The 113,746-nt window shown below is 48.8% G+C and overlaps 2 protein-coding genes across 2 annotated transcripts; one reads left to right on the forward strand and one right to left on the reverse strand.

The window, feature by feature from the left end:
- Nucleotides 1-449: 449 nt before the first annotated feature.
- Nucleotides 450-58,893, reverse strand: MPDU1 (mannose-P-dolichol utilization defect 1). The gene is made up of 7 exons (XM_063930669.1): nucleotides 58,726-58,893; nucleotides 57,371-57,436; nucleotides 38,540-38,672; nucleotides 31,372-31,457; nucleotides 31,174-31,292; nucleotides 22,766-22,876; nucleotides 450-692 (listed from the first exon to the last, which is right to left on the reverse strand). Exons 1-7 carry the CDS (start codon nucleotides 58,811-58,813, stop codon nucleotides 570-572), a joined length of 726 nt encoding a protein of 241 aa, XP_063786739.1. The 5' UTR covers nucleotides 58,814-58,893; the 3' UTR covers nucleotides 450-569.
- A 15-nt stretch (nucleotides 58,894-58,908) lies between these two features.
- On the forward strand, nucleotides 58,909-61,452 carry LOC134935846 (uncharacterized). The gene has a single exon (XM_063930668.1). The coding sequence runs from the start codon at nucleotides 59,182-59,184 to the stop codon at nucleotides 61,072-61,074; it is 1,893 nt and encodes a 630-aa protein (XP_063786738.1). The 5' UTR covers nucleotides 58,909-59,181; the 3' UTR covers nucleotides 61,075-61,452.
- Nucleotides 61,453-113,746: the final 52,294 nt, after the last annotated feature.

Genomic DNA, 113,746 nt, shown 5'->3' on the forward strand with positions numbered 1-113,746 from the left:
GGAGGCTGCGGCAGGTAAGAGATAAGAGGTGGCAGGGAGGAGAAGGGAGGCTGCGGCAGGTAAGAGATAAGAGGTGGCAGGGAGGAGAAGGGAGTCTGTGGCAGGTAAGAGATAAGAGGTGGCAGGAAGGAGAAGGGAGGCTGCGGCAGGTAGGAGAGATGAGAGGTGGCAGGGAGGAAATAGGGAAGGCAGGGAGGAGAAGGGAGGCTGCGGCAGGTAAGAGAGATGAGAGGTGGCAGGGAGGAGAAGGGAGGCTGCAGCAGGTAGGAGAGAGAGGAGGGGGAGAACCAGGGAGGAGAAGGGAGGCAGCGGCACTTAGGAGAGATGGAAGGCTGCATGCAGGAGAGGGGGAAAAGGGGAGGCAGGGAGAAGAGAGGAGAAGGGAGGCTCTAGTATAATATCCTATAATATTGCGGATTTATGTCAGTTCTCAATAAGCCACAAACACATAAAAAAACTAATTGTATAATTGATTGCTGCACAGAGCTCAGCGTGATGGGGGAGGTAGAATGATACAGCAACGCCAGCATCGTGGGGACAGGAATGATTCACATAGACATACAATCTCTCTAGCTTCTTTTTTTTTTGCCCGTAGAGCTGACATTCCAGTAATAGAGCAATTGGGCCCCAATCACACCATTACATGCTGACGATACGACATATGTGAGTGACATGAGGTAGTCTCCAGTCTCCTGTAAGGAGAGATAATCAAATACGTCAGGAACAATACAAAGACCAGTATAGCCACTACCGCACCATGCCATATTACACACAGAGCCCAGTACAGACAGTACTGCACCATGCTATAAAGGCACACACACCTCCCACTACAGACACTACTACACCATGCCATATATGCACACACCGCCCACTACAGACACTACTGCACCATGCCATATATGCACACACACCACCCACTACTACACCATGCCATATATGCACACACACCACCCTGTACAAACACTACACCATGCCATAAATATATATATATATATATATATATATATATATATATATATAGCGTGGTGTATGTACTGGGCTGTGTGTGTGTATGTATGGCATGGTGTAGTAGTGACTACTGGGCTGTGGGTGTATTTATGGCATAGTATAGTAGTAGCTGTACTGGGTGTGTGTGTGTGTGTGTGTGTGTGTGTGTGTGTGTGTGTGTGTGTGTGTGTGTGTGTGTGTGTGTGTGTGTGTGTGTGTGTGTGTGTGTGTGTGTGTGTGTGTGTGTGTGTGTGTGTGTGTGTGTGTGTATATATATATATATATATATATATATATATATCACACATACAGCCCAGTACACATCTCCACTATGCCATATATACACCCACAGCCCAGTACAGACACTACTACACCATGCCATATACACACACACACATACAGCCCAGTGCAGAAAACTACTACACAATGCCATAAACAATGCTATATACACAGACAGCCCAGTACAGACACTACTGCACCATGCCATATATACACACACACACAACCCAGTACAAACACTACACCATGCCATAAATATACACACACACAGCCCAGTACAGCTACTACTATACTATGCCATAAATACACCCACAGCCCAGTAGTCACTACTACACCATGCCATACATACACACACACAGCCCAGTACATACACCACGCCATATAAATACGTTATGGTAAGAACCTACCGTTGATAACGTGATTTCTCTTATGTCCACAGGTATCCACAGGATAACATTGGAATATTGTCGAGCGACAGCGAAAATGGCACCAACACGGTCACGAGCTTTCTGGCCTCCCAGGATGCATTGGGGCCTTCACCATATAGTCCCGCCCACTGACCCAGTCAGATCAGTTCTTTCCACAGCGATTTTAGGCAGGAACATCAGGTAGAGACCATTAAGGGCGATAAGAACACACATGCACACCCTTCCATACAAGAAGGAAGAGGTTTAGTGATTGTCTAGATCAGGCCTGGCCAACCTGTGGCTCTCCAGCTGTTGTAAAACTACAAGTCCCATCATGCCTTGCCACAGTTTTGCTATTAGGGAATGCTAAAACTGTGGCAGGGCATGCTGGGATGTGTAGTTTCACAACATCTGGAGAGCCACAGGTTGGCCAGGCCTGGTCTAGATCCTCAAATCAGATGCGTCAGGGTGGGATCCCTGTGGATACCTGTGGACATAAGAGAAATCACGTTATCAACGGTAAGTTCTTACCATAACGTATATTTCTCTGGCTGGGTCCACAGGATTATCCACAGGATAACATTGGGATTCCCAAAGCCATTTTAGTGGTGAAGAATGTGTTTATGGAAGACCGTGTGGCTGCCTTACATATCTGTTCTGCTGATGCACCCTGTTGTGCTGCCCATGAAGGACCTACCTTACGTGTAGAGTGAACAGAGACATTAGCCAGAGTAGGGAGATCTGCATGAGAATAAGCTTCTGATATTACCATTCGGAGCCTTCTCGCCAGCGTCTGTTTACTAGCAGGCCATCCTCTTCTATGGAATCCGTAGAGGATGAAGAGAGAATCTGTTTTCCTGATGGCACTAGTACGATCTACGTAGATTCTTAAAGCCCGGACCACGTCCAGCGACGCTTCTCCCGCAGAAAGTTCCGATACCTGAAAAGCTGGGACTACAATCTCTTCATTCAGGTGAAACTTTGATACCACCTTTGGAAGATAGCTAGATCTCGTTCTGAGAACTGCTCTGTCTGGAAAAAAAACTTAGGAAAGGAGACGTACGAGATAATGCTCCCAAATCTGACACTCTTCTGGCTGACGCCATTGCCAGTAAAAAAAGAATTTTAACCGTTAATCATTTAAGATCTGCTCTCTCAAGTGGTTCAAACAGAGGACCCTGGAGAAATTTAAGAACTAAATTCAAATCCCAAGGAGCTGCAGGAGGAACAAATGGAGATTGAATATGTACCACTTCTTGAAAAAATGTACGTACGTCCTGTAAATCAGCAATCTTCTGCTGAAACCATACAGTTAACGCTGAAACTTGAACCCTCAAGGAAGCAACTTTCAACCCTTTATCCAATCCTGCCTGAATGAAATCCAAAATCCTAGCTACTTTAAAAGATCTCGGATTGAAATTTTTTCCAGTACACCAGTGAATATAGACTTGCCATATTCTATGATACACACGGGCCGAAGAAGGCTTTCTTGCTCTAAGCATAGTCTGGATTACTTGTTTCGAAAAACCTTTAGCCTCTAAGATAGAGGTTTCAACAGCCACGCCGTCAAAGACAGGCGATCCAGATGACTGACAACAAGGACCCTTCATTAGCAGATCTGGACGTTGAGGGAGCAGTATCGGTGCTTCCATGGACATTCTCAACAGATCTGTGTACCAATGCCTTCTTGGCCAAGCTGGATCTATTAGAATGATTGCTCCTTTTGCCTGTTTTATCTTTCTCACTACTCTGGGTAACAGAGATATTGGAGGGAACAGATATGCCAGATGAAACTTCCATTCTACTGACAGTGCGTCTACAAGGACCGCTCCTGGGTCCCTTGTTCTCAATCCATACCTCGGAACTTTGTTGTTTAGTTGAGACGCCATAAGGTCTATCTCCGGTAGACCCCATCTGTTCACCAGTGTCTGAAACATTCTGGGTGTAGTGCCCATTCGGTTTCCTGAATGGTGTGCCGACTGAGAAAATCCGCTTCCCAGTTTAGTACACCCGGGACAAATACTGCTGACAATGCCGGGAGATGGAGTTCTGCCCATTTTAGAATGGGAGTTACTTCCTCCATCAGACTCTTGCTGTGAGTTCCTCCCTGATGATTGAGGTATGCTACTGCCGTCGCATTGTCTGAGCGGATCTGGACTGGTCTTCCTTGTAGATTATCCTTTGCCTGAACTAGAGCCATGTAAACGGCCCTTACCTCCAAAAGATTTATCGGCAGGCGACTTTCCCTTGCGGTCCATTTTCCCTGGAACCAAAGGCTTCCGAGTACCGCCCCCCAGCCCTGCTGGCTGGCATCTGTTGTCAGGACTTGCCACTCTTTTATCCAAAAGGGTCTCCCCTTGTTTAAATGGTCTGTCTGTAGCCACCACGCTAGAGACCTTTTTACATTTACTGGAATCTTTATCATCTGCTTCTTTATCGTCTGATGATTTCCGTTCCATTTGGTCAGAATAAGGTGCTGCAACGGTCTGGAGTGGAATTGCGCATATTGAACCATGTCGAAGGATGATACCATCAGACCCAACAGTCGCATAGCTGCATGGACTGACATTGTCTGGGCTTGCAACGCTTCCTGAGCCATGACCTGCACCTTGACTATCTTTTTCTCTGGTAAGAGAACCTTCTGTAGGTTTGAATCCAATATGGTTCCCCAATGAACCATCCGCTGTGACGGATTCAGAGACGACTTTTCCCAATTTATGAGCCACCCGTGTCTCTGTAAACAAACTATCCTCTGTTGAAGATGGCTCAACAGTTAATCTTGCGACTGTGCTAAGATTAACAGGTCGTCTAGGTATGGGAATATCCTTATCCCTTGTTTGCGCAGACAAGCTGCCATAACCACCATGATCTTGGTAAACACCCTGGGTGCTGTAGCTAGCCCGAAAGGCAGAGCTTGGAACTGGAAATGTTCCTGGAGGATGGCAAACCTGTGGTAACACTGATGCGACAGGACAGTGCTATCGGCACATGTAGGTAAGCATCCCGTACATCCAGAGATACCATGTAATCTCCCGGTTTCATAGCCAACATTATGGAGCGTAACGTCTCCATGTGGAACTTCGGGATCCAAATGTAATTGTTCAACATTTTCAGATTTAGAATTGGTCGATATGACCCATTTGGCTTCTGGATTAGAAATAGATTGGAGTAAAACCCCTGTCCCCTTTGTGATGGAGGTACTGGGACAATCACACCTGACTGCAGTAGTTTTTGGACTGCTTCTTGCAGGGCATTGGCCTTCGACTCTATACGAGACGGGCTGGTGCAAAAAAATCTTTGAGGAGGCTTCCTCCTGAATGGGAACCCATACCCCTGAGATACTACCTTCTGCACCCAAGCATCTGCTGTTGACTGTTGCCATATGTGTGCAAAAAGAAGTCGTCAGCCCCCAACCCTGGAATCCTCCAGGCGGAGGCCCGTCTCTTCAGGCTGACGGTTTCTGTTCAGGCTTGGAAGCTGGCTTTTTGCTAGCCCACTGCTTCCTACCCCTGGATTTAAACTGGGGTTGTTTAGGCTCCTCTTTAGCTTTCGCTTTGCCAACGAAATTAGCTAAATTTTAAACCCTTGGACTTAGGGTTATAAGCAGCATATCCGATAAAGGTTTTCCAAATAATATATTACCGACAAAAGGCAATGCTTCCAATTCCTTCTTGGATTCCGCATCTGCCTTCCGGGTCCGTAGCCAAACTGCTCTGCGAGCGACTACTGTCAAGGCTGAAGCTTTAGAAGCAACTGTACCTACATCAATTGCTGCTTCTTCTAAATACTGGGCAGATTGTCTTAAACGGCAAAAACGATCCTCTTGCTCCCTAGTAGGAGAAGGGATGTCATTCTCTAGCTCCTCTATCCATTCGCCCATTGCCTCTGCTACCCAGGCCAAAGCCATAGCAGGTCTTACCACTGCTCCTACTAGAGAAAAAATATTTTTCAAAAGGCTCTCTACCCTTCTGTCTGTGACATCATTCAAAGAGGTAGATGACAGTGGCAAAGCAGATTTATGCACGAGTCGCAGAACACGTGCATCTACTTTTGGAGGAACTTCTCTCTTCGAACAATCCACAGCTGGAAATGGATAATAAGAATCCCATCTCTTAGGAATCTTATACTTTTTACTGGGCGCTGCCCAAGACTCATTCATCATTTCCGTCAGCTCATCTTACGCTGGGAATTCAGCTTTCACTGATTTTGTTCGTTTAAATACAGGTGCTTTAGCTTTTAACACTGTCTTGGCTGGATCTTCCAACGAGAGAACAGCCTTCACAGCATTAATAAGTTCAGCTACATCTTCTGAACTAAAGCTCTGCGACTGATCATCATACGGAGTTGAATCTATTGTATCATCATCCGATGTATCATCTTGTGTAGTCTGCCACACAGACGCATCTGTCTTAGTCTTACCTGTCCCTTGGTTGCTTGTAGAGGCTACTGGAACCAAACCATAGGAAGGGAGCTGCATATATGGGTTCATAGTGTAACCTAACCCTTGAGGTGGTGCTACCGGAGTTAACCTGTCCGCTATTGAAGATACAGTCTTTGCGAACATATTCCATGGTGGCTCTGTTGGTGGCTGAACCAACTCCTGTTTTTTACTTCGCTGAACAGCGAAACAGTTTGCACACAAACCCTCATAAGTGACCAATTGATTCATATCAATTAACCCTGTCTTACAAGATAAGCATGTTAGGGCTATAGGAGTGCTTGATAAATTCTCCTCATCACTTTTGCCGCTCACAGACATGGTAATAATCTGTTATTGACTACACAATTTGTGACTGAAAATCACCCTATATGTCAGTATATAGAGGTGAGATCAATCTGACCACAGTGCACCTGATTTGAGGGTCAGAACAGGACTGACATTACACAGAAAAGTCAGCACACATACTAGCAGTCAGTCACATGTTAAAGCATTAGACATTGTCATATGAGAATACAACCTCCATAACAACTTATACATAAGTAGGAAAATTGTACTTCTGTTTAACTGGTTCTTTTTCAACATAACATGCAGAAAACACAGCAATATACAGGTCTCATATGCAATATGTACTAAAAATTAACAATGCATACTAAGAAGTAGAGAGAATTTTTAGTACTGTATACCCTGCCTCCGGAGAGCGGGATACAGGGAGACTCACCACACTTCCATATCCAAGCAAATACGCTCCTAAGACGCTGAGTGGATTCAGACGCTACTGGTGTACACTGCCGCTCTTGATAACTGATAACGGACGCTCACCAACGGACACGGACGCTGTGCGACTTCCACGTGTATGCAGACGCTAAGGCCTGCGACTCGGTCTGGCGGGTTAATCTCCAGTGTACACAACCGCAGCGTCTAAGCTGCGACCGAGTACCCTCGTGGTAGCGTCTGAGCCGGAAGTGAGGTCATTCAGTTCATGAAACGAGAGACCCGCGGGAACTGGCCATGAACTCGGAGGAGGGGCGGCCAGGAGAGCGTCTGAATCCCCCTGTTGACTTAAACTCCCAGGATCGCGGCATCTACCTAGTCCTGGCGCCTATGATCCCTGGAGCGTAGCGCTGTCGCACTCTAGATGTTCGGCGCATCAACACACTGTTTGTAGTCTCCACCAAAATCAGTGTAGCTGTGTCCTGACCCCTCTAGTAAGAGGAAGTCCATAGACTCACCGTCTCCCCATGCTCCGGCCACAGCCTGGTTACGTCTGCTGGACCTGCTAGAACTTCCGACACAGACGCCCGTCGAGACAGCACTGTACCATGAAGGTAAGCGTTTTTGCGACCCGGTGGGGAGTTGTTGGAGTGACTCTTTCCAGAATGTGTTTAAGACGCTGTTAAGATAAGTCGCTCAAAAAAAAACCAATATAGTAAGTCTATAAAAATAAAATAACAAAAAGCTTGAGGCTGCTCTCACAGCAGCGCTGCGACCATGCGGCTTCCTGCCGCACCAAGCAAAGAACTGATCTGACTGAGTCAGTGGGCGGGACTATATAGTGGAGGCCCCAATGCATCCTGGGAGGCCAGAAAGCTCGTGACCGTGTTGGTGCCATTTTCGCTGTCGCTCGACAATATCCCAATGTTATCCTGTGGACCCAGCCAGAGAATATATATATATATATATATATATATATATATATATATATATATATATATATATATATATATATAGATATAGAACAGATGTCCGGCACTCACGCTTAGGAAGAAACAACGAGTCCTGGTGCCTAACCTCTCTGGATGAGCATGTAGTCGAACGTGTGGTGGCACTCAGAATAAAGACAACACAGGCAACGCTGATGCAGTCAACGTTTCAGGGATGGCTCCCTTTTATCAAGACACGACCAGCAACCTGTGATACATGAAATATATATACATACCGGTAGCCTGCACATCTCCAATCGCGTGGTTCTAGCCGCCTCCCACCGACCCCGGGCAAACACGTCATCTGCACGGGCCGGCGCCGAGAATCGACGTCGGACAGGCAGGGGGGTGCGGCCCGGACCACACGTCAGATCGTTACCAGGCAACCGCAAACAACAGGAAATGTGAACATACAAATACAGATAAATAATACAAACAGTTAAGAACCATAACCACATAATTAAAAACACCTGAACATAAGTTAATCAATACCCGGCAACCCGCTAATATATAGCAGAGTAGTATAATAATGTCAGCGAGCAAAAACACCAGAAACAATACTTATAAATATCTGAGCATAAGAATGCTCCGAAATCAATGCTGTATCCATCTTTAATCTTAAATCTAAAAAAGATCATAGCTGTATGGTTTGCTTGCAAAAACAATGTAATTAACCTAATTGGTATATTAGTATAGAGCTAATAATACCGCACACTATATATAACATGTATATAGCCTCAACACGGCATTTTATATGCCATATGAAGCATAAAGACCTAAATGAAACCTCTCATACACCCTGAATGAGCAAATGATTTCGAATACGTGTTATTTAAGCAGAAAAGTTTACAAAAAGCAATTGAAACTAAGTGCCTCATTGAGGCCCAGTGGATGCACCGTTTGAAGGGTGTGTATCCACCATGCCTCTTTTCTCAGAAGTGCCTGACCTCTGTCACCACCTTTTTTATTTAATGGAACGTGATCGATCATTTTGTAGCGGATTGACGCTAAACTGTGATTACAATTTTTAAAGTGTCGTGCTACTGGGAGATCGCTACCTTTGCCTTCTAAGGCAGCCCGTATGCTGGACCTATGAAGTGCGATTCTCTCCTTGAACTGTCTGATGCTTTTACCAACATAAAGTAGCCCACAAGGGCACTTAATATAGTACACTATAAACTTGCTACTGCAGGTCAGGGTATATTTAATATTAAAAAGTTTGCCAGATCTGGGGTGATTAAAAGTGCTGCCCGGTTCCAAGCAGCTACAAGTAGTGCATCCTGTACACCTGTAGTTGCCTGGTTTACGGGTCAAAAAATGTGGCAATTTTTCTTGACCAAAATCAGAAATGTCGTTATGGACTACTATATCTTTAATGTTGCGACCCCTCCTATACGCTGCCATAAGAGTGGTGTCCTTAAAGCTGGGTAGATCTTTGTCCCTAGCAATCACCGGCCATATGCCTTTAGCTTGATGATTTAAGGTCTTACTGGCGGTTGTATAATCCTGTGTCCAAATCATCTTATTTGAAACCTTTTCAGAATCTTTATGGACAAGCGTATCTTGTCTCGATGTACTAAGTGCTTTCTCCATTGCCTGCTTAAGGGATTCTTTAGAATACCCTCTAGCTGTAAATTTTTTTGCCATATTCAGCATTTGATTTCTGGCATCTTCCTCATTGCTGCAAATCCTTCTGATTCTCAGAAACTGAGAAAATGGAAGACTCCATTTCATAGGTTCTGGATGATGGCTATTAGCCCTCAACAAGGTATTGCGATCGGTGGGTTTGTAATACATGCTGGTAACGATATTACAATTACTGTCAACTGAAATAGCCACATCTAAATAGTGGACAGTATTGTAGCTGCATTCATAGGTGAATTTTATAGCGGCATCCTTCTGGTTCACCTGGAAAATCATTTCCTCAAAATCCTGTTGCGTACCCGACCAAATCATCAAAATATCGTCGATGTAACGACGAAATAAGATGATGTGTTGGGAATATGACGCATTATCAAAGAACAACTGTTTTTCTATTTCGCTCATGAAAATATTTGCGAAACTGGGTGCCACACATGATCCCATGGCGCACCCAGTCCGCTGGCGAAAGATTTTTTTATCAAACAGAAAATAATTCCTGTCTAAGGTCAATGCAAGTAGTCGAACAAAAAAATTAATATCAGGACCTGAATAATCAATATTAGATTCTAAGAAAGATCGCATCACAGCTAAACCCCTATCATGGGGAATGCTGGTATACAAATTAACCACATCGATGGTACAAAGCAAAAATCTAGCTGGAAGAGGAGAAATAGATTGCAGTACTCTAATGAGAGAGGTAGTATCCATCAGGCATAATGGTAGACTCGATATCAAGGGCTGTAAATAATAGTCCAGGTAACGAGATAAATTATAATACAACGAGTCTCTGGCAGCGATGATGGGACGTCCCGGTGGATTGACCGTGTCCTTATGAAGTTTGGGAATCGTATAAAACGTGGGAATCTTGGGCCAAGCAACTGTTAAGGCTTCTTTAGTTGCTACTGTTATAATGTTGGTAGACACTGCTGTTTGTAAGATCGAATCAAGTTCCATTTTGTATTGAATGGTGGGATCGTCTGGCAAAATTTCGTACACCGCTGTGTCGTTCAATTGACGATATGCTTCATTCCTGTAGCTAGTTACATCTTGGACTACGATTCCGCCGCCCTTATCCGCCAGGCGGATCGTGATGTCATCGTATTTTCCAAGGTTGCTGAGTGCCACCTGCTCATTTTTAGAGAGGTTATATGGTCCTTTATATTTGTGTGAGGACGCTTCATTGACATAAGATTCCAAACAGCCAGAAAAACTTTTAATGCTTTTATTAAGTGTTGATGGATTAAACACTGACTTTTTGTTAATGGGAGTTTTTTCAGATGCAGAGGTATTCCCTTGAAAGAATTCTTTAAGTTTGATGCGTCTGTTCAATTTAAACAGGTCGACCTTGTTTTTAAAGACGTCTGGAGTGCATGTAGGCACAAAAGACAAACCTTTGTTTAGCACATTGACTTCATCTGTAGTGAGCGACCTGGATGACAGATTGGTGTTTTGCTCGCTGACATTATTATACTACTCTGCTATATATTAGCGGGTTGCCGGGTATTGATTAACTTATGTTCAGGTGTTTTTAATTATGTGGTTATGGTTCTTAACTGTTTGTATTATTTATCTGTATTTGTATGTTCACATTTCCTGTTGTTTGCGGTTGCCTGGTAACGATCTGACGTGTGGTCCGGGCCGCACCCCCCTGCCTGTCCGACGTCGATTCTCGGCGCCGGCCCGTGCAGATGACGTGTTTGCCCGGGGTCGGTGGGAGGCGGCTAGAACCACGCGATTGGAGATGTGCAGGCTACCGGTATGTATATATATTTCATGTATCACAGGTTGCTGGTCGTGTCTTGATAAAAGGGAGCCATCCCTGAAACGTTGACTGCATCAGCGTTGCCTGTGTTGTCTTTATTCTGAGTGCCACCACACGTTCGACTACATGCTCATCCAGAGAGGTTAGGCACCAGGACTCGTTGTTTCTTCCTAAGCGTGAGTGCCGGACATCTGTTCTATATCTATTTAGGTGGTTTCAGTTTATGTCACTGCCAGTCAAGGCACCTGCTGTATATCTATCTGATTAATTGAAGTTCAGACACAGCGAATGTGGGACTTACACTGTACATAATTCCTTGCATTTATGGTGATTTAATATGTCTGCACCTGAAGAGATACCTGGTTTTTGTATTCCTGTGTTACCAGAGGGAGACACTCTCACACATACTGACACAGAGGCAGAGCAGATTTTGTTTCCAGCTTCAGCATTCACGGCAACAAATGAGGAATCAGCTGATGCTTTGATTGCACAGCTAACCAAACTCAAAAAGAAAGAAGTGGACTTTCTGTTACACGGAGTGACACTTTCAGATTATTTCAGAGATAAACGCATTCCAAGAGGCTTCCGCATTAGGAACACCCCAACTATCGGGCGTCAAAACCCGGAGTTTTGCCGCAAATGGGCCGCAGTGCTCAATCGTTGCTCTTTTGATCTTATTTTATTGGTGGTAGCCGAGTCCAGAAGAGAACTGGAGATCACTAAAAACAAAATAGAGGCTTTTGAAAATACCCATCTTGCTAAAATCCATTCAGAAGCACCGCCAGATTGGCTTGATAAATTGTCAGTGCAAATTGAAAAATATCAATCTGACCTTGTAACCTTCAAAAAAGCCAAACGCACTACGGTGAATCGTGATTACGACCTTAACCAGGTCTACAGTTGGGTATACAACAAAGGCCCGAGATCACAAAGAAATTCCAGACAGCGCAGACCGCCTAGGAATTTCCCTCTTGAGACTGATCAATCCAGTACAGCGATTTCATCAAGCGATACAGAATGTGCTACGGCATCCACTTCAAAGAAGTCCAATTCTGGAGTAAACACACGCTCAAAAAACGAGCGGACAAAAGAGCCAGGACCCGTCGGGGCGGCCAAAACAGGAGGGAAGCCGCCAAAAGCATCAAGTAAGAAAGTATAGTGTTCAATCTGTCATCCAGGTCGCTCACTACAGATGAAGTCAATGTGCTAAACAAAGGTTTGTCCTTTGTGCCTACATGCACTCCAGACGTCTTTAAAAACAAGGTCGACCTGTTTAAATTGAACAGACGCATCAAACTTAAAGAATTCTTTCAAGGGAATACCTCTGCATCTGAAAAAACTCCCATTAACAAAAATAAGATTTTACTTACCGATAAATCTATTTCTCGGAGTCCGTAGTGGATGCTGGGGTTCCTGAAAGGACCATGGGGAATAGCGGCTCCGCAGGAGACAGGGCACAAAAAGTAAAGCTTTTCCAGATCAGGTGGTGTGCACTGGCTCCTCCCCCTATGACCCTCCTCCAGACTCCAGTTAGGTACTGTGCCCGGACGAGCGTACACAATAAGGGAGGATTTTGAATCCCGGGTAAGACTCATACCAGCCACACCAATCACACCGTACAACTTGTGATCTAAACCCAGTTAACAGTATGATAACAGCGGAGCCTCTGAAAGATGGCTTCCTTCAACAATAACCCGAATTAGTTAACAATAACTATGTACAATTATTGCAGATAATCCGCACTTGGGATGGGCGCCCAGCATCCACTACGGACTCCGAGAAATAGATTTATCGGTAAGTAAAATCTTATTTTCTCTATCGTCCTAGTGGATGCTGGGGTTCCTGAAAGGACCATGGGGATTATACCAAAGCTCCCAAACGGGCGGGAGAGTGCGGATGACTCTGCAGCACCGAATGAGAGAACTCCAGGTCCTCCTTAGCCAGAGTATCAAATTTGTAGAATTTTACAAACGTGTTCTCCCCTGACCACGTAGCTGCTCGGCAAAGTTGTAATGCCGAGACCCCTCGGGCAGCCGCCCAAGATGAGCCCACCTTCCTTGTGGAGTGGGCCTTTACAGATTTAGGCTGTGGCAGGCCTGCCACAGAATGTGCAAGTTGGATTGTGCTACAGATCCAACGAGCAATCGTCTGCTTAGACGCAGGAGCACCCATCTTGTTGGGTGCATACAATATAAACAACGAGTCAGATTTTCTGACTCCAGCTGTCCTTGCAATATATATTTTTAATGCTCTGACAACGTCCAGTAACTTGGAGTCCTCCAAGTCACTTGTAGCCGCAGGCACTACAATAGGCTGGTTCAGATGAAATGCTGACACCACCTTAGGGAGAAAATGCGGACGAGTCCGCAGTTCTGCCCTGTCCGAATGGAAAATCAGATATGGGCTTTTGTAAGATAAAGCTGCCAGTTCTGACACTCTCCTGGCCGAAGCCAGGGCTAGAAGCATGGTCACTTTCCATGTGAGATATTTCAAATCCACCTTCTTTAGTGGTTCAAACCAATGAGATTTTAGAAAGTCCAAAACCACATTGAGATCCCACGGTGCCACTGGAGGCACCACAGGAGGCTGTATATGTAGCACTCCCTTAACAAAGGTCTGGACTTCAGGGACTGAAGCCAATTCTTTTTGAAAGAAAATCGACAGGGCCGAAATTTGAACCTTAATAGATCCCAATTTGAGACCCATAGACAATCCTGATTGCAGGAAATGTAGGAATCGACCCAGTTGAAATTCCTCCGTCGGAGCACTCCGATCTTCGCACCACGCAACATATTTTCGCCAAATTCGGTGATAATGTTGCACGGTTACTTCCTTCCTTGCTTTAATCAAAGTAGGAATGACTTCTTCCGGCATGCCTTTTTCCTTTAGGATCCGGCGTTCAACCGCCATGCCGTCAAACGCAGCCGCGGTAAGTCTTGAAACAGACAGGGACCCTGCTGAAGCAAGTCCCTCCTTAGAGGTAGAGGCCACGGATCTTCCGTGATCATCTCTTGAAGTTCCGGGTACCAAGTCCTTCTTGGCCAATCCGGAACCACTAGTATCGTCCTTACGCCTCTTTGCCGTATAATTCTCAATACTTTTGGTATGAGAGGCAGAGGAGGAAACACATACACCGACTGGTACACCCAAGGCGTTACCAGCGCGTCCACAGCTATTGCCTGCGGATCTCTTGACCTGGCGCAATACCTGTCCAGTTTTTTGTTGAGGCGAGACGCCATCATGTCCACCATTGGTCTTTCCCAACGGGTTACCAGCAAGTGGAAGACTTCTGGATGAAGTCCCCACTCTCCCGGGTGAAGATCGTGTCTGCTGAGGAAGTCTGCTTCCCAGTTGTCCACTCCCGGGATGAACACTGCTGACAGTGCTATCACATGATTCTCTGCCCAGCGAAGAATCCTTGCAGCTTCTGCCATTGCACTCCTGCTTCTTGTGCCGCCCTGTCTGTTCACATGGGCGACTGCCGTGATGTTGTCCGACTGGATCAACACCGGTTTTCCCTGAAGCAGAGGTTCTGCCTGGCTTAGAGCATTGTATATTGCTCTTAGTTCCAGAATGTTTATGTGAAGAGACGTTTCCAGGCTCGTCCATACTCCCTGGAAGTTTCTTCCTTGTGTGACTGCTCCCCAGCCTCTCAGGCTGGCGTCCGTGGTCACCAGGATCCAATCCTGTATGCCGAATCTGCGGCCCTCCAATAGATGAGCACTCTGCAACCACCACAGAAGAGACACCCTTGTCCTTGGAGACAGGGTTATCCGCAGGTGCATCTGAAGATGCGACCCTGACCATTTGTCCAACAGATCCCTTTGGAAAATTCTTGCGTGAAATCTGCAGAATGGAATTGCTTCGTAAGAAGCCACCATTTTTCCCAGGACTCTTGTGCATTGATGTACAGACACCTTTCCTGGTTTTAGGAGGTTCCTGACAAGCTCGGACAACTCCTTGGCTTTCTCCTCCGGAAGAAACACCTTTTTCTGAACCGTGTCCAGAATCATCCCTAGGAACAGCAGACGAGTTGTCGGCATTAACTGGGATTTTGGAATATTCAGAATCCACCCGTGCTGTTTTAGCACTTCTTGAGACAGTGCTAATCCCATCTCTAGCTGTTCTCTGGACCTTGCCCTTATTAGGAGATCGTCCAAGTATGGGATAATTAATATGCCTTTTCTTCGAAGAAGAATCATCATCTCGGCCATTACCTTTGTAAAGACCCGAGGTGCCGTGGACAATCCGAACGGCAGCGTCTGAAACTGATAGTGACAGTTTTGTACAACGAACCTGAGGTACCCCTGGTGTGAGGGGTAAATTGGAACGTGGAGATACGCATCCTTGATGTCCAAGGATACCATAAAGTCCCCCTCTTCCAGGTTCGCTATCACTGCTCTGAGTGACTCCATCTTGAACTTGAACTTCTTTATGTACAGGTTCAAGGACTTCAGATTTAGAATAGGCCTTACCGAGCCATCCGGCTTCGGTACCACAAAAAGAGTGGAATAATACCCCTTCCCTTGTTGTAGAAGAGGTACCTTGACTATCACCTGCTGAGAGTACAGCTTGTGAATGGCTTCCAAAACAGTCTCCCTTTCGGAGGGGGACGTTGGTAAAGCAGACTTCAGGAAACGGCGAGGTGGATCTGTCTCTAATTCCAACCTGTACCCCTGAGATATTATCTGCAGGATCCAGGGATCTACCTGCGAGTGAGCCCACTGCGCGCTGTAATTTTTGAGACGACCACCCACCGTCCCCGAGTCCGCTTGAGAAGCCCCAGCGTCATGCTGAGGCTTTTGTAGAAGCCGGGGAAGGCTTCTGTTCCTGGGAAGGAGCTGCCTGTTGCTGTCTCTTCCCTCGACCTCTGCCTCGTGGCAGATATGAATAGCCCTTTGCTCTCTTATTTTTAAAGGAACGAAAGGGCTGCGGTTGAAAAGTCGGTGCCTTTTTCTGTTGGGGAGTGACTTGAGGTAGAAAGGTGGATTTCCCGGCTGTAGCCGTGGCCACCAAATCTGATAGACCGACTCCAAATAACTCCTCCCCTTTATACGGCAAAACTTCCATATGTCGTTTTGAATCCGCATCGCCTGTCCACTGTCGCGTCCATAAAGCTCTTCTGGCCGAAATGGACATAGCACTTACCCGTGATGCCAGTGTGCAGATATCCCTCTGTGCATCACGCATATAAAGAAATGCATCCTTTATTTGTTCTAACGACAGTAAAATATTGTCCCTGTCCAGGGTATCAATATTTTCAATCAGGGACTCTGACCAAACTACCCCAGCACTGCACATCCAGGCAGTCGCTATAGCTGGTCGTAGTATAACACCTGCATGTGTGTATATACTTTTTTGGATATTTTCCATCCTCCTATCTGATGGATCTTTAAGTGCGGCCGTCTCAGGAGAGGGTAACGCCACTTGTTTAGATAAGCGTGTTAGCGCCTTGTCCACCCTAGGAGGTGTTTCCCAGCGCTCCCTAACCTCTGGCGGGAAAGGGTATAATGCCAATAATTTCTTTGAAATTATCAGCTTTTTATCAGGGGCAACCCACGCTTCATTACACACGTCATTTAATTCTTCTGATTCAGGAAAAACTATAGGTAGTTTTTTCACACCCCACATAATACCCTGTTTAGTGGTACCTGTAGTATCAGCTAAATGTAACGCCTCCTTCATTGCCAAAATCATATAACGTGTGGCCCTACTGGAAAATACGGTTGATTCGTCACCGTCACCACTGGAGTCAGTGCCTGTGTCTGGGTCTGTGTCGACCGACTGAGGCAAAGGGCGTTTCACAGCCCCTGACGGTGTTTGAGTCGCCTGGACAGGCACTAATTGATTGTCCGGCCGTCTCATGTCGTCAAACGACTGCTTTAGCGTGTTGACACTATCCCGTAGTTCCATAAATAAAGGCATCCATTCTGGTGTCGACTCCCTAGGGGGTGACATCCTCATATTTGGCAATTGCTCCGCCTCCACACCAATATCGTCCTCATACATGTCGACACACACGTACCGACACACAGCAGACACACAGGGAATGCTCCTAACGAAGACAGGACCCACTAGCCCTTTGGGGAGACAGAGGGAGAGTTTGCCAGCACACACCAAAAGCGCTATATATAACAGGGATAGCCTTATAAGTGCTCCCTTATAGCTGCTTTATATATATCAAAATATCGCCATAAATTTGCCCCCCCTCTCTGTTTTACCCTGTTTCTGTAGTGCAGTGCAGGGGAGAGACCTGGGAGCCGTCCTGACCAGCGGAGCTGTGAGAGGAAATGGCGCCGTGTGCTGAGGAGATAGGCCCCGCCCCTTTTCCGGCGGGCTCGTCTCCCGCTATTTAGTGAATCCAGGCAGGGGTTAAATATCTCCATATAGCCTCTGGGGGCTATATGTGAGGTATTTTTAGCCTTTATATAGGTTACATTTGCCTCCCAGGGCGCCCCCCCCCAGCGCCCTGCACCCTCAGTGACTGCGTGTGAAGTGTGCTGAGAGGAAAATGGCGCACAGCTGCAGTGCTGTGCGCTACCTTTAGAAGACTGCAGGAGTCTTCAGCCGCCGATTCTGGACCTCTTCTGACTTCAGCATCTGCAAGGGGGCCGGCGGCGCGGCTCCGGTGACCATCCAGGCTGTACCTGTGATCGTCCCTCTGGAGCTGATGTCCAGTAGCCAAGAAGCCAATCCATCCTGCACGCAGGTGAGTTCACTTCTTCTCCCCTCAGTCCCTCGTTGCAGTGATCCTGTTGCCAGCAGGACTCACTGTAAAATAAAAAACCTAAGCTAAACTTTTTCTAAGCAGCTCTTTAGGAGAGCCACCTAGATTGCACCCTTCTCGGCCGGGCACAAAAATCTAACTGGAGTCTGGAGGAGGGTCATAGGGGGAGGAGCCAGTGCACACCACCTGATCTGGAAAAGCTTTACTTTTTGTGCCCTGTCTCCTGCGGAGCCGCTATTCCCCATGGTCCTTTCAGGAACCCCAGCATCCACTAGGACGATAGAGAAAAGTCAGTGTTTAATCCATCAACACTTAATAAAAGCATTAAAAGTTTTTCTGGCTGTTTGGAATCTTATGTCAATGAAGCGTCCTCACACAAATATAAAGGACCATATAACCTCTCTAAAAATGAGCAGGTGGCACTCAGCAACCTTGGAAAATACGATGACATCACGATCCGCCTGGCGGATAAGGGCGGCGGAATCGTAGTCCAAGATGTAACTAGCTACAGGAATGAAGCATATCGTCAATTGAACGACACAGCGGTGTACGAAATTTTGCCAGACGATCCCACCATTCAATACAAAATGGAACTTGATTCGATCTTACAAACAGCAGTGTCTACCAACATTATAACAGTAGCAACTAAAGAAGCCTTAACAGTTGCTTGGCCCAAGATTCCCACGTTTTATACGATTCCCAAACTTCATAAGGACACGGTCAATCCACCGGGACGTCCCATCATCGCTGCCAGAGACTCGTTGTATTATAATTTATCTCGTTACCTGGACTATTATTTACAGCCCTTGATATCGAGTCTACCATTATGCCTGATGGATACTACCTCTCTCATTAGAGTACTGCAATCTATTTCTCCTCTTCCAGCTAGATTTTTGCTTTGTACCATCGATGTGGTTAATTTGTATACCAGCATTCCCCATGATAGGGGTTTAGCTGTGATGCGATCTTTCTTAGAATCTAATATTGATTATTCAGGTCCTGATATTAATTTTTTTGTTCGACTACTTGCATTGACCTTAGACAGGAATTATTTTCTGTTTGATAAAAAAATCTTTCGCCAGCGGACTGGGTGCGCCATGGGATCATGTGTGGCACCCAGTTTCGCAAATATTTTCATGAGCGAAATAGAAAAACAGTTGTTCTTTGATAATGCGTCATATTCCCAACACATCATCTTATTTCGTCGTTACATCGACGATATTTTGATGATTTGGTCGGGTACGCAACAGGATTTTGAGGAAATGATTTTCCAGGTGAACCAGAAGGATGCCGCTATAAAATTCACCTATGAATGCAGCTACAATACTGTCCACTATTTAGATGTGGCTATTTCAGTTGACAGTAATTGTAATATCGTTACCAGCATGTATTACAAACCCACCGATCGCAATACCTTGTTGAGGGCTAATAGCCATCATCCAGAACCTATGAAATGGAGTCTTCCATTTTCTCAGTTTCTGAGAATCAGAAGGATTTGCAGCAATGAGGAAGATGCCAGAAATCAAATGCTGAATATGGCAAAAAAATTTACAGCTAGAGGGTATTCTCAAGAATCCCTTAAGCAGGCAATGGAGAAAGCACTTAGTACATCGAGACAAGATACGCTTGTCCATAAAGATTCTGAAAAGGTTTCAAATAAGATGATTTGGACACAGGATTATACAACCGCCAGTAAGACCTTAAATCATCAAGCTAAAGGCATATGGCCGGTGATTGCTAGGGACAAAGATCTACCCAGCTTTAAGGACACCACTCTTATGGCAGCGTATAGGAGGGGTCGCAACATTAAAGATATAGTAGTCCATAACGACATTTCTGATTTTGGTCAAGAAAAATTGCCACATTTTTTGACCCGTAAACCAGGCAACTACAGGTGTACAGGATGCACTACTTGTAGCTGCTTGGAACCGGGCAGCACTTTTAATCACCCCAGATCTGGCAAACTTTTTAATATTAAATATACCCTGACCTGCAGTAGCAAGTTTATAGTGTACTATATTAAGTGCCCTTGTGGGCTACTTTATGTTGGTAAAAGCATCAGACAGTTCAAGGAGAGAATCGCACTTCATAGGTCCAGCATACGGGCTGCCTTAGAAGGCAAAGGTAGCGATCTCCCAGTAGCACGACACTTTAAAAATTGTAATCACAGTTTAGCGTCAATCCGCTACAAAATGATCGATCACGTTCCATTAAATAAAAAAGGTGGTGACAGAGGTCAGGCACTTCTGAGAAAAGAGGCATGGTGGATACACACCCTTCAAACGGTGCATCCACTGGGCCTCAATGAGGCACTTAGTTTCAATTGCTTTTTGTAAACTTTTCTGCTTAAATAACACGTATTCGAAATCATTTGCTCATTCAGGGTGTATGAGGGGTTTCATTTAGGTCTTTATGCTTCATATGGCATATAAAATGCCGTGTTGAGGCTATATACATGTTATATATAGTGTGCGGTATTATTAGCTCTATACTAATATACCAATTAGGTTAATTACATTGTTTTTGCAAGCAAACCATACAGCTATGATCTTTTTTAGATTTAAGATTAAAGATGGATACAGCATTGATTTCGGAGCATTCTTATGCTCAGATATTTATAAGTATTGTTTCTGGTGTTTTTGCTCGCTGACATTATTATACTACTCTGCTATATATTAGCGGGTTGCCGGGTATTGATTAACTTATGTTCAGGTGTTTTTAATTATGTGGTTATGGTTCTTAACTGTTTGTATTATTTATCTGTATTTGTATGTTCACATTTCCTGTTGTTTGCGGTTGCCTGGTAACGATCTGACGTGTGGTCCGGGCCGCACCCCCCTGCCTGTCCGACGTCGATTCTCGGCGCCGGCCCGTGCAGATGACGTGTTTGCCCGGGGTCGGTGGGAGGCGGCTAGAACCACGCGATTGGAGATGTGCAGGCTACCGGTATGTATATATATTTCATGTATCACAGGTTGCTGGTCGTGTCTTGATAAAAGGGAGCCATCCCTGAAACGTTGACTGCATCAGCGTTGCCTGTGTTGTCTTTATTCTGAGTGCCACCACACGTTCGACTATATATATATATATATATAAGAAAAGCAGCGGCACTCTCAGGTTTTTGATTCAAAGAAAACGGGACACAGCGGTCACAGGTTCAAAATTCAACGTTTCGATATTTTACTATCTTCATCAGGATAAGAACATTACAAACAAACAATACTTAAATAGCTACTCACCCCACCTCGTGTAGACCATCGTCGCGAGTACCGGGTCCAGTGACGACACTCCATAGCATGTATACATAAGTTTGTATTATACCCATGACAGGCTGATGTGCCTTATGTGTCCCACTCCTTTAGTCCTCGAGTGGTTAGCTTGTCTCTGATCCATTAATGTACACACACAGTGTTTTGTTTATTGGTTGCTAGGTGACCGTCTGCACGGCCGGGCGCACAGGAAGTGCGCGGCGCTATGGAGTGTCGTCACTGGACCCGGTACTCGCGACGATGGTCTACACGAGGTGGGGTGAGTAGCTATTTAAGTATTGTTTGTTTGTAATGTTCTTATCCTGATGACGATAGTAAAATATCGAAACGTTGAATTTTGAACCTGTGACCGCTGTGTCCCGTTTTCTTTGAATCAAAAACCTGAGAGTGCCGCTGCTTTTCTTCTATATACTTGGTTGCAAAACTAATACAGAAGGCACCTGGGTGTTTTCATGCTGGTTGGAGTGAGTGCCGGCTGTCCATATCTATCTATCTATCTATCTATCTATATATATATATATATATATATACATATACACATACACACACACACACACACACACCCCAGTACACATCTCCACTATGCCATATATACACACACAGCCCAGTACAGACACTACTACACCATGCCATATACACACACACACACAGCCCAGTGCAGACACTACTACACAATGCCATATATACACACACAGCCCAGTATTGACACTACTACACCATGCCATATATACGCACAGCCAAGTACAGACACTACTATACCATGCCATATATACACACACAGCCCAGTACAGATACTGCACCATGCTATATACACACACACACAGCTCAGTACAGACACTACTATACCATGCCATATATACACACACAGCCCAGTACAGACACTACTACACCATGCCATATACACACGCACAGCCCAGTACAGACACTACACTATGCCATACAGTATATACATGCACACACAGCCCAATAGACACTACTGTACCATGCCATATACACACAGACAGCATGCCATATATACATACACCGTCCAGTACAGACATTACTACACCATGCCATATATACACACACAGCCCAGTACAGACACTACTACACCATGCCATATATACACACACAGTACAGACACTACTACACCATGCCATATATACACACACACAGCCCAGTACAGACACTACTACACCATGCCATTATATATATATACACACAGCCCAGTACAGACACTACTGCACCATGCCATATATAGATACACAGCCGAGTGCAGACACTACTTCACCATGCCATATATAGATACACAGCTGAGTGCAGACACTACTACACCATGCCATATATACACACACAACCCAGTACAGACACTACTACACCATGCCATATATACACACACACACAGCCCAGTACAGACACTACTACACCATGCCATATATACACACACAGTCCAGAAGATACTACTACATCATGACATAAACAAAAAGGCCAGTACATACACTACTACCCCATGACATGTACTGTACAGTATATATGCACAGAACCACTATGATATACATGTAGAGTGTATTACCTGAATTGAAGTGAATATTCGAGCCAACGACCCAAGAAACAATAGTGCAATTGTCACTGCAGATAACTGCCCAGTATGGCCATTCCTATAGTTTGTCATTGCTTGTATAAGCTGTGGAGATAAAATAATAAGATTTTACTTACCGGTAAATCTATTTCTCGTAGTCCGTAGTGGATGCTGGAGACTCCGTAAGGACCATGGGGAATAGACGGGCTCCGCAGGAGACAGGGCACTTTAAGAAAGAATTAGGAATACTGGTGTGCACTGGCTCCTCCCTCTATGCCCCTCCTCCAGACCTGTTAAGGAAACTGTGCCCGGAAGAGCTGACAGTACAAGGAAAGGATTTTGGAATCCAGGGTAAGACTCATACCAGCCACACCAATCACACCGTATAACTCGTGATAAACTTACCCAGTTAACAGTATGAACAACAACAGAGCATCAGATAAACCTGATGCAACCATAACATAACCCTTATTTAAGCAATAACTATATACAAGTATTGCAGAAGAAGTCCGCACTTGGGAGAGATATGAGATATGAGATATGAGAAATAGATTTACCGGTAAGTAAAATATTATTTTCTCTAACGTCCTAGTGGATGCTGGGGACTCCGTAAGGACCATGGGGATTATACCAAAGCTCCCAAACGGGCGGGAGAGTGCGGATGACTCTGCAGCACCGAATGAGCAAACACAAGGTCCTCCTCAGCCAGGGTATCAAACTTGTAGAACTTTGCAAAAGTGTTTGAACCCGACCAAGTAGCTGCTCGGCAAAGCTGTAATGCCGAGACCCCTCGGGCAGCCGCCCAAGAAGAGCCCACCTTCCTAGTGGAATGGGCTTTTACTGATTTTAGAGACGGCAATCCAGCCGCAGAATGAGCCTGCTGAATCGTGTTACAGATCCAGCGAGCAATAGTTTGCTTTGAAGCAGGAACACCCAGCTTGTTGGATGCATACAGGATAAACAGCGACTCAGTTTTCCTGACTCCAGCCGTTCTGGCTACATAAACCTTCAAAGCCCTGACTACATCTAGTAACTTGGCATCCTCCAAGTCACGAGTAGCCGCAGGCACCACAATAGGTTGGTTCAAATGAAAAGATGACACCACTTTTGGCAGAAATTGCGGACGAGTCCGTAATTCTGCCCTGTCCATATGGAAAACCAGATAGGGGCTTTTATGTGACAAAGCCGCCAATTCTGACACACGCCTAGCCGAAGCTAAGGCCAATAGCATGACCACCTTCCACGTGAGATATTTTAACTCCACGGTTTTAAGTGGCTCAAACCAGTGTGATTTCAGGAAATTCAACACCACGTTAAGATCCCAAGGTGCCACTGGTGGCACAAAAGGGGGCTGAATATGCAGCACTCCCTTTACAAACGTCTGAACTTCAGGAAGAGACGCCAGTTCCTTTTGAAAGAAAATGGATAGGGCTGAAATCTGGACCTTAATGGACCCCAATTTCAAGCCCATAGTCACTCCCGACTGTAGGAAGTGAAGGAAACGGCCCAGCTGGAATTCCTCTGTAGGGGCATTCCTGGCATCACACCAAGCAACATATTTTCGCCATATACAGCGATAATGTTTAGCCGACACGTCCTTCCTAGCCTTTATTAGCGTAGGAATAACCTCATCCGGAATGCCTTTTTCTGCTAGGATCCGGCGTTCAACCGCCATGCCGTCAAACGCAGCCGCGGTAAGTCTTGGAACAGACAGGGCCCCTGTTGCAACAGATCCTGTCTGAGAGGCAGAGGCCATGGGTCCTCTGTGAGCATTTCTTGCAGTTCCGGATACCAAGTCCTTCTTGGCCAATCCGGAACAATGAGTATTGTTCTCACTCTTTTTCTTACGATTCTCAGCACCTTGGGTATGAGAGGAAGAGGAGGAAACACATAAACCGACTGGAACACCCACGGTGTCACTAGTGCGTCCACAGCTATCGCCTGAGGGTCTGGTCTCTTGACCTGGCGCAATACATTTGTAGCTTTTTGTTGAGGCGGGATGCCATCATGTCCACCTGTGGCAGTTCCCATCGACTTGTAATCTGCGTGAAGACTTCTTGATGAAGTCCCCACTCTCCCGGGTGGAGGTCGTGCCTTCTGCGGAAGTCTACTTCCCAGTTGTCCACTCCCGGAATGAACACTGCTGACAGTGCTTTTACGTGATTCTCCGCCCAGCGAAGAACTCTGGTGGCTTCCGCCATCGCCACCCTGCTCCTTGTGCCGCCTTGGCGGTTTACATGAGCCACTGCGGTGATGTTGTCTGACTGAATCAGCACCGGTTGGTTGCGAAGCAGAGGCTCCGCTTGACTTAGGGCGTTGTATATGGCCCTTAGTTCCAGGATATTGATGTGCAGACAAGTCTCCTGACTTGACCACAGACCCTGGAAATTTCTTCCCTGTGTGACTGCCCCCCACCCTCGGAAGCTTGCATCCGTGGTCACCAGGACCCAGTCCTGAATGCCGAACCTGCGACCCTCGAGAAGGTGAGCACTCTGCAGCCACCACAGAAGAGACACCCTGGCCCTGGGGGACAGGGTGATCAGCCGCTGCATCTGAAGATGCGATCCGGACCACTTGTCCAACAGATCCCACTGAAAGGTCCTCGCATGGAACCTGCCGAAGGAAATGGCTTCGTATGACGCCACCATCTTTCCCAGGACTCGCGTGCAGTGATGCACCGACACCTATTTTGGTTTTAAGAGGTCTCTGACCAGAGTCACGAGCTCCTGAGCCTTCTCCGCCGGGAGAAAAACCTTCTTCTGGTCTGTGCCAGAATCATGCCCAGGAAGGGCAGACGCGTCGTAGGAATCAGCTGCGACTTTGGAATATTCAGAATCCAGCCATGCTGTTGCAACACTTCCCGAGAGTGTGCTACGCTGATCAGCAACTGCTCTCTGGACCTCGCCTTTATGAGGAGATCGTCCAAGTATGGGATAATTGTGACTCCTTGCTTTCGCAGGAGCACCATCATTTCTGCCATTACCTTGGTTAATATTCTCGGTGCCGTGGACAGACCAAACGGCAACGTCTGGAATTGGTAATGACAGTCCTGTACCACAAATCTGAGGTACTCCTGATGTGGTGGATAAATGGGGACATGCAGGTAAGCATCCTTTATGTCCAGAGACACCATAAAATCCCCCTCTTCCAGGCTTGCAATGACCGCTCTGAGCGATTCCATCTTGAACTTGAACCTTTTCAGGTAAATGTTCAGGGATTTTAAATTCAATATGGGTCTGACCGAACCGTCCGGTTTCGGTACCACAAACATTGTGGAATAGTAACCCCTTCCCTGTTGAAGGAGGGGAACCTTTACTACCACCTGCTGGAGATATAATTTGTGAATTGCCGCTAACACCATTTCCCTCTCTATGGGGGAAGCTGGCAGGGCCGATTTGAGGTAACGGTGAGGGGGCATCACTTCGAATTCCAGCTTGTATCCCTGAGATACAATCTGTATAGCCCAGGGATCCACCCGTGAGCGAACCCACTGGTGGCTGAAATTTCGGAGACGTGCCCCCACCGACCCTGGCTCCACCTGTGGAGCCCCAGCGTCATGCGGTGGATTTAGTGGAAGCCGGGGAGGACTTCTGTTCCTGGGAACTAGCTGTATTGTGCAGCTTCTTTCCTCTACCCCTGCCTCTGGCAAGAAAGGACGCACCTCGGACTTTCTTGCCTCTTTGTGATCGAAAGGACTGCATTTGGTACTATGGTGCTTTCTTAGGTTGTGAGGGAATATCTGGCAAAAAATTTGACTTCCCAGCCGTAGCTGTGGAAACTAGGTCCGAGAGACCGTCCCCAAACAATTCCTCACCCTTAAAAGGTAAAACCTCCATGTGCCTTTTTGAGTCGGCATCACCTGTCCATTGCCGAGTCCACAGTACTCTTCTGGCAGAAATCGACATTGCATTTATTCTAGAGCCCAGTAGGCTAATGTCTCTCTGGGCATCTCTCATATATAGGACAGCGTCTTTTATATGCCCCAGGGTCAGTAATATAGTATCCTTGTCCAAGGTATCAATTTCCTCAGATAAAGTATCTGTCCATGCTGCTACAGCACTACACATCCAGGCCGACGCAATTGCCGGCCTTAGTATGGTACCTGAATGTGTATAAACGGACTTCAGGATACCTTCCTGCTTTCTATCCACAGGATCTTTTAGGGCGGCCGTATCCTGTGACGGCAAGGCTACCTTCTTAGATAAGCGTGTAAAAGCTTTGTCTACCCTAGGGGAGGATTCCCAGCGTAACCTGTCCGCTGGCGGGAAAGGATACGCCATAAGCAACCGTTTGGAAATCTGCAGTTTTCTATCTGGAGATTCCCAAGCTTTTTCACATAACTCATTTAACTCATGTGAAGGGGGAGAGGTCACCTCATGCCTTTTTTCCCCAAACATATAAACCCTCTTGTCAGGGACTGGGTTTTCCTCTGAGATGTGCAATACACCCTTCATTGCTATAATCATGTAGCGGATGGCTTTAGCCATTTTAGGGTGCAACTTTGCATCATCGCCATCGACACTGGAGTCAGAATCCGTGTCGATATCTGTGTCAACAATTTGGGATAGTAGGCGCTTCTGAGACCCTGACGGCCTCTGCGCTGTAGGATCAGGCATGGGTTGAGACCCTGACTGTCCCAAGGCTTCAGCTTTATCCAACCTTTTATGCAAGGAAGTAACATTATCATTTAAAACCTTCCACATATCCATCCAATCGGGCGTCGGCGGCGATCCCACATTCATTTGTACCTGCTCTGCTTCCACATAGCCTTCCTCGTCAAACATGCCGACACAAGCGTACTGACACACCACACACACAGGGGATGCTCTATTGGAGTACAGAACCCCCACAAGGCCTTTTGGAGAGACAGAGAGAGAGTATGCCAGCACACACCCCAGCGCTATATGACCCAGGAATTACACAGTAACTTAGTGTTTACCCAGTAGCTGCTGTATATACTGATTTTGCGCTAAATTTATGTGCCCCCCCTCTCTTTTTACCCTCTTTCTACCGTGAATCTGCAGGGGAGAGCCTGGGGAGCTTCCTCTCAGCGGAGCTGTGGAGAGAAAATGGCGCTGGTGAGTGCTGAGGAAGAAGCCCCGCCCCCTCAGCGGCGGGCTTCTGTCCCGCGATTTTGTGTAAAATAATGGCGGGGGCTCATGCATATATACAGTGCCCAACTGTATATATGCCCACTTTGCCAAAAGGTTTCTAATTGCTGCCCAGGGCGCCCCACCCCCTGCGCCCTGCACCCTACAGTGACCGGAGTGTGTGGGTTTAATGTGGGAACAATGGCGCACAGCTGCAGTGCTGTGCGCTACCTCATATGAAGACTGGAGTCTTCTGCCGCCGCTTTTGAAGTCTTCTTGCTTCTCACGCCGGCTTCTGGCTCTGCGAGGGGGGTGGCGGCGCGGCTCTGGGATCGGACGACCAAGGGTGCGTTCCTGTGTTCTATCCCTCTGGAGCTAATGGTGTCCAGTAGCCTAAGAAGCGCAACCTATCCACAGTGAGTAGGGCTGCTTCTCTCCCCTCAGTCCCACGTAGCAGAGAGTCTGTTGCCAGCAGATCTCTCTGAAAATAAAAAAAATCCTAACAAAATACTTTCTATTTAGCAAGCTCAGGAGAGCTCACTAAGGTGCACCCAGCTCGTCCGGGCACAGATTCAAACTGAGGTCTGGAGGAGGGACATAGAGGGAGGAGCCAGTGCACACCAGTATTCCTAATTCTTTCTTAAAGTGCCCTGTCTCCTGCGGAGCCCGTCTATTCCCCATGGTCCTTACGGAGTCCCCAGCATCCACTAGGACGTTAGAGAAAGTAACAGTAAGGAAATTACAACTTGCCCCTCCCCCTGCAGGGTGACACAGACAGAAGGGAGCTATGAGCCTGTTTCTAATCTTGCAGGGTGACACAGACAGAAGGGAGCTATGAGCCTGCCCCTCCCCCTGCAGGGTGACACAGACAGAAGGGAGCTATGAGCCTGTTTCTAATCTTGCAGGGTGACACAGACAGAAGGGAGCTATGAGCCTGTCCCTCCCCCTGCAGGGTGACACAGTGACACAGACAGAAGGGAGCTATGAGCCTGTCCCTCCCCCTGCATGGTGACACAGACAGAAGGGAGCTATGAGTCCACCCCTCCCCCTGCAGGGTGACACAGGCAGAAGGGAGCTATCAGTCGGTCCCGCCCCCTGCAGAGAGACACAGACAGAAGGGAGCTATGAGCCTGCCCCTCCACCTGCAGGGTGACACAGACAGAAGGGAGCTATGAGTAGGTCCCCCCCTGCAGGGTGACACAGACAGAAGGGAGCTATGAGTAGGTCCCCCCCTGCAGGGTGACATAAACAGAAGGGAGCTATGAGCCTGCCCCTCCCCCTGCAGGGTGACACAGACAGAAGGGAGCTATGAGTAGGTCCCGCCCCCTGCAGAGTGACACAGACAAAAGGGAGCTATGAGTAGGTCCCGCCCCCTGCAGGGTGACACAGACAAAAGGGAGCTATGAGTAGGTCCCGCCCCCTGCAGGGTGACACAGACAGAAGGGAGCTATGAGCCTGCCCCTCCCCCTGCAGGGTGACACAGACAGAAGGGAGCTATGAGTAGGTCCCGCCCCCTGCAGAGTGACACAGACAAAAGGGAGCTATGAGTAGGTCCCGCCCCCTGCAGGGTGACACAGACAAAAGGGAGCTATGAGTAGGTCCCGCCCCCTGCAGGGTGACACAGACAGAAGGGAGCTATGAGCCTGCCCCTCCCCCTGCAGGGTGACACAGACAGAAGGGAGCTATGAGCCTGCCTCTCCCTCTGCACGGTGACACAGACAGAAGCGAGCTATTAGTAGGTCCCACCCCCTGCAGGGTGACAGACAGAAGAGAGCTATGAGTAGGTCCCTCCCCCTGCAGGGTGACAGACAGAAGGGAGCTATGAGTAGGTAACGCCCCCTGCAGGGTGACACAGACAGATGGGAGCTATGAGCCTGCCCCCCCCCCTGCAGGGTGACACAGACAGAAGGGAGCTATGAGCCTGCCCCTCCCCCTGCAGGGTGACACAGACTGAAGGGAGCTATCAGCCTGTCCCTCCCCCTGCAGGGTGACACAGACAGCATGGAGCTATGAGTAGGTCCCGCCCCCTGCAGGGTGACACAGACAGAAGGGAGCTATGAGTAGGTCCCGCCCCCTGCAGGATGACACAGACAGAAGGGAGCTATGAGTAGGTCCCCCCCTGCAGGGTGACATAAACAGAAGGGAGCTATGAGCCTGCCCCTCCCCCTGCAGGGTGACACAGACAAAAAGGAGCTATGAGTAGGTCCCACACCCTGCAGGGTGACACAGACAGAAGGGAGCTATGAGCCTGCCCCTCCCCCTGCAGGGTGACACAGACAGAAGGGAGCTATGAGTAGGCCCCTCCCCCTGCAGGGTGACACAGACAGAAGGGAGCTATGAGTAGGTCCTGCCCCTGCAGGGTGACACAGACAGAAGGGAGCTATGAGCCTGCCCCTCCCCCTGCAGGGTGACACAGACAGAAGGGAGCTATGAGTCGATCCTGCCCCCTGCAGGGTGACAGACAGAAGGGAGCTATGAGTAGGTCCCGCCCCCTGCAGAGTGACACAGACAAAAGAAAGCTATGAGTAGGTCCCGCCCCCTGCAGGGTGACACAGACAAAAGGGAGCTATGAGTAGGTCCCGCCCCCTGCAGGGTGACACAGACAGAAGGGAGCTATGAGCCTGCCCCTCCCCCTGCAGGGTGACACAGACAGAAGGGAGCTATGAGCCTGCCTCTCCCTCTGCACGGTGACACAGACAGAAGCGAGCTATTAGTAGGTCCCACCCCCTGCAGGGTGACAGACAGAAGAGAGCTATGAGTAGGTCCCTCCCCCTGCAGGGTGACAGACAGAAGGGAGCTATGAGTAGGTAACGCCCCCTGCAGGGTGACACAGACAGATGGGAGCTATGAGCCTGCCCCTCCCCCTGCAGGGTGACACAGACAGAAGGGAGCTATGAGCCTGCCCCTCCCCCTGCAGGGTGACACAGACTGAAGGGAGCTATCAGCCTGTCCCTCCCCCTGCAGGGTGACACAGACAGCATGGAGCTATGAGTAGGTCCCGCCCCCTGCAGGGTGACACAGACAGAAGGGAGCTATGAGTAGGTCCCGCCCCCTGCAGGATGACACAGACAGAAGGGAGCTATGAGTCCGTCCCGCCCCCTGCAGGGTGACACAGACAGAAGGGAGCTATGAGTCCGCCCCGCCCCCTGCAGGGTGACACAGACAGAAGGGAGCTATGAGTCCGCCCCGCCCCCTGCAGGGTGGCACAGACAGAAGGGAGCTATGAGTCCGCCCCGCGCCCAGCAGGGTGGCACAGACAGCATGGAGCTATGAGACCGCCCCGCCCCCTGCAGGGTGGCACAGTGCACTTACCCTGCTGATGACGACGGCTGGCATGTTGCTGGCCTGCAGGACGGTGACCAGGACCATTGGAATGACAGGAGACAGGAGGATGGCAAGGAGACAGAAGTACACACTGAAGAAGAGAACGCCTGGGGAGAGGAGAGCAGGGATCAGCAGCAGCAGAGAATGGGGATGATTACAGGGAGACACAACGAGCAGCCTCCATACCCTGAGACGTGCGTCCACCCAGGTGCTGGATCAGGAACCCAATGATAAGAGTCTGTACCATGAGGAAGAGCACTTCACCCCACGCACTGCAAGAGATAGAGGGGAGGGTGAGGAGAACTGCGACCATGTCATCCCTACATCGCAGCCGCCCGCTGTCTGTCCCTGCTGCCAGGCGTAACTCCAGCCTCCCATTCTGCACATCGCTGTTCCCAAACAATGAACACAGGCACACATGTACTGCAAGTACTGATCCCTGCAGTGCGAGGGAATCACTGGCTGACCCCAGGCTGCATCTCACCTGATCACTGCAGTGCGAGGGAATCACTGGCTGACCCCAGGCTGCATCTCACCTGATCACTGCAGTGCGAGGGAATCACTGGCTGACCCCAGGCTGCATCTCACCTGATCACTGCAGTGCGAGGGAATCACTGGCTGACCCCAGGCTGCATCTCACCTGATCACTGCAGTGCGAGGGAATCACTGGCTGACCCCAGGCTGCGTCTCACCTGATCACTGCAGTGCGAGGGAATCACTGGCTGACCCCAGGCTGCGCCTCACCTGATCACTGCAGTGCGAGGGAATCATTGGCTGACCCCAGGCTGCGTCTCACCTGATCACTGCAGTGCGAGGGAATCACTGGCTGACCCCAGGCTGCGTCTCACCTGATCCCTGCAGTGCGAGAGCCTCACTCACTGGCTGACCCCAAGCTGCGCCTCACCTGATCCCTGCAGTGCGAGAGCCTCACTCACTGGCTGACCCCAAGCTGCGCCTCACCTGATCCCTGCAGTGCGAGAGCCTCACTCACTGGCTGACCCCAAGCTGCGCCTCTCCTGATCAGTGCAGTGCGAGGGCGCCACTCACTGTCTGACCCCAAGCTGCGCCTCTCCTGATCACTGCAGTGCGAGGGCGCCACTCACTGGCTGACCACAGGATGCCTCTAACCTGATCACTGCAGTGCGAGGGAATCACTGGCTGACCACAGGATGCGCCTCTCCTGATCACTGCAGTGCAAGGGAATCACTGGCTGACCCCAGGCTGCGCCTCTCCTGATCACTGCAGTGCAGGGCCTCATTCACTGTCTGACCCCAAGCTGTGCCTCTCCTGATCACTGCAGTGCAAGGGAATCACTGGCTGACCCCAGGCTGCCTCTAACCTGATCACTGCAATGCAAGGGCCTCACTCACTGGCTGACCCCAAGCTGCGCCTCTCCTGATCACTGCAGTGCGAGGGAATCACTTTCTGACCCCAGGCTGTGTCTCACCTGATCACTGCAGTGCGAGGGCCTCACTCACTGGCTGACCCCAAGCTGCGCCTCTCCTGATCCCTGCAGTGCAAGAGCCTCACTCACTGGCTGACCCCAAGCTGCGCCTCTCCTGATCACTGCAGTGCAAGGGAATCACTGGCTGACCCCAGGCTGCCTCTAACCTGATCACTGCAGTGCAAGGGCCTCACTCACTGGCTGACCCCAGGCTGCGTCTCATATGATCACTGCAATGTGAGGGAATCACTGGCTGGCTGACCCCAGGCTGCGTCTCACCTGATCACAGCAATGTGGGGGAATCACTGGCTGGCTGACCCCAGGCTGCCTCTCACCTGATCACTGCAATGTGTGGGAATAACTGGCTGACCCCAGGCTGCGTCTCACCTGATCACTGCAATGTGAGGGAATAACTGGCTGGCTGACCCCAGGCTGCGTCTCACCTGATCACTGCAGTGTGAGGGAATAACTGGCTGGCTGACCCCAGGCTGCGTCTCACCTGATCACTGCAATGTGAGGGAATAACTGGCTGACCCCAGGCTGCGTCTCACCTGATCACTGCAATGTGAGGGAATCACTGGCTGACCCCAGGCTGCGTCTCACCTGATCACTGCAATGTGAGGGAATAACTGGCTGACCCCAGGCTGCGTCTCACCTGATCACTGCAGTGTGAGGGAATCACTGGCTGACCCCAGGCTGCGTCTCACCTGATCACTGCAATGTGAGGGAATAACTGGCTGACCCCAGGCTGCGTCTCACCTGATCACTGCAGTGCGAGGGAATCACTGGCTGACCCCAGGCTGCGTCTCACCTGATCCCTGCAGTGCGAGAGCCTCACTCACTGGCTGACCCCAAGCTGCGCCTCACCTGATCCCTGCAGTGCGAGAGCCTCACTCACTGGCTGACCCCAAGCTGCGCCTCACCTGATCCCTGCAGTGCGAGAGCCTCACTCACTGGCTGACCCCAAGCTGCGCCTCTCCTGATCAGTGCAGTGCGAGGGCGCCACTCACTGTCTGACCCCAAGCTGCGCCTCTCCTGATCACTGCAGTGCGAGGGCGCCACTCACTGGCTGACCACAGGATGCCTCTAACCTGATCACTGCAGTGCGAGGGAATCACTGGCTGACCACAGGATGCGCCTCTCCTGATCACTGCAGTGCAAGGGAATCACTGGCTGACCCCAGGCTGCGCCTCTCCTGATCACTGCAGTGCAGGGCCTCATTCACTGTCTGACCCCAAGCTGTGCCTCTCCTGATCACTGCAGTGCAAGGGAATCACTGGCTGACCCCAGGCTGCCTCTAACCTGATCACTGCAATGCAAGGGCCTCACTCACTGGCTGACCCCAAGCTGCGCCTCTCCTGATCACTGCAGTGCGAGGGAATCACTTTCTGACCCCAGGCTGTGTCTCACCTGATCACTGCAGTGCGAGGGCCTCACTCACTGGCTGACCCCAAGCTGCGCCTCTCCTGATCCCTGCAGTGCAAGAGCCTCACTCACTGGCTGACCCCAAGCTGCGCCTCTCCTGATCACTGCAGTGCAAGGGAATCACTGGCTGACCCCAGGCTGCCTCTAACCTGATCACTGCAGTGCAAGGGCCTCACTCACTGGCTGACCCCAGGCTGCGTCTCATATGATCACTGCAATGTGAGGGAATCACTGGCTGGCTGACCCCAGGCTGCGTCTCACCTGATCACAGCAATGTGGGGGAATCACTGGCTGGCTGACCCCAGGCTGCCTCTCACCTGATCACTGCAATGTGTGGGAATAACTGGCTGACCCCAGGCTGCGTCTCACCTGATCACTGCAATGTGAGGGAATAACTGGCTGGCTGACCCCAGGCTGCGTCTCACCTGATCACTGCAGTGTGAGGGAATAACTGGCTGGCTGACCCCAGGCTGCGTCTCACCTGATCACTGCAATGTGAGGGAATAACTGGCTGACCCCAGGCTGCGTCTCACCTGATCACTGCAATGTGAGGGAATCACTGGCTGACCCCAGGCTGCGTCTCACCTGATCACTGCAATGTGAGGGAATAACTGGCTGACCCCAGGCTGCGTCTCACCTGATCACTGCAGTGTGAGGGAATCACTGGCTGACCCCAGGCTGCGTCTCACCTGATCACTGCAATGTGAGGGAATAACTGGCTGACCCCAGGCTGCGTCTCACCTGATCCCTGCAGTGTGAGGGAATCACTGGCTGACCCCAGGCGGCCTCTCACCTGATCACTGCAGTGTGAGGGAATCACTGGCTGACCCCAGGCTGCGTCTCACCTGATCACTGCAGTGTGAGGGAATCACTGGCTGGCTGACCCCAGGCTGTGTCTCACCTGATAACTGCAGTGTGAGGGAATCACTGGCTGACCCCAGGCTGCGTCTCACCTGATCACTGCAGTGTGAGGGAATCACTGGCTGACCCCAGGCTGCGTCTCACCTGATCACTGCAGTGTGAGGGAATAACTGGCTGACCCCAGGCTGCCTCTCACCTGATCACTGCAGTGTGAGGGAATCACTGGCTGGCTGACCCCAGGCTGTGTCTCACCTGATAACTGCAGTGTGAGGGAATCACTGGCTGGCTGACCCCAGGCTGTGTCTCACCTGATCACTGCAGTGTGAGGGAATCACTGGCTGACCCCAGGCTGCGTCTCACCTGATCACTGCAGTGTGAGGGAATCACTGGCTGACCCCAGGCTGCGTCTCACCTGATCACTGCAGTGTGAGGGAATAACTGGCTGACCCCAGGCTGCGTCTCACCTGATCACTGCAATGTGAGGGAATAACTGGCTGACCCCAGGCTGCGTCTCACCTGATCACTGCAATGTGAGGGAATAACTGGCTGGCTGACCCCAGGCTGCGTCTCACCTGATCACTGCAGTGTGAGGGAATCACTGGCTGGCTGACCCCAGGCTGCCTCTCACCTGATCACTGCAGTGTGAGGGAATCACTGGCTGACCCCAGGCTGCGTCTCACCTGATCACTGCAGTGTGAGGGAATAACTGGCTGACCCCAGGCTGCCTCTCACCTGATCACTGCAGTGTGAGGGAATCACTGGCTGGCTGACCCCAGGCTGCGTCTCACCTGATCACTACAATGTGAGGGAATAACTGGCTGGCCCCAGGCTGCGTCTCACCTGATCACTACAATGTGAGGGAATAACTGGCTGACCCCAGGCTGCGTCTCACCTGATCACTGCAGTGTGAGGGAATAACTGGCTGACCCCAGGCTGCGTCTCACCTGATCACTGCAGTGTGAGGGAATCACTGGCTGGCCCCAGGCTGCATCTCACCTGATCACTGCAATGTGAGGGAATCACTGGCTGGCTGACCCCAGGCTGCGTCTCTCCTGATCACTGCAGTGTGAGGGAATCACTGGCTGGCTGACCCCAGGCTGCGTCTCTCCTGATCACTGCAGTGTGAGGGAATCACTGGCTGGCTGACCCCAGGCTGTGTCTCACCTGATCACTGCAGTGTGAGGGAATCACTGGCTGACCCCAGGCTGCGTTTCACCTGATCACTGCAGTGTGAGGGAATAACTGGCTGACCCCAGGCTGCGTCTCACCTGATCACTGCAGTGTGAGGGAATCACTGGCTGGCCCCAGGCTGCGTTTCACCTGATCACTGCAGTGTGAGGGAATCACTGGCTGACCCCAGGCTGCGTCTCTCCTGATCACTGCAGTGTGAGGGAATCACTGGCTGACCCCAGGCTGCGTCTCACCTGATCACTGCAATGTGAGGGAATAACTGGCTGACCCCAGGCTGCGTCTCACCTGATCACTGCAGTGTGAGGGAATCACTGGCTGACCCCTGGCTGCGTCTCACCTGATCACTGCAATGTGAGGGAATAACTGGCTGACCCCAGGCTGCGTCTCACCTGATCACTGCAATGTGAGGGAATAACTGGCTGGCTGACCCCAGGCTGCGTCTCACCTGATCACTGCAGTGTGAGGGAATCACTGGCTGGCTGACCCCAGGCTGCCTCTCACCTGATCACTGCAGTGTGAGGGAATCACTGGCTGACCCCAGGCTGCGTCTCACCTGATCACTGCAGTGTGAGGGAATCACTGGCTGGCCCCAGGCTGCGTCTCACCTGATCACTGCAGTGTGAGGGAATCACTGGCTGGCTGACCCCAGGCTGTGTCTCACCTGATAACTGCAGTGTGAGGGAATCACTGGCTGGCTGACCCCAGGCTGCGTCTCACCTGATCACTGCAGTGTGAGGGAATCACTGGTTGACCCCAGGCTGCGTCTCACCTGATCACTGCAGTGTGAGGGAATAACTGGCTGACCCCAGGCTGCCTCTCACCTGATCACTGCAGTGTGAGGGAATCACTGGCTGGCTGACCCCAGGCTGCGTCTCACCTGATCACTACAATGTGAGGGAATAACTGGCTGACCCCAGCCTGCGTCTCACCTGATCACTGCAGTGTGAGGGAATCACTGGCTGGCCCCAGGCTGCGTCTCACCTGATCACTACAATGTGAGGGAATAACTGGCTGACCCCAGGCTGCGTCTCACCTGATCACTGCAGTGTGAGGGAATAACTGGCTGACCCCAGGCTGCGTCTCACCTGATCACTGCAGTGTGAGGGAATCACTGGCTGGCCCCAGGCTGCGTCTCACCTGATCACTGCAATGTGAGGGAATCACTGGCTGGCTGACCCCAGGCTGCGTCTCTCCTGATCACTGCAGTGTGAGGGAATCACTGGCTGGCTGACCCCAGGCTGCGTCTCTCCTGATCACTGCAGTGTGAGGGAATCACTGGCTGGCTGACCCCAGGCTGTGTCTCACCTGATCACTGCAGTGTGAGGGAATCACTGGCTGACCCCAGGCTGCGTTTCACCTGATCACTGCAGTGTGAGGGAATAACTGGCTGACCCCAGGCTGCGTCTCACCTGATCACTGCAGTGTGAGGGAATCACTGGCTGGCCCCAGGCTGCGTCTCACCTGATCACTGCAATGTGAGGGAATCACTGGCTGGCTGACCCCAGGCTGCGTCTCTCCTGATCACTGCAGTGTGAGGGAATCACTGGCTGGCTGACCCCAGGCTACGTCTCTCCTGATCACTGCAGTGTGAGGGAATCACTGGCTGGCTGACCCCAGGCTGTGTCTCACCTGATCACTGCAGTATGAGGGAATCACTGGCTGACCCCAGGCTGCGTTTCACCTGATCACTGCAGTGTGAGGGAATCACTGGCTGACCCCAGGCTGCGTCTCTCCTGATCACTGCAGTGTGAGGGAATCACTGGCTGACCCCAGGCTGCGTCTCACCTGATCACTGCAGTGTGAGGGAATCACTGGCTGACCCCAGGCTGCGTCTCACCTGATCACTGCAGTGTGAGGGAATAACTGGCTGACCCCAGGCTGCGTCTCTCCTGATCACTGCAGTGTGAGGGAATCACTGGCTGGCTGACCCCAGGCTGCGTCTCACCTGATCACTGCAGTGTGAGGGAATCACTGGCTGGCTGACCCCAGGCTGCGACTCACCTGATCATTGCAATGTGAGGGAATAACTGGCTGACCCCAGGCTGCGTCTCACCTGATCACTGCAGTGTGAGGGAATCACTGGCTGGCTGACCCCAGGCTGCGTCTCACCTGATCCCTGCAGTGTGAGGGAATAACTGGCTGACCCCAGGCTGCGTCTCTCCTGATCACTGCAGTGTGAGGGAATCACTGGCTGGCTGACCCCAGGCTGTGTCTCACCTGATCACTGCAGTGTGAGGGAATCACTGGCTGGCTGACCCCAGGCTGCGACTCACCTGATCATTGCAATGTGAGGGAATAACTGGCTGACCCCAGGCTGCGTCTCACCTGATCACTGCAGTGTGAGGGAATCACTGGCTGGCTGACCTCAGGCTGCGTCTCACCTGATCACTGCAGTGTGAGGGAATAACTGGCTGACCCCAGGCTGCGTCTCACCTGAACGGGAATCCGTGTGTGATGCTGTAGACCATGGTGCCCGTCAATGCCAGCAGCTCCAGGAGGATGGACTGGAAGCTCAGGCCCTCTGCTGTCCCCGATCGCAGGATCTTCACTATCTGAGGAACCTTGACTGGGAATGTGAGAAACAAAGTGATGGGAATGAGTAACCCACCATATATGGAGTAACGTCAGTGCGGCCTACGTCCGCTGTATGGAGACTGACAGTGAGCTATATGGTGGGTGCAGTGAGAGGGAGTGACCTGCAGGTGTCACCACTGCAGATGGGATATAAGAATGAATGCTCCTCTTCTAGTGACAGCCACAGGTTACATAGGAGGACATAGGGCTGTCCTGCTGGCACTCCGGTCCTGCCAGATAATAATCCACCTCTATGGGCATTCATGAAGCCAGTATATCATTCTAACAACTATATGCCAGTCTATAAATGAGACTAAACTTCATGTAGGAATTGTATGGAAAAGGATCTTGGTTGTGAATACTTATTAAATTGCTGTCAAGCCTAATACCCTATATTATACTGGCCAGAAAGATAAAAACCTGGAGATGTAATCCAATATAACCAATAACGTACTGGACCGGATGTAATGGACTTTCCTCATAAATAATTGCCGCTTTAAAAAATAACCCATCACAGTTCGGCCAGGACCCCGCACCCCCGGCCAGGACCCCGGGCACCCCCGGCCAGGACCCCGGGCACCCCCGGCCAGGACCCCGGGCACCCCCGGCCAACCCCAACTTCATTACATCCGGCCCTTTAAATGCCATTTTGCAGCAGAACTTTTAGGTAAAATATGACCTCCTTTTTTCTTAATATTTGTTACATAGGAATATCATAATGGGTGTACTGCGGGTCCTTTTCTAGATGTGCCCGGTGACTGATACATAAAGGCCGTACATTAACATATGAAGATAGTATAAATTTATACACTGAATAAAAAGTAATAAACATCACATAAATCATATGTAGTTGTGATAGTGACCTTCATACAAGAATTGCCTGTACTAAGGAGGTCACGCGGATTATGTCTCGTGTCCTTTATAATCTACTATATATTATTCCCATCATATTCCATATACAGCCATAACTCCTGCAGGTGCATTCTGATATGAATAATCCATTCTGCTCACAGAGGAGTATACGCTTTGTCCTACATAATATAAGATTATTTAGGAAGTCTTTGGTGGTCGTATTGTGTGTCTCTCGATAATCCATAAAGTGGCCAAGATAGCGATTGCGCCAATTTAATGGACCAATAGTTACATCTTCCATTCTGTGTGCTTCACAAAACGGCTGCGTAGTTATTTTCACTCAATCCTCATCAGGAAGATTAGACGCGTTTCGCGTTTTGGAAGCTCTATGGGCCTAATTCAGACCTGATTGCACCGCTGGGAATTTGCAGAGGTTTGCTCTCAGATAGTCGCCGCCCAGACAGAGGGAATACCCGTCCCGCCCAAGTCTGCGTATGCAGTGCGAAAAGCTTTGTGTACGCTGGCCAGCTGCAAATCTGTTCACAACTCGCTCACCATCTAATGATTTTTCCAGTCTGTGCGTAGCCCAGAACTTACTCCTACAGTGCGATACACACAGGCTGATCGGGGCCGGAGCGGACATCACACACCCTCCCTGAAAACGCTTGAGCATGCCTGCGTTTTACCTGACATGCCCAGAAAACGGGCAGTTACCACCCCCAAGTGCCCTCCTGACAATCAGGCTGCGTACGCCTAGTGATCAAAAAATCAGCTGAATTATTGTGCAGTTCGACTTTGCGCGTGCACGCTACAATCCGTATACATTCGCAGTCGAACGATAATCGGCATCCTTGAAAATTCGCACTACAGCGGACAGGTCTGAATTAGGCCTAATATCTCTCCCCCCAGCGCCACGCTGTATTATTTCAATGGCAAATGCGATTACATTTTTAGGATTACCTTTACGAAAAGTTTTTAAAAAATTATAAAATCAGCAAACTGAAGATAATTGGTTTAGATCCAAATGTGCAGTGCGGATAGCGCCTACATTCTATAGGAGTATTAAACACTCTCTTGTGAACCTAGACTTTTATTCACAGTTATTAAGCCGTATTAAATATAAAATACTTTTACTCACATACAAGGCTATTAACCAAACTGCACCAACATACATCTCTTCACTCATCTCAAAATATCTCCCTACCCGACCTCTCCGCTCTGCACAAGATCTACGTCTCTCATCCACACGCATTACTTGTTCACACTCAAAATTACAGGACTTTATCCGGGCTTCACCCACTCTGTGGAATGCCCTCCCACGCACAGTAAGACTCGCCTCTAGTCTCCAAACCTTTAAAATGTTCCCTGAAAACTCACCTCTTCAGACAAGCCTATCAAATTCCAGACCCACCGACATAACCTTCAGTGCTTCCCTATCTAATTACATCCTCTGTAGAATATTCATAACATCACATATCTTGCCACCAAGATACAACCAGGGCAGACAGCAGCAGCAGCCACCAAGATACAACCAGGGCAGACAGCAGCAGCAGCCACCAAGATACAACCAGGGCAGACAGCAGCAGCAGCCACCAAGATACAACCAGGGCAGACAGCAGCAGCAGCCACCAAGATACAACCAGGGCAGACAGCAGCAGCCGCCACCAAGATACAACCAGGGCAGACAGCAGCAGCCGCCACCAAGATACAACCAGGGCAGACAGCAGCAGCCGCCACCAAGATACAACCAGGGCAGACAGCAGCAGCCGCCACCAAGATACAACCAGGGCAGACAGCAGCAGCCGCCACCAAGATACAACCAGGGCAGACAGCAGCAGCCGCCACCAAGATACAACCAGGGCAGACAGCAGCAGCAGCCACCAAGATACAACCAGGGCAGACAGCAGCAGCAGCCACCAAGATACAACCAGGGCAGACAGCAGCAGCAGCCACCAAGATACAACCAGGGCAGACAGCAGCAGCAGCCACCAAGATACAACCAGGGCAGGCGGCAGCAGCAGCCACCAAGATACAACCAGGGCAGGCGGCAGCAGCAGCCACCAAGATACAACCAGGGCAGGCGGCAGCAGCAGCCACCAAGATACAACCAGGGCAGGCGGCAGCAGCAGCCACCAAGATACAACCAGGGCAGACAGCAGCAGCAGCCACCAAGATACAACCAGGGCAGGCGGCAGCAGCAGCCACCAAGATACAACCAGGGCAGGCGGCAGCAGCAGCCACCAAGATACAACCAGGGCAGGCGGCAGCAGCAGCCACCAAGATACAACCAGGGCAGGCGGCAGCAGCAGCCACCAAGATACAACCAGGGCAGGCGGCAGCAGCAGCCACCACGATACAACCAGGGCAGACAGCAGCAGCAGCCACCAAGATACAACCAGGGCAGACAGCAGCAGCAGCCACCAAGATACAACCAGGGCAGACAGCAGCAGCAGCCACCAAGATACAACCAGGGCAGACAGCAGCAGCAGCCACCAAGATACAACCAGGGCAGACAGCAGCAGCAGCCACCAAGATACAACCAGGGCAGACAGCAGCAGCCGCCACCAAGATACAACCAGGGCAGACAGCAGCAGCCACCAAGATACAACCAGGGCAGACAGCAGCAGCCACCAAGATACAACCAGGGCAGACAGCAGCAGCCACCAAGATACAACCAGGGCAGACAGCAGCAGCCACCAAGATACAACCAGGGCAGACAGCAGCAGCCACCAAGATACAACCAGGGCAGACAGCAGCAGCCACCAAGATACAACCAGGGCAGACAGCAGCAGCAGCCACCAAGATACAACCAGGGCAGACAGCAGCAGCAGCCACCAAGATACAACCAGGGCAGACAGCAGCAGCCACCAAGATACAACCAGGGCAGACAGCAGCAGCCACCAAGATACAACCAGGGCAGACAGCAGCAGCCACCAAGATACAACCAGGGCAGACAGCAGCAGCAGCCACCAAGATACAACCAGGGCAGACAGCAGCAGCAGCCACCAAGATACAACCAGGGCAGACAGCAGCAGCCGCCACCAAGATACAACCAGGGCAGACAGCAGCAGCCACCAAGATACAACCAGGGCAGACAGCAGCAGCCACCAAGATACAACCAGGGCAGACAGCAGCAGCCACCAAGATACAACCAGGGCAGACAGCAGCAGCCACCAAGATACAACCAGGGCAGACAGCAGCAGCAGCCACCAAGATACAACCAGGGCAGACAGCAGCAGCAGCCACCAAGATACAACCAGGGCAGACAGCAGCAGCCGCCACCAAGATACAACCAGGGCAGACAGCAGCAGCCACCAAGATACAACCAGGGCAGACAGCAGCAGCCACCAAGATACAACCAGGGCAGACAGCAGCAGCCACCAAGATACAACCAGGGCAGACAGCAGCAGCAGCCACCAAGATACAACCAGGGCAGACAGCAGCAGCCGCCACCAAGATACAACCAGGGCAGACAGCAGCAGCCACCAAGATACAACCAGGGCAGACAGCAGCAGCCACCAAGATACAACCAGGGCAGACAGCAGCAGCCACCAAGATACAACCAGGGCAGACAGCAGCAGCCACCAAGATACAACCAGGGCAGACAGCAGCAGCCACCAAGATACAACCAGGGCAGACAGCAGCAGCCACCACACTACTCTATAGTAAAACGTGGAGTAATGGTCAGCATTACAGCCTCACAGCATTAGGTCATAGGTTCAGTTCCCATCACAGCCCTAACTGTGTGGAGTTTGTATATTCTCCCCGTGCGAGTGCAATGGTGACGCAGCAGCGATACTTTTTAAGTGACGGAAATGCGAGGCAACGCAAGTAAAGCAGCCGCCCACAAGTGAAAAGAGACGCTCACCAAAGCCATCTCAACTTGCTAAACAAGTGAGGAACATTGACAGAGTGCCTCCACGGCCGCAGGAGCTGCAGCGCTGGCCCCATATTTTATGCATACGAAATCGCAGTCCCGCGCCGAGATACGCCCCAAAAACGACACGCCTGCGTTTTTACAGAAATTCTCCCGTAACCTTCCCCAAATGGTCCCTTCCTGTCAAGCACTCTGTGACCGGTTCCTTAGTGTGTGCGCACTACGACCACAACGTGGAGAGTTTGTGCGCTAGGTTGGGGAGGAGGTAATGAGAGACAGTAGGTGTATATGTGGTACGAGAAAACGTGGTGGACACAGAAAACCGGGGGAAAGGATATGAGAGACTAGGAGGAGGTTGGATAGTCAAATATGAAGAGGCGAGTCTCGGAGGAACGCGTGCATTGTTGTGGAGACAGGGCAGAGTGGGGGAAGGAAGGCGGCTAAAGTTGTTAAAGTTGGAAATAACAAGTGGACCAGGGCCTGCACTATCTCCTGAGTAAATAGAGTACGATGGAGTTTTCCTAGGAGGAGATGCCAAGGCTGAGAGAGAGGCTGAATGTGAGGAGTGGAAGCTAATGGCAAAGTCAAGGAAGAAAGAATTTTAATTACCTACCGGTAAATCCTTTTCTCGTAGTCCGCAGAGGATGCTGGGGTCCACATTAGTACAATGGGGTATAGACGGGTCCATTGGCACTTTAAGAGTTTGAGAGTGTGGGCTGGCTCCTCCCTCTATGCCCCTCCTACCAGACTCAGTCTAGAAACTGTGCCCGAGGAGACGGACATTTTCGAGAGAAGGATTTTACACAGATAGTGGTGAGTTTCATACCAGCTCACACACAAGGCGCACCAAGCTAACTAGCTTGAACACTTAGCAACTGCTGAACAAGATTACTTACCAAGTAACAAAACAGTACTTACCAAAAACTAAGCAGTACTGAACAAAGTAACCACTGCAGGATCACGAAGCGCTGGGCGGGCGCCCAGCATCCTCTACAGACTACGAGAAAAGGATTCACCGGTAGGTAATTAAAATCCTATTTTCACTTACGTCCTAGTGGATGCTGGGGTCCACATTAGTACCATGGGGATGTACCAAAGCTCACAGAACGGGAGGGAGAGCGCGGAGGCTCCTACAGAACTGATTGTCCAAACTTGAGGTCCTCAGAGGCCAAAGTATCAAACTTGTAGAACTTTGCAAACGTGTTCGACCCAGACCAAGTAGCCGCTCGGCAAAGCTTACAAGTAGAGTGGGCCTTAACAGACGTAGGGCACGGCAATCCTGCCATAGAATACGCATGCTGGATAGTGAACCTAATTCAGCGAGAGATCGTCTGCTTAGAAGCAGGACACCCAAGTTTCTTGGGATCATACAGGACAAACAGAGAGTCCAATTTTCTGTGACGATCAGACGTCTTCACATAGATTTTCAGAGCCTTTACAACATCCAAGGACTTTGATGTAACTGAGGAGTCAGTAGCAACTGGCACCACAATAGGATGGTTGATATGAAATGCCGACACAACCTTCGGAAGGAACTGCGGACGTGTCCGGAGCTCAACCCTATCTTCATGGAAGATTAAGCATGGGCTTTTATATGACAAAGCCCCCAACTCCGACCCACGTCTAGCAGAAGCCAAGGCCAACAAAGTGACAGCCTTCCAAGTGAGAAACTTGACCTCAACCTCCTGTAGAGGCTTAAACCAGTCTGACTGGAGGAACTGCAACACCACGTTAAGAATCCAGGGCGCCGCAGGCGGCCCAAAAGGAGGCTGTATGTGCAGAACTCCCTTCAAAAAATTCTGAACCTAAGGGTGGACAGCCAACTGTTTTTAGAAGAAAATGGATAGGGACGAAATCTGGACCTTTACGGAACCTAATCTCAGGCCCATATCCACACCTGCTTGGAGGAAGAGAAGAAATCGTCCAAGTTTAATCTCCACCATAGGAAACTTCTTGGATTCACACCAAGACACGTATTTTTTCCAAATGCGAAGGTAATGTTTTGAAGTTACTCCTTTCCTAGCCTGTATCAGGGTAGGAATAACTTTGTTCGGAATGCCCTTCCGAGCTAATATCTGGCGTTCAACCTCCATGCCGTCAAACATAGCCGCAGTAAGTCTTGATAAGCGAACGGCCACTGCTGCAGCAGGTCCTCCCGAAGAGGACTCGGCTCTTCTAGCAGTAGATCCAGAAGATCCACGTACCAAGCCCTTCATGGCCAGTCCTGGAGCAATGAGGATTGCCTGAACTCTTGTTCTCCTTATGAGTTTTAGAACCCTTGGAATGAGTGGAAGTGGAGGAAACACGTATACCGACTGGAACACCCACGGAGTCACTAGGGCGTCCATCGCCATGGCTTGCGGGTCCCTCGACCTGGAACAATACCGCCGAAGTTTCTTGTTGAGACGAGAGGCCATCATGTCTATTTGAGGTACACCCCAAAGATTTGTCACCTCGGTGAATACCTCTGGATAAAGGCCCCACTCCCCTGGATGGAGATCATGTCTGCTGAGGAATTCCGCTTCCCAGTTGTCTACTCCCGGAACGAAGATTGCCGACAGGGCCAACGCGTTTTTCCGCCCAGAGGATGATTCTTGTTACCTCTGACATTGCAGCTCTGCTCTTCGTTCCGCCCTGTCTGTTTATGTAAGCCACTGTCGTTACATTGTCTGACTGCACTTGAATGGCCCAATTTCTCAGAAGATGGGACGCTTGGAGAAGACCGTTGTAGATGCTATTAATTCCAGAATATTTATCGGCATGCCGGCTTCCAGACTTGACCACCTTCCTTGGAATGTTTCCCATTCAGTGACTGCGCCCCAGCCCCGGAGACTTGCATCCGTGGTTAGAAGGATCCAGTCCTGAATCCCGAACCTGCGGCCCTCCAGAAGGTGAGGTAATTGCAGCCACCAGAGGAGCGAGATCCTGGCCTTTGGCGACAGACGTATTCTCTGGTGCATGTGCAGATGAGATCCCGACCACTTGTCCAGGAGATCCAGTTGGAAGGACCTAGCATGAAATCTCCCGTACTGCAGAGCCTCGTAAGAGGCCACCATCTTTCCCAGAAGGCACATGCACTGATGAACAGACACCTGGGCTGGCTTCAGGACATCCCGGACCAATGCTTTTTCCTCTGGAAGAAACACCCTCTGCACTTCCGTGTCAAGGAGCATTCCCAGAAATGACAGCCTCCTTCGAAAATAAGAATTTACTTACCGATAATTCTATTTCTCGGAGTCCGTAGTGGATGCTGGGGTTCCTGAAAGGACCATGGGGAATAGCGGCTCCGCAGGAGACAGGGCACAAAAAAGTAAAGCTTTACTAGGTCAGGTGGTGTGCACTGGCTCCTCCCCCTATGACCCTCCTCCAGACTCCAGTTAGGTACTGTGCCCGGACGAGCATACACAATAAGGGAGGCATTTTGAATCCCGGGTAAGACTCATACCAGCCACACCAATCACACCGTACAACTTGTGATCTAAACCCAGTTAACAGTATGACAACAGAAAGGGCCTCTTAAAGATGGCTCCTTAACAATAACCCGAATTAGTTAACAATAACTATGTACAAGTATTGCAGATAATCCGCACTTGGGATGGGCGCCCAGCATCCACTACGGACTCCGAGAAATAGAATTATCGGTAAGTAAATTCTTATTTTCTCTATCGTCCTAAGTGGATGCTGGGGTTCCTGAAAGGACCATGGGGATTATACCAAAGCTCCCAAACGGGCGGGAGAGTGCGGATGACTCTGCAGCACCGAATGAGAGAACTCCAGGTCCTCCTTTGCCAGGGTATCAAATTTGTAAAATTTTACAAACGTGTTCTCCCCCGACCACGTAGCTGCTCGGCAGAGTTGTAATGCCGAGACCCCTCGGGCAGCCGCCCAAGATGAGCCCACCTTCCTTGTGGAGTGGGCTTTTACAGTTTTAGGCTGTGGCAGGCCTGCCACAGAATGTGCAAGTTGAATTGTGTTACAAATCCAACGAGCGATCGACTGCTTAGAAGCAGGTGCGCCCAACTTGTTGGGTGCATACAATATAAACAGCGAGTCAGATTTTCTGACTCCAGCCGTCCTTGCAATGTATATTTTTAAGGCTCTGACAACGTCCAACAACTTGGAGTCCTCCAAGTCGCTAGTGGCCGCAGGCACCACAATAGGTTGGTTCAGATGAAATGCTGATACCACTTTAGGGAGAAAATGCGGACGAGTCCGCAGTTCTGCCCTATCCGAATGGAAGATTAGATAAGGACTTTTATAAGATAAAGCCGCCAATTCAGATACTCTCCTGGCAGAGGCCAGGGCTAGTAACATAGTCACTTTCAATGTGAGATATTTCAAATCCACCTTTTTCAATGGTTCAAACCAATGGGATTTGAGGAAATCTAAAACTACATTTAGATCCCACGGTGCCACCGGAGGCACCACAGGAGGCTGTATATGCAGTACTCCCTTGACAAAAGTCTGGACCTCAGGGACAGAGGCCAATTCTTTTTGGAAGAATATTGACAGGGCCGAAATTTGAACCTTAATGGATCCCAATTTGAGACCCATAGATAATCCTGATTGCAGGAAATGTAGGAAACGACCCAGTTGGAATTCCTCCGTCGGAACCCTCCGATCCTCGCACCACGCTACATATTTTCGCCAAATGCGGTGATAATGTTTCACGGTGACTTCCTTCCGTGCCTTAATCAAGGTAGGAATGACTTCTTCTGGAATGCCTTTCCCTTTTAGGATCTGGCGTTCAACCGCCATGCCGTCAAACGCAGCCGCGGTAAGTCTTGAAAAAGACAGGGACCCTGCTGTAGCAGGTCCCTTCTCAGAGGTAGAGGCCACGGTTCGTCCGTGAGCATCTCTTGAAGTTCCGGATACCAAGTCCTTCTCGGCCAATCCGGAACCACTAGTATTGTTCTTACTCTTCTTTGCCGTATGATCTTCAATACCTTTGGTATGAGCGGCAGAGGAGGAAACACATACACTGACTGGTACACCCAAGGAGTTACCAGTGCGTCCACAGCTATTGCCTGTGGATCTCTTGACCTGGCGCAATATTTGTCCAGTTTCTTGTTGAGGCGAGACGCCATCATGTCTACAATTTGTCTTTCCCAACGGTCTATTAACATGTTGAAGACTTCTGGATGTAGACCCCACTCTCCCGGATGAAGATCGTGTCTGCTGAGGAAGTCTGCTTCCCAGTTGTCCACGCCCGGGATGAACACTGCTGACAGTGCTATCACGTGATTCTCCGCCCAGCGAAGAATCTTGGCAGCTTCTGCCATTGCACTCCTGCTTCTTGTGCCGCCCTGCCTGTTTACATGGGCGACCGCCGTGATGTTGTCCGACTGAATCAACACCGGCTTTCCTTGCAGGAGAAGTTCCGCCTGGCTTAGAGCATTGTAGATTGCTCTTAGTTCCAGAATGTTTATGTGAAGAGACTTTTCCAGACTCGTCCATACTCCCTGGAAGTTTCTTCCTTGTGTGACTGCTCCCCAGCCTCTCAGGCTGGCGTCCGTGGTCACCAGGATCCAATCCTGAATGCCGAATCTGCGGCCTTCTAATAGGTGAGCCTTCTGCAACCACCACAGAAGTGACACCCTTGTCTTTGGTGACAGGGTTATTCGCAGGTGCATCTGCAGATGCGACCCTGACCATTTGTCCAACAGATCCCTTTGGAATATTCTTGCATGGAATCTGCCGAATGGAATTGCTTCGTAAGAAGCCACCATTTTTCCCAGGACTCTTGTGCATTGATGTACTGACACTTTTCCTGGTTTTAGGAGGTTCCTGACCAGATCGGATAACTCCTTGGCTTTTTCCTCTGGAAGGAAAACCTTTTTCTGAACCGTGTCCAGAATCATTCCTAGGAACAGCAGACGAGTTGTCGGGATTAAATGGGATTTTGGAATATTCAGAATCCACCCGTGTTGTCTTAGCACCTCTTGAGATAGTGCTAAAGCTGTCTCCAGCTGTTCTTTGGACCTTGCCCTTATTAGGAGATCGTCCAAGTATGGGATAACTAATACGCCTTTTCTTCGAAGAAGAATCATCATCTCGGCCATTACCTTGGTAAAGACCCGAGGCGCCGTGGACAATCCGAACGGCAGCGTCTGAAACTGATAGTGACAGTTTTGAACAATGAACCTGAGGTACCCCTGGTGTGCGGGGTAAATCGGAACGTGTAGATACGCATCCTTGATGTCCAAGGATACCATAAAGTCCCCTTCTTCCAGGTTCGCTATCACTGCTCTGAGTGACTCCATCTTGAACTTGAACTTTTTTATGTAGAGGTTCAAGGACTTCAGATTTAGAATAGGCCTTACCGAGCCATCCGGCTTCGGTACCACAAATAGAGTGGAATAATACCCCTTTCCTTGTTGTAATAGGGGTACTTTGACTATCACCTGCTGAGCGTACAGCTTGTGAATGGCTTCCAACACCCTCTCCCTTTCGGAAGAGACGGTTGGTAAGGCAGACTTCAGGAAACGATGAGGAGGATCCGTCTCTAATTCCAACCTGTACCCCTGAGATATTATCTGCAGGATCCAGGGGTCTACCTGCGAGTGAGCCCACTGCGCGCTGTAATTTTTGAGACGGCCCCCCACTGTCCCCGAGTCCGCTTGAGAGGCCCCAGCGTCATGCTGAGGTTTTTGCAGGAGCCGGGGAGGGTTTCTGTTCCTGGGAAGGAGCTGCCTGTTGGTGTCTCTTCCCTCTTCCTCTGCCTCGTGGCAGGTACGACAAGCCCTTTGCTCTCTTATTTTTGTAGGAGCGAAAAGGCTGCGGTTGAAAGGTCGGTGCCTTTCTCTGTTGGGGAGTGACTTGAGGTAAAAAAGTGGATTTCCCGGCAGTAGCCGTGGCCACCAAGTCTGATAGACCAACTCCAAATAACTCCTCCCCTTTATACGGCAAAACCTCCATGTGACGTTTTGAATCCGCATCGCCTGTCCACTGTCGTGTCCATAAGGCTCTTCTGGCTGAAATGGACATAGCACTCACCCGAGATGCCAGTGTGCAAATATCCCTCTGTGCATCACGCATATAGATAAATGCATCCTTTATTTGTTCTAACGACAGTAAAACATTGTCCCTATCTAGGGTATCAATATTTTCAATCAGGGATTCTGACCAAACTACTCCAGCACTGCACATCCAGGCAGTTGCTATAGCTGGTCGTAGTATAACACCTGCATGTGTGTATATATTCTTTTGAATAACTTCCATCTTTCTATCTGATGGATCCTTAAGTGCGGCCGTCTCAGGAGAGGGTAACGCCACTTGTTTGGATAAGCGTGTGAGCGCCTTGTCCACCTTAGGGGGTGTTTCCCAGCGCGCCCTAACCTCTGGCGGGAAAGGGTATAATGCCAATAACTTTTTTGAAATTATCAACTTTTTATCAGGAGCAACCCACGCTTCATCACACACGTCATTTAATTCTTCTGATTCAGGAAAAACTGTTTGTAGTTTTTTCACACCATACATAATACCCTGTTTTACGGTATCTGTAGTATCAGCTAAATGTAACGTCTCCTTCATTGCCAAAATCATATAACGTGTGGCCCTACTGGAAAATACGTTTGAATTTCTACCGTCGTCACTGGAATCAGTGCCCGTGTCTGGGTCTGTGTCGACCGACTGAGGCAAAGGGCGTTTTACAGCCCCTGACGGTGTTTGAGGCGCCTGGACAGGCATTAATTGATTGTCCGGCCGCCTCATGTCCTCAACTGACTGTTTAAGGGAAGATAAACCATCACGTAATTCCACAAATAAAGGCATCCATTCTGGTGTCGACCCCCTGGGGGGTGACATCTGCATATTTGGCAATTGCTCCGCCTCCACACCAATATCGTCCTCATACATGTCGACACCACGTACCGACACACACCGCAAACTCACAGGGAATGCTCTAATGAAGACAGGACCCACTAGCCCTTTTGGGGAGACAGAGGGAGAGTCTGCCAGCACACACCACAAAGCGCTATATATACAAGGGATATCCTTATATTAAGTGCTCCCTTATAGCTGCTTTAATATATATATATATATAGCCATTAATGTGCCCCCCCTCTCTGTTTTACCCTGTTTCTGTAGTGCAGTGCAGGGGAGAGACCTGGGAGCCGTTCTGACCAGCGGAGCTGTGACAGAAAATGGCGCCGTGTGCTGAGGAGATAGGCCCCGCCCCTTTTTCGGCGGGTTCTTCTCCCGCTATTTTTCCAGTCAGGCAGGGGTTAAATATCTCCATATAGCCCCTATGGGCTATATGTGAGGTATTTTTAGCCTTGTATAAGGTTTATATTTGCCTCTCAGAGCGCCCCCCCCCAGCGCTCTGCACCCTCAGTGACTGCCCAGTGAAGTGTGCTGAGAGGAAAATGGCGCACAGCTGCAGTGCTGTGCGCTACCTTATGAAGACTGAGGAGTCTTCAGCCGCCGGTTTCCGGACCTCTTCACGCTTCAGCATCTGCAAGGGGGTCGGCGGCGCGGCTCCGGGACCGGACTCCACGGCTGGGCCTGTGTTCGATCCCTCTGGAGCTAATGGTGTCCAGTAGCCAAGCAGCAAATCCACTCTGCATGCAGGTGAGTTTACTACTTTCCCCCTAAGTCCCACGTTGCAGTGATCCTGTTGCCAGCAGGACTCACTGTAAAGAAAAAAACCTAAACTAAACTTTCTCTAAGCAGCTCTTTAGGAGAGCCACCTAGATTGCACCCTTCTCGTTCGGGCACAAAATCTAACTGGAGTCTGGAGGAGGGTCATAGGGGGAGGAGCCAGTGCACACCACCTGACCTAGTAAAGCTTTACTTTTTTGTGCCCTGTCTCCTGCGGAGCCGCTATTCCCCATGGTCCTTTCAGGAACCCCAGCATCCACTTAGGACGATAGAGAAATGTGATTTTGGAAGATTCAGGATCCAACCATGTTCCTTGAGAAGCTGGGTCGTGAGAGCTATAGACTGTAACAAATTCTCCTTGGACGATGCCTTTATGAGCAGATCGTCCAGATATGGAATTATGTTCACCCCCCTGTCTGCGGAGGAGAACCATCATTTCCGCCATCACCATGGTGAAAACCCTCGGTGCTGTGGAAAGGCCGAATGGCAGGGCCTGGAATTGAAAATTACATCACCGCCCTTAGCGACTCCATTTTGAACTTGAACTCCCTCAGAAAGGGGTTTAGTGATTTTAAGTTCAGAATGGGCCTGACCCAACCATCCGGTTTCGGTACCACGAAAAGATTTGAATAGTAACCTTTGTTTTGCATCTGGGAGGAACTGGTACAATAACCTGTGCCTTCACCAACTTCTGGATGGCTCCCTGTAGGGTAACCCTGTCTGCCAGCAAAGCTGGCAAGCCTGATTTGAAGAACCGGTGAGGAGAAAGATCTTGAAATTCCAGCCGGTACCCCTGGGACACAATATCTTGCACCCAGGGATCCAGACCGGACGACACCCAGACGTGACTGAAATGTCTGAGTTTCGCCCCCACGGGCCCTACCTCCAGGTCGCGCAGTCCACCGTCATGCTGAGGACTTTGGCGTACAAGAAGCAGGCGTCTGTTCGTGGGAACCCGCAGCAGCAGGTTTCTTGGATTTTGGTCAACCTCCTCTAAAGAAGGTGTTGAACGGTTTGGCCTTTCTTGTTTTAGTTACCCGAAAGGACTATGATGCAGCTGAAGAAAAAGGTTTCTTCGTAGCAGGTGCAGCGGAGGAAAGAAAATGTGACTTACCTGCTGTAGCTGTGGAGATCCACGCATCCAAAGCTTCCCCAAAGAGAGCCTGACCTGTGTAGGGTAGGGTCTCCACACCTCTCCTGGATTCCGCGTCGGCAGACCACTGGCGCAGCCACAGTCCTTGACGAGCTGAGACCGACATGGAAGAAATTCCTGCAGCCATTAAACCCAGGTCTTTCATGGATTCCACCATAAATCCTGCAGAATCATGAATGTTACGTAAAAACAATTCAACGTCATTTTTATCCATTGTATCCAAATCCTCAAGTAACGTGCCTGACCACTTTACTATAGTTTTGGAAATCCATGCACAGGCAATAGTAGGACGTAGTAGCGCCCCTGAAGCCGTGTATATGGATTTGAGCGTAGTGTCAATTTTGCGATCAGCCGGCTCTTTCAAGGCGGAAGATCCTGGGACAGGTAAAACCACCTTTTTTGAGAGTCTCGATACAGACGTGTCCACTATGGGTGGGTTTTCCCATTTTTTACTATCCTCCTCAGAGAAGGGGAAAGCAACCAGAACACTTCTAGAGATCTGGAATTTTTTCTCCGGGTTTTCCCATGCTTTTTCAAAAATAGCATTTAATTCTTTGGATGCAGGGAATGTTAGCGAGACTTTCTTATTGTCAGTGAAGTAAGCCTCCTCAACCTGCTCAGGTGTTGTATCAGCAATATTCAACACATCCCTGACAGTTTCTATCATCAACTGCACCCTTTTAGCAAGAGATGCGGCCCCCCTGAGCACATCCTCATCAAGTCTGCCGTGTCAGAATCGGTATCCGTGTCATCTCGCATAATCTGTGCAAGAGCACGTTTGTAGGAACCTACAGAGGGGGGCCCTGAGGTAACAGAACCGAACCAAACTGCAATAGAGTTCTGTAAAACCTGAGTTGCAGATTCATTCTGTGCAACCCTAGCAGAAATCGGAGAAATCCTAGATTTGATAAGAGGATAACCATTCAGGCTCCCTTGCTGGTATCTGCGCTAAAACAGTGCAATCTTGATTACATGGAATGAGATCATCCTGAGAGGACATATCCTCTGCAGCATATGACACAGAGTTCCTGGACATAGCTAAATGGAGACCCCAAACACTCCACACACACACAGGGGAGGCTAGACAGAGTTTCACCACCAAGAATGGCAGAATGGCGAGAAACAGAGATTGGAGCCAACCCACACACAGTGCTTTCAAGGAATAGGGAGACCCCAACCAGAGCTGACTGTGCACCTTAATAGGTTACACAGTCTTACACAGCCCCCCCCCCCCCCCCCCCCTCTACAACCCCCTGGAACCGTAAGAGATAGCTGGAGTTGCTCTGGAGGGACTGCTCTTCACTAACAGCGTTTCTGCAGTCAGGAAATGGCGCCGAACGCTGCTGGGTCCGCTCTGAGAAGCTCCGCCCCCTTAATGGCACTGTCTTCCCGCTCTTCTAGAGATTATACTGGCCTGAGGAATTGTGCTGGCAGCGATCCTGGGACCCTGACAGGCTTGGTTGTCAGTGTAGTGTGTAGGCGCTGCCTCAGGGCGCCCCTCACAGCGCCGCTGAGCCCCGGAGCGCAGTTAGTACTGCGCTCCATACCCTGTTGCCGCCATCTTCACACCGGCTCCCCACTTGCTACGGGGGCCGGTGACTGACTCGCCACTGATCTTCTGGCTCTGTAAGGGGGTGGCGGCATGCTGCCGGGGTGAGCGATCCCCTGTGACGGGGAACGTTCGATCCCCCCAGGAGCTCAGTGTCCTGTCAGCGGAGATAGTGGCTCAGACCCCACAGGGCGGACACTACTCCCCCCCCTTAGTCCCTCGAAGCAGGGAGGCTGTTGCCAGCAGCCTCCCTGTAAAATAATAAACTCTAAAAATAAACTTTTACTAAAGAAGCTCTGTAGAGCTGAGTCTGGTAGGAGGGGCATAGAGGGAGGAGCCAGCCCACACTCTCAAACTCTTAAAGTACCAATGGCTCCTAGTGGACCCGTCTATACCCCTTGGTACTAATGTGGACCACAGCATCCTCTAGGACGTAAGAGAAAGAGAAGGATGATAACTGTGAGGCAGATATGGGGAGGTGAGTTGATATTAGAAAGATAATGACTGACTATAAGAAAAAAAACATAACTGATGAAATCACTAGAGAAGTGGTGAAACGCGTCGGTCGAATATGGAGGCATGTTTTCTGCTCTTTCTCACAATACCGCTGCTGTTATTCCATCCAGCAGCTCACTGACAATTAAAGTCTCAACGGACTGTGTGGTTATAGGGAGCTGCCAATAAGTGAAGAAAAATGTTCTATTTAGAGATGAGCGGGTTCAGTTCTCTGAGAACCGAGCTTCACGTCCCGAACACGGATCCGAGCCCGGCTCGGGTTTTCCCACCAGACTCGGAAACCAGAACGAGGCAAAACGTCATCATCCCGCTGTCGGATTCTCGCAGGTTTTAGATTCCATATAAGTCGCCGTGCGTCGCCGCCATTTTCACTCTGGCATTGGAGAGTGTAGAGGACGTGTCTCCATCCTCAGTGTCCTGCATCAGTTCAGTGTCCGTGTCTTGTGCTGCATCAGTCCAGTCACAATGGTTGCGTCCTCTGCTGCCATATGTCCAGTGCTGCTGTATAAGTCGAGTCCAGTGGTGCTGTGTTGTGCTGCATCAGTCCAGTGGTGGTGTCTTGTGCTGCATCAGTCCAGTCACAGTGGTTTTCTCCTCTGCTCCCATATGTCCAGTGCTGCCGTATAAGTTCAGTCCAGTGGTGTTGTGTTGTGCTTCATCAGTCCAGTGGTGGTGTCCCTGTGCTGTCGTATAAGCCCAAGGGTACTGCCGTATAAGTCTTGGGGTACTGCCGTATAAGTCCAGTACAGTGGTGCAGCCGCATAAGGTTAGGAGTACTGCCGTATAAGTCCAGTGGTACTGCCGTATAAATCAAGTACAGTGATACTGCCGTATATGTCCAGTGGTACTGCTGTATAAGTCCAGGGGTACTGCCATATATGTCCAGTCGTACATCTGTATAAGTCCAGTGGTACTCGCGTATAAGTCCAGTACAGTGGTACTGCCGTATAGTTCCAGTTATACTGCCGTATATGTCCAGTGCTACTGCCGTATAAGTCCAGTGCTACTGCCGTATAAGTCCAGTGCTACTGCCGTATAAGTCCAGTGCTACTGCCGTATAAGTCCAGTGCTACTGCCGTATAAGTCCAGTGCTACTGCCGTATATGTCCAGTGCTACTGTCGTATAAGTCCAGTGCTACTGCCGTATAAGTCCAGTGCTACTGCCGTATAAGTCCAGTGCTACTGCCGTATAAGTCCAGTGCTACTGCTGTATAAGTCCAGTGCTACTGCCGTATATGTCCAGTGCTACTGCCGTATAAGCCCAGTGCTACTGCTGTACAAGTCCAGTGGTACTGCCAACATTCAGCCACTGCACTCCTAGATGGGCCAGGTGTTTGTGCCACACACTTGTGTCGCTTAGCTTAGTCATACAGCAACCTCTGTTCAACTTTTAGGCTTAAAAACAATATTGTGAGGTGTTCAGAATAGACTGGTAATGAGTGGAAATGATTGTTATTGAGGTTAAAAATACGGTGGCATCAAAATTACCCCCAAAATCTGTGATTTTAGCTATTTTTATGTTTTTTTCCAACAATCATCCAGATCCAAAACCCGAAGGGTGGTTTTGGCAAAACCTATCCAGATCCAAAACACGAGCGGGGATCCACATCCAAAACCAAAACACGGAAAGTGCCCACCGCTCATCTCTAGTTCTAATTAGACACAAACTGCTAAAGATGATCTTGCAAGGACATCAAGCAAGTATTGCCTCTACTTCTAAACCGTACTTTGGGTGTGTGCACAGTCTACCCTATGCCATCTCATTAGATTGGATGAACTGTGCTGTGAGATAAACAGACGCTGTATGCATGCCAGTATTTATCTTTCTGACCGGCAACTGATATTTTGAGGCTGTGTGGACTTTGACTCTATTCATGACTATAAACTCTTATGGTTTCCAGGTGATGATAGCATCAAAGAGCATTTACCTGCTTTTATCTAAGTGTGAGTTTCCTGCAGGCATACACACGTGCCCATAGAGTTACCAGTGATCAACATATGGTATCACAACAGTACTGTGGAACTAGCAAGAGTTACTGGAGGCAATTAAATAACGCTGCCTTAAGTCATCTTTTCAACAGTATCAGTAGAATGCTTTTGGTATGGACTGGTTTTGCCACAGCAAGGATAAAAGATACTCACCCATTACAGAACCGACAATTATCCCGATTCCCAGAATCTTACTGATGAGGATTTTCAAACATGGAACTGGGAGGAGGAAGAAGAAGAAGAAGAAAAAGAAGAAAGAGACATGATATGTACCTGTAACATCTCACATGTAGGCCTATCTGTATTTCCTACATCACTGCTATGATTTTACCAGCTCCTCAGCCTCCTCACGTTATCACCAGCTGACATACCTCTAGCTCTCCCATGTCTTCCAAATGCCACCTATCAGAAATCCACCATTCCCATACAGCAACATAATCCCATCTGTCCCATAACTGTTAAGAACTTCTACCTCGTCAGGTTCCTCACCCGTCCCACCAACAGACGCACGTTATGTCACCCATCACTGCCAACATCACATTATACTTCCTACCCCCATCAGTCAGGTTCCTCACCAATCCCACCTGCAAACATACATTATCTCACCCATCACTGCCAACATCTCATAACCCTTCCCACCTCCATCAGTCAGGTTCCTCACCTGTCTCACCAGCATACACACATTATCTCACCCATCACTGACAACATGTCATAACCCTTCCCACCTCCATCAGTCAGGTTCCTCACCTGTCCCACCAGCAGACACATTATCTCACCTGTCCCATCAGCAGACACACATTATCTAACCCATCACTGCCAACATCTCACTACCCATCCCACCTCCATCAGTCAGGTTCCTCACCTGTCCCACCAGCAGACACACTATCTCACCTGTCCCATCAGCAGACACACATTATCTCACCCATCACTGCCAACATCTCATTATCCTTCCCACCTCCGTCAGGTTCCTCACCTGTCCCACCAACAGACATCATCTCACCCATCACTGCCAACATCTCATTACCCTTCCCACCTCCGTCAGGTTCCTCACCTGTCCCACCAGACACATTATCTCACTCATCACTGCCAACATCACATTATCCTTCCCACCTCCGTCAGGTTCCTCACCTGTCCCACCAGCAGACACACATTATCTCACCCATCACTGCCAACATCTCATTACCCTTTCCACCTCCATCAGTCAGGTTCCTCTGATTAGCAGTTGCCCATGGGGAAGGGGGGTAATTAGCAGTTGCCCATGGGGAGGGGGTAATTAGCAGTTGCCCATGGGGAGGGGGTAATTAGCAGTTGCCCATGTGGAGGGGGGGTAATTAGCAGTTGCCCATGGGGAGGGGGTAATTAGCAGTTGCCCATGTGGAGGGGGGGTAATTAGCAGTTGCCCATGGGGAGGGGGGGGGGGGGTAATTGGCAGTTGCCCCTGGGGAGGTGGTAATTGGCAATTTCTCCTGGGGAGGGGGGTAATTAGAAGTTGCCCCCTGCTGTTATACCGTGCAGAAGGTTATAGTCCAGGAAGAACTCCTCATAGCAGCTGTCAGGCAGAATTGCCGGGACCAGCAGACTCCGAATCGCCTCCATGTTCCCCCGGCCTCTGTCAGTCTGTGACACTTCCTGGTCCACACAGCTCTTACCCACACTTCCGTCCCCTCAGGACCGCCATGTTGCTTGGGGCAGCCGGAAGTTCCGCCATCGCAAGTGAGGGCAGCGAGTGACGTCCGTGCACCGGCCATGGCGGAGGGCTGCGTTGTTTGCCCGGGCTGACTGACAGAGGCCAGAACTGCGACAGGAAGGCGCTGCCGGCGGTACTGTGTAGCCGCGGGGGTGCCGACGGTGGTCCCCAAAACGCAGTGGGGTGTCGTGAGAAGAAAAGGCGGGAAACCAATGCATGCCCCGCCCCCTGCTGCCGGCGGGAAGTGGAGAAGAGGCGGGAAAGCTTCCTGACAGGAATGTGTGAGGGAAGCAAGCAGCAGGGCCGAGGACTGGAGGACCCAGAGGAAATGGGCAGGTGTCAGTGGGACAGTGAAGACCTACTAGAAGAAAGGAGAAGTGGTGACACAGGAAGGTGGAGGCCACCACAATGTGGGGTGAGCTGGTCTTGGGGAGAAGATCCCCGGTCACCATTACAGAGCGTTCCACCCAGGGGTACCCGGCAAAACGTGGGCGAGAAGCCACGGACAGGAGGCACACATGGAAAACCAAGCTTTACAGAGGAGAGTTTCCGAGACCGTCCACAGAACGAGACTGAGACAAAGAAGCAGTGCTGGGCGTGGACCCTCCGTGACGCACATAGCAGTTCTAGTCATCCCATAGGAATATCCACGTCGGATACATTTCAGGAGCTTTTCTTGAAAAGCCACCAAGTTGTTGGATCCGCAAGGCCGCATGGAGTTGCAAGAGAGGAACGTAAGAGTTTTAGCTCGGTTTCAAGCAACGCGGTTGCTCCCGACCCTCAAAATGGCAGATCTGATGACAGTCGGCGGCCAAGTGAGGCCGGGGGCATTGGAATGTTGCCACAAGTTGATTCTCATGCTCTTCCCGATCTTTGTGCGGGGACTGTTGCCCTCTGCTCCCTCTACTATGTTCGCCTTCTGAAAGAACGACAACTCAGGGATTCTGAAAGGCGAAGGAGATTTTTTATTTTCCGTCGCACTAGATCGAGGGAGCGCCTGCGCTTTGTTGTTCTATGCATGTCAGGAGTGTTACGTGGTAGAGAACTGTCCTCAGCGCCTGCACCCATTACAGAGTGGGAAGGGCAGGAGCGACGGATCTGGAGCAAAGTCCGCTCTTCATCCTTGTGGAATACGGTGACTGAAAATACTTTCTCAAACTTTGACTGGACCGAGAGTTTTCGCATGACAAAATCAACATTTAATTACCTCTGTGACCAGCTACGGCCAGTCATTCAGAGGATGGATACCAATATGCGTCGAGCCATCCCAGCAGAGGTGAGGTTGGCCATGACACTTTGGCGCCTCGGGTCTTCATGTGAATACCGTACCATTGAGAGAATCTTTGGCGTGTCACGTTCTACTATATGCAAGATTGTGCGTGACGTATGTGAAGCAGTGGTCTCCATTCTTACCCCCAAGTTCATTTCTGTTCCACAAGGAGACATTCTTGAAGACATACTTCAAGGATTTGAACAGCGCCATGGTTTACCACAGTTGGCTGGTTTGATTGGAGCTTTTCATGTTGCTATACGTGCCCCTAATGAATATGCTGGTCAATATTTCAATACCAAAGGTTGGCATTCTGTAGTTCTCCAGGCAGTGGTTGACTCTGACTATTGTTTCTGGGACTTAAACGTTGGCTGCCCTGGAAACTTGTCTAACTCTCAGGTCTTGTTGGCATCCGAGCTTTATGAGTGGGGTACAGATGGAACCCTGTTTCCCAGCTTTACCAGGTGTGTAGATGGAGTAGAGGTACCCATACATTTATTAGGACCACGCTCATATCCTTTACTCCCATGGCTTATGACTCCCTTCGGAGAAGGGTCATATCCAGAATATACAGAATTAAATAAGCACTTTTCATCTGCCCTGAATGGGACGCAAGTGGCTTTTGGGCGTCTCAAGAGCCGTTGGCGTTGCCTATTAAAGCGTAATGACACAGACCTCTCTTTCTTGCCAACTTTGGTTGCAGCGTGCTGCACACTCCATAATATCTGTGAGTGCCGTAGAGATCCCTTTGAAGAGCACTGGCTGCAAGAAGCTGCCGAGGAAGCATTGGAGCAGCCCAGTGAATTTGAGGAGGATGACTTGATAGCAGAGGGAATGTCAGAGGAGATTCGCAGTGCTCTTGCACATACTCTACATAGACGCAGTGGTGGTAAATGTTAGCACTGATAGATGTATACCATCATGAGTAATTTTGCAGCAAATTGAGATATAAATGTATTCAAATTACCAAACCCTCTATGTGTTTTCTTTCCTGGGAATTTATGCTAAAGAATTCCTAATTTTAATCCCTACATTTATTTTAAAAGACTCGTAAGTAAAACAAGGTTACTCCCATGTCTCAGGGACGCTTTGTTGAAAAGCTACATCTAGTTCTTAATGATACATTTGTGCCAGGAGCCCAGTGGGGAAGCTGCGTGCAAACCACCATGTATATTAATACAATTGGTTGAGGGTATCCTTGTTTTGCAAAGAACAACGTATATTTATGTGCCTTATTTAATATTGTTAAAAAAATATATTAAAAGAATTTCCCCTCAAGCGCATGTGGTATTTGTTTTACCTTTAAACTCCAGAAAACTTTTCCTTTTGTGATATACCATCTGTTTATTATTATTGGTATTATAGTCAGAACTTGAACCATTATTTATGCATGAATCTTTTGCTATGGTAAAGATGTTCATCAGTGTAAAATAATTATACAGAGAACAGTGGAGATACATTTTGTTCTGTCTGGAGAATATATGGGATATTTGTACCAAATTTTATATTGTGTGTTCTTTAGAAATAAAACCCTAAAATTAGGAAGGAAAGTGTAAATGAGTCTATTTACAACACATTATAACAATTTTAAATCTTATATAAATTATATGGCCACACAAGGGTTATGCAGTGCCTAACAAAATACATAAATGAGCAAAACAAGAACACATCGACTTACAGAAGACAATGTAGGACAAGTACATGGTACATAAACATTCCTGCATTTGGGGACATCACACTGAAATAAGCATCAGGGTGGCAAAAACCGAGGGTTAGGTCCTGTTGTATGGAGTAGAAGATAGTTTAAGTCAGTGGTTACCAATCTCGGCCCTCAAGTACCCCCAACAGTTCATGTTTTCCAGGTCTCCTCACAGGATTGCAAGTGAAATAATTTGCTCCACCTGTGGGTCTTTTAAAATGTTTCACTGAGTAATGAATACACCTGTGCACCTGCTTGGTGACCTGGAAAACATGAACTGTTGGGGGCACTTGAGGACCGAGGTTGGGAACCACTGGTCTAAGTAATAGAAGAGCAAATGGAGGAGAGGGCCTTGCTCGTGAGAGCTTACATTCTGAAGGGGAGGGGCACGCAGACTGGTGACACAGATGGGGTAGAAGTGAGCATGGAACAGAAGGTTAGGGTGAGATATGGCTGGGTTTGATGAAGAAGTGGGTCTTGAGTGCTTATTTGAAGTTTTGTGGTGAGTTTGATAGTGAGAGGTAGAGAATTCCAGAGGGTAGGGAGCTCCATGGGCAAAATCTTGGCGGCCCATCTCTATAGTCTTCCTTGGAAACATCATTGTTTAGTCTTATTCATTCCTTCTCTCACATTAGGGGTCATTCCGAGTTGTTAGCTCGTTGCCGATTTTCGCTATACTGCGATTAGTCGCTTACTGCGCATGGTACGCAGAGCGCATGCGCTTAATTATTTTACTAAAAACTTAGCTGTAGCGTCTGCGGCGCTTTTTCAGTCGCACTGGTGTTCGGTAAATGATTGACAGGAAAGGGGCGTTTCTGGGTGGCAACTCAGCGTTTTCCCGGCGTTGGCTAAAAAACGCAGGCGTGTCAGGGAAAAACGCGGGAGTGGCTGGCCGAACGCAGGGCGTGTTTGTGACGTCAAACCAGGAGCGAAACGGCCTGAGCTGATCGCAGTGTAGGAGTAAGCCTCGAGCTACTCAGAAACTGCTAAGAATTTTATATTCGCAATTATGCTAATCTTTCGTTCGCAATTCTGCTAAGATACACTCCCAGAGGGCGGCGGCCTAGCGTGTGCAATGCTGCTAAAATCTGCTAGCGAGTGAACAACTCGGAATGAGGCCATTAAGCAGACCATACCTTCTCTAGTGCGATTATCCATATAACAAACAACCCTCTAATTTTGGTCATTAGTCACTCTACCAAGGCTGCATATGCTATAGAATATCCCCAATTGCAGTGCAAATATATAGACATACTAGTAAATTGACCTGTAAACTGATCTGGCATATCCTATATCCCGCTATATTAACCCCCTGTTCCAGTCCTCTCCTGTCATTGTGGTGAGTGGGTGTGTGTCACAGATGCGATTAGGTCATCACATTTCAGTTCTCAATCAGACTGGGTGGGTACAGATTAGTATGATTGGTAATCGAGCCGATGGTGGGGGCGAGTTCCCTTCGCCTCGCTCCATGTCAGTTTGCCGTACACACTAGACGATTTAATGAACGACATCTCGTTTCCTCATTACATTGCATAGCGCTGCATACAATATCATCTGATTGGCTGTGCAGCACATCCAGCCAGAAGATGACGCATGCGTTCCGCGGGAGTACACAATCCTGCGTACACGCTAAGTGATATGTACAATTTGTCGTTACGATACAGCAAATCGTGCAGATATTGCTCAACCATAATCTATGATAATTCAATTCTATACATTATTTATTACCAGTTATTTATGTAGCACACTTACACCACAGCGTTTTCCAGCTTTCATTGCATACCGTATACAATCCTTGCGCCATATTCCCTGTAATGAGGGGGGGGGAACTACACAGTAGATTATATTTTTGGATTCCCCGTGTGGCTACAACACATACACCTACAGAGCTGTACACAAGCATATAATTCTCCTTTTTATAGCAGTTTTCTCCAATAGGACGGAAATTGTCAGCAATCATTGTCATCCATGTCTACATCCTGTGAAGCTGGACTACATTACAAAGGAGCTGCATTTACTTACATTTATAAAAGAGTAAGCCTTTAAAATTACCGTTAGAAGCGTTTTTAGAGCTTCACAATGAAACAGCATTCGGTCATTTAGGAGCTGATGTAGAATTGGACATAAGCCGTCTTTTGTGGAAAATCTGCAGTTTCGTACCATGCATACACCCAAAAACAATTTACATTTCCGAACACTGTCAAGCCACATTTCCCTCCTGGCGAAAACCGACATATTACTGCATTATCCTAGTGACAGCCTGACGCCTATTACTGCATTATTAGGGACAACCTGACGCTTGCACCACTCTATCATCCTAGTGCACGTCACAATAAACGATGATCCGTACGATGCAGTGTAGTTACATTACGCATGTAATCACGTTGTGCGGCGGATTGTGTAGTGTGTAGGGCGATGTGTTATAACGATACACTGCGTCGCTGGATTGCCGAGGTGTGCGCCCAGCTTTACTGTATGCGCTCAGGGTCTAATTCATGTTTGTATGTACATACTTAAGCAAGTGCAATTTTCTAGGCTCGGAACGTTAACAAGTGAAGCTGCCGTCTTGAAGTGAAAATAGACGCCTACCGGAGCGATCGTAAACTCATTCGCATCTGCGTACACATTTGCAGCCTGTTCACAAGAACGAGGAACATCGACTGTAAGAGTAGATCTGTGGCTTTGCAGACTGGTCGCGGCAGTAGTGACGTTGGCGCCGTGTTTCTCTACGTACATGGTCACAACTGAAGGAAGATACACTCCCCCCAAAACAGCCAAGATATACCTGCATTTCTGCCACCACTTCCCGTTACCTCCCCCAAACAGTCCCTTCCTGTCTGTCACTCTGCGATTTACAGTCCCTTCTGTACTTTGGTGCGTGCGCAGTGCCATCACAGCACATGCGCAGTCTGCTGATAATCGATCTGTATATAGGGCCTAATTCAGACCTGATCGCTGCAAGGGCAGCGATCGTAGTCTGCAGCCCTTTCTGGAGTGAGCACGCGCAGCGGCCGCACTGTGCGTGCGCACCCAGTGAGATGCAAAAGCATCTCACTGATGTGATTGCCTCTGCCTGATTAACATGGCAAGAGGGAGCGTGGTTAGAACCAGTAGCGGATCTTGCCATTGGCAAACAGGACTTTTGGCCGGGGCGCCGCCTTCCGGAGGGCGCCGCACCATGGCAAGACCCGCTACTGCTGTGCCCCCCGCTGCCCGCTGTGTCCCCTGCTGGTTCCCTGCTGTGAAGGGAAACGCTGGAGCGGGGATAGTAAGTATTAATTTTTAATTTTATTTTATTTTTCAGCGGCGCTACTCTACTGTACAGGGAACGTAACTGACCACGCCCCCTGTATGAAGCCACACCCCCATTTCCCACCCGGGGCGCCAAAAAGGCAAGAACCGGCCCTGGTTAGAACACGTCGGTGGGGCGCGGTCCGGACAATGCAGGCCTCTCCGAACTGTTGCAGGAATGTGCCGCTGTAGCTGCGCGACGTCACACGCAGCCACTGCGACCCAGAACGCAGCGGGTAGCCACCTACCAGCACAGCTAGGCTTGCGCAGGTAGGGAGCTAGTTGGTGGGTGCGAAAGCATCGCCACCGTGCAATGCTTTTGCACCTGTGCGGAGAGGGGGCAGGGCCTGATAACCCTGTGCTGGGCGTTATAGAACCTGTTGGTGCCCATCCTCATTACCTACACTGTACCCCTATTGTGGCCCACATTGCTACTGCTGTGCCATAGTGTTTATAGAACCTTATGGTGCCCATCCTCATTACCTACACTGTACCCCTATTGTGGCCCACATTGCTACTGCTGTGCCATAGTGTTTATAGAACCTGTTGGTGCCCATCCTCATTACCTACACTGTACCCCTATTGTGGCCCACATTGCTACTGCTGTGCCATAGTGTTTATAGAACCTTATGGTGCCCATCCTCATTACCTACACTGTACCCCTATTGTAGCCCACATTGCTAATGCTGTGCCAAAGTGTTTATAGAACCTTATGGTGCCCATCCTCATTACCTACACTGTACCCCTATTGTGGCCCACATTGCTACTGCTGTGCCATAGTGTTTATAGAACCTGTTGGTGCCCATCCTCATTACCTACACTGTACCCCTATTGTGGCCCACATTGCTACTGCTGTGCCATAGTGTTTATAGAACCTGTTGGTGCCCATCCTCATTACTTACACTGTACCCCTATTGTGGCCCACATTGCTACTGCTGTGCCAAGGTGTTTATAGAACCTGTTGGTGCCCATCCTCATTATCTACACTGTACCCCTATTGTGGCCCACATTGCTACTGCTGTGCCAAGGTGTTTATAGAACCTGTTGGTGCCCATCCTCATTATCTACACTGTACCCCTATTGTGGCCCACATTGCTACTGCTGTGCCATAGTGTTTATAGAACCTGTTGGTGCCCATCCTCATTACCTACACTATACCCCTATTGTGGCCCACATTGCTACTGCTGTGCCATAGTGTTTATAGAACCTGTTGGTGCCCATCCTCATTACCTACACTGTACCCCTATTGTGGCCCACATTGCTACTGCTGTGCCATAGCGTTTATAGAACCTTATGGTGCCCATCCTCATTACCTACACTGTACCCCTATTGTGGCCCACATTGCTACTGCTGTGCCAAAGTGTTTATAGAACCTTATGGTGCCCATCCTCATTACCTACACTGTACCCCTATTGTGGCCCACATTGCTACTGCTGTGCCAAAGTGTTTATAGAACCTTATGGTGCCCATCCTCATTACCTTCCCTGTACCCCTATTGTGGCCCACATTGCTACTGCTGTGTCAAAGTGTTTATAGAACCTGTTGGTGCCCATCCTCATTACCTACACTGTACCCCTATTGTGGCCCACATTGCTACTGCTGTGCCATAGTGTTTATAGAACCTTATGGTGCCCATCCTCATTACCTACACTGTACCCCTATTGTGGCCCACATTGCTACTGCTGTGCCAAGGTGTTTATAGAACCTGTTGGTGCCCATCCTCAATACCTACACTGTACCCCTATTGTGGCCCACATTGCTACTGCTGTGCCATAGTGTTTATAGAACCTGTTGGTGCCCATCCTCATTACCTACACTGTACCACTATTGTGGCCCACATTGCTACTGCTGTGCCATAGTGTTTATAGAACCTTATGGTGCCCATCCTCATTACCTACACTGTACCCCTATTTTGGCCCACATTGCTACTGCTGTGCCAATGTGTTTATAGAACCTGTTGGTGCCCATCCTCATTACCTACACTGTACCCCTATTGTGGCCCACATTGCTACTGCTGTGCCAAAGTGTTTATAGAACCTTTTGGTGCCCATCCTCATTACCTACACTGTACCCCTATTGTGGCCCACATTGCTACTGCTGTGCCAAAGTGTTTATAGAACCTTATGGTGCCCATCCTCATTACCTACACTGTACCCCTATTGTGGCCCACATTGCTACTGCTGTGTCAAAGTGTTTATAGAACCTGTTGGTGCCCATCCTCATTACCTATACTGTACCCCTATTGTGGCCCACATTGCTACTGATGTGCCATAGTGTTTATAGAACCTGTTGGTGCCCATCCTCATTACCTACACTGTACCCCTATTGTGGCCCACATTGCTACTGCTGTTCCATAGTGTTTATAGAACCTTATGGTGCCCATCCTCATTACCTACACTGTACCACTATTGTGGCCCACATTGCTACTGCTGTGCCATAGTGTTTATAGAACCTGTTGGTGCCCATCCTCATTACCTACACTGTACCCCTATTGTGGCCCATATTGTTACTGCTGTGCCATAGTGTTTATAGAACCTGTTGGTGCCCATCCTCATTACCTACACTGTACCTCTATTGTGGCCCACATTGTTACTGCTGTGCCATAGTGTTTATAGAACCTTATGGTGCCCATCCTCATTACCTACACTGTACCCCTATTGTGGCCCACATTGCTACTGCTGTGCCATAGTGTTTATAGAACCTGTTGGTGCCCATCCTCATTACCTACACTGTACCTCTATTGTGGCCCACATTGTTACTGCTGTGCCATAGTGTTTATAGAACCTTATGGTGCCCATCCTCATTACCTACACTGTACCCCTATTGTGGCCCACATTGCTACTCTGCTGTGCCAAAGTGTTTATAGAACCTGTGGGTGCCCATCCTCATTACCTACACTGTACCTCTATTGTGGCCCACATTGTTACTGCTGTGCCATAGTGTTTATAGAACCTTATGGTGCCCATCCTCATTACCTACACTGTACCCCTATTGTGGCCCACATTGCTACTGCTGTGCCATAGTGTTTATAGAACCTGTTGGTGCCCATCCTCATTACCTACACTGTACCCCTATTTTGGCCCACATTGCTACTGCTGTGCCAAGGTGTTTATAGAACCTGTTGGTGCCCATCCTAATTACCTACACTGTACCCCTATTGTGGCCCACATTGCTACTGCTGTGCCATAGTGTTTATAGAACCTTATGGTGCCCATCCTCATTACCTACACTGTACCCCTATTGTGGCCCACATTGCTAATGCTGTGCCATAGTGTTTATAGAACCTTATGGTGCCCATCCTCATTACTTACACTGTACCCCTATTGTGGCCCACATTGCTACTGCTGTGCCATAGTGTTTATAGAACCTGTTGGTGCCCATCCTCATTACCTACACTGTACCCCTATTGTGGCCCACATTGCTACTGCTGTGCCATAGTGTTTATAGAAACTTATGGTGCCCATCCTCATTACCTACACTGTATCCCTGTTGTGGCCCACATTGCTACTGCTGTGCCATAGTGTTTATAGAACCTTATGGTGCCCATCCTCATTACCTACACTGTACCCCTATTGTGGCCCACATTGCTAATGCTGTGCCATAGTGTTTATAGAACCTTATGGTGCCCATCCTCATTACTTACACTGTACCCCTATTTTGGCCCACATTGCTACTGCTGTGCCAAGGTGTTTATAGAACCTGTTGGTGCCCATCCTCATTACACACACTGTACCCCTATTGTGGCCCACATTGCTACTGCTGTGCCAAAGTGTTTATAGAACCTTATGGTGCCCATCCTCATTACCTACACTGTACCCCTATTGTGGCCCACATTGCTACTGCTGTGCCAAAGTGTTTATAGAACCTTATGGTGCCCATCCTCATTACCTACACTGTACCCCTATTGTGGCCCACATTGCTACTGCTGTGCCATAGTGTTTATAGAACCTTATGGTGCCCATCCTCATTACCTACACTGTATCCCTATTGTGGCCCACATTGCTACTGCTGTGCCATAGTCTTTATAGAACCTTATGGTGCCCATCCTCATTACCTACACTGTATCCCTATTGTGGCCCACATTGCTACTGCTGTGCCAAGGTGTTTATAGAACCTGTTGGTGCCCATCCTCATTACCTACACTGTACCCCTATTGTGGCCCACATTGCTAATGCTGTGCCATAGTGTTTATAGAACCTGTTGGTGCCCATCCTCATTACCTACACTGTACCCCTATTGTGGCCCACATTGCTACTGCTGTGCCAAGGTGTTTATAGAACTTGTTGGTGCCCATCCTCATTACCTACACTGTACCCCTATTGTGGCCCACATTGCTAATGCTGTGCCATAGTGTTTATAGAACCTGTTGGTGCCCATCCTAATTACCTACACTGTACCCCTATTGTGGCCCACATTGCTACTGCTGTGCCAAGGTGTTTATAGAACCTGTTGGTGCCCATCCTCATTACCTACACTGTACCCCTATTGTGGCCCACATTGCTACTGCTGTGCCATAGTGTTTATAGAACCTTATGGTGCCCATCCTCATTACCTACACTGTACCCCTATTGTGGCCCACATTGCTACTGCTGTGCCAAAGTGTTTATAGAACCTTATGGTGCCCATCCTCATTACCTACACTGTACCCCTATTGTGGCCCACATTGCTACTGCTGTGCCAAAGTGTTTATAGAACCTGTTGGTGCCCATCCTCATTACCTACACTGTACCCCTGTTGTGGCCCACATTGCTACTGCTGTGCCATAGTGTTTATAGAACCTTATGGTGCCCATCCTCATTACCTACACTGTACCCCTATTGTGGCCCACATTGCTACTGCTGTGCCAAAGTGTTTATAGAACCTTATGGTGCCCATCCTCATTACCTACACTGTACCCCTATTGTGGCCCACATTGCTACTGCTGTGTCAAAGTGTTTATAGAACCTGTTGGTGCCCATCCTCATTACCTATACTGTACCCCTATTGTGGCCCACATTGCTACTGATGTGCCATAGTGTTTATAGAACCTGTTGGTGCCCATCCTCATTACCTACACTGTACCCCTATTGTGGCCCACATTGCTACTGCTGTTCCATAGTGTTTATAGAACCTTATGGTGCCCATCCTCATTACCTACACTGTACCACTATTGTGGCCCACATTGCTACTGCTGTGCCATAGTGTTTATAGAACCTGTTGGTGCCCATCCTCATTACCTACACTGTACCCCTATTGTGGCCCATATTGTTACTGCTGTGCCATAGTGTTTATAGAACCTGTTGGTGCCCATCCTCATTACCTACACTGTACCCCTATTGTGGCCCACATTGCTACTGCTGTGTCAAAGTGTTTATAGAACCTGTTGGTGCCCATCCTCATTACCTATACTGTACCCCTATTGTGGCCCACATTGCTACTGATGTGCCATAGTGTTTATAGAACCTGTTGGTGCCCATCCTCATTACCTACACTGTACCCCTATTGTGGCCCACATTGCTACTGCTGTGCCATAGTGTTTATAGAACCTTATGGTGCCCATCCTCATTACCTACACTGTACCCCTATTGTGGCCCACATTGCTAATGCTGTGCCATAGTGTTTATAGAACCTTATGGTGCCCATCCTCATTACTTACACTGTACCCCTATTTTGGCCCACATTGCTACTGCTGTGCCAAGGTGTTTATAGAACCTGTTGGTGCCCATCCTCATTACACACACTGTACCCCTATTGTGGCCCACATTGCTACTGCTGTGCCAAAGTGTTTATAGAACCTTATGGTGCCCATCCTCATTACCTACACTGTACCCCTATTGTGGCCCACATTGCTACTGCTGTGCCAAAGTGTTTATAGAACCTTATGGTGCCCATCCTCATTACCTACACTGTACCCCTATTGTGGCCCACATTGCTACTGCTGTGCCATAGTGTTTATAGAACCTTATGGTGCCCATCCTCATTACCTACACTGTATCCCTATTGTGGCCCACATTGCTACTGCTGTGCCATAGTCTTTATAGAACCTTATGGTGCCCATCCTCTTTACCTACACTGTATCCCTATTGTGGCCCACATTGCTACTGCTGTGCCAAGGTGTTTATAGAACCTGTTGGTGCCCATCCTCATTACCTACACTGTACCCCTATTGTGGCCCACATTGCTAATGCTGTGCCATAGTGTTTATAGAACCTGTTGGTGCCCATCCTCATTACCTACACTGTACCCCTATTGTGGCCCACATTGCTACTGCTGTGCCAAGGTGTTTATAGAACTTGTTGGTGCCCATCCTCATTACCTACACTGTACCCCTATTGTGGCCCACATTGCTAATGCTGTGCCATAGTGTTTATAGAACCTGTTGGTGCCCATCCTAATTACCTACACTGTACCCCTATTGTGGCCCACATTGCTACTGCTGTGCCATAGTGTTTATAGAACCTGTTGGTGCCCATCCTCATTACCTACACTGTACCTCTATTGTGGCCCACATTGTTACTGCTGTGCCATAGTGTTTATAGAACCTTATGGTGCCCATCCTCATTACCTACACTGTACCCCTATTGTGGCCCACATTGCTACTCTGCTGTGCCAAAGTGTTTATAGAACCTGTGGGTGCCCATCCTCATTACCTACACTGTACCTCTATTGTGGCCCACATTGTTACTGCTGTGCCATAGTGTTTATAGAACCTTATGGTGCCCATCCTCATTACCTACACTGTACCCCTATTGTGGCCCACATTGCTACTGCTGTGCCATAGTGTTTATAGAACCTGTTGGTGCCCATCCTCATTACCTACACTGTACCCCTATTTTGGCCCACATTGCTACTGCTGTGCCAAGGTGTTTATAGAACCTGTTGGTGCCCATCCTAATTACCTACACTGTACCCCTATTGTGGCCCACATTGCTACTGCTGTGCCATAGTGTTTATAGAACCTTATGGTGCCCATCCTCATTACCTACACTGTACCCCTATTGTGGCCCACATTGCTAATGCTGTGCCATAGTGTTTATAGAACCTTATGGTGCCCATCCTCATTACTTACACTGTACCCCTATTGTGGCCCACATTGCTACTGCTGTGCCATAGTGTTTATAGAACCTGTTGGTGCCCATCCTCATTACCTACACTGTACCCCTATTGTGGCCCACATTGCTACTGCTGTGCCATAGTGTTTATAGAAACTTATGGTGCCCATCCTCATTACCTACACTGTATCCCTGTTGTGGCCCACATTGCTACTGCTGTGCCATAGTGTTTATAGAACCTTATGGTGCCCATCCTCATTACCTACACTGTACCCCTATTGTGGCCCACATTGCTAATGCTGTGCCATAGTGTTTATAGAACCTTATGGTGCCCATCCTCATTACTTACACTGTACCCCTATTTTGGCCCACATTGCTACTGCTGTGCCAAGGTGTTTATAGAACCTGTTGGTGCCCATCCTCATTACACACACTGTACCCCTATTGTGGCCCACATTGCTACTGCTGTGCCAAAGTGTTTATAGAACCTTATGGTGCCCATCCTCATTACCTACACTGTACCCCTATTGTGGCCCACATTGCTACTGCTGTGCCAAAGTGTTTATAGAACCTTATGGTGCCCATCCTCATTACCTACACTGTACCCCTATTGTGGCCCACATTGCTACTGCTGTGCCATAGTGTTTATAGAACCTTATGGTGCCCATCCTCATTACCTACACTGTATCCCTATTGTGGCCCACATTGCTACTGCTGTGCCATAGTCTTTATAGAACCTTATGGTGCCCATCCTCATTACCTACACTGTATCCCTATTGTGGCCCACATTGCTACTGCTGTGCCAAGGTGTTTATAGAACCTGTTGGTGCCCATCCTCATTACCTACACTGTACCCCTATTGTGGCCCACATTGCTAATGCTGTGCCATAGTGTTTATAGAACCTGTTGGTGCCCATCCTCATTACCTACACTGTACCCCTATTGTGGCCCACATTGCTACTGCTGTGCCAAGGTGTTTATAGAACTTGTTGGTGCCCATCCTCATTACCTACACTGTACCCCTATTGTGGCCCACATTGCTAATGCTGTGCCATAGTGTTTATAGAACCTGTTGGTGCCCATCCTAATTACCTACACTGTACCCCTATTGTGGCCCACATTGCTACTGCTGTGCCAAGGTGTTTATAGAACCTGTTGGTGCCCATCCTCATTACCTACACTGTACCCCTATTGTGGCCCACATTGCTACTGCTGTGCCATAGTGTTTATAGAACCTTATGGTGCCCATCCTCATTACCTACACTGTACCCCTATTGTGGCCCACATTGCTACTGCTGTGCCAAAGTGTTTATAGAACCTTATGGTGCCCATCCTCATTACCTACACTGTACCCCTATTGTGGCCCACATTGCTACTGCTGTGCCAAAGTGTTTATAGAACCTGTTGGTGCCCATCCTCATTACCTACACTGTACCCCTGTTGTGGCCCACATTGCTACTGCTGTGCCATAGTGTTTATAGAACCTTATGGTGCCCATCCTCATTACCTACACTGTACCCCTATTGTGGCCCACATTGCTACTGCTGTGCCAAAGTGTTTATAGAACCTTATGGTGCCCATCCTCATTACCTACACTGTACCCCTATTGTGGCCCACATTGCTACTGCTGTGTCAAAGTGTTTATAGAACCTGTTGGTGCCCATCCTCATTACCTATACTGTACCCCTATTGTGGCCCACATTGCTACTGATGTGCCATAGTGTTTATAGAACCTGTTGGTGCCCATCCTCATTACCTACACTGTACCCCTATTGTGGCCCACATTGCTACTGCTGTTCCATAGTGTTTATAGAACCTTATGGTGCCCATCCTCATTACCTACACTGTACCACTATTGTGGCCCACATTGCTACTGCTGTGCCATAGTGTTTATAGAACCTGTTGGTGCCCATCCTCATTACCTACACTGTACCCCTATTGTGGCCCATATTGTTACTGCTGTGCCATAGTGTTTATAGAACCTGTTGGTGCCCATCCTCATTACCTACACTGTACCCCTATTGTGGCCCACATTGCTACTGCTGTGTCAAAGTGTTTATAGAACCTGTTGGTGCCCATCCTCATTACCTATACTGTACCCCTATTGTGGCCCACATTGCTACTGATGTGCCATAGTGTTTATAGAACCTGTTGGTGCCCATCCTCATTACCTACACTGTACCCCTATTGTGGCCCACATTGCTACTGCTGTTCCATAGTGTTTATAGAACCTTATGGTGCCCATCATCATTACCTACACTGTACCCCTATTGTGGCCCACATTGCTACTCTGCTGTGCCAAAGTGTTTATAGAACCTGTGGGTGCCCATCCTCATTTCCTACACTGTACCTCTATTGTGGCCCACATTGTTACTGCTGTGCCATAGTGTTTATAGAACCTTATGGTGCCCATCCTCATTACCTACACTGTACCCCTATTGTGGCCCACATTGCTACTGCTGTGCCATAGTGTTTATAGAACATGTTGGTGCCCATCCTCATTACCTACACTGTACCCCTATTTTGGCCCACATTGCTACTGCTGTGCCAAGGTGTTTATAGAACCTGTTGGTGCCCATCCTAATTACCTACACTGTACCCCTATTGTGGCCCACATTGCTACTGCTGTGCCATAGTGTTTATAGAACCTTATGGTGCCCATCCTCATTACCTACACTGTACCCCTATTGTGGCCCACATTGCTAATGCTGTGCCATAGTGTTTATAGAACCTTATGGTGCCCATCCTCATTACCTACACTGTACCCCTATTGTGGCCCACATTGCTACTGCTGTGCCAAAGTGTTTATAGAACCTTATGGTGCCCATCCTCATTACCTACACTGTACCCCTATTGTGGCCCACATTGCTACTGCTGTGCCAAAGTGTTTATAGAACCTTATGGTGCCCATCCTCATTACCTTCCCTGTACCCCTATTGTGGCCCACATTGCTACTGCTGTGTCAAAGTGTTTATAGAACCTGTTGGTGCCCATCCTCAATACCTACACTGTACCCCTATTGTGGCCCACATTACAACTGCTGTGCCATAGTGTTTATAGAACCTGTTGGTGCCCATCCTCATTACCTACACTGTACCACTATTGTGGCCCACATTGCTACTGCTGTGCCATAGTGTTTATAGAACCTTATGGTGCCCATCCTCATTACCTACACTGTACCCCTATTTTGGCCCACATTGCTACTGCTGTGCCAAGGTGTTTATAGAACCTGTTGGTGCCCATCCTCATTACCTACACTGTACCCCTATTGTGGCCCACATTGCTACTGCTGTGCCAAAGTGTTTATAGAACCTTATGGTGCCCATCCTCATTACCTACACTGTACCCCTATTGTGGCCCACATTGCTACTGCTGTGCCAAAGTGTTTATAGAACCTTATGGTGCCCATCCTCATTACCTACACTGTACCCCTATTGTGGCCCACATTGCTACTGCTGTGTCAAAGTGTTTATAGAACCTGTTGGTGCCCATCCTCATTACCTATACTGTACCCCTATTGTGGCCCACATTGCTACTGATGTGCCATAGTGTTTATAGAACCTGTTGGTGCCCATCCTCATTACCTACACTGTACCCCTATTGTGGCCCACATTGCTACTGCTGTTCCATAGTGTTTATAGAACCTTATGGTGCCCATCCTCATTACCTACACTGTACCCCTATTGTAGCCCACATTGCTAATGCTGTGCCAAAGTGTTTATAGAACCTTATGGTGCCCATCCTCATTACCTACACTGTACCCCTATTGTGGCCCACATTGCTACTGCTGTGCCATAGTGTTTATAGAACCTGTTGGTGCCCATCCTCATTACCTACACTGTACCCCTATTGTGGCCCACATTGCTACTGCTGTGCCATAGTGTTTATAGAACCTGTTGGTGCCCATCCTCATTACTTACACTGTACCCCTATTGTGGCCCACATTGCTACTGCTGTGCCAAGGTGTTTATAGAACCTGTTGGTGCCCATCCTCATTATCTACACTGTACCCCTATTGTGGCCCACATTGCTACTGCTGTGCCATAGTGTTTATAGAACCTGTTGGTGCCCATCCTCATTACCTACACTATACCCCTATTGTGGCCCACATTGCTACTGCTGTGCCATAGTGTTTATAGAACCTGTTGGTGCCCATCCTCATTACCTACACTGTACCCCTATTGTGGCCCACATTGCTACTGCTGTGCCATAGCGTTTATAGAACCTTATGGTGCCCATCCTCATTACCTACACTGTACCCCTATTGTGGCCCACATTGCTACTGCTGTGCCAAAGTGTTTATAGAACCTTATGGTGCCCATCCTCATTACCTACACTGTACCCCTATTGTGGCCCACATTGCTACTGCTGTGCCAAAGTGTTTATAGAACCTTATGGTGCCCATCCTCATTACCTTCCCTGTACCCCTATTGTGGCCCACATTGCTACTGCTGTGTCAAAGTGTTTATAGAACCTGTTGGTGCCCATCCTCATTACCTACACTGTACCCCTATTGTGGCCCACATTGCTACTGCTGTGCCATAGTGTTTATAGAACCTTATGGTGCCCATCCTCATTACCTACACTGTACCCCTATTGTGGCCCACATTGCTACTGCTGTGCCAAGGTGTTTATAGAACCTGTTGGTGCCCATCCTCAATACCTACACTGTACCCCTATTGTGGCCCACATTGCTACTGCTGTGCCATAGTGTTTATAGAACCTGTTGGTGCCCATCCTCATTACCTACACTGTACCACTATTGTGGCCCACATTGCTACTGCTGTGCCATAGTGTTTATAGAACCTTATGGTGCCCATCCTCATTACCTACACTGTACCCCTATTTTGGCCCACATTGCTACTGCTGTGCCAATGTGTTTATAGAACCTGTTGGTGCCCATCCTCATTACCTACACTGTACCCCTATTGTGGCCCACATTGCTACTGCTGTGCCAAAGTGTTTATAGAACCTTTTGGTGCCCATCCTCATTACCTACACTGTACCCCTATTGTGGCCCACATTGCTACTGCTGTGCCAAAGTGTTTATAGAACCTTATGGTGCCCATCCTCATTACCTACACTGTACCCCTATTGTGGCCCACATTGCTACTGCTGTGTCAAAGTGTTTATAGAACCTGTTGGTGCCCATCCTCATTACCTATACTGTACCCCTATTGTGGCCCACATTGCTACTGATGTGCCATAGTGTTTATAGAACCTGTTGGTGCCCATCCTCATTACCTACACTGTACCCCTATTGTGGCCCACATTGCTACTGCTGTTCCATAGTGTTTATAGAACCTTATGGTGCCCATCCTCATTACCTACACTGTACCACTATTGTGGCCCACATTGCTACTGCTGTGCCATAGTGTTTATAGAACCTGTTGGTGCCCATCCTCATTACCTACACTGTACCCCTATTGTGGCCCATATTGTTACTGCTGTGCCATAGTGTTTATAGAACCTGTTGGTGCCCATCCTCATTACCTACACTGTACCTCTATTGTGGCCCACATTGTTACTGCTGTGCCATAGTGTTTATAGAACCTTATGGTGCCCATCCTCATTACCTACACTGTACCCCTATTGTGGCCCACATTGCTACTGCTGTGCCATAGTGTTTATAGAACCTGTTGGTGCCCATCCTCATTACCTACACTGTACCTCTATTGTGGCCCACATTGTTACTGCTGTGCCATAGTGTTTATAGAACCTTATGGTGCCCATCCTCATTACCTACACTGTACCCCTATTGTGGCCCACATTGCTACTCTGCTGTGCCAAAGTGTTTATAGAACCTGTGGGTGCCCATCCTCATTACCTACACTGTACCTCTATTGTGGCCCACATTGTTACTGCTGTGCCATAGTGTTTATAGAACCTTATGGTGCCCATCCTCATTACCTACACTGTACCCCTATTGTGGCCCACATTGCTACTGCTGTGCCATAGTGTTTATAGAACCTGTTGGTGCCCATCCTCATTACCTACACTGTACCCCTATTTTGGCCCACATTGCTACTGCTGTGCCAAGGTGTTTATAGAACCTGTTGGTGCCCATCCTAATTACCTACACTGTACCCCTATTGTGGCCCACATTGCTACTGCTGTGCCATAGTGTTTATAGAACCTTATGGTGCCCATCCTCATTACCTACACTGTACCCCTATTGTGGCCCACATTGCTAATGCTGTGCCATAGTGTTTATAGAACCTTATGGTGCCCATCCTCATTACTTACACTGTACCCCTATTGTGGCCCACATTGCTACTGCTGTGCCATAGTGTTTATAGAACCTGTTGGTGCCCATCCTCATTACCTACACTGTACCCCTATTGTGGCCCACATTGCTACTGCTGTGCCATAGTGTTTATAGAAACTTATGGTGCCCATCCTCATTACCTACACTGTATCCCTGTTGTGGCCCACATTGCTACTGCTGTGCCATAGTGTTTATAGAACCTTATGGTGCCCATCCTCATTACCTACACTGTACCCCTATTGTGGCCCACATTGCTAATGCTGTGCCATAGTGTTTATAGAACCTTATGGTGCCCATCCTCATTACTTACACTGTACCCCTATTTTGGCCCACATTGCTACTGCTGTGCCAAGGTGTTTATAGAACCTGTTGGTGCCCATCCTCATTACACACACTGTACCCCTATTGTGGCCCACATTGCTACTGCTGTGCCAAAGTGTTTATAGAACCTTATGGTGCCCATCCTCATTACCTACACTGTACCCCTATTGTGGCCCACATTGCTACTGCTGTGCCAAAGTGTTTATAGAACCTTATGGTGCCCATCCTCATTACCTACACTGTACCCCTATTGTGGCCCACATTGCTACTGCTGTGCCATAGTGTTTATAGAACCTTATGGTGCCCATCCTCATTACCTACACTGTATCCCTATTGTGGCCCACATTGCTACTGCTGTGCCATAGTCTTTATAGAACCTTATGGTGCCCATCCTCATTACCTACACTGTATCCCTATTGTGGCCCACATTGCTACTGCTGTGCCAAGGTGTTTATAGAACCTGTTGGTGCCCATCCTCATTACCTACACTGTACCCCTATTGTGGCCCACATTGCTAATGCTGTGCCATAGTGTTTATAGAACCTGTTGGTGCCCATCCTCATTACCTACACTGTACCCCTATTGTGGCCCACATTGCTACTGCTGTGCCAAGGTGTTTATAGAACTTGTTGGTGCCCATCCTCATTACCTACACTGTACCCCTATTGTGGCCCACATTGCTAATGCTGTGCCATAGTGTTTATAGAACCTGTTGGTGCCCATCCTAATTACCTACACTGTACCCCTATTGTGGCCCACATTGCTACTGCTGTGCCAAGGTGTTTATAGAACCTGTTGGTGCCCATCCTCATTACCTACACTGTACCCCTATTGTGGCCCACATTGCTACTGCTGTGCCATAGTGTTTATAGAACCTTATGGTGCCCATCCTCATTACCTACACTGTACCCCTATTGTGGCCCACATTGCTACTGCTGTGCCAAAGTGTTTATAGAACCTTATGGTGCCCATCCTCATTACCTACACTGTACCCCTATTGTGGCCCACATTGCTACTGCTGTGCCAAAGTGTTTATAGAACCTGTTGGTGCCCATCCTCATTACCTACACTGTACCCCTGTTGTGGCCCACATTGCTACTGCTGTGCCATAGTGTTTATAGAACCTTATGGTGCCCATCCTCATTACCTACACTGTACCCCTATTGTGGCCCACATTGCTACTGCTGTGCCAAAGTGTTTATAGAACCTTATGGTGCCCATCCTCATTACCTACACTGTACCCCTATTGTGGCCCACATTGCTACTGCTGTGTCAAAGTGTTTATAGAACCTGTTGGTGCCCATCCTCATTACCTATACTGTACCCCTATTGTGGCCCACATTGCTACTGATGTGCCATAGTGTTTATAGAACCTGTTGGTGCCCATCCTCATTACCTACACTGTACCCCTATTGTGGCCCACATTGCTACTGCTGTTCCATAGTGTTTATAGAACCTTATGGTGCCCATCCTCATTACCTACACTGTACCACTATTGTGGCCCACATTGCTACTGCTGTGCCATAGTGTTTATAGAACCTGTTGGTGCCCATCCTCATTACCTACACTGTACCCCTATTGTGGCCCATATTGTTACTGCTGTGCCATAGTGTTTATAGAACCTGTTGGTGCCCATCCTCATTACCTACACTGTACCCCTATTGTGGCCCACATTGCTACTGCTGTGTCAAAGTGTTTATAGAACCTGTTGGTGCCCATCCTCATTACCTATACTGTACCCCTATTGTGGCCCACATTGCTACTGATGTGCCATAGTGTTTATAGAACCTGTTGGTGCCCATCCTCATTACCTACACTGTACCCCTATTGTGGCCCACATTGCTACTGCTGTGCCATAGTGTTTATAGAACCTTATGGTGCCCATCCTCATTACCTACACTGTACCCCTATTGTGGCCCACATTGCTAATGCTGTGCCATAGTGTTTATAGAACCTTATGGTGCCCATCCTCATTACTTACACTGTACCCCTATTTTGGCCCACATTGCTACTGCTGTGCCAAGGTGTTTATAGAACCTGTTGGTGCCCATCCTCATTACACACACTGTACCCCTATTGTGGCCCACATTGCTACTGCTGTGCCAAAGTGTTTATAGAACCTTATGGTGCCCATCCTCATTACCTACACTGTACCCCTATTGTGGCCCACATTGCTACTGCTGTGCCAAAGTGTTTATAGAACCTTATGGTGCCCATCCTCATTACCTACACTGTACCCCTATTGTGGCCCACATTGCTACTGCTGTGCCATAGTGTTTATAGAACCTTATGGTGCCCATCCTCATTACCTACACTGTATCCCTATTGTGGCCCACATTGCTACTGCTGTGCCATAGTCTTTATAGAACCTTATGGTGCCCATCCTCTTTACCTACACTGTATCCCTATTGTGGCCCACATTGCTACTGCTGTGCCAAGGTGTTTATAGAACCTGTTGGTGCCCATCCTCATTACCTACACTGTACCCCTATTGTGGCCCACATTGCTAATGCTGTGCCATAGTGTTTATAGAACCTGTTGGTGCCCATCCTCATTACCTACACTGTACCCCTATTGTGGCCCACATTGCTACTGCTGTGCCAAGGTGTTTATAGAACTTGTTGGTGCCCATCCTCATTACCTACACTGTACCCCTATTGTGGCCCACATTGCTAATGCTGTGCCATAGTGTTTATAGAACCTGTTGGTGCCCATCCTAATTACCTACACTGTACCCCTATTGTGGCCCACATTGCTACTGCTGTGCCATAGTGTTTATAGAACCTGTTGGTGCCCATCCTCATTACCTACACTGTACCTCTATTGTGGCCCACATTGTTACTGCTGTGCCATAGTGTTTATAGAACCTTATGGTGCCCATCCTCATTACCTACACTGTACCCCTATTGTGGCCCACATTGCTACTCTGCTGTGCCAAAGTGTTTATAGAACCTGTGGGTGCCCATCCTCATTACCTACACTGTACCTCTATTGTGGCCCACATTGTTACTGCTGTGCCATAGTGTTTATAGAACCTTATGGTGCCCATCCTCATTACCTACACTGTACCCCTATTGTGGCCCACATTGCTACTGCTGTGCCATAGTGTTTATAGAACCTGTTGGTGCCCATCCTCATTACCTACACTGTACCCCTATTTTGGCCCACATTGCTACTGCTGTGCCAAGGTGTTTATAGAACCTGTTGGTGCCCATCCTAATTACCTACACTGTACCCCTATTGTGGCCCACATTGCTACTGCTGTGCCATAGTGTTTATAGAACCTTATGGTGCCCATCCTCATTACCTACACTGTACCCCTATTGTGGCCCACATTGCTAATGCTGTGCCATAGTGTTTATAGAACCTTATGGTGCCCATCCTCATTACTTACACTGTACCCCTATTGTGGCCCACATTGCTACTGCTGTGCCATAGTGTTTATAGAACCTGTTGGTGCCCATCCTCATTACCTACACTGTACCCCTATTGTGGCCCACATTGCTACTGCTGTGCCATAGTGTTTATAGAAACTTATGGTGCCCATCCTCATTACCTACACTGTATCCCTGTTGTGGCCCACATTGCTACTGCTGTGCCATAGTGTTTATAGAACCTTATGGTGCCCATCCTCATTACCTACACTGTACCCCTATTGTGGCCCACATTGCTAATGCTGTGCCATAGTGTTTATAGAACCTTATGGTGCCCATCCTCATTACTTACACTGTACCCCTATTTTGGCCCACATTGCTACTGCTGTGCCAAGGTGTTTATAGAACCTGTTGGTGCCCATCCTCATTACACACACTGTACCCCTATTGTGGCCCACATTGCTACTGCTGTGCCAAAGTGTTTATAGAACCTTATGGTGCCCATCCTCATTACCTACACTGTACCCCTATTGTGGCCCACATTGCTACTGCTGTGCCAAAGTGTTTATAGAACCTTATGGTGCCCATCCTCATTACCTACACTGTACCCCTATTGTGGCCCACATTGCTACTGCTGTGCCATAGTGTTTATAGAACCTTATGGTGCCCATCCTCATTACCTACACTGTATCCCTATTGTGGCCCACATTGCTACTGCTGTGCCATAGTCTTTATAGAACCTTATGGTGCCCATCCTCATTACCTACACTGTATCCCTATTGTGGCCCACATTGCTACTGCTGTGCCAAGGTGTTTATAGAACCTGTTGGTGCCCATCCTCATTACCTACACTGTACCCCTATTGTGGCCCACATTGCTAATGCTGTGCCATAGTGTTTATAGAACCTGTTGGTGCCCATCCTCATTACCTACACTGTACCCCTATTGTGGCCCACATTGCTACTGCTGTGCCAAGGTGTTTATAGAACTTGTTGGTGCCCATCCTCATTACCTACACTGTACCCCTATTGTGGCCCACATTGCTAATGCTGTGCCATAGTGTTTATAGAACCTGTTGGTGCCCATCCTAATTACCTACACTGTACCCCTATTGTGGCCCACATTGCTACTGCTGTGCCAAGGTGTTTATAGAACCTGTTGGTGCCCATCCTCATTACCTACACTGTACCCCTATTGTGGCCCACATTGCTACTGCTGTGCCATAGTGTTTATAGAACCTTATGGTGCCCATCCTCATTACCTACACTGTACCCCTATTGTGGCCCACATTGCTACTGCTGTGCCAAAGTGTTTATAGAACCTTATGGTGCCCATCCTCATTACCTACACTGTACCCCTATTGTGGCCCACATTGCTACTGCTGTGCCAAAGTGTTTATAGAACCTGTTGGTGCCCATCCTCATTACCTACACTGTACCCCTGTTGTGGCCCACATTGCTACTGCTGTGCCATAGTGTTTATAGAACCTTATGGTGCCCATCCTCATTACCTACACTGTACCCCTATTGTGGCCCACATTGCTACTGCTGTGCCAAAGTGTTTATAGAACCTTATGGTGCCCATCCTCATTACCTACACTGTACCCCTATTGTGGCCCACATTGCTACTGCTGTGTCAAAGTGTTTATAGAACCTGTTGGTGCCCATCCTCATTACCTATACTGTACCCCTATTGTGGCCCACATTGCTACTGATGTGCCATAGTGTTTATAGAACCTGTTGGTGCCCATCCTCATTACCTACACTGTACCCCTATTGTGGCCCACATTGCTACTGCTGTTCCATAGTGTTTATAGAACCTTATGGTGCCCATCCTCATTACCTACACTGTACCACTATTGTGGCCCACATTGCTACTGCTGTGCCATAGTGTTTATAGAACCTGTTGGTGCCCATCCTCATTACCTACACTGTACCCCTATTGTGGCCCATATTGTTACTGCTGTGCCATAGTGTTTATAGAACCTGTTGGTGCCCATCCTCATTACCTACACTGTACCCCTATTGTGGCCCACATTGCTACTGCTGTGTCAAAGTGTTTATAGAACCTGTTGGTGCCCATCCTCATTACCTATACTGTACCCCTATTGTGGCCCACATTGCTACTGATGTGCCATAGTGTTTATAGAACCTGTTGGTGCCCATCCTCATTACCTACACTGTACCCCTATTGTGGCCCACATTGCTACTGCTGTTCCATAGTGTTTATAGAACCTTATGGTGCCCATCATCATTACCTACACTGTACCCCTATTGTGGCCCACATTGCTACTCTGCTGTGCCAAAGTGTTTATAGAACCTGTGGGTGCCCATCCTCATTACCTACACTGTACCTCTATTGTGGCCCACATTGTTACTGCTGTGCCATAGTGTTTATAGAACCTTATGGTGCCCATCCTCATTACCTACACTGTACCCCTATTGTGGCCCACATTGCTACTGCTGTGCCATAGTGTTTATAGAACATGTTGGTGCCCATCCTCATTACCTACACTGTACCCCTATTTTGGCCCACATTGCTACTGCTGTGCCAAGGTGTTTATAGAACCTGTTGGTGCCCATCCTAATTACCTACACTGTACCCCTATTGTGGCCCACATTGCTACTGCTGTGCCATAGTGTTTATAGAACCTTATGGTGCCCATCCTCATTACCTACACTGTACCCCTATTGTGGCCCACATTGCTAATGCTGTGCCATAGTGTTTATAGAACCTTATGGTGCCCATCCTCATTACCTACACTGTACCCCTATTGTGGCCCACATTGCTACTGCTGTGCCAAAGTGTTTATAGAACCTTATGGTGCCCATCCTCATTACCTACACTGTACCCCTATTGTGGCCCACATTGCTACTGCTGTGCCAAAGTGTTTATAGAACCTTATGGTGCCCATCCTCATTACCTTCCCTGTACCCCTATTGTGGCCCACATTGCTACTGCTGTGTCAAAGTGTTTATAGAACCTGTTGGTGCCCATCCTCAATACCTACACTGTACCCCTATTGTGGCCCACATTACAACTGCTGTGCCATAGTGTTTATAGAACCTGTTGGTGCCCATCCTCATTACCTACACTGTACCACTATTGTGGCCCACATTGCTACTGCTGTGCCATAGTGTTTATAGAACCTTATGGTGCCCATCCTCATTACCTACACTGTACCCCTATTTTGGCCCACATTGCTACTGCTGTGCCAAGGTGTTTATAGAACCTGTTGGTGCCCATCCTCATTACCTACACTGTACCCCTATTGTGGCCCACATTGCTACTGCTGTGCCAAAGTGTTTATAGAACCTTATGGTGCCCATCCTCATTACCTACACTGTACCCCTATTGTGGCCCACATTGCTACTGCTGTGCCAAAGTGTTTATAGAACCTTATGGTGCCCATCCTCATTACCTACACTGTACCCCTATTGTGGCCCACATTGCTACTGCTGTGTCAAAGTGTTTATAGAACCTGTTGGTGCCCATCCTCATTACCTATACTGTACCCCTATTGTGGCCCACATTGCTACTGATGTGCCATAGTGTTTATAGAACCTGTTGGTGCCCATCCTCATTACCTACACTGTACCCCTATTGTGGCCCACATTGCTACTGCTGTTCCATAGTGTTTATAGAACCTTATGGTGCCCATCCTCATTACCTACACTGTACCCCTATTGTAGCCCACATTGCTAATGCTGTGCCAAAGTGTTTATAGAACCTTATGGTGCCCATCCTCATTACCTACACTGTACCCCTATTGTGGCCCACATTGCTACTGCTGTGCCATAGTGTTTATAGAACCTGTTGGTGCCCATCCTCATTACCTACACTGTACCCCTATTGTGGCCCACATTGCTACTGCTGTGCCATAGTGTTTATAGAACCTGTTGGTGCCCATCCTCATTACTTACACTGTACCCCTATTGTGGCCCACATTGCTACTGCTGTGCCAAGGTGTTTATAGAACCTGTTGGTGCCCATCCTCATTATCTACACTGTACCCCTATTGTGGCCCACATTGCTACTGCTGTGCCAAGGTGTTTATAGAACCTGTTGGTGCCCATCCTCATTATCTACACTGTACCCCTATTGTGGCCCACATTGCTACTGCTGTGCCATAGTGTTTATAGAACCTGTTGGTGCCCATCCTCATTACCTACACTATACCCCTATTGTGGCCCACATTGCTACTGCTGTGCCATAGTGTTTATAGAACCTGTTGGTGCCCATCCTCATTACCTACACTGTACCCCTATTGTGGCCCACATTGCTACTGCTGTGCCATAGCGTTTATAGAACCTTATGGTGCCCATCCTCATTACCTACACTGTACCCCTATTGTGGCCCACATTGCTACTGCTGTGCCAAAGTGTTTATAGAACCTTATGGTGCCCATCCTCATTACCTACACTGTACCCCTATTGTGGCCCACATTGCTACTGCTGTGCCAAAGTGTTTATAGAACCTTATGGTGCCCATCCTCATTACCTTCCCTGTACCCCTATTGTGGCCCACATTGCTACTGCTGTGTCAAAGTGTTTATAGAACCTGTTGGTGCCCATCCTCATTACCTACACTGTACCCCTATTGTGGCCCACATTGCTACTGCTGTGCCATAGTGTTTATAGAACCTTATGGTGCCCATCCTCATTACCTACACTGTACCCCTATTGTGGCCCACATTGCTACTGCTGTGCCAAGGTGTTTATAGAACCTGTTGGTGCCCATCCTCAATACCTACACTGTACCCCTATTGTGGCCCACATTGCTACTGCTGTGCCATAGTGTTTATAGAACCTGTTGGTGCCCATCCTCATTACCTACACTGTACCACTATTGTGGCCCACATTGCTACTGCTGTGCCATAGTGTTTATAGAACCTTATGGTGCCCATCCTCATTACCTACACTGTACCCCTATTTTGGCCCACATTGCTACTGCTGTGCCAATGTGTTTATAGAACCTGTTGGTGCCCATCCTCATTACCTACACTGTACCCCTATTGTGGCCCACATTGCTACTGCTGTGCCAAAGTGTTTATAGAACCTTTTGGTGCCCATCCTCATTACCTACACTGTACCCCTATTGTGGCCCACATTGCTACTGCTGTGCCAAAGTGTTTATAGAACCTTATGGTGCCCATCCTCATTACCTACACTGTACCCCTATTGTGGCCCACATTGCTACTGCTGTGTCAAAGTGTTTATAGAACCTGTTGGTGCCCATCCTCATTACCTATACTGTACCCCTATTGTGGCCCACATTGCTACTGATGTGCCATAGTGTTTATAGAACCTGTTGGTGCCCATCCTCATTACCTACACTGTACCCCTATTGTGGCCCACATTGCTACTGCTGTTCCATAGTGTTTATAGAACCTTATGGTGCCCATCCTCATTACCTACACTGTACCACTATTGTGGCCCACATTGCTACTGCTGTGCCATAGTGTTTATAGAACCTGTTGGTGCCCATCCTCATTACCTACACTGTACCCCTATTGTGGCCCATATTGTTACTGCTGTGCCATAGTGTTTATAGAACCTGTTGGTGCCCATCCTCATTACCTACACTGTACCCCTATTGTGGCCCACATTGCTACTCTGCTGTGCCAAAGTGTTTATAGAACCTGTGGGTGCCCATCCTCATTACCTACACTGTACCTCTATTGTGGCCCACATTGTTACTGCTGTGCCATAGTGTTTATAGAACCTTATGGTGCCCATCCTCATTACCTACACTGTACCCCTATTGTGGCCCACATTGCTACTGCTGTGCCATAGTGTTTATAGAACCTGTTGGTGCCCATCCTCATTACCTACACTGTACCCCTATTTTGGCCCACATTGCTACTGCTGTGCCAAGGTGTTTATAGAACCTGTTGGTGCCCATCCTAATTACCTACACTGTACCCCTATTGTGGCCCACATTGCTACTGCTGTGCCATAGTGTTTATAGAACCTTATGGTGCCCATCCTCATTACCTACACTGTACCCCTATTGTGGCCCACATTGCTAATGCTGTGCCATAGTGTTTATAGAACCTTATGGTGCCCATCCTCATTACTTACACTGTACCCCTATTGTGGCCCACATTGCTACTGCTGTGCCATAGTGTTTATAGAACCTGTTGGTGCCCATCCTCATTACCTACACTGTACCCCTATTGTGGCCCACATTGCTACTGCTGTGCCATAGTGTTTATAGAACCTTATGGTGCCCATCCTCATTACCTACACTGTATCCCTGTTGTGGCCCACATTGCTACTGCTGTGCCATAGTGTTTATAGAACCTTATGGTGCCCATCCTCATTACCTACACTGTACCCCTATTGTGGCCCACATTGCTAATGCTGTGCCATAGTGTTTATAGAACCTTATGGTGCCCATCCTCATTACTTACACTGTACCCCTATTTTGGCCCACATTGCTACTGCTGTGCCAAGGTGTTTATAGAACCTGTTGGTGCCCATCCTCATTACACACACTGTACCCCTATTGTGGCCCACATTGCTACTGCTGTGCCAAAGTGTTTATAGAACCTTATGGTGCCCATCCTCATTACCTACACTGTACCCCTATTGTGGCCCACATTGCTACTGCTGTGCCAAAGTGTTTATAGAACCTTATGGTGCCCATCCTCATTACCTACACTGTACCCCTATTGTGGCCCACATTGCTACTGCTGTGCCATAGTGTTTATAGAACCTTATGGTGCCCATCCTCATTACCTACACTGTATCCCTATTGTGGCCCACATTGCTACTGCTGTGCCATAGTCTTTATAGAACCTTATGGTGCCCATCCTCTTTACCTACACTGTATCCCTATTGTGGCCCACATTGCTACTGCTGTGCCAAGGTGTTTATAGAACCTGTTGGTGCCCATCCTCATTACCTACACTGTACCCCTATTGTGGCCCACATTGCTAATGCTGTGCCATAGTGTTTATAGAACCTGTTGGTGCCCATCCTCATTACCTACACTGTACCCCTATTGTGGCCCACATTGCTACTGCTGTGCCAAGGTGTTTATAGAACTTGTTGGTGCCCATCCTCATTACCTACACTGTACCCCTATTGTGGCCCACATTGCTAATGCTGTGCCATAGTGTTTATAGAACCTGTTGGTGCCCATCCTAATTACCTACACTGTACCCCTATTGTGGCCCACATTGCTACTGCTGTGCCAAGGTGTTTATAGAACCTGTTGGTGCCCATCCTCATTACCTACACTGTACCCCTATTGTGGCCCACATTGCTACTGCTGTGCCATAGTGTTTATAGAACCTTATGGTGCCCATCCTCATTACCTACACTGTACCCCTATTGTGGCCCACATTGCTACTGCTGTGCCAAAGTGTTTATAGAACCTTATGGTGCCCATCCTCATTACCTACACTGTACCCCTATTGTGGCCCACATTGCTACTGCTGTGCCAAAGTGTTTATAGAACCTGTTGGTGCCCATCCTCATTACCTACACTGTACCCCTGTTGTGGCCCACATTGCTACTGCTGTGCCATAGTGTTTATAGAACCTTATGGTGCCCATCCTCATTACCTACACTGTACCCCTATTGTGGCCCACATTGCTACTGCTGTGCCAAAGTGTTTATAGAACCTTATGGTGCCCATCCTCATTACCTACACTGTACCCCTATTGTGGCCCACATTGCTACTGCTGTGTCAAAGTGTTTATAGAACCTGTTGGTGCCCATCCTCATTACCTATACTGTACCCCTATTGTGGCCCACATTGCTACTGATGTGCCATAGTGTTTATAGAACCTGTTGGTGCCCATCCTCATTACCTACACTGTACCCCTATTGTGGCCCACATTGCTACTGCTGTTCCATAGTGTTTATAGAACCTTATGGTGCCCATCCTCATTACCTACACTGTACCACTATTGTGGCCCACATTGCTACTGCTGTGCCATAGTGTTTATAGAACCTGTTGGTGCCCATCCTCATTACCTACACTGTACCCCTATTGTGGCCCATATTGTTACTGCTGTGCCATAGTGTTTATAGAACCTGTTGGTGCCCATCCTCATTACCTACACTGTACCCCTATTGTGGCCCACATTGCTACTGCTGTGTCAAAGTGTTTATAGAACCTGTTGGTGCCCATCCTCATTACCTATACTGTACCCCTATTGTGGCCCACATTGCTACTGATGTGCCATAGTGTTTATAGAACCTGTTGGTGCCCATCCTCATTACCTACACTGTACCCCTATTGTGGCCCACATTGCTACTGCTGTTCCATAGTGTTTATAGAACCTTATGGTGCCCATCCTCATTACCTACACTGTACCACTATTGTGGCCCACATTGCTACTGCTGTGCCATAGTGTTTATAGAACCTGTTGGTGCCCATCCTCATTACCTACACTGTACCCCTATTGTGGCCCATATTGTTACTGCTGTGCCATAGTGTTTATAGAACCTGTTGGTGCCCATCCTCATTACCTACACTGTACCCCTATTGTGGCCCACATTGCTACTCTGCTGTGCCAAAGTGTTTATAGAACCTGTGGGTGCCCATCCTCATTACCTACACTGTACCTCTATTGTGGCCCACATTGTTACTGCTGTGCCATAGTGTTTATAGAACCTTATGGTGCCCATCCTCATTACCTACACTGTACCCCTATTGTGGCCCACATTGCTACTGCTGTGCCATAGTGTTTATAGAACATGTTGGTGCCCATCCTCATTACCTACACTGTACCCCTATTTTGGCCCACATTGCTACTGCTGTGCCAAGGTGTTTATAGAACCTGTTGGTGCCCATCCTAATTACCTACACTGTACCCCTATTGTGGCCCACATTGCTACTGCTGTGCCATAGTGTTTATAGAACCTTATGGTGCCCATCCTCATTACCTACACTGTACCCCTATTGTGGCCCACATTGCTAATGCTGTGCCATAGTGTTTATAGAACCTTATGGTGCCCATCCTCATTACCTACACTGTACCCCTATTGTGGCCCACATTGCTACTGCTGTGCCAAAGTGTTTATAGAACCTTATGGTGCCCATCCTCATTACCTACACTGTACCCCTATTGTGGCCCACATTGCTACTGCTGTGCCAAAGTGTTTATAGAACCTTATGGTGCCCATCCTCATTACCTTCCCTGTACCCCTATTGTGGCCCACATTGCTACTGCTGTGTCAAAGTGTTTATAGAACCTGTTGGTGCCCATCCTCATTACCTACACTGTACCCCTATTGTGGCCCACATTGCTACTGCTGTGCCATAGTGTTTATAGAACCTTATGGTGCCCATCCTCATTACCTACACTGTACCCCTATTGCGGCCCACATTGCTACTGCTGTGCCAAGGTGTTTATAGAACCTGTTGGTGCCCATCCTCAATACCTACACTGTACCCCTATTGTGGCCCACATTACAACTGCTGTGCCATAGTGTTTATAGAACCTGTTGGTGCCCATCCTCATTACCTACACTGTACCACTATTGTGGCCCACATTGCTACTGCTGTGCCATAGTGTTTATAGAACCTTATGGTGCCCATCCTCATTACCTACACTGTACCCCTATTTTGGCCCACATTGCTACTGCTGTGCCAAGGTGTTTATAGAACCTGTTGGTGCCCATCCTCATTACCTACACTGTACCCCTATTGTGGCCCACATTGCTACTGCTGTGCCAAAGTGTTTATAGAACCTTATGGTGCCCATCCTCATTACCTACACTGTACCCCTATTGTGGCCCACATTGCTACTGCTGTGCCAAAGTGTTTATAGAACCTTATGGTGCCCATCCTCATTACCTACACTGTACCCCTATTGTGGCCCACATTGCTACTGCTGTGTCAAAGTGTTTATAGAACCTGTTGGTGCCCATCCTCATTACCTATACTGTACCCCTATTGTGGCCCACATTGCTACTGATGTGCCATAGTGTTTACAGAACCTGTTGGTGCCCATCCTCATTACCTACACTGTACCCCTATTGTGGCCCACATTGCTACTGCTGTTCCATAGTGTTTATAGAACCTTATGGTGCCCATCCTCATTACCTACACTGTACCACTATTGTGGCCCACATTGCTACTGCTGTGCCATAGTGTTTATAGAACCTGTTGGTGCCCATCCTCATTACCTACACTGTACCCCTATTGTGGCCCATATTGTTACTGCTGTGCCATAGTGTTTATAGAACCTGTTGGTGCCCATCCTCATTACCTACACTGTACCCCTATTGTGGCCCACATTGCTACTGCTGTGTCAAAGTGTTTATAGAACCTGTTGGTGCCCATCCTCATTACCTATACTGTACCCCTATTGTGGCCCACATTGCTACTGATGTGCCATAGTGTTTATAGAACCTGTTGGTGCCCATCCTCATTACCTACACTGTACCCCTATTGTGGCCCACATTGCTACTGCTGCTCCATAGTGTTTATAGAACCTTATGGTGCCCATCCTCATTACCTACACTGTACCACTATTGTGGCCCACATTGCTACTGCTGTGCCATAGTGTTTATAGAACCTGTTGGTGCCCATCCTCATTACCTACACTGTACCCCTATTGTGGCCCATATTGTTACTGCTGTGCCATAGTGTTTATAGAACCTGTTGGTGCCCATCCTCATTACCTACACTGTACCCCTATTGTGGCCCACATTGCTACTCTGCTGTGCCAAAGTGTTTATAGAACCTGTGGGTGCCCATCCTCATTACCTACACTGTACCTGTTATGATTCCTGTACTCCAGACCGGAGGAGATCTTATGGCAGGGATCTGAGTACAGGAAAATAAGCTGGTTGTGGGAGCTGGATAGCCTAGTAACCCCTGGCGCCCTAACTCCGTTGTCTCGCCCGTGTTATCAGAAATCCCCTGCGAGACTATGGTTGCTTGAGCCCATGGCAGCCGCGTTCGAAGGGCGGATTATGTCTGCCCAACCCTGATGCCCCCGCAGGTCTTAATGGGAGACAAGGGGAAGTCCGAGACAGGGTGATAACAAGGGGCCCTCTGACTAAGCAACCAGGCCAGGGGTTACAAGCTAACTAACTAAATCAAAAGGTATGTGCGGACTAGCCGCCAGGAAAAAGGACAACCAAGGATCCACTGATCCGACACTCCTATCCGGCACCGCCGGACACCAGAGTGGATCTGTGGAAGCGGAATCCTCCGCAAAGCTCCAGAACACAATTAAACAAAATAATAAACAGAAGCGGACAAGCCGCAACACACGGCTGCGCCGTGACTCACGAACACCACCAGATGTTAAAGGTGCTCGGTCAGACTCCAGGAACAGATGGTAACTTCCGAGTACAGGATCTCTGAGGACAGGAACAACCGAAAAGACCGGGACTGGGAACTCTCTGCAGCAGACACAGGCAAACAGGAAGCTATCACCGGCGTCTGTAAGAAGTCCTGAGGGTGCCTTTATTCAGGCACCCTCCAATCAGGATCCAGACAGGACAATCAAATAGAAATGCCGTGCAGCTTGCATGCTGCACGGCCAGCACATAATCAGGGTAATGAGAATAGACCCAGCAACGGGGAACGCGGCTGAACGTGGCGTCCCCGTTGCTAAGGTCAGAGCGGCTCCGTGCGCCCGGCGTCTTAGCGTTGCCAGGGAGCCGGCGGCTGAACGCGCACGGCGTCCCTGGTTGCTAGGCGCCGGGCCGCACGGCCGAGCGGACCCCGGCGCCTAACAGTACCCCCCCTTGAGGAGGGTTCAAGGAACCCCTAAAGCCAGGTTTCCGAGGAAATTCACGAAAAAATGCCCTTTTGAGCTTTGGGGCATGAAGGTCTTCATCCAGGACCCACGACCTTTCCTCTGGCCCATAACCTCTCCAATGCACCAAAAAATAAAGCCGACCCGGGACAACTTGGAATCGAGAACCTTCTCAACCAAGAACTCTTGCTGACCCTGTACATTAACTGGTGATCTCCCCTGAGATTTTTTACGAGGAAATCTGCTGGACGAAACATATGGTTTAAGCAATGAGCAATGGAAGGTATTTCCGATCCGTAAAGTTTTTGGTAAACGTAACCGGAAAGCAACTGGATTGACTTTTTTGATAATGAGAAATGGTCCAATATATCTAGGACCCAATCTGGCTGAGGTTTGTCGAAGTTTGATGTTGCGAGTCGACAACCACACCCTGTCTCCTACTTTAAAAGTGCACGGCCGCCGGAGCCTGTCAGAAAATTTTTTTTCCCGGAAAGCTGCTTTTCTGAGAGCCAGGTGCACTTTTTTCCAAATAAGTTTAAGATGAGAGGTCAGGGCCAGAGAGGAGACAGAGGAATGTTGAAAAAATGAATTAGCTCTGGGGTGGAAACCAAAAACTGCAAAAAATGGAGACACATTGGTGGAGGAATGACAGGCATTATTATAAGCAAACTCCGCCAATGGAAGAAACTCAGACCAGTCATTTTGGAGTTTGGCCGAGTACAAACGCAAATATTGTTTTAGAGATTGGTTAACTCGCTCAGTCTGTCCATTGGATTGTGGATGATAGCCGGAGGTTAATGATAATTTCATCTTTAATGAAGCACAAAAAGACTTCCAAAATTGCGCAATGAATTGTGGACCCCTGTCAGAAACAATATCAGTGGGTAACCCATGGAGTCTGAAAACATGACGGAGGAACAAGACTGCCAATCCCTGGGCAGATGGCAATCGGGGAAGAGCAATAAAATGGGCCATCTTGCTAAAACGGTCCACTACCACCCATATGACTCGGCATCCGGCTGACAGAGGGAGATCCACCACAAAATCCATGGAGATATGCGACCATGGCCTAAGAGGAACTTTCAAGGGCATAAGTTGACCAATAGGCAAAGAACGGGGAACTTTATGCTGTGCACAGACCTGACACGAAAAAACAAACTCTTTAATGTCTTTGGAAAGACCAGGCCACCATACTGAGCGGGATACTAATTCCAAAGTCTTAGCGATTCCCGGATGCCCTGCAACTTTGCTATCATGAAATTCCGCCAAAACAGTTGCTCTCAAAAACTCAGGAACAAAAAGACGACTAGCAGGAGTATTTCCCGGAGCTTGATGTTGAAGCAGCTTTAATTGGGAAAATACATCCTGTGTGAGACCTGCCTGAATGACTGAAGGCGGAAGTATGGGAGTAACAGGACTGTTGTCTTGAACCGGAAGGAAACTGCGTGACAGGGCATCTGCCTTGGTATTCTTGGAACCTGGTCTGAAGGTGATAATGAATTTGAAACGAGTAAAAAATAAAGCCCAACGAGCCTGTCGGGCATTCAGTCGTTTAGCCGATTCAATGTATTGAAGATTTTTGTGATCAGTCAAAACTGAAATGGTGTGGGTAGCTCCTTCAAGCCAATGTCTCCACTCCTCGAAAGCCCATTTAATAGCCAGCAATTCCCGGTTACCAACATCGTAGTTGGATTCTGCAGATGAGAATTTCCTGGACATAAAGGCACAAGGATGTAACTCAAGGGAATCTGGATCCTTCTGAGAGAGGATAGCCCCTACTCCAACCTCCGAGGCATCCACCTCAATAATGAAAGGTAATTCTGGGTTGGGATGTTTAAGGACAGGGGCTGAGACAAAGGCTTGTTTTAAGGCCTGAAAAGATAACTCCGCTTCACATGACCAATTGGTAGGATCTGCTCCCTTCTTAGTAAGTGCCACAATGGGAGCAACTAGGTCAGAGAAAGAGTGAATAAATCTTCTATAGTAGTTTGCAAACCCTAAAAAGCGCTGAATTGCTTTTAAATTGGTGGGTTGCGCCCAACTAAGGATGGCTTGGAGCTTTTTTGGTTCCATTCGGAATCCCCGAGGGGAAATAATGTACCCTAAAAAGGATACTTCCGTGACATGAAATTCACACTTCTCCAGCTTGGCATATAAGTGATTTTCACGTAATCTCTTTAGCACCTGACGCACCTGGGTAACATGTTGTTCCACGGAGTCAGAATATATCAAAATATCGTCTAAATAGACCACGACGAATCTTCCCAGAAACTCACGGAGCACATCATTAATGAGATCCTGGAAAACTGCCGGAGCGTTAGATAGGCCGAATGGCATGACCAGATACTCATAGTGGCCCGACTGAGTACTAAATGCCGTTTTCCACTCATCCCCTGACCTGATTCTGATGAGGTTATATGCTCCTCTAAGATCAATCTTAGAAAAAATAACAGCCGAACGTAGCTGATCAAAGAGGACAGAGATCAGCGGCAGAGGGTAAGTATTCTTTACTGAGATTTTATTCAAAGCTCTAAAGTCAATGCAGGGTCTGAGTGAACCATCCTTCTTCTCTACGAAGAAGAAACCTGCACTTAAAGGGGATTTAGATGGCCTGATAAACCCTTTCCCAAGGCTTTCTTTCACATACTCATTCATGGCCACAGTTTCAGGACCAGACAATGCATATAACCTTCCTTTAGGCAACGTGGCACCAGGAATTAACTCAATGGCACAATCATAAGGCCTATGGGGAGGCAAAATATCCGCATTGCCCTTGGAAAACACATCAACAAAATCCTGGTATTCCCCAGGAATATGTGCGGAACTGGCGGCAGCTACTCGGATAGGAAGCGTAATACATTCTTTATCACAGATGGTACCCCATTGTAGGATCTCCCCAGACTGCCAATCAATGACGGGATTATGAAAGGCCAGCCAAGGATGACCCAGAACCACAGGAACTGCTGGACAATGGGTAAGGAAAAACTCAATTTTTTCAGAATGCAGAGCTCCCACCGAGAGCAAAACAGGAGGTGTACATAGAGAAATAACCCCATTGGATAAAGGACTCCCATCTAAACCATGCATGGTGATACACCTACCTAAGGTTAGCTGAGGAATACCTAAGGCCTTGGCCCATGTTAAATCCATAAAGTTTCCTGCAGCTCCACTGTCCACAAAAGCAGAGACCGAGGAACAGAGGCTGCCATAGGAAACTTTAGCAGGAACCAACAGTGAATTATTTGAGGAGATGAGCTGCAGACCAAAGTGAACCCCCTCACAATTCACTTGGTCAGGAAGTTTCCCAACTTGTTTGGACAACTACGGGCAAAATGTCCCTTACCTCCGCAGTATAAACACAGACCATAATTTTGCCTCCTGGTTCTTTCTTCCGGAGACAATTTGGAGAGACCAATCTGCATAGGCTCCTCTATGTCTACAGGAATGGAAGGAACCCAGGGAGAGGATCCGACAGATGCCCCTTTTTCAGCCCTCCGCTCTCTGAGCCGACGATCTATTTTAATAGATAGCTCCATGAGGTTATCGAGGGTCTCAGGAGCGGGATACTGGAGGAGACTGTCTTTTATAGATTCCGATAAGCCGAGGCGAAACTGACTGCGCAGGGCTGGGTCATTCCAGCCACAGTCGTTCGACCAACGGCGAAACTCCGTACAATAATTCTCTGCGGGATTCCTACCCTGTCTAAGAGCACGCAACTGACTTTCTGCGGACGCCTCTCTATCAGGGTCGTCATACAATAGCCCTAAAGATTTTAAAAAGGCGTCTACAGACGATAAGGCCGGATCGTCTGTCTTTAAACCAAAAGCCCAGGTCTGAGGATCCCCCTGAAGTAGAGAAATAATAATCCCAACCCGCTGAGCCTCTGTACCTGAGGTAACTGGTCTTAAACGAAAATACAGTTTGCAAGATTCTTTAAAATTAAAAAACTGTTTTCTATCCCCAGAAAAACGGTCAGGCAGATGCATTTTTGGTTCAGGGATGACCCTCGGGGAAGTCCGTAACAGATCTTCCTGTGACCTCACCCGGAGGGACAGATCCTGAACCATCTGAGTAAGTTCCTGAATCTGACTAACAAGAAGCTGGCCAGGGTTTGGCCCAACACCGGTGGGATTCATAAGGCCGACAAAAATCTCCCAACTAAAAAGTGAAAAAATTTACTGTAAGTTAAATCTTTTCTTTTGTGGGCCGGTGATAATGTTATGATTCCTGTACTCCAGACCGGAGGAGATCTTATGGCAGGGATCTGAGTACAGGAAAATAAGCTGGTTGTGGGAGCTGGATAGCCTAGTAACCCCTGGCGCCCTAACTCTGTTGTCTCGCCCGTGTTATCAGAAATCCCCTGCGAGACTATGGTTGCTTGAGCCCATGGCAGCCGCGTTCGAAGGGCGGATTATGTCTGCCCAACCCCGATGCCCCCGCAGGTCTTAATGGGAGACAAGGGGAAGTCCGAGACAGGGTGATAACAAGGGGCCCTCTGACTAAGCAACCAGGCCAGGGGTTACAAGCTAACTAACTAAATCAAAAGGTATGTGCGGACTAGCCGCCAGGAAAAAGGACAACCAAGGATCCACTGATCCGACACTCCTATCCGGCACCGCCGGACACCAGAGTGGATCTGTGGAAGCGGAATCCTCCGCAAAGCTCCAGAACACAATTAAACAAAATAATAAACAGAAGCGGACAAGCCGCAACACACGGCTGCGCCGCGACTCACGAACACCACCAGATGTTAAAGGTGCTCGGTCAGACTCCAGGAACAGATGGTAACTTCCGAGTACAGGATCTCTGAGGACAGGAACAACCGAAAAGACCGGGACTGGGAACTCTCTGCAGCAGACACAGGCAAACAGGAAGCTATCACCGGCGTCTGTAAGAAGTCCTGAGGGTGCCTTTATTCAGGCACCCTCCAATCAGGATCCAGACAGGACAATCAAATAGAAATGCCGTGCAGCTTGCATGCTGCACGGCCAGCACATAATCAGGGTAATGAGAATAGACCCAGCAACGGGGAACGCGGCTGAACGTGGCGTCCCCGTTGCTAAGGTCAGAGCGGCTCCGTGCGCCCGGCGTCTTAGCGTTGCCAGGGAGCCGGCGGCTGAACGCGCACGGGTTGCTAGGCGCCGGGCTGCACGGCCGAGCGGACCCCGGCGCCTAACAGTACCTCTATTGTGGCCCACATTGTTACTGCTGTGCCATAGTGTTTATAGAACCTTATGGTGCCCATCCTCATTACCTACACTGTACCCCTATTGTGGCCCACATTGCTACTGCTGTGCCATAGTGTTTATAGAACCTGTTGGTGCCCATCCTCATTACCTACACTGTACCCCTATTTTGGCCCACATTGCTACTGCTGTGCCAAGGTGTTTATAGAACCGGTTGGTGCCCATCGTAATTACCTACACTGTACCCCTATTGTGGCCCACATTGCTACTGCTGTGCCATAGTGTTTATAGAACCTTATGGTGCCCATCCTCATTACCTACACTGTACCCCTATTGTGGCCCACATTGCTAATGCTGTGCCATAGTGTTTATAGAACCTTATGGTGCCCATCCTCATTACTTACACTGTACCCCTATTGTGGCCCACATTGCTACTGCTGTGCCATAGTGTTTATAGAACCTGTTGGTGCCCATCCTCATTACCTACACTGTACCCCTATTGTGGCCCACATTGCTACTGCTGTGCCATAGTGTTTATAGAACCTTATGGTGCCCATCCTCATTACCTACACTGTATCCCTATTGTGGCCCACATTGCTACTGCTGTGCCATAGTGTTTATAGAACCTTATGGTGCCCATCCTCATTACCTACACTGTACCCCTATTGTGGCCCACATTGCTAATGCTGTGCCATAGTGTTTATAGAACCTTATGGTGCCCATCCTCATTACTTACACTGTACCCCTATTTTGGCCCACATTGCTACTGCTGTGCCAAGGTGTTTATAGAACCTGTTGGTGCCCATCCTCATTACATACACTGTACCCCTATTGTGGCCCACATTGCTACTGCTGTGCCAAAGTGTTTATAGAACCTTATGGTGCCCATCCTCATTACCTACACTGTACCCCTATTGTGGCCCACATTGCTACTGCTGTGCCAAAGTGTTTATAGAACCTTATGGTGCCCATCCTCATTACCTACACTGTACCCCTATTGTGGCCCACATTGCTACTGCTGTGCCATAGTGTTTATAGAACCTTATGGTGCCCATCCTCATTACCTACACTGTATCCCTATTGTGGCCCACATTGCTACTGCTGTGCCATAGTGTTTATAGAACCTTATGGTGCCCATCCTCATTACCTACACTGTATCCCTATTGTGGCCCACATTGCTACTGCTGTGCCAAGGTGTTTATAGAACCTGTTGGTGCCCATCCTCATTACCTACACTGTACCCCTATTGTGGCCCACATTGCTAATGCTGTGCCATAGTGTTTATAGAACCTGTTGGTGCCCATCCTCATTACCTACACTGTACCCCTATTGTGGCCCACATTGCTACTGCTGTGCCAAGGTGTTTATAGAACTTGTTGGTGCCCATCCTCATTACCTACACTGTACCCCTATTGTGGCCCACATTGCTAATGCTGTGCCATAGTGTTTATAGAACCTTATGGTGCCTATCCTCATTACCTACACTGTACCCCTATTGTGGCCCACATTGCTACTGCTGTGCCAAAGTGTTTATAGAACCTGTTGGTGCCCATCCTCATTACCTACACTGTACCCCTGTTGTGGCCCACATTGCTACTGCTGTGCCATAGTGTTTATAGAACCTTATGGTGCCCATCCTCATTACCTACACTGTACCCCTATTGTGGCCCACATTGCTACTGCTGTGCCAAAGTGTTTATAGAACCTTATGGTGCCCATCCTCATTACCTACACTGTACCCCTATTGTGGCCCACATTGCTACTGCTGTGTCAAAGTGTTTATAGAACCTGTTGGTGCCCATCCTCATTACCTATACTGTACCCCTATTGTGGCCCACATTGCTACTGATGTGCCATAGTGTTTATAGAACCTGTTGGTGCCCATCCTCATTACCTACACTGTACCCCTATTGTGGCCCACATTGCTACTGCTGTTCCATAGTGTTTATAGAACCTTATGGTGCCCATCCTCATTACCTACACTGTACCACTATTGTGGCCCACATTGCTACTGCTGTGCCATAGTGTTTATAGAACCTGTTGGTGCCCATCCTCATTACCTACACTGTACCCCTATTGTGGCCCATATTGTTACTGCTGTGCCATAGTGTTTATAGAACCTGTTGGTGCCCATCCTCATTACCTACACTGTACCCCTATTGTGGCCCACATTGCTACTGCTGTGTCAAAGTGTTTATAGAACCTGTTGGTGCCCATCCTCATTACCTATACTGTACCCCTATTGTGGCCCACATTGCTACTGATGTGCCATAGTGTTTATAGAACCTGTTGGTGCCCATCCTCATTACCTACACTGTACCCCTATTGTGGCCCACATTGCTACTGCTGTTCCATAGTGTTTATAGAACCTTATGGTGCCCATCCTCATTACCTACACTGTACCACTATTGTGGCCCACATTGCTACTGCTGTGCCATAGTGTTTATAGAACCTGTTGGTGCCCATCCTCATTACCTACACTGTACCCCTATTGTGGCCCATATTGTTACTGCTGTGCCATAGTGTTTATAGAACCTGTTGGTGCCCATCCTCATTACCTACAATGTACCCCTATTGTGGCCCACATTGCTACTCTGCTGTGCCAAAGTGTTTATAGAACCTGTGGGTGCCCATCCTCATTACCTACACTGTACCTCTATTGTGGCCCACATTGTTACTGCTGTGCCATAGTGTTTATAGAACCTTATGGTGCCCATCCTCATTACCTACACTGTACCCCTATTGTGGCCCACATTGCTACTGCTGTGCCATAGTGTTTATAGAACCTGTTGGTGCCCATCCTCATTACCTACACTGTACCCCTATTTTGGCCCACATTGCTACTGCTGTGCCAAGGTGTTTATAGAACCTGTTGGTGCCCATCCTAATTACCTACACTGTACCCCTATTGTGGCCCACATTGCTACTGCTGTGCCATAGTGTTTATAGAACCTTATGGTGCCCATCCTCATTACCTACACTGTACCCCTATTGTGGCCCACATTGCTAATGCTGTGCCATAGTGTTTATAGAACCTTATGGTGCCCATCCTCATTACTTACACTGTACCCCTATTGTGGCCCACATTGCTACTGCTGTGCCATAATGTTTATAGAACCTGTTGGTGCCCATCCTCATTACCTACACTGTACCCCTATTGTGGCCCACATTGCTACTGCTGTGCCATAGTGTTTATAGAACCTTATGGTGCCCATCCTCATTACCTACACTGTATCCCTATTGTGGCCCACATTGCTACTGCTGTGCCATAGTGTTTATAGAACCTTATGGTGCCCATCCTCATTACCTACACTGTACCCCTATTGTGGCCCACATTGCTAATGCTGTGCCATAGTGTTTATAGAACCTTATGGTGCCCATCCTCATTACTTACACTGTACCCCTATTGTGGCCCACATTGCTACTGCTGTGCCAAGGTGTTTATAGAACCTGTTGGTGCCCATCCTCATTACATACACTGTATCCCTATTGTGGCCCACATTGCTACTGCTGTGCCAAAGTGTTTATAGAACCTTATGGTGCCCATCCTCATTACCTACACTGTACCCCTATTGTGGCCCACATTGCTACTGCTGTGCCAAAGTGTTTATAGAACCTTATGGTGCCCATCCTCATTACCTACACTGTACCCCTATTGTGGCCCACATTGCTACTGCTGTGCCATAGTGTTTATAGAACCTTATGGTGCCCATCCTCATTACCTACACTGTATCCCTATTGTGGCCCACATTGCTACTGCTGTGCCATAGTGTTTATAGAACCTTATGGTGCCCATCCTCATTACCTACACTGTATCCCTATTGTGGCCCACATTGCTACTGCTGTGCCAAGGTGTTTATAGAACCTGTTGGTGCCCATCCTCATTACCTACACTGTACCCCTATTGTGGCCCACATTGCTAATGCTGTGCCATAGTGTTTATAGAACCTGTTGGTGCCCATCCTCATTACCTACACTGTACCCCTATTGTGGCCCACATTGCTACTGCTGTGCCAAAGTGTTTATAGAACCTTATGGTGCCCATCCTCATTACCTACACTGTACCCCTATTGTGGCCCACATTGCTAATGCTGTGCCATAGTGTTTATAGAACCTGTTGGTGCCCATCCTAATTACCTACACTGTACCCCTATTGTGGCCCACATTGCTACTGCTGTGCCATAGTGTTTATAGAACCTGTTGGTGCCCATCCTCATTACCTACACTGTACCCCTATTGTGGCCCACATTGCTACTGCTGTGCCAAGGTGTTTATAGAACCTGTTGGTGCCCATCCTCATTACCTACACTGTACCCCTATTGTGGCCCACATTGCTACTGCTGTGCCATAGTGTTTATAGAACCTTATGGTGCCCATCCTCATTACCTACACTGTACCCCTATTGTGGCCCACATTGCTACTGCTGTGCCAAAGTGTTTATAGAACCTTATGGTGCCCATCCTCATTACCTACACTGTACCCCTATTGTGGCCCACATTGCTACTGCTGTGCCAAAGTGTTTATAGAACCTGTTGGTGCCCATCCTCATTACCTACACTGTACCCCTGTTGTGGCCCACATTGCTACTGCTGTGCCATAGTGTTTATAGAACCTTATGGTGCCCATCCTCATTACCTACACTGTACCCCTATTGTGGCCCACATTGCTACTGCTGTGCCAAAGTGTTTATAGAACCTTATGGTGCCCATCCTCATTACCTACACTGTACCCCTATTGTGGCCCACATTGCTACTGCTGTGCCATAGTGTTTATAGAACCTGTTGGTGCCCATCCTCATTACCTACACTGTACCCCTATTGTGGCCCACATTGCTACTGCTGTGCCATAGTGTTTATAGAACCTGTTGGTGCCCATCCTCATTACCTGCACTGTACCCCTATTGTGGCCCACATTGCTACTGCTGTGCCAAACCTAATTAATGACACATTTATTTCCATCAAAACTTTATTTTTTAAAATTTGAACGACATTATCCATAAACAACAACATTTTTACCTAACAAAGTAATAAAACTAAAGCATTTTTTTTTTTTTTGCCTGCCTCCTTTTTTTGCAGATATGTCTTTTGACAAAAATTGGGATTTCGTCACTGGCTTCATTGAGCTGGTTCAATCCAAGGAATGCTTGTGGAAAGTCAAGGTGAAGGACTACTCCAATAAGGCCAGACGCCTTTCCGTCAATGAGGAGCTGGTGGAATTTAGCAAGCCATTCTTTGCGGCAGCTGATTTGGAGTGGGTTAAAAAAAGACGGCACAACCTCTGCTCACTCTACAAAAAAGAACAGAAAAAGCACGACGATTCGAAGCGGTCCAGGGCAGGCACTGACCAAATCTATACGCCTATATTATGGTATTACAGCCATATGTCCTTCCTCGATGAATCAGACCCAACAAGGACTGGATTCTCCTCCATCCCAAGGCCAGACGCAGCGGAGAGTGAAACAGGTGAAGCTTCGCAGTCCGCATCTGTAAGTATGTCGTGATTGACACTTTAATTGCCCCCAATCCACCACACACCACGCACATGACTTTATTGCATTCTCCTGCCTGCGCCTACGCCATTAAAATAGGCCAGGTACTTCTCGCTCACCTGGTTTGCATGAGCAGTCCCCTTGGAGAGGAGAGGAGGTGCTTGTAGGGAAGGCCTAGGTGAATCCTCCTCTTCATCTTCCGGTGCTGCTGCTGTGACCATTGTACTATGCTGGCTTGAGTGTTCTGAAAATTGAGGCCGTGAGTTGTTTCTCCTCTAGAAGCCAAGTTCATCTGGTTTGAGTTAAATGTCTCCTACCAGTTGCCTTGCCACTCTTCAACACTTGCAGGGAACTAGGGAATTATTTTTTCCATAAATTACCACATGTTAACTGTTTGACTTTTTACCCCACAGTTTTCAACTTTGGAGTCAGAAATGTCCAGCACCCCAGACCTCTCTGTTTTGGTGGAACCAGAGGACACCACACAATCCCCAACAGCACATCAAACAAGTTCACCTGTGCCTCCTAACCCCTGTCCACAATCTTCTCGCAAAAGAAGACAAAAGCACAAAAACACCCAGGAGGATGAGGAGGAAGCTGCTTGCTACCAGCAAATCAAGAGAGCATTAACAAACCCTCCAGACCATTTTTCCGAGTTTGGAACATACATAGCAAGGTGTACCCGCGATGCCCCTCTAGACCAAGTTGAACATTATGAGTGACTGGCCCATGAGATGGTCACCATTCCACAGTCAACTCAGATTATATGGCCCCACCACAGCCTACCCCTCCCACCCAATCTACCCCTCCCACCCAATCTCAGCCTATTCCTCCCACCCAACTCCAGCCTATTTCACACACCATTTCACTGCTTCTTCCTTCCGCCCAAGCCGAGCCTACTCCCCCACCCATCTTCCCTAGATCTTTTTTTTTACTGCTATGCTGGAGGGTTAGGATGATGCATTTTAGTTTTTTTGGTAAAAGTAATATGTTATATTCCCCAAAAATATGGTGAGGTTTGGTGATATATGGGGCTTTGGTTGCAGAGTTTGGGGGGAGGATACACACATGCTGCAAGTGCATAGTCGTGGGGCCGGGACCACTGACTCAGCACTTTGCAGCACGTGTATATTCTCTGGGTCCAATCTGCAACCAAAACACCATATATCCCTCCCGTGTTAGGAATATATATACCGCACCATATTTATTGGAAATTACAGGGATTGGCTAAAAAACAGATAGACCCAGATCCTCAAACGCCCCACTGTACTGAACCCTCACACTAATCTTGGCCACTTTTTTGAAAAAGTACTGCAGGCTACCATCCAGGGGGGGTGTCTTTGCCTGGGGGGTTTATATGACAGCAGTCATTGTGGAGAAAGAGAGGGGGAGATTACAGCTGTTCTGCATGATCCAAGGCAGTTTTTACAAACCAGAACAATCTAGACCAGTGATTTTCAACCTTTTTTTACTCGCGGCACACCGAACAATATTTTAAAATTGCCAAGGCACACCATCAGTTCCCCACAGAAAAAAACAAAACACACACATTGGCCCTCATAGTAAAAAAAAAATCCACACATACATTGGCCTACACAGAAAAAAACAATCACATTGCTCCCCACAGAAATCATATTGCTCCATACATAAATCCTATTGCTCCCCATATGAATTATTCACATTGTTCCCCCCCATAAATCCTTATTCTCCCCACATAAATCCTACTGTTCCCCACAGGAGAAAAAAAAAATAACAAATATTAGCCCCTACCGGTCAGCTGTCCTCCCTGTCCCTCAGTGGCGGGGATTGTTCATAGTGGAGTGCTGCGAATACTGAGCAGCGGGCGGGCAGGTGTGGATGTGGGTGGGCAAGGAAAGCTGTATATGCAGGCAGAAACTGGAAGATGTGTATGCAGGCGGGTGGGCTTGCTGGGTGGTGAGATGCGGCGGCCGTGACCTATGATATCACACCGCCGCGTCTTCAAGGCATACGTCACGGCCGGAGCATGACTGATCCTCTAAGAAGAGCCCGGACCAATAGTTCACTCTGAAGGTGCAGGAAGCTGCTCTGGCTCCGCGGCACACCTTGCAACTGGTCGCGGCACACTAATGTGTCACGGCACACTGGTTGAAAAAGCCTGATCTAGACCATACAGAGATCTCTCTCTTCCAGGGTCCCGCAATGACCGCAGACATATACACCCCACCAGGCTGGAGACCCCGCAACACGGGGCGTATGGGGATGTGCAGTACTTTCTCCAAAATTGCTGGGATTGGTGCAGGGATCCAGTACAGTGTGGCGTAGGGGGCTCCGGGCGTTTCTGGCTTTGATCCAAACCCTGTACTATGATAGTTTGTGTATTTTATACTGTTTTTGTGTATTTATGGTTGTTGAAAGCCATGTTGGCTAGAGTGCAAATATATGTCACGTTGGCAATAAAATGCACTTTTTGACTTGTATGCTACTTTAGCAAAAAATGTTACTGTGACAGGACGGTACCGTACGGAAGCACTCGCCGCTTTCGCGTCCCGTCGACTGCGCACAGAATGGAAGGTCAAGTCACACGAGGCCTGACCACATAGGGGATTCCCGCTTACCGTCAGTAACCGCCTGTTACTGACTCTACCCACTGCGTTGTGGGCGGGTTTTTGCTGCCACCACCAAACTCGTAACCTGCCGTGGCGTTTGGAACCACGGTTCTGCTCTGTATGTGCCGACGCACTGCCTTACCACACCTGTGTGGTGTTGAGGAATCCCCACTAGCCACTTGCTAGGCCTCTACCGGTAGCTGGCGGAAGGCGGAGCTTGGAGACATTTGGTGCTTCCCTGGACAGCCGGAGGACGGGGCTAGGTTTGGCCTAACCCTGTAGGTCACAAGATGAAGCAATCTTCTTGAGGCAATGATGTTTTATTTGCTCAATAGTTCTAAAGAGAACTCTTCCCTATTGCTAGGGGCAACAGCATACAGCAAGATGTTTCAGCAGAATAAGATGGTACTACTACACTTGGAGGCTCACTGGCATCCTCTTTTTATCTCAGTTCTACACACAGTACCACAGGAGGGTAAGCCCTCCCTGTCTTCTCCAACCAATCAGGTTATCGCAGAAAATAATAAAGAAATACAAGTTTACATTTCAAAAGTTAAGAATTAGATAAAGCACATTCCTGCTCCTCTTCATATATAACCAAACCAGTGGCTTTCCCAAACACAATCTGATTATCATCTTCCTGTCTCTTTCACAAATGTAAATGTAACTTGCATTTCAATTGCATTCACCCTCTCACACATAGACAACGTTCTTATACTGTAAATTAAACATAATCTGCATCACACATAATGCAGCCTAAGAAATGTTACATCAAACTGTTGTTGAATGAAACCCACTAGTTTGCATTTGTAAAACAATCTGATCAACATGTTCCTGTCTCTCTAACATCTCCATGCAAACCCAGTTCACACAGTATTCAGAGAAGACAGCAACAAATCCTTTCACCTGCATGTGTCTATAAAGTTACACAGAGACACATCTCAATCTCAAAGAAATGGCTTGTCCATACACCCCTTTCCAGGTGCCAGGGTCATCAGCATCTCAATTCCTAGGTGAGAAGCTTCCAAGCCATTTGTCCTCAAACGTAAATGCATTTTAAAACCAACACAGCTTACACATTCCTTCTAAGTGCTGGCATTTGCTGCAATGTAAATGTGCAATCTTACAACTGTGCCTATTGCCTTAAACACACAGTATTAAATATATTTTTAAATACCCGGTGCCTAGCACCCACACTACATTTAAAGATGGCGTTTAGCACCAGTGCACAGTTTAAAAGTGGCGCCAAGCGCCCATTGTCCTTGTAATGGCGCCGGGCACAAGGGGTTAACCCCTTCAGTGCCGCGGCGGCCATTTCACGTGTGGCTGGTTAGTCTCTCCGGTCACACTCCTCCCCCCCCATTCAAGCGGGTCAACCAGGGACCCATGTCCCAACGATTTGGGTCCTGGTCCCGCAGTCCGTTGGGGTGAAGGGGACGCTACCTGGGGGGTGTAGGCTCTGGCCTAGACAGTTCATCCATAGTGAAGTGGGCCTCTCTTCGTGGGTGCACAATGTTCAAATAGTCCACCTGAAGTCCAAGTTCAAGGCTCCACCACAAAAGTCTGTCCAATTTCCCCAAGGTAGGTTGCAGCCACCTAACAGGTAGGTGGTAAGTCACCACGGCGGGGGGCTGGTTACAAACAAATGCCACCCCAGGTGTCCCAATTGTGGCATACCCCACCTCCCACCATAGCAGTTTCCTGCTCAAACAGGCCACAGGGTGCTCCTGCCCATATGGCTCTTTCTGGCTCGGTACTGCTCCCAGTCCGTGCAGTGGCGCAGTAGTTCGTAACACACAGTCCTGGTCAAGAATGTGCACCATCAGCACTGGAGCAGGTACCCGAGCCTCCTTCAATGACTGGAATGCCAACTCGCAAGCGGGTGCAAAGTCCACTAATTTGGGAATGCCCTTCCTAGCCATCTCTGTCAAGGGGTTCACTACAGGACTAAAGTCAATGACAACATGTCCGTAGGGCCTTACAGGTTCTAAGGTCAGTACCGGTCTGGGTGATGTGGGTCGGGGACAGCCTCTGGTTGCCTCCACCCCCTCTGGTTTGGGCCTACCCCTGTCTCCTCCCACATGGTGCCCCAGGCACTGCACCTCCGTCATACCTATCTGGCAACTGTCTGCCCTAACTGTCAGACCTGCCCTCCAATCCTCCTCCGTCGACCTATGACTCGGGAAACCTACCCTGTCACCTAGGCCTACTCCTTCCTCCTCGTCCGCTACCTGTGCCACAGTGATGGCGGCCAGACCACCAGCCTCTGGATCCTGTGTGGCATCCACTACAGGGAGGCTGCGTGTCTTCCCCGATCTACTGCGCACAGGCAGGGGACCTGCTATGTCCACAGCAACTTGCTGCAAGGGTTCTCCTATGGGCAGAGGCCCAGAGACAACACAACCGCTGGAGTGCCCCAGCTGCCAACGCATGGCACCAGCCTTACAGTTGGTCTGGGCGTCATCCAACATTCCAGACCAGGGTAAGCACTGTGTCAGGCACTTCAGGGTACGGTCTGTCTCCGGGTTACTGTCCAAAGGGGTTTCGCTGGCAACCGACACCGGTTGCGCAGGAACGTCCCCTGGGGGGACCAGTTGGACACATTCCCTATCTGGTCTATTCCCTCCCACTTTCCTGGCTACCCTGTACCTTAACCCTTCCCGCCAGGTCAAACTTCCCGCCCCAACCCTGTCAAGGCCGCTGCCAGAGTGGCGCCTCATGCCTTTCGGGGATGGGTCAGAGAGTTGAGCCTCCCTAAACTCCTGCCTGTGGCCCTCAATCTCTCCTAAATTGGGACACTCTACAGGGGGATCTAGGTGGGGGACTACTAGGGTCAGCCTGGTAGGGGTCAGTCATGGAAAAGTCAGTGTGGTTTCTCATACTCACCGCCGGAGTTGGCAAACCACTTGGGTCAGGAGCATCATTGGGCACCCCCACAGGATCAAACGAGCTGGAACCGACATCCTCTGCGTTGCTAGGGGACGTAGGCATACCAGAGGCAAAAGGCATGCGGGGTCGATGTACCGATCTAGCCGCTGTAATCTTTGCCTCTGGGCTGGTTGATGCTGTGGTTGGCTGTGCTGGCAGTTGTCTAGCAGCGGTAGTCTTTTCCTCTGGGCTGGGCTGTGCTGGAGCAGCTGATGTCAATGGTGGTTGTGGAACTTGACTCCGGGAAATGGCGCCAGCAAACGTGGTGACGATCCCACCACCCAGATCATTTCCTAGGACCACATCAGTTGGGAGACCATCCATGACGGCAACTTCTCGCAACTCTGGTCCAGCTCCCCAGTCCAGGTAGACTCTTGCCATGGGAACCTCTTTCTCTGTTCCATCTGCCAGGGTGACCGTGGCAGTGCGACCCTGCAATACTGCAGCAGGATCTATAAGGTGGGGGCTCACCACAGTGATTGAGGCCCCAGAGTCTCTTAAGCCTTCCCCCTGCAGGGGTCCCACGTGGACCGGCTGCAGGTGCCTCCACATGTTTTGTAGGGGCTGTTTGGCCATGCAGGTGACTCTCTCCGCAGAGTGCACCTGTCTCTCGCCACACTCCATCAGACTGACTGGAGGGGGGACAGTCTCTGTAGGCTCATCTCCTCTCGTCAAACAAGCGAGCCGGGCTCCAGCACTCAGATTTGGGGCACGAGTCTGGGGTGCTTGGGATGCAGGACAGTTCATCCTCAGATGTCCGATTTTCCCACAGCCGTAGCACTTCTTCTCCAGTCGTGGCACCGATGATCTCTGATCAGTTGCAGGGACGCTGCGGTGCGGTTGCTGGCCAAGAGCACCCGGGTTGGAAGATGCTTGTCTTTGGGGGTGATGAGCTGAAGAGGGGGGTCCCCTTGGTGGTGCAGTCTTTTGGAGCTGGCTGCTGGCTGGGCGCTTCTGCCCCTGTGGCCGAATTGCCACATACTTGTCTGCTAACTGGGCAGCCATCTTTAAGCTGGGTGGCTCCCGATCTAGCACCCACTCCTTCACTTCTGGGGCGCACCTGCGGTAGAACTGCTCCCTGCAGATCAGGTCGATCAGTGCGTCCCATGTAGTGGCTTCCGAATCCTTCACCCACTTCACCACGTACTGCCGCAGCTGGTTGGCGAACTGCTCATGGGTGTTGCTAGGATTCTTGGGCAAGTCTCTGAACTTCTTCCTGTAAGACTCTGGAGTGATGAAGAATCGCTGGAGGAAGGCCTTCGCGACTTCGTCGTAGTTCCCACAGTCCTCCGTGGCCACTCCTCGATAGGCCTCCAAGGCCTCTCCATGCAGAGTGGGTACAAGGTATCTCACCCACTCCGACTTGGGTAAATCGTGTAGTTTACAAGTCCTTTCAAAAACTTGCAAATGTTCATCAATGTCCCCATCACTGTCTGCAAACTTGGCAAACTGAATGCGTCCCGATCTGTGTACAACAGCTGACAACGGCTCCCGGGGTACCACAGCCTGTGGTGCCCGCTCATCACGCCACATCTGGATGATGATCAAGCGCTCTTGCTCCGTTGCCCTTTCCCCCAATTCCGCTAGCCGATCTGCTAGGGTATCCGGGCCGCCCCCCCCTGGGACGTTGGGATCCTGGCCCTGCTAGGGATTGCTGGGAAACATTGCTGCTGTGAGAGAGGGCGGGGCTTGTGGTTCTCACCGGTTCCTTACGAAGGTCCACTGTTGGGCCGTCCTCTGCGATGCTGACGCCGTCAGTGCTTTCCACCTCCGCCCGATGAGACTCCTCCACGCTCCTGAGCGCCGCCTTCATGACGCTTCTGGACGCGTTGGAAGGGATATCCACACCCTTCTCCTGGCACATGATCTCCAGATCGCCCTTGGACATTCCGCTGAATTCCGCCATCTTGTGCGTTCTCCTGCGCTGCAGTTACTCCTCTCCTGAGTAACTCGGCTTCTCCAATCGGGTGATGAAAAGCCGCCTAAGAATATCCCACCACTATGCCACCAATTTCTGTGACAGGACGGTACCGTACGGAAGCACTCGCCGCTTTCGCGTCCCGTCGACTGCGCACAGAATGGAAGGTCAAGTCACACGAGGCCTGACCACATAGGGGATTCCCGCTTACCGTCAGTAACCGCCTGTTACTGACTCCACCCACTGTGTTGTGGGTGGGTTTTTGTTGCCACCACCAAACTCCTAACCTGCCGTGGCGTTTGGAACCACGGTTCTGCTCTGTATGTGCCGACGCACTGCCTTACCACACCTGTGTGGTGTTGACGAATCCCCACTAGCCACTTGCTAGGCCTCTACCGGTAGCTGGCGGAAGGCGGAGCTTGGAGACGTTAGGTGCTTCCCTGGACAGCCGGAGGACGGGGCTAGGTTTGGCCTAACCCTGTAGGTCACAAGATGAAGCAATCTTCTTGAGGCAATGATGTTTTATTTGCTCAATAGTTCTAAAGAGAACTCTTCCCTATTGCTAGGGGCAACAGCATACAGCAAGATGTTTCAGCAGAATAAGATGGTACTACTACACTTGGAGGCTCACAGGCATCCTCTTTTTATCTCAGTTCTACACACAGTACCACAGGGGGGTAAGCCCTCCCTGTCTTCTCCAACCAATCAGGTTATCGCAGAAAATAATAAAGAAATACAAGTTTACATTTCAAAAGTTAAGAATTAGATGAAGCACATTCCTGCTCCTCTTCATATATAACCAAACCAGTGGCTTTCCCAAACACAATCTGATTATCATCTTCCTGTCTCTTTCACAAATGTAAATGTAACTTGCAGTTCAATTGCATTCACCCTCTCACACATAGACAACGTTCTTATACTGTAAATGAAACATAATCTGCATCACACATAATGCAGCCTAAGAAATGTTACATCAAACTGTTGTTGAATGAAACCCACTAGTTTGCATTTGTAAAACACAATCTGATCAACATGTTCCTGTCTCTCTAACATCTCCATGCAAACCCAGTTCACACAATATTCAGAGAAGACAGCAACAAATCCTTTCACCTGCATGTGTCTATAAAGTTACACAGGGACACATCTCAATCTCAAAGAAATGGCTTGTCCATACACCCCTTTCCAGGTGCCAGGGTCATCAGCATCTCAATTCCTAGGTGAGAAGCTTCCAAGCCATTTGTCCTCAAACGTAAATGCATTTTATACCAACACAGCTTACACATTCCTTCTAAGTGCTGGCATTTGCTGCAATGTAAATGTGCAATCCTACAACTGTGCCTATTGCCTTAAACACACAGTATTAAATATATTTTTAAATACCCGGTGCCTAGCACCCACACTACATTTAAAGATGGCGCTTAGCACCAGTGCACAGTTTAAAAGTGGCGCCAAGCGCCCATTGTCCTTGTAATGGCGCCGGGCACTAGGGGTTAACCCGTTCAGTGCCGCGGCGGCGATTTCACGTGTGGCTGGTTAGTCTCTCCGGTCACAGTTACCACTTAAGCCATGTTGGCTACAGTGAAAATATATGGCATATTGGCATTTGTAGTACACTTTTTCGGATGTTTTTTCCTCCGATAAAATTTTTTACTAAATAAGTAAACAAGTGTATCGTGTTGTTCTTTTACCTTAAAATACCGGTCATTTTGCAGAGGTGAGGGTCCCAAAATGTAGATCTTCCAGTGA

This window comes from Pseudophryne corroboree, chromosome 6, assembly GCF_028390025.1.
Source record: "Pseudophryne corroboree isolate aPseCor3 chromosome 6, aPseCor3.hap2, whole genome shotgun sequence".
In the NCBI taxonomy this organism is placed as follows: Eukaryota; Metazoa; Chordata; class Amphibia; order Anura; family Myobatrachidae; genus Pseudophryne; species Pseudophryne corroboree.

Bases quoted from the DNA above. Each gene is read 5' to 3' on its own strand.
- MPDU1 (XM_063930669.1), bottom strand. From the start codon at position 58,813: ATGGAGGCGATTCGGAGTCTGCTGGTCCCGGCAATTCTGCCTGACAGC. The intron at 38,673-57,370 runs GTGAGTATCTTT...TCACATTCCCAG, and splicing joins AATTGTCGGTTCTGTAATGG to TCAAGGTTCCTCAGATAGTG. The intron at 22,877-31,173 runs GTAAGTGCACTG...TTATCTCCACAG, and splicing joins CAGCCGTCGTCATCAGCAGG to CTTATACAAGCAATGACAAA.
- LOC134935846 (XM_063930668.1), top strand. From the start codon at position 59,182: ATGTGTGAGGGAAGCAAGCAGCAGGGCCGAGGACTGGAGGACCCAGAG.